Source organism: Coenobita brevimanus, chromosome 101 (genome assembly GCF_032717465.1).
Source record: "Coenobita brevimanus isolate Jiangsu-jjx chromosome 101, ASM3271746v2, whole genome shotgun sequence".
In the NCBI taxonomy this organism is placed as follows: domain Eukaryota; kingdom Metazoa; phylum Arthropoda; class Malacostraca; order Decapoda; family Coenobitidae; genus Coenobita; species Coenobita brevimanus.
This window is the reverse complement of record NC_137054.1, coordinates 11,899,316-12,026,638: the sequence shown is the minus strand read 5'-3', so window position 1 is coordinate 12,026,638 and position 127,323 is coordinate 11,899,316. Positions and strand designations below refer to the sequence as shown.

The window sequence follows — 127,323 nt, the reverse complement described above, 5'->3', positions numbered from 1 at the left end:
AAGGATTTTATTTTCAGAACAATCAGTCAAAAGTACAAGTCACTATGAAAGGTCAGAAATCAAGGTCACAAGGGCAAGGGCAATTCAGAAACAGCTTTTATCTAATCTGGACCAAACTTGATGGGAATGTTAAAGGTCAGGCAAAGACAAAAACAAAAAGATTCAGTCATGAAATCATTCCGTCATAGGTCAACATCATAGGTCAAGGTCAAAGTTCGACATGTGTGTCTCTGTGTAACCAAATTCTTAAAACAGTTTTGATCTGAATTGGATCAGACTCGTTAGATAAGCTGAAGATCACCCTGAAGGTTGACATACCCGCTCTTGAGAACAAAAGGTCGAAGGCCAGTCACATTTTTCAAAGTAATCAGTCGAAGATCAAGGTCACAGGGAAATGTCAAAGACCAAGGTCGCTGGAAAAAGTCAGCTTAGACTGTTTTGATCTTAACAGAACCAAAACTGGTAAAAGTCTTAAGGGTTTGGCAAAAATGTAACTCCATTTTTAGAGTAATGTGTCGAAAGTCAAGGCGACAGGGCAAAGTTAAATATTTGGTCCCTAGACCAGTTAGAGGGCGAGGTGTAGCACTCCCTTAGTGCTCTTCTTGTTTATTACTACAGTATTATCTCGGCCAATAAGGTTGGAGGAGGTATGTATGCACCCTTTTTTGTCTGTTTGTATGTTTTTGTTCGTTTGTCCACAAGACATCTCAGATAGTTACTGATGGATTTCAGTGAAATTTCGTGGATATATGGGTCAAGGAACAGTTGATTAATTTTTGGTGGTGAACTGAGTTCGAGTCCCTGTTCAGGACTTTTTTTTTTTTTCTACAACATAGCCAAAAAAGTAATCGATGGATTTCAAGGATTATATATATATATCATGGACCAAGGAAGAATTGGTTAAATTTTGATCGTGATCTGAGTTGTCAGGTATAGGCGTTGGTGGAGATATGCGCTCTCTGTCTGTACTTATCTTGTTTTTTATGTTTAAAGAGGAAAAAGTATGTCAGACATCATCTGGCTCTTAGCTGCTGCACCTTAGTATCCGTAACTTGGGCCTTTAAGCCTGTGGCGGGATATTCATCTACTATCCTGAGATACAAGGTCACTATCATCCAGGTTACCATAGTTACCTCCATTAGGTATTATCCTCCTTTCTGTTTTAATCCAAAAATCCACTAAGGGTGGATGGACACCTGAGTTGAGTGGTGCTAGCTGCTCGCATCAGGATTCGAACCCTAGCGCTATCAAGCCGGTAGGTTCGTAGCGAACAATGCCAACCACTCGGGCAGTGATGCCGAATGGTTAGCACTATTATTCTATCTTTGATTATAATATATTTTTATTGTTCTATATCTTCATTTGTCTTTCTACCTTCTTCTCACAGTTTTATATCTCTCTAACTATACCTACCTTATTTCTCCCTCTCTCTGTCTCCCCTTCTCTTCTCACTTTTCTCCTTTCTTCTCCCACCTTTATACCTCTCTCCCATCCCCACTCCCTCAGCCCCCTTCCCTCTATATCCCCTCCTTCGACACCCCCAACCCCCATTCTTACGGCCAACCCCACCCTCATTTTTTCCTGCCCCGTAGTCAAAGATCACTTGTCTCCGAGGAGGGGGGTGGGGGAGTTACAAGACACACCCCTAAGTCACGACTTTCCTGAGAGAGAGAGAGAGAGAGAGAGAGAAAGAAAGAGATTTAATCAGCATCAAACGCAGCTGCAGTTAACGTCAATATTTTCACGACCAATACATTATTTTAGAAGCCAAAGTTCATGTAAATAACAAATAGTATAAGAAAGGAAATAAAGGTCGAATCGAATTTTAAGACTGTACTACTTGTGTTTAAAGATAGATAGGCAGATAAATATGTAGATAGATAGAGATAGAAAGACCGGTAAGTAGACAGATATAGAGAAATATGTTACATACCACCCGCTTATCACATATACATCGTTGTTATTTGCCGTACCTAGCTTTCTTTGCGTAGGCCTACAATTTACTCATTTTATCCACTTACCCACAATTATTTCCTAATCCACCATTAACTATACTCATATACATACACATTAATAATTCTTACTCACCACTCCGTTCATCAATTCACTCACCCACAAGCTTGCTGGATCCGCTTACTCACCTTCCTTGCATCTCCTCGGCTCACAGGTTTACTCTCTTCAGCCTTGTGTTTGTCAAGCCAAATTTAGCCTAGTGCAGCTTACCCTAACCTTGCATGCCTCACCCCCTGATGGACGCGAGGGATCCATTTTTTCCCGCCTACCACCAAACTCTTCTAATCGGGGTACGGCCAGACGATTTTATGAATCTTAGGAGTTGATTCTCGTTCTTTAAGGGTTAGAATAGCGTCGAATAACTAGCTTGCGATTGAGATGTCTTGTTTTGTTTTGTTTTGTTCTTCCAAGTAATGATGGACTGCAATATTCAGTTTGGGAATTTTTTTTTTTTTTTCGTCCTCTGTGGGTTAAAAAGTCATCAGTATCCTCCAAAGAGACAGACCGATAGACAAGGGAAAAAGTATGATAGACAGCTTTTAATCTCCCCTTCAATCTCCTGTCCCTCCATAAATCAGTCCCCCTTCCACCTGCCCCTCACTCCCCACCCTCACCTCTCCCCTTCTTCTTCCTCCCCACCTTTATCCATCACCTACCCTCCACCTCCCGTACTCCTCATCCCCCCTTTACCACCCTCCCTGCCCTCATCTCTCATCTACCCCTACTCACCCACCCTCCTCCCCTCTCTCATCTGTTCCATGCCCCCACCTAAACCTCCGACCCCACTACCAACCACATCAGCCACCGTGGTCCTCCTCTCCCCACCCTTCATCCTTCACCTATCCCACACCCACAATGCTCATCCCCCTCCTCCTCACCTTTTTTCCTCTCTCTCCCTCATCTAAACCCCTCCTCCCCATCCCACCCCACCCCACCCCACTCCCCCGCCCACACCAACATAACCCTTATCCCCATCCCTCCCTCACCTACCACTCCACCCCACCCCGACCCCACCCAGCAGAGGAGATGGGGGGAGGGGTAGGGGGTGGGCCGTGAGAGCATTATGTAGACACGCGCATAAAAAATTTGGGCATAACTGTAAAGGGGCTGTCGAAATGAACAGGTCCTGGGCGGGTGTTAAGGTCACGGGCAAAAAGTGGTTTAGTGACGTCCACCTCTTCGGGCTAGGTTACTCTTAATTTTGTCTTTGTGGGGCTATTAGTAGTTTTGCAATTATCACGAGTAGTAGTGGTAATAGTAGTGATGATAGTGGTGGTGGCGGTGGTGGTACTGTAGTGGTGGTAGTGGTAGTATTAGTAGTTGTAATAATAGTAGTAGCACCGGTAGTAGTAGTAGTAATAGTAGTAGCACCGGCAGTAGTAGTAGTAGTAGTTGTAGAAGTATTAGTAGTAACAGTTTTGGCAGTTGCTGTTGCTGTTGTTCTTGTTGTATTTATAGTAGTATGGAAGTGGTTGCGGTGGTAATGGTAGGTATAGAGTTAGCATGATGATGACTGCTTATTATTATTATTATTATTATTCTATCTACCTATCTATCTATTGCCAGACGCCTCAATCCCGTTTGGGGTGGCCACAAACAAATCGCCTCCAAGTCGCCCTGTCCCCCGCCATTTCACTCCCCTGCTCCCAACTCACACCCCCCTCTCTCATATACCTCTCCACCCCATCTCTCCATCTCATCCTCGGCCTCCCCCTCCCTCTTTCCCCCTCCACCTCACTAACATACACTCTCTTCGTCAGTCTTTCACCCTCCATCCTCTCCACATGGCCAAACCACCTCATTGTGTTCCTCATAACGCTTCCTATCACATCGACATCAACACCACAACGCTCCTTTATATCCTCATTCGTCAGCCTGTCTCTCCATGTGACTCCACAGGCTCCTCTTAAATAACTCATTTCACTGCTCTCACTCTCGACTTGTGTCCTTCCAACAACGTCCAAGCTTCACTTCCGTACGTTAGAGTTGGTATCACAATACTGTCATGTAGTAACTTTTTCACTTCCATGCTCACTTCCCTGTTTCTTATCACTGCTTTCAAAGAACCAGCAACCTTTCTGCTCTGCTGTACCCTTTCAAGCACTTCACCCTCCAAACCTCCATCCTTACTCATCACACTACCCAAGTACTTAAACGTACTCACATTTTCCAATTCCTCACCATCCAACCTCGCTGTACATTCACTGACTTCACCTCTCTCAAAGACCATCACTTTACTCTTCCCTACATTCACCTTTAGATTCCGTTTCTTACACACTCTCTCAAACTCATCCACCAAGCCTTGCAGCTCCCCTTCGTCTTCACTCAACAACACAGTATCATCTGCAAACAACAGTACAGGGAGTTTCCAAACACTATCCTCTCTCACCAGGGCCACTCCAACATCCACTACCCTACCTTGTACCTCTTTTATTACCCCATCCATGTACAGATTGAACAACCATGGAGACATGACACATCCCTGTTTCAACCCAACTTTCAGAGAGAAAAATTCACTTAGTTCACCATCCACACGCACTGCAGCCTTCGCACCATCGTACATACTCTTCACAGCATTCAACAACTTCCCATCTACTCCATATATTCTTAACACTTTCCACAATCCTAGTCTATCCACCCTGTCATATGCTTTCTCCAGATCCATGAAAGCCGCATACAACTTCTTTCCCTTCTCTAGAAACTTTTCCACTAAAGATCTGAGAATGAATATCTGATCTACACACCCTCTTCCCTTCCTAAAGCCTCCCTGTTCTTCTCCAACTAATTTCTCTGTTCTTTCTCTAACTCTGTCAATAAGTATCCTGCCATACACTTTTCCTATTAGACTAAGAAGACAAATGCCCCTATGATTACCACACACTTCTTTTTCCCCTTTTCCTTTGTACAAGGGAATAATTATTATTATTATTATTATTATTATTATTATTATTATTATTATTATTATTATTATTATTATTATTTTTGTTATTAATATTTACAACAGCAACAACTACAACAACAAAAACAATAACAACAATAATAATAATAATAATCGTCATCCATTATATTACAGTTATTGTTCCCTTCACCTTCCCCTTGAAAACTTTTAATATACTGAACTTATTGCGTAAGAAAACAGTGTTATTTGTTGGTATTTTATCCGACTAAGTGGAGATAAGTTAGGTATAGTCCCAGTAATTAGCGAGGTCAAGGGATATAAGCAGTGTCAAGGAACATCAGCAGTGTCAAGGAACATCAACAGTGTCAAGGAACATCAACAGTGTCAAGGAACTTCAGGATTGTCAAGAGCATCAGCTGTGTCATGGGGCATCAACAATGTCAAGGAGCATTACCAGTGTCAAGGAGCATTACCAGTGTCAAATGGGGCATCAACAATGTCAAGGAGCATTACCAGTGTCAAGGAGCATTACCAGTGTCAAGGAGCATTACCAGTGTCAAAGGGCATTACCCGTGTCAAGGAGCATTACCAGTGTCAAGGAGTATTACTAGTGTCAAGGAGCATTACTAGTGTCAAAGAGCATTGCCAGTGTCAAGGAGCATTAGTAGTGTCAAAGAGCATTACCAGTGTCAAAGAGCATTACCAGTGTCAAGGAGCATTACCAGTGTCAAGGAGCATTTACCAGTGTCAAGGAGCATTACCAGTGTCAAGGAGCATTTACCAGTGTCAAGGAGCATTTACCAGTGTCAAGGAGCATTACCAGTGTCAAGGAGCATTACCAGTGTCAAGGAGCATTTCCAGTGTCAATGAGCATTACTAGTGTCAAAGAGCATCAGCAGTATTAAGGAATATCAGCAAAGTCAAGAACTTCAGCAATATCTTGGAGCATTTGCAGTGTCAAGAAACATAGGCTTTGTCATGTTGCTGAGACAGGAAGCATTAGTAGTGTTAGTGGCACTTTGTAGGAATATCAGCGGTATCAGTGGCAGTATGTAGGAATGTCAGCAGTATTAGTGGCTCTGTGAAGAAGTGTCAACAGTACCAGTGGCAGTGTGGAGGTGTGTCAGCAGCATCCGTGGCAGTGTGGAGGAGTGTCAGCAGCATCCGTGGCAGTGTGGAGGAGTGTCAGCAGTAGCAATGGCAGTATGAAGGAGTATCAGCAGTACCAGTGGCAGTGTGGAGGAGTGTCAGCAGTACCAGTGGCAGTGTGGAGGAGTGTCAGCAGTATTAGTGGCAGTGTGAAGGAGTGTCGCAATATTAATGGCAGTGTGGAGTGTCATCAGTATCAGTAAGTGTCAGTATAAGAGTTAAGTGCTTATTACGAAGTGTCATTTCAGCTTTCGCTGTGACCATACTGTGCACACAGTGTACGGGCGCTGAGCAGTGCTTTAGGGTTTGGGGACAGTGATCAGTGTTATGTTGCGTTGTGTTGTCATATTGTGTGCTGTAATGTACTGTACTGTCCTGTGATGATTGGTGCTGCAACGTGCTGTTGTGTTACCCTGTGTTGTATTGTGCTGTGCTCTGATGGGTTTTGTTGTGTTGTGCGTTGTGTTGTGCTGGGATGAGTTGTGCTGTGCTGTGTTATGTAGGCTCACTCACCCCAGAGCCAGACAGTCGCCACCAGCGCCATGAGGGCAGCAGTGTCGCCCACACACCCTTGGGGACCACGCCACACCACACCCTGGCCAAGGAGGGAAGTCAAATATACTGATTTGCTTACAGTAAATTAATTTATTATTTTTTTTATTGTACATTTCTGAAATGCTGTATGTGTATATTCGTATACCCTAACTTAAACTATCACAGTACGGCTCAGAAGTGACGCGCCACACCCGCCGTGGCCGCAACCTGCTGGTGGAAATTCTGGAGGAAGGCCTGCTTGGCGGCGGCCACTTCTGGGGTGTCGGCGACCTGGGACACGGAGCCGGGAAGACCAGCTGGCACCGTGGCGGCTACTGGCCCGGTCCAACGGGGCTGGGATGGGGCGGCTGGGGCGAAGGAGTGGGTGGTGTGGAAAGACTGGGTGGAGGGGAAGGAGTGAGTGGCAGGTGCAGAGAAATGAGTCTGGGAGCGGGAGGATGCAGAGGCAGAGGCAGAAGCAGTAGCGGCCAGCTGGGCCTGGTAAGCTTGGAAGAAGGCGTTACGGGCGGCGGACACATCAGCAGTATCTGCCACGACTGATGATGAACCGGGGAGGCCGGCTGGTATGGTGGCCGCCACGGGGCCGGTCCACTTGGCGGGGGCGGGGCGGAAGGCCTGCTGGGACGGGGAGTGATGGAAGGTGGTGGGTGCTGGCTGGGCGGCGGCCTGAGCAGCCTGGAACGCTTGGAAGAACCTGGCTTTCTCAGCCGCCACCTCTGGGGTGTCCTGGATGAAGGGCACGGCCGAGCACATGCCCAGCACTGCCAGAATGATCTGAGGGAGGAGAAGCGGTGGTATTAATGATCCTGACCTCACGTACACACACCAACAGTGCTTAATGCTACCACGTCATTCTGTGTCAGAACATTATCCTGACGACTATACTCGCAGACCACGGAAAGATGAGTGTCAAAACCACCAAGCAAGAAAAGATACTGAAAGTTATGGTTCTCGTTTCCAGTCTTCCTTGTCATTAATATATAAAAGTTATAATTTACATAGTGCTTATAACAATAAGACAAGTGCTTGTGGGCCCTTCGGGCCCCTCGCACCTGTTCCTGCGGAAGGCTCTCACATTTATGTGCTGTTGTAGTGTAACGTTGTCACTTGGATTTTTTGCAGCTAACCAACTGATCATGTTATTTGTAGCTTCGGGAATGGAACCCAAGTTGTCCGAACGCAAGTCCGAAATACACACACAGACACACGGCTACTGCTACAGTTTAATTTAGTTCTACCTCTGGGCAAAAATTTCTACGGAGATCCTATGCCAGGCTTCGGGAGCAGCGTTTTTTGGTCAAAATGTGATCGCTCATTAAATATAGTAAAAGTTTTTCAATCGTGATGGGACCAAGTTTTTTCACATCAGCGATTTTTTTGCGATTTTTGTGCCAATTTTGGTGTGATTTGAATGTGTAGTTTCGGCTGCCCAAAATACACACACACACACACACACACACACACACACACACACACACACACACACACACACACACACACACACACACACACACACACACACGGCTAGTGCTATAGTATATTAGATTTACGGTACAATACTTCATTCACCCTAACTTGGCGGAGATGCCACACCCCTCCAGAAAGACCTTCACGCGTTTGACCAGTAGACAGTACAGTAGAGATGAAAGTGCTAATGGCTGCTTTAAGATGCTTAAGTGCCTTATTAAGTTATTAATATTATCAGTGTTAAAAATCTGAGTGGTGTTTCTACATAGGGCCTATTGTGCAGTTTATTATGGATACTAAACTGAGCATCATACTGAAACGAAGAAATAAACTGAAGATAAACTGAAAAAATTTGTGTGAAATACAGTAATGAAGAGGTGTACAGACCAAAGCAATCCTCAGTATCTCACCCCTGAAGACAAAACTACGGGCAAGTGAACACATTCTAGCCTTCTTTTGGCGTTTGTTTCGCCTTGGAATGAAGGAGCTGTTCACTGGCCCTGGAGCTGTCTGCTGAGAGGCCAGTGATTATTGGACATGTGTGTATGAGTACATTCGCCATATGCAGCAGGTGTTAAACGTGGCCACTCCACCGGGTTACAATGTACGGTATATACAGTAGAAACGAGTGAATGACAAGGAAAGCACTGAAATATTCCCGCAGACTACGGCATGCAACAGTAGATTTAATTAGTGTAGCATGGGGACTGAAATTTATAACAGCAAAGGAATGTCACTCATTAAAAGGCTCACCGTAGAAACATCAAATAAATAAAATACTTTTATGACCGATATTCATTAATTAGTGTGATTACTAGAAAAAAAATTATATTCATCCGTCAATAATACACAACCAAATTCTGTTAAACAAAAGCATTCCTTGCTTTATATCTTCTGCCTGCCTATAATATTAGTATCGATAGTATCTGAAGTGAGAAACGTGTACTTTACAAAGGAGGCATAGTGGTAATATAATTTTATTGGATCGATAGTATCTACTGTACTTATATGCTACATATATACAAGTAAAAATGTGGTAAGTTCATCCTAATCTGATACCATCTCATTGGTGGAGGTAGCGTCATTATTTAATAAATGAGTTTATGCAAACCTCCACTTAAAACATACACAGTGCAATTGGCTCCCTGTGGAGTTGTTTATTAGGCCATTATTTACCTATTCCTCAAAAGTAGATTGTGGAGCGCAGATTATTTTAATTTTCACTTAGGAATACTTTAAATGGTATACGGCAACTGACTTACCAATACAAATGGCAGATTGGAAAATCGAGAGATATATAGTATCAGCGTTAGGAGCTTCAAAACATGGAGTTGCAACAACAGCCGACGGTTCTTTATCTTCTTGCTCTCATTAGTTACGCCATCCTCAGCTTTGCTGCGTCATCCAAGTCAGGGTCAAGTTTTTAACTGGCACGATGTTTTTATCAGAGACACAGGAATTACCTTAAATCTTACGGAACTGGTCGTAAGACCGACAGTAGTATGAATGACTTATGAGTGAAAAGAAAATCATAGCAAGAATAGTAAGAGGGCTAGGGGTGCAATAAAATAAGCATATAACCTACATACTGCAGAAGACATATGCCCTGATTGAGTATCATCATGGCTAGACAAATGCAAAAGCATTAAACGATAGAATACTAATTTCATTTTGACAGAAGAATGTAAGAGTAAATCTGAGGTGTTAAAATAGTGTAATGTATTTTAAGAAATAATTTCTCCACTGCGCAAATCCTCCGCTGTAGCGATGCCTAGAGTAAACTGAACATGAACTAGACAGGTACCATTTGCGAACAAATGCATGGCATACCAGAAGTTTGTTCTCGTACAGTGCCCCCTCACAGATTAAACACAAGGTCCACTTTCTCTCGTGCTAGAATGCATGTTCGAATTAGACTCGCTTCGTACCGTTAGCGCTTCGGAATCCGTGGAACATGTCCCATTATTGAGATTTGGGGGGGGGGAGTCTGGTGGCTCCGCGCCCGTCTGATGGTCTTTCCGGTCATGTGTTTTTACACATTTTTGGACCATAAAATCATTTCAAAAGCCTAAATCGATACTCTGAGAAATAAATATGTAGATACCAGGCCAAGTACCTGCATACGGAGTTTCAGGTCATTAGTCTCAGTATTTAAATAGGTTGATGAGGACGTGGCACCCAGCGATGGTAAGAAGAACGAGAACACCACGAAGACGAAGGAAAAACAAAACATTTTCTCCTTACGATGTGTAAATATCCACATGCTAATTAGGTTCTCGTGAAGGTGAAACGCGTAGGACCAAGGCTGAGACAAACTATTTATACTGCTTTATAATGACATGGAAGAAAACTATACTGCAGACATTTCCGTTTTGTTGACTAGATGGCATATATATAAGAGATTTTGCGTTTTTTTGTCAAAATGTATTTGGATGAAGCAGTAAGTTGACCATCTATTTAGAGAAAAATGTTAAGGAATGCTTAATGGTTGGGTATTGAAATCAACAGCAAAATATAATGAGGGCCACAACACCTTTAAAAATATATATCATTGAAATTCATGGTCTTATTCCCTTCAATCCGATGACGCCTTTTATTACATTCTTGCTACAGCTAGACTTTTTTTAAAGCATCAAAATGACCTTACGTACTGTAGCTTGGGGTCAAAAAAAAAAAAAAAAAAAAACTTTCAGTACAATGGTGGTCTCTTCTTGTCACCGCTAGGCGATTTTAAGCAGCTCAGGGGATACCTTTCGTGGTGACGGAGTTAGAAGTAGACCTAACCGACATTTTTTCCTTCAGTACGATGATCTCCCCCCTCACTACCATACGCCTGGTGGTCTGGTAATCAAAGTCTCGGACTGAAATGGGTTCGTATAACGCACTGCATTTCGAATCTTAAAGGTGACGGGAGGTGTTTCTATCGCCTATAACGCTGCCAACAACGTAGGCTTGTCTCCTACATTTCAATTCTCTGGACCACGGTAACTTAGTCTTAGGCTCTCTATGCTCCGGGCTCTCCTAAGCCCAAAAGGGTCATGTGGGCTTGGTTATTATTCGTTTTTGCCACTGCTAGATGATTTTATTCAGCCTAGGGATCATCTCTCGTAATGAAAGAGACAAGGGAGTCGTGTGGTGGGTGAATTGGAGGTGAATTGAGGGCAGAGGTAATATGATCCGTGTAGAATACAAGGGAAGAGAGAGGGAGGAGGCAGAGAGCGGGAGAGGGAGAATGGAATGGGATATAGAACAGGGATGAGGTGATGGGCTAGGAATGGAAGAGAGGGCATGGAGGAAGGAGGAGGGGGGAAAGTGACAGAGTGAGTTATGAGTAGGGAAGGTATAAAAAAAGAAAAAAGGTAGGGAAGGGTGATGGAGGTAGGTAGGAGATAGGTAGCAGGGAGGAAAGAGCGGAAATGGAAAAAGAGACAGAGACAGAGATAGACTGACACAGACAAACAGACAGACAGACAGACAGAGACAGAGGGAGAAAGAGAGGGAAAGAGAGAACAGGGCAGAGGGGAAAGGGTCCGTGGGGGGAAAGGGAGGTAGGGAAGAGAAGGGAGGATAGGGATGATGAGGGGGGTGAGGGAGGAAGGGAGTTGGGAAGGAGAAAAGGGGCAGGGTAGGAGACTGGAGGTAGAAGAAGACAGCTGGGGTAAGAGGGCGGAAAGGAGACGGGACGAAGAGAAGGTGTAGGGAAGGGGAGAACGGGGGGAGGGGGAGAGTGAGTAGGAAAGGAGAGAAGGGGTAGGAAAGATGAGAAGAATGACCAGAGCAAGGGACAGGGAGGAGGGAAGAGGAAGGGGGTGGGGCTGGAGAAGGAGAGATGATAGAGAGGGAGAGGAGAGATAAATGGAGAGAGGTAAAGGGAGGGTAGAGGGTGTAGGGAGGAGGAGAGGGTGTAGGGAAGGGAAAGAGAAGGACTAGAGAAAGGGAGATGGGGTAGAGAAGGGGAGAGGAGGGGAGTGGGAAAGGAGAGATGATGGGGAAGGAGGGAAATAGGGAAGGAGAAAGGATGGAGGGGAAGAAGAAAGGGAAGCGGAGAGAGATAGGTAAAGGGAGAGGGGGTAGGGAGGGGAGAGGATGTAAGAAAGGAGAGAGAGGGAAGGGAAATGGTGAGGAGGAAGGAATAGGGAAGAGAAGGGGTGGAAGTAGAGAAGTTGTGATAGGGTAGGAAGGAAGGGGAAGATGAGAAGGGCGGTGGGGGTAGGAAGGAGAGAGAGGAAGTAGGGAAAGGAAAAGAGGGTCGTGGGGTAGTGAGGAGAGAGGGAGTAAGGAAAAGGAGAGATAAGTAATGGTGAGACAGCAGGGATGTGAGGAGGGGGGGCGGATAGGAATGGGGAGAAGGTAAGAAGAAGAAAAAAAAAAGACTTAGGATTAATGCCCTTCCACTTCTTGATGGTCATTAAGGCAGACAGTCAGTTTTAATCAATTCACAGTCTTCACCTAGAATACCACACGGAACAGTCGATTTTACTTCAAGGCCTTCATTTCTGTTGCTGGCTGAACAGAGGCATAGGGAAAACGAACTTTACCCACAAGTCCGATCGGGAGAAATTGAACTCTGGTTTTCTAGTTGCGGGCTGGATGTGCTAACAATTACACCACTGACTCCCAGGAGAGAGAGAAAGCGAGAGAGAGAGGGGGGGGGGAGATCTGTGGAGGGGAAGGGGGAAGAAGGAAGGGGGAACTATGGGGAAGGAGAGAGTGGGATGGCAAGGGGAGAAAGAGACCCAGAGAAACAGGTAGGGGAAGAGTGAAAGGTGACAGAACAGAGAGAAGATAAGGATGGAAAAAGAAACAAAGGGAAAGAACGATATTTATAAAAGGTATATTATAGATGGATACGGTGACTGAAGATGTGGGAAGAAAGAAAGGAGAGAGAGGAACGCCAGCGAAAACAAACAAAAATCATGAGTCTCTGAATACTGGACCAAATTTCATCACGTCATCCCGATATAATGTAGACAGGGAATATCCGTAAACTTTTTACTTTCCTCCTGTGCTGAACGAAGCTGCCGGTAATCGGCGTCGTCCTACTGGAGTTAACACCCTTACTGCCATACGTCATTTCCACCTTGGTCTTGCTATCACTAAATCATTTTATTCATCTCAGAGAATGTTTAGTCGAGGGATTTATTAGTGCAGCCTTCACTAATCGCTTTACAAATAGAGGTTTCTCGTTAAGTAAACAGTAATAATGATTTCAGTCGCAGGAAGACAAAAATAAAATTTTTAAATTCTCTCCTCTGGCTGAAGAGTTTGATAGGACCATTTTTCTAATTTCTCAACAACGAGAGGTCTCCCCTCAGTGAAATATAATTGTTGAGTGGCAACCAGAATTACATAATAAAAGATGTCATCATACTGAATGGACTAAGAATTCCAGGAGACCCTCAGTTGTACCGTTGCAGTCAATAATTCCTTTACACCATCCGGGAACAATGTAAGCCCCTCACGAAATCTTGCTTGAGTAATATGCAGTCGAATGGACTGGAAATTCGCATTCCTTGTTCGGTCCATGCTTCAGAACTGGTCCGTCCTCTGCTTGAGTATAACTGCCGGTTCTTGGCAAAACAGAAATTCATAAAATGGATTTAGCCGAGCTGGAGGGGTTAGTAGGCTGATTCTGACATTTTCACTGAGTCGACCTTCCACTTCTCAGCTGAGTGAAATCGTCTGTCGGCAACAAGAATAAAACATAAAAAGATGCTGCTGTCGTGCCGAGATTATCTCTTACTCCTTAACTACGAGCGGTTTCACCCCCACAAATAATCCTAGAGTCGCAGTCAGAATTTTACGTTTCCCATAAGCTGATGGAAATCGTCTGGCTGTGGACGGAATATATCAAAGTACACGTAGGACTACTGAGGTGACTAATAACTTCAGCAGAGACTATGAAAGCCATGCCTGCCAGTGCTCTTAGACAAATCCAGACAGTTAACCACAGCCGTCATGTTACCTGGTGTGGAGGGAGGGTTTCTTTCAGCTGAATAAAATCGTTTAGAGTTAGCTTGAATATAAAACCTAAATGCATCTCTACCAGCAAAAGGGTTATTAACTGTCTGTGGCTCCTATGACTACTCGGCGGATTGAAACTGCCTGCCTGAAGCTGTAACAGAATACTAGAGCTGCTCCAGTCATGAGAAGGCTAATGAATAAAATCGTCTGACAGTAGATAGCATATGCCGGTGACCCTAGAGTTTCCTCGACCATGAGGGGAGTTTGCAGCTTCAGAAGAGACCGCTGAAAAAACCTATACGACGACCGATGCCCACGATGACAGACGAAGAGAGTGACGTTGATAGTTACCATAGCCTTCATGTCGCCTGTGTGTTGGTGGTGGTGGTGGCTGATGGGGGATGGAGCCGTACTGTGGCGAGGTAGGCTCCACCGCCCCTCTATATACCCGCTCTCATGACCTCGGCCCGGGGGATACCAACCTTGAGGAACACCACCACTACGGCCCTCCATCTCCTTCTATCGACCCTTCCCGCCCCCCGTCCCTTCCCCTCTCCTCCTTCTCTTCCTCCTCCTTCTTCTGCCCTCTGCCCTCCTCCTCATTCTCTTCCTCTTGTTTCCTGCCCCTATTACCCTTCACCTTGACCCAGCACATGTTCTGTACTTGTTATTGCTTGTTAAATGCTACCCATCACCATAATCATCTTCAAGCACGCTTTCCTTTTTCGTTCTCCGTGATCATCAATGAATGACAAGAAAACCAGGCATGACAAACAAAACGCTTACTCTAATAATGTTCTCGGACATAATTTATCAAAAGTTATTTATCTCGAGTTAAAGACAGAATTTTCTATCTGTCTCTCTAGCAGTCCACTTAAGAGGATGAAAGTGTTCGAAATAGACTTTCATCTGGCATGGTGTTTTTTTGTCTCGTCAAACCTCATTTCCCACTAACAGTTGGACTGTAAAGGGCCCAATAAAAAAAAAGTAATGCAAAAAAAGTATAAGGAAAGGGAATGCAAAAAAAGTATAAGGAAATGGAGTGAAAAAAGTGTAATGAAAAGGAATGCAAAAAATCAGAAGGAGTGAAAAAAAGTGTAAGGAAAAGAATTGCAAAAAAGTACAAGGAAAAGGAATGCAAAAAAGTATAAGGAAAAGGAATGCAAAAAACTAATAGAATAATCAACCGAGTACCTGGTGAAATAGGCCATATATCAGTTCGGTCAACATTTAAACCTTTTCTCTCATCAATCAAGCCTTGCCAAATCACTACTATTACTATGCGGCAAATGCCTATATTCTCTCTCTCTCTCTCTCTCTCTCTCTCTCTCTCTCTCTCTCTCTCTCTCTCTCTCTCTCTCTCTCTCTCTCTCTTTCTTTCCTTATCTTTCCTATCTCTTCCTGCCACAGCTATGGTCTTCCCTCCTATAAACATCATCAAAAATAATTCTACTATCTTTCCATGCTTATTTTCTCGTAAGTAAATGTTCTCTTTGCTTTAAATTCGTCATAGTCTCATTTTCTTTTATTTAATTTCTCTTTTCCCTTTGGTACATATGTCTTTAATTTCTATTCATTTTTCTCATTTCCTTCTTCCCTCTTTGACCCCTCTGTTCTTTCTTATTCTACACTACTCCACTCACTCTGTCACCGTTCTCTCTCTCTCTCTCTCTCTCTCTCTCTCTCTCTCTCTCTCTCTCTCTCTCTCTCTCTCTCTCTCTCTCTCTCTCTCTCTCTCTCTCTCTCTCTCTCTCTCTCTCTCTCTCTTTCTCTCTCAACCCCACCTCCCGCTTAACCCCTCCCCTTGCCTTCCTCCCACAACGTTCTGTTTTTGTGCCCAGTCCATTTCTCCGTCTTCATAGTCATCCTTCACCCTCCAGTCTGTCTCCGCCTCTTCCCTTTGTCTCTCGGGCCTTACCGTTGCTCCTGCCCTGTCGATCTCATCCATACTCTCTGTGTGATTACGTATTTTTGTGTATTATTCCTGCTCCAGCTGGATGATTACATTCATCGTGGGATTGACAGTTTTCATAGCAGTTTAATTTGGACGCCTGCACGATATTTCCCCGTAGGATACTCTTTTCTCGTGCATATATTTAGGTGATGAAGCAGGAGTATTTGGCTTAATAATCTTGGCTTTTATGATGCTGGTCGATGGCCGGATATCCAACAGCCAACCGGTGATGCTTCTACATTTGAGATACAATAGTTAATTCTCTAGAGCATTCAGTTTTCCAAATTTATCCAGACGAGTACCGTAGAGAAATCATCATCATCATCATCATCATTATAGGGAAAACGCAAAAATAGAACCATCGTCTCAGTTGCTCAGCGAAAATGGGCCACACCTTCATTCGTCATTCAGGTCTTAGGTATTCTCACCTCCACAGAAATATCCTTATAAAGCCGATGTCAGCGAACGTGTAACCTCGCCCGGCTCCTGAGACCTCGTTTTCAGCCTGTTCTTGTTCTCCAATTCTTTTTACCTGCGTTCAGGAATTTTGTGCTGTACCGTTGCCTTATAGGTTGTAGCTGTGATATTTCATAGTAACGGCATGTAGCTTATTTTCTGTTCTACTGTTATGGTCACGTGCGCTCATGTGTTTTGTGCTGTGCCGTAGTCTTATGGGTTCTTGCCGTGTTCTTCCATAACTGTAATCATCTTGATCTCCGGCTTCATTGTTCTGCCGCAACGGAATATGTTATGCCTGAAAGGTGAGTAAGGCATGACTGACAAAGACAGTACCAGAAATGAAGCGAGGTTGTCGGTAGGTAGGAAGGAAGGAAGAAAAATTGGAAAAATTATATGAAACGAAAGTTAATTTTAGAAGAAACAAGTGTTGAGGCTTGACATGGGCCAACTGCATTTTGTGGGTAGAGAATGATGCCAGTGATTGACGATGATGATAATGATGATGATGATGATGATGATGATGATGATTGTACTGTTTCGGGTAGCTAAGGGAGGATGTGAGGGAGGCTGGTGTGTTACTGAAGGAAGGGCCATTGCTCAGTAGGGATTGAGAAGCCTGAAGGTCTTTTTTTTTCTGGGCCACTCCTACAAGATAAAACGTCTGGCAAGGAACAGATAGAGAGATTAAGCTACAATAATCTCCTGACCCTCTGATTAAAGGAATTTCTCTCAGCTGAACAAATACAATCGTCTGCCATCAGCCTGATAATACAAAGGTTGGTTTATAGAAGCGAGAGGATTTATTGAGGTATTTCTTAATTCCTTTGATTGCCAGGATTTCTCTCAGTTGACAAAATCGTCTGGTGTCAGCTGGAATGAAATACTTAAGCTACTATGTACAGTCGGCATCAAAAGTCCTATTGTTTTTCCTGCTTCTCTCACCATGGACTTCAAAAATCAGTGTGTCGAATCCGCAACAACTGACACTGATGAATTCATTTAGCTATAGATCAGTGTTATCAGTGGCGATTGCTGCGAATTCACTGTACTGATTCTCAAGAGTCCATGAAGAGAAAAACTGGAGAGACGACAGGACTTTTGATGCCGACTGTACATTGGCTGGAATGGGTTAATGGAGACAGTTTTAAACACTACGGCTTATCCTTTATTTTTGCTGCTTTATTTTCATCGTGCTTTCTCCAGACGCTTTTATTTAGCTTCTGAAAGCACCCCAACAGTAGAGGAGCTGATGAGGCTGTATCTCTTCTCCAGCTCGAAATTTATCAATTAAAATACTTGGAGATAAGTAGATTATTGCTACTAGCATCAGGCGCTTGTGTTCAGGTAAAAGAAAAAAAAAAAAAAAAGGAAAAAGAAAAAAGAAAGAAACTAGCCGTCTTCATTATCCTTTTGGTGTTACGCGCCCACTTCGGTTTCATTCAGGTTGATGGCAGGCGATTTTGCTCACGCGAGGAAAATCGTACGAGTCAAATGATCAACCCCTTTAGTACGATGACGTGTTTTTCCTTTTTCTTCTAGTTAATTCCAGACACTGTTCTTTAGGTTAGGAAAACTGGCTTCGAGCTGGAGGAGACAGATCAAGCCTTCATTAACTCCTCTATTGCTTGGTTGATCTAAGCTGAATAAAATCGTCTAGAGACAGTAAGATTGGGATAGAGTAAACGTCACCGAACTGATAGGGTTAATTCCGTTCACAGTACCAATATGACAAAAAAAAAAAAAGAAAGAAGAAACAGGAAAAATAAAAAAAGTAAAAACAAAAACTAACGTGCTCCCAAGTTCTCCTATGGCCGCGTTTCCTTTCTTCTTCGCCCTGAATTCCTTCATGCTCCTTCGCCGTTTTTCTCAGCCAATACTCACTATAATTTTGACTCCCTAAATTTTGCTCCCAGGCTGTGTGCGTGCTGAGCTTCTCGGGAGTTTAGTTTCACCCAAAATCAGTTTCACAGGACTTCATTTTCAGGCCAGTTCAGTTTCGTACGAGTTTGGATTCACATGAGCAGTGTTTCACAGAGATGTTTAGACGAGTTCCTTTTCACAGGACTTTAGTTTCACACAACTTAACGTTGCACGAGGGTTCAGTTTCACATCAGTTTAGTTTGAGTTCAGTTTCACATGGGTTCATATACACATAAGTTCACCTTTAGGAGGATTTCAGTTTCTCAAGATTTAGGTTCACATGAGCTTAGTTTTACACGAGTTCAGTTTCACAGGTGCTAAGTTACGAGCGAGTTTCGTTTCAGAATGCTCGGTTTCATCCCAGTTCATTTTCACATGTACCCAGTTTCACGTAAGATCAGTTTCACAAGAGATGTTTCAATAGAGCTAAATTTCGCATCAGGTTCCAAAGAGCTCAGTTTTTTCACACTAGTTTCACCTAAGTTAAGATTGGACCTTCCAATTTTTTCTTCCTGAGCGTGGTATTTTTCCCTGGGGTGTGTGTGTGTGTGTGTGTGTGTGTGTGTGTGTGTGTGTGTTTTTCTTTTTTTGGCCCTTGGGAGGAGAGAGAGAGAGAGAGAGAGAGAGAGAGAGAGAGAGAGAGAGAGATGAGGCGAAGAAGTGGAAAGAAAGTTTGAACAGACAGAACAAGGCAAAAGTAGCAAAGAATAAGAAATATGAATGAATAAGACGCAGAGACTCAGACGATAACAGCAGAATTCAACTGTCTACTCGTCGGAACAACTGGTATAAGCAGATGATTTCATTCAGCTGAGTTTATTCTAGCATGTCTTACACGGGTACCATAAACCATTGTATGACCGAACCAACTCTAGTATTCTGTTCAAGCTACCTCTAGAAAATTTGTTGGCGGGAATGGGTCATAGGAACGCTGGACTATTAATGGAAAAGATAAACAGAAGGAAGGAGGACTGACAAAGACGAAAAGAATTACGAAAGAAAATAAAAAAGAAGAACGAAAAAAAATGAAAACGGAAAAAAGTAGGAGAAACGTGTGATTGAAAGGAATATGCATAGAGGAGAATGGGAGCAAATGAGAAAGAGAGAGAGTGGTTTACAAAAGGAAGTATATAATTTACATATAGATATGCAAGCCAAGATGCATCGAGACCAAGGCTGTAGATTTCCTTGCACATTTTCTCACTCTCTATATTCCAAGTCGACTTGAGCTTTTATTTCTATCTCCGCTTCCGTTTTGCCACTCGCTCGTATCTGTCATAGTGTTATCAATCACAATTTTCCTATGTTCACTTACATATTATCATTTAATAGTGTTAAAACTGAACAGTGAAAAGAGCTTCACATGGAAGTCAAAGGAAGGCTAACAGATTAATGCACTAATTCACTAATTTGATGGTGACAGTAGTAGAGCTGAAATAAGTGGTTTGATCAACAGTACAACATCGGTAACATGACACCAGATGCCCAGCGCATGCACAAACATGTACACAAACTTGGTCATTGGCAACGCTTTGAGTCTCCCTGCCGTTCTCCTCATGTTGGTACAGGTTGAGGCATTAAAGTAAGCCACACAACAATTATTTTTCTCTTCATATTCCTAACTTTTTTTTTTTTTAATTCTCCACCAGGCTTCTATTTGCTATCTTTTCATGAAACTTTCTTTTTCGTTCAGGCCATGTTAAATTTGGCATGTATTTGTCTTTCTTTATTTGATTTTTTTAAACAGGCAGCATTAACAAATTATCATCGTTGGTTTCCTCTTTCTGCGTAAAAGATAAATACATAAAAATAAAAAAGCTTATCTTCTTCATTCTCTTCCTTCATTCTCTTCTGTCATTCTCCTTTGTCATTCTTTCCAATTTATTTCGATCCTTTTCATCCTGTAACTGATCCAATAAGATAGTCTGATATTAACATGAGTAAAATCGTCTGACGTTAACCACAATGACATGAGAAATGGTCATCGTACTAAAAGGGTAGGCAACTTGACTAACATAGCGTATTTATTCTAACCTGACCAAGATCCGTAACCCATTTCAGCTCAGTTGATGACTAAATGTTGTCAGATTGGAGGACTTATTTGACTAGTAACCGAGGAGATTCATTCCTACCCCACAGCTAATGCTCATCAAATTTCATGCAACCAAAGCTTAGTATTAAAGGTGCAGGAGTGATAAAGTTCCGTCAGGTGATCACGAAGCGACTACTGTGATTACTTTAAAGGTGACTGTTGAACTCTCGTGATTACTTTAAAGGTGACTGTTGAACTCTCTCGATTACTTTAGGAGTGGAATGTACTCCCATGATTATTTTAAAGAAGACTATTATGTTCAAGACAAATTAATAGGCTACAGTCATACCCGCAGTAATCTTATCGCATTCCTCTTATTCTTCGGATTTTGAAAAACTATATTTCCACTCTCTGTTTCTTATGATATATCCCATATGTCTCACATTTCTGAACACTATTCCGCCTAACATTTTTCTTCCTACCGCTCCTGGAGAAATATGTGAAGGAAGAAATTCGTCTGGTCTTACTTGTCCCTTGTTCCAGTTCTAGAAAATATGTCAGCATTATCCATTGCCTGATACCACTTCCTGAAAGGGATGACCTCGATTGAAAGGACCCCAATATTTCTGTCCCTGCACAATAAGGATTTCACTTCCCCCAAAACGTCACCCTCCCTCACGTACAGTTACGGGCAGGAATATCGCTCCATTGTTTTTCTTGGTAATCAAGAAACTTGCAGAGTATTTTGGAAAGACTGTTGAGAACCGAAAATACATTAATACACTTTGCACTGCGTCTTAGGCCACTGTTAGTTGTGTTTCTCGTAATGAAGTGAATCAACACCTCCTGTATATCCACGACTGTGCTAATGTTTATTGTTACCTTCATATTCTTCATCTAATTCCATTTTTCTCTAACTCACTTGTTTATTCAACAAAGGAAAAGCCACTGATATTAAAGAGGGCTTGTGAAAGTTATCATTCATTCCGACACTTTGAATAGCCTCCTCTAAGCTGAGTAAGACCCTTTTAATACAGCAAGAATAAAATATGAACGAGGTCATCAGAGTGAAGTGGTTGTTTTCTCGAAGCAGGAAGTAGCAAGAATGAACCAGTAAAATACATCATCTGAAGCAATCGGATGAGACCTTTGACCCGTGTTCTTGTTCGCATTGTAGACATCATAGTTTTTTACATTACATATCCACGTTTCTTTCTCTATTTTCTATTCAAGATAATTCGCTTAGGACGAGGGGCTACGAGGACTCCTAAACCAACAGAAATATTTATCGTTGCCATCGCCATTCTTCTCCGCCTCTTCCATCCCCTCCTCCTCTTCCGTAACATCATATAAATACTGGATATCGTGACGCCCTGGCAGGAGAAGGAAGTATCGAGGCTGCACAGATGTTCCAGGTATAGAGAGACTCATGTGCTGCTCCAGAAAACCAGACACGTGCATTGTTATTTTTTTACCTGGTGTGCTATGAACCGGAGAATAAGGTATTGCTAGAGTGGTTTAGCGGTGTGGTAGTTCAATTTCTGATGTATTTTTGATCATTCTTCCCCTTCTCTCTTCTTCTCCCATTCTCCCTTCGTCCCTGTTCTTTATTATCTCGCTTCCATACCTCTCTCTCCTCTCTTCCCCCCTCTCTCTCCTCATTCTCCTCAGTTTTACTCCTTACAGTTCCATTGCGTCGCCAGTTTCTTATGTAAATTGCATCTCGAGTCTTCTAGCGCCTCTCCTTGTCTGCCATTCTTCCTTCCTTCTTGTTCTCCTCTTCCCTCTTCCTCTCTAATCATTCCTTCCTCCTGCTCCTCTCGTCTTTCTTCCTCTCTCATCCTCCTTGCTCCTCCCTTCTCTCTTCTTATCTCACCCTCCCTTCCTTTAGCTCTTCACTTCTCTCTTAATCTCCCATCTTTGTTTCCTCCCTCCTCTTCCTTCCTCTTTGACTCTCTCATCTTCCATCCTCTCCTTTTTCTTCCTCTCTCATCCCCTTTGTTCTTCCCCTCTCTCTTCATATCTTATGCTCCCCTCCTCTCTCTCTTACACTCCCTTCTTTCCTTCCTCCCTGCTCTACCCTCCTCATTGCCTTCCAGATCATCCCTGCTCTTCTCTCTTTTCTCCTCTCATCCTCTGACTCTGACCACCTATCCTCCTCTCCCATCTTTCCTCCCTCCCTCCTCTCTCCCTCTCCAGAGCGTGACGGGAGAGGCTGAGGAACCCGTCTAGTGACCTGACCCTCACACGTTTACGATCTGCCCTCACCCTCACCCCTACCAACACCCTGACTCACCTTTGCCCCCTACCAACACCCTGACCCACCCTCACCCCTACCAACACCCTGACCCACCCTCACCCCTACCAACACCCTGACTCACCCTCACTCCTACCAACACCCTGACTCACCTTTGCCCCTACCAACACCCTGACCCACCCTCACCCCTACCAACACCCTGACCCACCCTCACCCCTACCAACACCCTGACTCACCCTCACCCCTACCAACACCCTGACTCACCTTTGCCCCCTACCAACACCCTGACCCACCCTCACCCCTACCAACACCCTGACCCACCCTCACCCTTACCAGCACCCTGACTCACCCTCACCCCTACCAACACCCTGACTCACCTTTGTCCCCTACCAACACCCTGACCCACCCTCACCCCTACCAACACCCTGACTCACCCTCACCCCTACAAACACCCTGACTCACCCTCATCCCTACCAACACCCTGAACACCCTCATCCCTACCAACACCCTGACTCACCCTCACCCCTATCAACACCCTGACCCACCCTCACCCCTACCAACACCCTGACTCACCCTCCCCCCTACAAACACCCTGACTCACCCTCACCCCTACCAACACCCTGACTCACCCTCACCCCTACCAACACCCTGACTCACCCTCACCCCTACCAACACCCTGACCCACCCTTATCCCTACCAACACCCTAACTCACCCTCAACCTAACACACCTTCGCTCTGACTCACCCTCCACCTGACTCACCCTTACCTTTAGCATCATCATAGCTCACTCTTATTCTCCCTCATCCTTACCATTAGCCTTATCATACTTCATTCTCTCTCTCACCTTCCCTCACCCTGCCTCACTATAACCCTCACTCTCACCCTTTGTCTCACCCTGCCTGACCATCACCCAAACCCTCACCCCTACCGTCACCAGACTCAGCTTCACCCTTCCTCTCCCTTACCTTTTGCATTACCATGTCTCACCCTCACCCCTACCATTACCTGGCTCACCCTCACCCTACCTCACCCCTAGCTGTAGCATCACCTCACCCTCACCCCTGCCATCACCTGACTCGCCCTTACCCCACCTCACCCTTACTTAACATCACCCTGCCTCACTCTCCTAATTTGACACTTTCCTCTAAGTATCACACACATCTACTGCATCACCCTAACTCTTCCCACCCTACCTTATCACTATTCCTAGAACTGGTCTAACTCACCTCCCCACCCTGTCTTACCCTAACCCCTAACAAACTCAGCCTACCTCACCTTCAGTTCTCAAGTATTACCACCTTCACCCTAAGCACCCACACCTTATCCCTGTCATCCCCTCAGATTACCCTATCACCCTCTTCTCCGTCACCACCAATACCCCCTCATCCTAGCATCACACTGCCTCACCCTCATTCCAGTCACACACACCCTTTATCATCACCCAAAAGTCACCCTATATCATGTCCACCCTACGCTAACCATCCCACCCTCACCTCTAACTTTATATCTCCCATTACTAGCATGACCTTAACTCACCCTCACCCTGCCACAGCTTCACCCTGTCCCCCACTTGCTCTGCATTTCCCTCCCCCTTCCTCCTCTTCAACTTAAGTATTAAAGGAATGCATCCAGATGACGTCTTTTTGTCTTTTTTTTAAATTGACAAACGATCGAATATGACTTAAAAACACCCAAGTTGAGAGGGAGTATATGAAAGTTTTATCTAACCCCAAAAATCTCCTAATGTAAATAAAATCGTCTGGAGATAGCAGGCGAATTTCAGAAAGTTCGTCAGTGGAATGAAGGGGCTAATTAAGATGGCGTTTTTAGTGTTAGTCTTTTCTTATTCTTTTTTTTTAAATCACCAGAGATTTTATTCGGCTTAAGACGGACTGCTTGAACTATCCTCTCTTTCGTACACATTGCCCCCCTCCTCCTCCCACCACGTTGCACTCCTTCCCCTAACATCGCCACTTCTCCTCCCCCCTCCCCCCAGTCTTTTCCTTGACCCCCCATTCCAAGCAGCCTCAGTGTTGTAATCCCTGACAGCGATAAAGTTGTACCTTATTCTGCTTCATGTGTTAATAGGTCTCAGTCACGCCTCGTCCTCACTGCCTCACCCCTCACACTCACCTCCTTCCGCCACTCCCGGTGCCTTACCCCCTACCGTCCCTTCTCATTCGATACACCCACTCCCATCCTCTCTTCCACTGCGTCACTCGTAACATTCACCCCATTCGGCTCCCCACACCCATTCCTGCCACACCTTTCACCCTCAACCTATTCCGTCCCTACCTCTATTCCTGCCACATCCTTAATCCACACTCCTCAGCTCCCTCTTCCCCTTACCTCATCCCTCACACTTCCCCCTCTTCCGCCTCTTATCTCCTTATCTCACCTGTTACACTTACCTCTTGTCACTGTGTCCTCCCCCTGCCACCTGCCACACCCCTCACACTGAACCCCATCCGCTCCCCTCACACTGAACCCCCTCCGCTCCCCTCCACCCTCTGACGCACCCCTCACACTTAACCCTTCAGCCGCCTCACTCCCCCTTGTCTCACCCTTCACACTCATCCCCCTTTCATCTCCATTCTTGCATCCCGTTCATGATCAGCTCACTCGGCAGGTTCTAGAAGAGTTGCCTGTTTCATCCTTTCTAGTTACAAGAGGGTCTCCAGGCTGACTAAGTGATAAGAAAATCATCCACGCATCCCATCAAACTACGATACGCAACATTTTTTTTTTCATTCCAGGTCCCCGCTCTTCTGACGTCTTCCCACTGTTACGTAACTCATTCATGGTATATTTAGTGATTTGTATGGTTGTTTTGTATCAGACTCGCTAAACGCTGTGAAAAGCAAACAGTATTTCTTCACGGCTAGTAGATAATTCATGCCTTCTACTTTGTCTGACCTCATTGACTCACCAGATCGTTTGAACCACAGATTAGCACGCTATATGTCTGGCCGCGTTTTACATGAAAAGACACCTCGCCTACCCCTTCGAACCGTGGCCCAGCAAATCAGCACACTTCCGACCAGCTGCTTCAAATTACAAAGTTCTACAAAATCTTATAACAAAATCATTTATAGAGCATTCTTTTAGGGGTTTCGGGTTCGAGGAACTAAGTAGTGGGAGAAAAGGCAGTAGGCAACATTCAATAATACTGGAAGGAAAACAGGAAGGCAACGAGCAGCCATCAACCGTGTCAGAGAAAACAGCACCCCACCCATGCACTGCCCTTTCAGATTTCAAATTAAACCATGAAAATAACTTTGCTGACCACGAAACTCCGACCTTAAAATTATTCGCAGCCAGCACCGATTTGTAAAGGTGGCGATAACACCTGGACCGTCTGGATACGATTTGATCCGCCACGAGATTGTCATGCTTAGGAGGGTATGTGTGTCAGAAGCAAAGATTCTCGTGGCAAAGGTCAGGATCACAGTGGCCCAATTTCCATATTCCAGTACTCGCACCGCACTGTGTACGTAAAGTAGAGGCTTTCAGTGTGGATGATTCCTTGCTCTGCCTTTCTCAACTTGAACCCCTTCAAACCGATGATTTTTGTTAAAGTTTTGCTACCGCCAAACAGTCTCATTCATCTTAACCCCTTAAATGCTGGTGGCCTTTTTATTTTTTTTTTTTTTATTCTTGTCACGTTCCACTAAGGATGGGCCCTTGTGTCCTCAGGGGTTTATTATGTCTATGTCTAACCCCTCCAGTTCAAAAAGTATATCCTAAACTGAATAAAATCGTCAGGATATAGCCAGAATTTAGTCCAAAAAAAAAAAAAGTGTCTCAAAGCTCAGTGTGCTTAGGCAGACCCCTTGTAGTGAAGGGGTTAATCTTTTTTTTTTAATATAATCAGTATCAGTAAAACAAACAAAACAAAAAAGAATATACAGACTAGAACGAGGAAGGAAGTGAAACGATAGAGTGGGTGCAGAAATGTAGGGCAATGTACACAGAAAAAAAAATCGATGGTAAATAATAAGCAAGAAGAAACAGGAAGAAATAAGGAAAGAGAGGGAAAAAGCGATAGGAGTTGAGGGCAAAAGTAGGAAAAAGAGGGAGGAAAAGGATGGGAAAATAAGTTGTAAAAGCAGGACAGAAAAAAGAAGGAAGCGACTGAATAAATCATGTGAATGGAAGAGAGAAGTAAATAAGATGCAGGATAAAGGATGACCTTGAGGAGTGAAGAATAAATGAGAAGGAAAAGACAAGATAAAAATTAATAGAGGGAAAAAACAAAGGAAAAACAAAAGAGAGTAGTAGATAGTCTGAACAAAGGGACTGGACGGACACCTGCAGCTTGGATGAAAGAGAGAGAGAGAGAGAGAGAGAGAGAGAAGAAAAACACAGAGAGGAGTAAATAACAGATGGAGAAAGGAAATACCGAAGGACTGTGAGAGGAGTAAACAAAGCTGAGTGAGAGAAGACAAAGAGAAAAAAAGGAGGGATGTGAGACGGCAAAGGTACAGGAAAAACAACACTGAGAGGAAGAAAAGAGAAAATGGAGTGACAGAAAATACATGGTGTGTGTGTGAGAGAGAGAGAGAGAGAGAGAGAGAGAGAGAGAGAGAGAGAGAGAGAGAGAGAGAGAGCAAGGCAAGGCAAACTGTAACATACCCATTCATCCTTTCGAAACAGTTTCTTATTAAAGGCAGACTATGACCATCAAGTTTATTCTTTAAGTCACAGACAAGGATAGTAAGCAAACAAGGAGAAACAACAGAAGAAAGACAGACAGAAAAACCTGGTGCTGGAGTGAATGAAGTAGGAAATGTCAAGGAGGAGAGAGAGAGAGAGAGAGAGAGAGAGAGAGAGAGAGAGACAGACAGACAGACAGACAGACAGACAGACAGAGACAGGGACTAAGACAGACACGGAGTCATAAACACAGAAGTAGGTAGAGGCAGACAAACAGATAAAGACAGAGACAAACAGGCTCAGACTGACAGACAGAATTAATAAAAGAATGACAGAGAAAATTTTGTGCTTTTTTGGAGTGGGTGGGGGTAAGAAATGTCAAGGGCTGAAGGAGGTGTGAGGGTATTCGGTCAGAAGGCAGGTTAATTGTTCCTGTATCCCACCTGCCATGTCCCGCCCTTCACACGCACGCAAGGAGAAAGAAAGTGTGTGTGTGTGTGTGTGTGTGTGTGTGTGTGTGTGTGTGTGTGTGTGTGTGTGTGTGTGTGTGTGTGTGTTTGACGTCACTTACATCTTCGTCCAATAATCTTACCGTCTATCTAGCTTTCTTCTATTATAATTTACAGTTTTTACGGATTACTTTTCTGTTCCTGACATCTCTTCGTTCTTACGTTATTCCGGACATCATATCTTGCTCCTTTTTGTTCCTGATACCTCCTCGATGTTTAATTATTCTTCCTGACATCACCATTACGTTCATCTGCTGTTCTTGGTATCTGTACGTTCATCCACTGTTCTGATATCACCTGCACGTTCATCTGCTGTTCCAGACATTACCTGTACGTTCATCTGCTGTTCCTGACATCACCTGTACGTTCATTTATTCCTAACATCACCTGTGAGTTCATTTGTTGTTCCATATGTTACATGTACGTTCATTTGCTGTTCCTGACATAACCTTTGTGTTTTTTAAGTTGACGTCATTTGCAAGGCTCTGTGTTCATCGTGACTTAAACTTATCCCTGAAAGTAACTCGTCTTGAATTTTTAGCTGTACAGTGTTACGTATTTCTTGAAGCTATTATTGTAGTGTTATTTTCTTGAAGCTATAACTTTCTATTTTATATATTTTCCTATACCTATGGCTGTGAAGTGATATACAGTATATATTTTTTTGAAACTGTACCTGTGCAGTGTTATATAATTTCTTGAAGCTGTAACGGTGAACTGCTCTATGTTTTCTTGAACTTACAACTGCAGTGCTGTATCTTTTCTTGAAACCGTAACTGTCCAGGATGATAAATATCCTTTTAGCTTTAACCGTACAGTGGTGTAAATTTTCTTGACGCTATAAGTGTACACCAATATATTTTTAAAGTTTAACTGTGTGGTATTGTACGTTTTGAAAAAAAAAAAATGCTGTTCAATGGTATCCGTTTTCTTGAGACATGTTTTGGTCAGAGTAAATGCATAGGCGCAGATGGAGTATTTATTGGGTTAGATAAATATGTAAATGGCCAAAAGCGGGTGGTGGTGTGATGGCGAGTCCTTGGTCCCCCTCATTTCCACAAAAACAACTGGGTGCCACCTCTATCCTGGCACCCCGGCAGCCCCTCCGCGTCCGGTTACGTAAGAGGGGGCTGTTCCACGCTGGCCAGATGGTGGAAGGTGGGTAGGGGCGGCACCGAATTAACTCACTCTCCATTTCATTCGGCCACTTTCCCTATTCGACCTTCCCCACATTTCTCATATCTCCTTTAGCCGCTTTCTAGTGAGGCTTGCTCGGTTTCCTAGCACCCCTTCTTTAGCTCCTTATTTATGCATATGACATGTAAATATTCTCTGTTATTTTATGCAGACTGTGTCGACGCTAAAAGGACAGTTAACACGTACGCAAGTATTATGGCAGAATATGCAGAGAAATGTTAGGGAGACTCCTTAGCCCAAGAGTATACTGCCTGATGTCTTCACCTCTCCTTATGTACCACCTCATGATATACTGAAGACTTACCTCCATGCCTTTTTCTCATTCTGTTTCTTGGAATTTTCCTTCTCCTGTCACTTGTTATGCTTCCTCTCCATCTGTTTTAGGATGATGCAGCTCAGGTCCAGACTCAGACGCTATAATTTAATGGCTAATACTTGAGTATGGAAAATGTTTTAGAGGAGAAAATTGAGAGTGATTGCGAAAAAAAGTAATATAATATATAGTAGGAACCATCACAACGATACGAAAATGGAGAAGATATGAAGAAAGTTGTATATTTCATGTGTTTAGGGGTGGCTTGAGCGGTAGATGAAACGCAGAATATTAAAATGAACCATAAAATGGAAGAAGAGGCAAACTTGTGGAAGGAGATATCAGTGTATATTTAAGCTAAGATAGTTATGTTTGTTACAATCAGCACACCTTGACGCGACAGAAGTCAAACATAAATAAGTAACGAAGTTTGATTATGGAAATGAGCAGAGTTTTACTTTGTCTCTGGCTTGTTCTGTTTCCGCCTTGTCCACCCATTACGTCTTCCCCTCCTACTCTTTCTCACCTCGCCTCTCTCTCATCACTCTCACCCCACAGTGCTATTCTCTTTCATCTTTGTTCCTGCCACTCCTCCTCCTGTCTCTTCTCTCTTTTTCCTATTCTCTCCTCTCCTTCCCTCTCTCTATCTCCCTCTCCTCCTTCCTGTACCCTCTCTTCTCCCTCCACATCTTTCACAAAGCCATTCTCCTTCCTGTCCTTGTTCCTGTTCCTCTGCTCCTCTCTCTCCCATTCTGTACTTTCTTTTCCTCTCTTTGGCCTAGCAATTCATCCCTCCCTTTGTCTCCTGTCTTTACTCATTTCTCCTACTCTTCATTTCCCTCTTACTGATGCCCCTGCTAGTCAGATTTCCTTTCTCCTCTCCCTTCTGCCTCTTCCTTCCCTCTCTCTTACTCCTACTCTTTTTTTTTTTTTTTGCCTTTCCCTTCTCCCCTTCTCTTCACTCTCTTCCTCTTCTCCCGCCTTCCCTCTCCTCACTTTCTTCCTCCTCTTCCTCCTTCCCCTCTCCTCATTGACTTCCTCCCCTCCCTTCTTTCCACACTCGTCACTGTCTTCCTCCTCTCCCTCCTCCTCTTCTCCCACAAGGCCACTCTCCCTCTCGTCCTTGCTCCCGCCCCGCCTATGGGCCGAACCCCACAGAAAAACCCTTTCTTTTCGGCACCCTGGGCGTGTTTTTGTGAGAGATCCCCTGGACGCTCACGTAACCCTGCCCATGACCATATTGGGCTCGAGGGCAGGGCTGGGCTGGGCTAGGTAGGGCAGGGCTATGTAGGATTGGGTCAAGGGGGGGGGGCAGGGCTGGTTTGGACTTTGTTGGGTAATTAGGGCTGGGCTGGCTAAGGTTGGGTTGGGTAGGGCTGGGCTGGGCTGGACAAGGCTGGGCTGGGCTGGACAGGGCTGGAATGGCTTGGATAAGGCTAAGTTGGGCTGTGTAGGACTGGCCTCAGCTGGAAAGGGCTGAGTTGGACTGAGTAGGGTTTTAGGGGTGGAAAGAGCTAGGTTGGGCTAGGTAGGGCTGGGCAGGGCTGGTCTGGGCTGGGTAGGGCTGAGAGGTGCGAATTATTTAAAGTGAAAGTAGATAAATTTCAAGAGGGACATAATTAAAAAAAAAAAAAAGGTAAAAAGTTGGAGAGACGGATACAGTTGCTGGGTGTGAATTTTTGGTACAAAAGGGCAACAAAAATCAATAGTGTGAGCAGCATAAGCGTGACTATTAACTCTTCGCCGGAGGACGTGTCTCTCTGGTGGAAAATTGTCTGGCATATTTTCCAACCAGCGAAAAGACCGAGGAATATCATAAGTTGCATATGTTGAATAAAATAAAAAATAAGATTTATGAAAGATTTGGGGTGAGGAAATCTACTGATCAAAGGATAAGAGAGCGTGCTTACATAGTAGTCACATGAAAGAATGGACATAAATAAGGTGGTGATGAGGTTCTGTGTGAATGAACTAAAATTAAAGGTTAGAAGAGATGTAGCAAGGCAAGAAAAAGGTGGATGGATAGGAAAAGTTAGTGTGTATGAATGCAAGCTATGGAACCTAAGTCAGAAAAGAAATAATAATACTATAATGAAGGAGGACAGAAATGTACCCACTTTTAAATGATTTTTTCCTTAAAAGGTATCATGAAGCATGGTAGTGTGTGAGTTGTCTGTCTACGTTGTGGAATCGAGAATTTTGAAGACTTGAATAAGTGTGCAAAAGAAAGATCCCAAGGCTGAGATTGTTCAATGTGTATTCCTTGTTAAGAAAATTGAACAAAGTGAAACCCAAATTCATGATCTGTTCATTTTAAGGTGCTTGAACAAAGGGTGTTTAAGATATCTACAGTAGACTGTAGGTCACAGACAGTCGGAATGATTATAACGAGGAAGAACTAATCTAAGAAGAAAAAGAGCCCTAAAAGCATATAGAGAGAGACAGCAAGGAGGGAGCAAGTTGTGAGCACAAATGAAGAATTGGACGAGGAAGCACGAGGAGTGACGCAAACCAGAAGATGCAGAAAAGTGGGAGTGATCCACGGTCACTGCAAGATGGGAATGGACTGTTGGCGATGGGAAATGGGGTAACAGTTTCAAGGTGTTAATTTTCATTTGTGTGTGGTCCATTTTGTAGTACTCATATGATCGTTCTTCTACTTTTGTGTTTCTTTTGTTTTTCTGTTTCCTGGTCTTGCCCACCCCTTTGACAACATTGGGAATGGGAAGTCTGTGAAGATGCTAAATTAAAGCGTAGAAAATAGTGAAAACTGTCAATAAAATAAAATAAAGAAAAGAAAGAATTTAACTAAGATGATGTAAAGACGGAAGAAGTATAGCGAAGAAATGAAGGTAATCATGCTGAAAAATTGCTTAGAATATGGTGCGTGAGAATTATGCAAAAGACTCACCTGAATTCTCAGTTATGTGGTAGGATAATGCAATTTTTGAGAACTCTGGGGAACGGGGAGGCACATAATCAATATTTGTCCGAAGTAAACTGTTTTAGCTTGCAGTGGCCTTGGGTGTGATGGAAGTGTAGACAGGCAGGCAGAATAGTAAGGAGAGAAGGAGAGGTGGTAATACATGGAGAGAAACTTGGAGAGAAGGAGAGAAGGAACTAGCAAACGAGGAAGGAATATAAGAGAAGGTAGCAGACTGAAAAGTAGATAAAGAGGAGGCTGCAGACGATAAGATGCTGGGAAGGAAGGAAGGATTGAAGGCTACAGCTAAGAGAAAACCTGAGACAGAGATGTTAATGGAAGAAAGGAATGAGATGCCAAATGGGAAGGAGCTAGGATGAAAGAACAGAGGGAAGGAGAAAGGTCCAGGAGCCGAGATGGGGAGAAAAGTAGAAGGAAGGAATGAGGCAGCAAGCTAGGAGAACCTGGAGAAGGAGAAGGGATACAATAAGGGGATAAGCCGAGATAGGGATGATGGTGGTAGGAAGGAAGGGCATGTGGGACGGGGTAGGGTCGGCTGGACACTTGCCTCACATGATACTCCACCACAGCTGTTACGTGAAGGGACACTTACTTTTGGGTGAAAAAGTAAGGTTGTACAGGTCGGTCAATCTGGCCGCAGAAAGAGAGAGAGAGAGAAAGAGAAAGAGAGAGAGAGAGAGAAAGAGAAAGAGAGAGAGAGAGAGAAACACGTGAACACGTGGGATGTGGCCATCCTTCACATAGCCATACTTATGAGAAGAGAAATCTTGATATGCAAATACTGAAGGTCTCTTAAACAATACAACTGTAGCGTTAGCTTTAAAAAATAATTTATAGTAAAAACTGTTAGGAAGCTGAACCAGTTTCTTACGTCTTTGTCATCTACCGCAATGGACGTATGACAAATGACAACAACAAAACTTACATTTATTTTACTTGTTTTAAATTTTCTTCTTCCTCCTGTTCTTTTTGTTCATTTAACTCATGTTTGTTTGTTTGTTTGTTTGTTTGTTTGTTTTGGGGAGGATTGAAACTAAGATAATTTCACTGTGCCAAACTCATCAGGCTAGAGAAAGAAATTCACGGTTTACTTTGCTCCGTTCTGTTGCCTTCTTTGTCTGTAGATGTGTACGGTATGCAATGTCCTGTGCCAACTGGCCAAGAAGTGACGTATGAGCTGGAAATCAACAAAGATGTAGGCTGGGCTGCAAGTTATTTTATATCATTTGAGGTCATTAATATAACTAATCTTCCTCTGTAAACTTGAGAGAGACGCAGAGAGAGAGGGAGAGAGAGAGAGAGAGAGAGAGAGAGAGCGAGCCTGTTCCATCACCTCACTTGACATGAACATTTTTCTTCCCAGCCCACATATCCATTCTGATTAACCCTTTGAATGCGAAAGACTCCTAACCCCTTCAGTACTGTGACGTCTTTTTGTTTTGCTACCTCTAGACGATTATATTCACCTTGGAAGAAATCCCTTGTAGTCACGAGATTAATGAAGGCTACACCGAACTCCCTTCAGTAAAAAACAACGAAAACAAGAAAAAAAAAAAAAGGCCAGAAAAAAAGAGAAACAGAAAACTCTCTTATTCGCTATAGATGTTGTATGCAAAATAAATCGCTAAGAAGGTGGTATTAAGAGATATCCTTGACCTCTTCAGTACTATGACACCATTTCTATTATATTCACGCACATCCCTCAAAAAAAAAAGAAAAAAGAAAGAAAGAAAAGAAAATCAGGCTTAGCATTTTGAAACTTGGTCGAAATGTTGTGATATATGGACCGCTGTGTGATGGCAATGCTAATATTATTCTTGGTATTTATGAGTATATTAAAAAATTCATAAAGTGGCACAATAAAGGAGGTTATATGGGCTGAGATGCCAAGATAATAAATAATCTGTGTCTGAGAGGAATTTACTCATTTCCATAATCACCCAACTCCGGTGACGCGATATTAGAAGTAGCAGTAGTAGTAGTAGTAGTAGCAGAGGAAGAAATAGTAGCAGTAGTAGTAGTAGTAGTAGCAGAGGAAGAAATAGTAGCAGTAGTAGTATTTCTAGGGGTGTGCTGCCAGCCTGTTTTATTCAACTTAAAAAAAAAAAAAAGAGGGACTGTGCATAGCTGTCATCAACACCTTCACTACTATATTGTTTTTACTCTGACTTGGTCTCAATTTGCCATCTCTTCATTAGGAATGCTGATTTGTAGCAATAAATTAATACTAGAATATGACGCTTTCCACGAAGAAGTGCTATGGAAAGGATATAGAGCTGTAGCATTGTCTTCTTTTGCCATTGAGCTACGTGATATAACCTTCAAAAGGAAAAAAAAATCTGGGCCAGGTTATAATAAGATTATGGTGGATCTCAAAAAAAATATTGAAATCATCTGAGAATAGCAACGTAAAAAAAAAAAAAAAGATAAAAGAAAAAAGATAAAGAAAACCCCTGCGAGATTTTAGCCCAGCCCATCTTAGCTCACTCAGTCTCTTTTGACTAACCCACAGCTGAATAAAGTCGTCTGGCTTTACAAGGAATAGAGTAGTAGTTTTCGTGACCAAGAGGATGCATGGGGATGGTAGTAACTCTCAGGCTCTTGTGACTCACCCTCAGATGAATAGAAGTGTGTGATGTTAGCTAGAAAAGAGTTGTTCCGAACTTGAAGGGGTTAAAGGGTTCTGGTTTTCCCGTTCAAGAGAGAGAGAGAGAGAGAGAGAGAGAGAGAGAGTGTGTGTGTGTGTGTGTGTGTGTGTGTGTGTGTGTGTGTGTGTGTGTGTGTCCTTGAAGAAGCTTTGGACTACTGTAGCTGTCGAGGTCCTCTCAGGTTACTAAGGGGAGGTCTGGTTTTTTCTAGGGTGTGATCGAGAGGGGGTGACACAGTGGTCATAGATAAATTAAGTCGACGCAGACAGACACACAGAGAAACGGGCAGAGTGAAGGGATTAGCACGAGAGAGAGAGAGAGAGAGAGAGAGCGGACAGAGTGAAGGGATTAGCACGAGAGAGAGAGAGAGAGAGAGAGAGAGAGAGAGAGAGAGAGAGAGAGAGAAAATAGGCTGCAGTAATCCCTATCTTTTAAGGGTAGGTAGCTAATCTATTATTCTATGTCCTGTATCTTCATTAATTATCAAAGCACTTCCACCCACCTTTGGAAACTCGACCCTTCGCGTAGCATGTGACGGTCACCTGGATTGGCGCCCGTAGACCACTAAACCATCAGGCTGAATGGACTAAATACTTGCCTTGTCTCTATCGTTAACCCTGAAACAGAATTCAAGACAGGCTTAATATTGCCCACAGTCCACGACAGCATCTGTTATACTTTTTGCAGCCTATATCACGTAGCTCAGTGGCAGAAAGTAGTGATGATACATGTCCACCTCCACTTCATAGCACTTCTTCGTGACTAGCTTCAAATTCTAGAGTATTCAAGCTAGGGAGCTGGCAGTTTTTAGGCCCAGTTAGACTAAAATGAGCATAAAAGGTCCACCACCGACCTAGCCAAGCTGTGCACGTTAAACACAGCACCACAGCCACAAATTAGTTATCAAGAGTTGCCCAGCTGTCATTAACCAGGGCCTTTTATGGGACTTACAGCAGAATTCTTAACTTCATCAATGCAGTTGCGATTTTTATAGTTTATTCTTGCTACTGCCAAACGATTTCACTCTGACTTAGGGGAGGCCTCATGTAGCGAAAGAATTATTGAAGGCTGTATCAAACACCTCTAATTTTAGTCTTTCCTGAAGTGAGTGAAATGTTTTATGATAAGGAGAATGAAAGAGCAAGCACGCCATCGTACTGAAAGGATTAAACGCTTCAGTTTGCTGGTCTTCCTTATCTATTCTTGCCGTTACCAGACGATTATATTTAAGAGAACCCCCTCTCCTAATATCATCTCTCTTACTAAGTGACGGTCTGTCTCGCGCGTGAATTCGAGCCTCAAGAGATGACTGGAGATTTCCACTATTATTATTATTATTATTATTATTATTATTATTATTATTAATATTATTATTGTTATTATTATTATTATTATTATTATTATTATTATTATTATTATTATTATTATTATTATTATTACTATTATTATTATTATTATTACATGGTTGGGGTAATAAAAGAGGTACAAGGTAGGGTAGTGGATGTTGGAGTGGCCCTGGTGAGAGAGGATAGTGTTTGGAAACTCCCTGTACTGTTGTTTGCAGATGATACTGTGTTGTTGAGTGAAGACGAAGGGGAGCTGCAAGGCTTGGTGGATGAGTTTGGGAGAGTGTGTAAGAAACGGAATCTGAAGGTGAATGTAGGGAAGAGTAAAGTGATGGTCTTTGAGAGAGGTGAAGTCAGTGAATGTACAGCGAGGTTGGATGGTGAGGAATTGGAAAATGTGAGTACGTTTAAGTACTTGGGTAGTGTGATGAGTAAGGATGGAGGTTTGGAGGGTGAAGTGCTTGAAAGGGTACAGCAGGGAAGAAAGGTTGCTGGTTCTTTGAAAGCAGTGATAAGAAACAGGGAAGTGAGCATGGAAGTGAAAAAGTTACTACATGACAGTATTGTGATACCAGCTCTAACGTACGGAAGTGAAGCTTGGACGTTGTTGGAAGGACACAAGTCAAGAGTGAGAGCAGTGGAAATGAGTTATTTAAGAGGAGCCTGTGGAGTCACATGGAGAGATAGGCTGACGAATGAGGATATAAAGGAACGTTGTGGTGTTGATGTGGATGTGATAGGGAGCGTTATGAGGAACACACTGAGGTGGTTTGGCCATGTGGAGAGGATGGAGGGTGAAAGACTGACGAAGAGAGTATATGTGAGTGAGGTGGAGGGAGGAAGAGGGATGGGGAGGCCGAGGATGAGATGGAGGGATGGGGTGGAGAGGTATATGAGCGAGGGGGGTGTGAGTTGGGAGCAGGGCAGTGAAATGGCGGGGGACAGGGCGACTTGGAGGCGATTTGTTTGTGGCCACCCCAAACGGGATTGAGGCGTCTGGCAATAGATAGATAGATTATTATTATTATTATTATTTTGTATTATGTCATTCCACCATGAGGAATAGGTTGATGATGTAACCTTCATATTACTAGAAAACTAACCTCAGCCAGGATTCCAACACTTACTACAGTAAATATGTAATCCAAATGAAGTAGTGATTTTGAAGGGTTTCATTATAAACAGATAAATTCATAACCACACACAGTAGCTTGATTTCCTTTTGTACAGAACACTATACAGTATTAAAATATTTTGTAAAACAGGTAGTTAACAGTTCACTTCATTTAAGCTAGATCTTTGCTTACAGTTAACCTCTTTCACCCCAGATTGCTGCCGACACTCCTGTGAATCCACAAATCACACATCCCATTTGTGGTGCGCGTACAGGCAGTAAATATTGCTGTGGATGGAAGGCACCGAGACAGGCATGGCATAAATCTGTCACCTCTCATGCCATGCCCAGCAATCGAATTAAGCGATCTTAGTACCAGTGTTTCTTTGTTGCTTTTGGTAGGAATAAATTTAGCAGTTTCAGCCTTCACAAAACTCTTTTTCTTAAGAAAAAATGAAAGGAACCAAAGGGTATGAGCTTGCAAAATCGCCATTTTCAATGAAGGTTGTAGAAAGGAAAGCCTAAATCAAGATCCATCCATTTCGATATACCTTTACACACAGCGTTTAAAGTACTAAAGGTTGTAGGAAGAATGAAAGACAAACTGGGAAGGACAGTTACCGAATTACAAATGAACAAGTAGAGAATTACTAGGCAGAAAGTTAAAGCGAACTGTCATGTGGAGCCTCCCTAGAATGAATCCTTGCGTGTGAAATCCTTAGGGTGCGACAAACTGACCGGGCCCATCCTAGATATGCTTCCACATCTAAAAACGAGCACATTCTCTAAACTCACGAAGGTGGTCGTAGCTATGACAGTGGCAAAAACAAAATCTCATCATCTCTCAGTCGGGAAGTGTATGAACAGAGGAGACAGGGGAAGGGCAGGGAGACTTCAGGACCAGAGGCAGGGCGTGGCGGAGCGGGAAAAATGTCACACAAATAAGGCGACCAGGTGGTGGGCGGGGGACAGGCAGAGATAGAGAGAGAGAGAGAGAGAGGAGGAGGAAGTTAACGTGATGCTAACCAGGAAGTTTGTCCCTTTGTGATAACCTAGAGCCGCTCACAGCAGGACAGTTAACCAAGAGGCACCCGGAAAGCAGACAAACTTTACTACCATTCAGCACTCTCTCTCTCTCTCTCTCTCTCTCTCTCTCTCTCTCTCTCTCTCTCTCTCTCTCTCTCTCTCTCTCTCTCTCTCTCTCTCTCTCTCTCTCTCTCCCTTTTGAATAGGAGAGTGAGTGGGATGCAGAAGGAGAAATTAGAAATAATGAGAGAATACAGTATACTCTCACAGGCAGGATTCCGGGATCTTGAGTGATGATTGTGAGGCCCATATATCACTTGAAATGCATTACACTTTACATTTCTTCTTTTCTTGTTTCTTGTCCTATCCCACATTCTTAAGCGGGAAAAAGAGTCGAGATAATGATAATGATTAGAAAACTTACAGTGACAGTAGAAACTTTTAATAAACCTCTCGCTGTAATTTGTGTGTGTGTGTGTGTGTGTGTGTGTGTGTGTGTGTGTGTGTGTGTGTGTGTGTGTGTGTGTGTGTGTGTGTGTGTGTGTGTGTGTGTGTGTGTGTGTGTGTGTGTGTGTGTGTGTACGCGCGCACACACACACACAGTACGTCACTGATCACCTTTTTTTCATTTCTTAGCCAGTGGTAGCGTAGATAAAGATAAACTGAACCGAAATATGACAAGACACTGTGAGAGAAGTATGAAGTTTTTGGAATTATGACACTTAGAAGGGGAACTACAAAATCCTATAAATCAGTGAAAAACATTTACATTCAGAAAAATTTGATTTTCTGTCTTTAGGGCAAAAAAATTGAAAGACGTGGAAACTGTGATGAGTACTTGACGAAGAAACCTGAAAAAAAAATAATAATAATACTAAAAAATAAAAAGTCGAATAAAACACAACAATTTGGGCAAACTGGTACAGCCACTTATCTCCCCCCCCCAAAAAAAAAAAAAAAAAAAACAGGCGGGTGTACATTTAAGGAAAGGTCTACAGATTATATGAGGGCTGTGATAAGGACTTTGGCTAAATGTTAGAGAGAGAGAGAGAGAGAGAGAGAGAGAGACAGACAGACAGACAGACAGACAGACAGACAGACAGACAGAACCCAGTAAAACACAATTCATCCTAACTAGAACGCATCAAGGAGAAGAAAATCAAGGTAACATAGTATGGAGAAAGCAAAACTTTATAAATCTGCATGGAAGAAAAAAAAATCATAAAATAACCCATGAAGAAACTTAACCCTTTCAGTACTGTCTTATTCATTTCCTTCTTGCGACCAACGAATAATTTTATTCACGTTGGAAGAGAGAGTTTTCGACCTGAAGGAGTTGGGTGTCGCCTTATTAACTTCTTTATTGACAGAGGTAGCTTCTAAAGGTAGCAAGAATAATCTATAAAATACACCATCGCACTGAAGGGGTTAAGGGAGTAGTCTATCGAGGAAATCAGTGTAATTAGAATGAAAAAAAAAAAAAAGCTTGGTGACACATATCAGTTCCATTATACTTGATGGAGATACTAAGGAAGCAGTAAACAGAGAAATTATATTTAATGGAAGCGAACGGTACTGAGACATGTGACCTACATCACAGCGTAATAATAAAATACTGTATTCGTTCATTCTCCTCATCATCATCTTCATCATCATCATCATCTTCATAACCCTACTCACACTATGATAAATGAACTGGAAATAATTAAACAGGAAAAAGGAAAACACAGCATTAGAGACTTACCATTAGATGCCCAGCGATTTTGGGAGAATCTATAATGAGGGATAATGAAATATTTAAAAAGACACTGTTGCTTTAAAATTTGTTCTATAATCTTAACAAAACAGGAAGAAGCACCGAGCGGCGAAAATGTAAGCAGGTCCTGAAAGACACTGACACTATTAGCAATATAGTCAAGTTCGAAAAGGGAGAATATATGTAAACGCGGACATGATGAGAGCAAGCGAAATATAGTGATTAATTTGCCTTAATCCTCAACAAGTGTGGAAAACGATCGTAATGAACAAAGGAGAAATATCAATGGTATCTCCAGCCAGCGACAAGCAGAGCGAAAGTATAGACAAAAGTAAAGATCCACTTTAAGTTACATTAAAATCCTGCTACATAGAAAGTGGAGATATTGAGAGCAAAAAAGAAGAAAAGAAAGAAAAAAGAAAGAAAATATTGCGATACATTTGTCTTTATCACCAACCTTCTGTGTGGGAAGCCAACGCAAGGACAATAAATAACGATACAGCTGATATATAGAATGATCCGTATATCCTCGTCTACCCTATATTCCCAGGCTAAAAGGCAAGGGCAGTGCAATATATGAACTACCTCGTATATACTCAGTCGCCACCAGGACCTCCACACAAACACGTCCTGCCTGGGAAAAGAAAAAGGCCAGTCTCCAACCACAAACTCACAGGCCGGACACCATAATGGCCTGACGCCGATTACTGGCCTTACAAGCACGACCAGGAACGCCACATACACAGGAGAACGCTCACACACACACACACACATATATAGATAGATAGATAGATAGATAGGTAGATATATCCAGAGTGTCTTTCTCTCTGTCAGTGACCTCTGTTCTCATGAGCACAATATATCCAGGCATGTCAAAATGAACGGATGTTGCATTTTTACTTCTTTTGTTCAGTTTCCCTGGAAGAACTGCAGATATTCCTTCTGAATTTCACCAGAAAAAAAAATCATACTCTCAAACTCCTATGCCTACTTCTGTGGTAAATAAAATCATCTGGCGTTAACTGGTATATAACGCAATAGTTGTCCCTGCTTTGAGAAGGTTAGTAGTGTTGTACCAGTATGAACATCCCCAGGCTTCTGAATACAGTCGTCTGGCGTTAGCTGCAATAAGATACCGGAGATGTCTCACCTTCTGAGTTAATTTGTAAGGCCTTGTTTTGTGTGTGTGTGTGTGTGTGTGTGTGTGTGTGTGTGTGTGTGTCACACAAAACAAATCACTGAAGAATGGGTGTTACAGAGCCTCTCAGTATCACCAATTTACGTATTCTCCTCAGTTAAAAAAACAAAAACAATGAATAAATAAAACTAACACCTCTTCCTTAACGATTTATTTTGGGATATGGGGTTAAAATCCATTTGTATGTTTTTATGCAGAGTATGGCGATACTGGAAGGAATTATGTAGCGTAGAAGAGGACAGTAAGGTATAATAAACAAAATAATTCGCTTAGGAAATGGTGTTAGGGAGTTTCCTTAACCTACAGGAATAAACGGCCCTAAACTACGGCAAGAGGCAAGCACACACACATCTACATGCAGTGCCCTTGACTTACACCACGTAACCTTTGACCTTCAGCGTATCCAGAGTCGGCTAAGGTCAGAGACGATAATGACCTCATGTATGAACACAGACAAGGTTCACTTTCACCCACCTGACCTGTTCACCGTATCTAGCTCAACCTGACACGTTCTCTGGATATTTTTTACTACTCCCTTCTCCTTAAGTTCCTCATCGTATCTCACTCAACCCCTTCACTGCTGTAAAACTTTTTTCGATATATTCTTTCCATTTACTTTGTCCGTCTTGACCTGCTCATCGTATTTCACTTAACTTCTTCACTCCTATGATGTAGTTTTCTTTTTGTTCTTGGTAGCTCTGTGCTACTTTATTTAGCTTGGAGACTGAAAATTACAATGGTTGGATACAGCCTTCATTAACCCATTCACTATTATAAACCCTACCGAGGCTGAATAGTATAGTCTGGGAGGCAGAAAAACAAATGCCAGGAAACACATCATCGGAGTCAATGGGTTAACCTCATCGATACAATATTTTTTTTTTATTCTTAATACTGTCATAAGATTTTTATTCAGCAATGCACAGACCTTTCTTAATGGAGGGAATCGAAACATTCTTCAGTAACCCCTTCAGTTCAAGGACGTCTTCATTTGCTTCTTATTTCCGCCAAACCATTTTTTATGTTTGGTATACAGCATCTTAACCTGAAAGATTAAGCGTTTTCTCGATTAACTTTCCTTTTTAATCTATCCCACTGACTCTAAGCTTTTTATTCATTTGTCTCTCTGTGTTTTTTTTTTTTTTCTTTAGCTATTTTCATGTAAATATTACGCAAAGCTCATTAAACTAAATGTCAGTAACTCCGAAATCCGCGAGACCTTCTGTTCTGCAGGCTTCCTCCTCACTCTGTGTTACTTGGTATGAATAGTTCTGGTTCAAATAACTTTTAAAAATGCGTTCTTTAATTTTCTACATAATTTGATGTGAGAAACGCTGACATTTTGGCTTCCTCGTGAAAAAGTATTGATCAATCACGTAATGAGTGCATGTAAAAAAAAAAAGTAGATCCTATAAAACTAAGAAAAGGTTACGCGAGATAGAAAATTATACAGAGCAGATACTTACTGAGCTGTCCCCACGACACGCGATAAATGGGATGAGTAACATATAGATCACCTCCTGTATAAAGACGAGCTCATATAGAGAGAGTTAGGCTTGTGAAAACCGTGCCATACCTCTTCATTCTAGGATCTCTTTCTCAGCTTAATAAAATTGTCTGCTGGGTTTCAGAATATTAGACGCCATCGAACTAAAGAGAGTTACTGCGATTAGTTTCAGCGTATTTTCTCTGATGGTCTGGCAGTAATTTTACCTGATTTAATAGACAAGGTATGCTCTTTACGTGTGAAGGTGAAGCTCTTACCTGCTCTCATTTCAGCCTCCTCGCTTTCACTCCTCTCGCTTTAGTCCACACTTCCCTCTATCTCTCCTTTCCTATCTCCGGCTCTCTCACTCCTTTCTCCTTTGAGTCTTTACCTCTCTCTCTCTCTCTCTCTCTCTCTCTCTCTCTCTCTCTCTCTCTCTCTCTCTCTCTCTCTCTCTCTCTCTCTCTCTCTCTCTCTCTCTCTCATTTTTCCTCTCATCTTCATCCTCCCTTACTCCCTCTTCATCACCTTTCTTCTCCTTTCTCTTCTTCCATCATCTCTATCCCTCTCACCCTCCCCCCACCACCCTCTCTTAGCCCCGTCCTACACCCCCCACTCTACCCCACCTCCTAAATGATACCGTGACCTATTCAGAGCACCAGCCAACCTTTTCGTCCCTATCTTCTTCATTTTTTATCCTGCTCTAAATTCGTCTTCCTCAGCCTCCTCACTAACCTCTGGGCCATGCGGGGACTCCCTGAAGCAGCATAATATTTTCCAGGGATGGCAAAAAAATAAAATAAATAAATAAAAATAATAATAATAATAATAATAATAATAATAATAATAACACGGCATCACAGTGAAGGTCTGAAGGGAGATTGTTTCCTGCCTTTTCACGATTATGGGTCTCTTCTAAGCTTGATAAAATAATCCATTGGTTACAATATGAAAATATAAAGAGAAATCCTTATACTAAATATTGTGATGAAGGTTGATTCTAATATTTTTACAAGGAGGAGTCTCCTAGGCTGAAAGAAAAAAAAATCGTCTAGCCGTAGTAAGAGCAGAATAAGAATGCTTCATCGTGCTGAATGGGATCGATAGTGTTATACTGAACTTGTCCCACCAGCATCGTCGCCCGTTCTTGTTTCTCTGCTTAAATGTTCTTGCTGTCGTTATACATATTGTAAATGCCTTTCTGCTCAATTCCTGTCCCTGCAGTTCTGCGTAAGTCCTATACTTTTTCGAATTACGCAGATATTTGCTGGCTGGCCTAGGCCTTCTTTTTTTTCCATTCTACAGAGGGGTGACTTAAATGCCACTTGTCCCCCCGAGATGTTCACCTGGGGGTTGTTTTTGTGGCTGTGGCGTGTGTGTGTGTGGGATGTGTCGCCTGGTGGCCTTGTGGTGCTGTAGCTACTGCCGGGGTTGTGATGCTGCTAAAGGAAGAGCTGACGTTCTGACAGTTCTTTTTTTGAAGAGGTGGCGATAATATCTTTATTATTTTATTCTTTGCTCCCCCCCCTTCTTTATTTTCCTTGTGGTCCTTTTTGTACACAAAAAAGAAGGAGCCAAAGGCTGGAAGACTGCAAATATCGTCCCTTAAAAAAAAAAAAAATTAAACAAGAGATTCATTCATGATTAAACACTCTGCGTTTGAAAGGCTAGAGGTCGTAGGCAGGGAGAAGACAGAAGTAGGAAGACGTCAATAAAGACCAGTTGTGTGCACGAAGGGCTGTCCTTCTCCCTCTCGTTTTTGTTCCCTCTGTTCTTCTTTTCTCACTCTCTTCCTTGTCTGTTCTTTATCCCTTCTCTTCCTTTACTGTTCTTCTCTATCCCTTCTCTTCCTTTACTGTTCTTCTCTCCCTCTCCCTTTTCTTTTTTGTCCCCTGTGTCTCCTTTCCTTTCCCCTCTCCTATCTCTAATTCGTCCTTATTACCTGTCCTCTCTGTCTGTCTGTCTGTCTGGGTGTCTGTCTATCTGTCTGACTGTCTGTCTGTCTGTCTGTCTGTCTCTCTCTCTCTCTCTCTCTCTCTCTCTCTCTCTCTCTCTCTCTCTCTCTCTCTCTCTCTCTCTCTCTCTCTCCCATGTCTCTTCTTTTCCCCATCTTTCTTGTCTCTTCTCCCTCTCATTTTTTTTCCTTTCTCTTTCACGTGTATCCTACCTTTCCCTTTTCCTTCTCTACTTCTTCCTTATTATCTCTTTTCTCTCTCTCCTCCTTCTTCAGCTGCAAGAAGAGAACGACTAGGTAACAGTAGGAACATTAATAAACAACACTTTATCCCTCGAGGGCGTGGTCACCCTAAATTTGGTATAGCACAGTTACACGTAGATGTTGGAGGTGTGCCGTACTCGTAGCTTTGGTGATGGTGGTGGTGTGTGGTGGTGGTGGTGGCATTGTGGTATCATAGTAATAGTGATGACTAAAGTGTGTGCTAGTTGCTGAAGTATTGGTGGTAGTGGTGGTAGTGGTGGTGAGGGTACAAACTGGTAATGCTGGTATGTGGTAGGCTAGTGGTGGTGATGGTGGCAGCAGTGATGGTGACAGGAATATGCTATACTCTTTTTCCCTCAACTTGGCCTAGATTTTCTTCCTTTTGCAGCTTATTTCACTCAGCTCAGTGGCAGAAAAAGACAGTGCTTTAGTTCTACATCAATTTCAAGACACTTCTTCGTTACTAGCATCATATTCTACTATTGATTTATTGTTACAACTCGGCATTCAAGATGGAGAAATATCAATTTTTATGCCAAGCTGGAGTAAAAAGGGTATAACTGTAGTAGTAGTGGCAGTAGTGGTGGTAGGGTTACGGGGTAATACTGATGATGGTAGTGACAGTGGTAGTGGTGGTAGTAATGGTGATAGTGGTAGCTGTTGTGGTAGGGGTATATAGCAATGTTCATGGTGGGATGGTGGTAGTGGTGGTAGCATTGGTAGTACCAGGGATACAGTACATGCTTGGTGTGACAGGCGTGTGGGCAGAGGTACGAACAGGTGGCTGCAGGTAATTAAACAGCTGCAGTGGTGGTGGCAGTTGACTCGTGATGACAAATTACAGTACCTCCTGAAATTAACCACTTCAGTACTATGACTTCTCACTCTCTCTCTCTCTCTCTCTCTCTCTCTCTCTCTCTCTCTCTCTCTCTCTCTCTCTCTCTCTCTCTCTCTCTCTCATCCCAGGAGAAACATGGTAACCTGGAGGAATTAAGCAGCCTTCATTAACCCTTTCACTACGGTGACGTCTTCTGTATCTTACTCCAGCTTAGGCCAGACGATTTTACTCAGATTAGGTGAGATTTTTGGTCCTGAAGGGGTTAGACTGCCTTAAATAACCCTTTTTACTATAAGAGTCCTCCCATCAGCTGAATGAAATCGTCTGAAGGTAGCAAAAATAACACGAAAAAAGTGAAAACATTAGCCACATCACCATAGAAATTTCTCCAAAGCTGATCGATATTTTCTGATAGTCTCTCCAAGGCTGATCGATATTTTCTGAAAATCTCCAAACCTGATAGATATTTTCTGATAGTCTCTCCAAAGCTGATCGATATTTTCTACTAGTCTCTCCGAAGCTGATGGATATTTTCTGAAAGAGTCTCCAAACGTGATCGACATTTTCGAGCTCTGTTACGCTCATCATCATCATCATCATCATCATCATCATCATATCCCGTTTCCCTTGATCAAAAATAGAGTAAAATAGATCCAGGAACGAGAGCAGGAAATCATATAACCAGTTGAAATTATCACACACCCACTTAACCACAATTCACTGATAGTAACTACAGTAATGATAGTAACAACACTGGTACTAGTAACACCCAAGTAATCAAAGTAACGGTAATAAAGTAATAAAAACTAACTAGGTAATTGCTGAGAGTCGAGAGGTGGGGAGGGGTAAGAAGAGGTGGAGGGAGATAGGGGGAGCAGTAAGCAGGAGGGGTGAGGGGTGAGGGGGCGTAGCTAGAAATGACGTTACCTGTTGAATTACCTGTAGCCTGAGGAGATAATTGAGAACGTGATAGATGGGGGGGGAGATACTCTTCCAGTCGCACATAGCCATAACACACACACACACACACACACACACACACACACACACACACACACACACAATATTTTCCTCTCTCCATTTCTTCTCCCCATCCTGCTCCCCTTCAAAGGTGTGTGTGTGTGTGTGTGTGTGTGTGTGTGTGTGTGTGTGTGTGTGTGTGTGTGTGTGTGTGTGTGTGTGTGTGTGTGTGTGTGTGTGTGTGTACTTATGCGTTCATCTCTTACTATACAGGAAGGAGGAGGGAAGGGTGGGTTTTTCTGGGAGTGATGTGTGCTACGTGCCTACTGGGTGTTGACTTGGCTGGGATGTTGTAGACAGGGTTTTTAATTAGATTTCTGTCCCTTCACACCGACGAAGCCTTATATATGTTAATCTTCCTTCCACCAAACAGTTCTATTCAACTTAAGACAGATTACTCCTACAGAATGTTGAAAAAAATAATAATAACGCCTTCAGTATGTAGTTCTTCTTGTCCTCCTCCAGTGCTGTATTATTCCTTGCCGTTCTGTTATGGTAGTATGGCCGCTGGCTTTTGTGAGTCGAGGTGATATGTGAGTCCGAATCTTCAAGAGGCGCCATGGAAAAAGAGAACACCAGCAGGAAAAAATCAGGGGGCGTAGGTTGGCCATCTGCTTCCCCACATACTCTGCGCAACGGTAGCCTAGCCTAGATCTAGCAAAGGACTAGGGCTCGTATTCACAGGGGTTAAGTAAGCTCTCCAACACCTCTTCCTTACCGATTTACTTTTGGATTTGGCTGGTCAATATAGTTTTATACGTTTTTGTGCAGAGTATGATGATTTTTGAATTATTTAAGTAACACAGAAGAGGACGGTAAGGTGTAAAAGGTAAAATAAATCGATTAGGAAGAGGTGTTAGGGAACTTCCATAAACGACCAGAATACAGGACAAGATGGCTGGCTCTCACTTTTATTACAAAACTCATTACAGTTTCTTATATGAGATTGGTAACCTGTTTAGGAAGATGATATATCTGAGGTTCTTATCCTTGCCGCCTCCAGACTATTACATTCACCAAAAGAGATTTTTCAAAGTTGATGGAGTTAGATTTTGCCTCATTCAATTCCTTCAGTGTCAGAGGCTTATGTAAAGGTGAATAGAAGCGTATTGCTGAAAGGATTAAATACCCTTTAGTGTGCAGTCGACAAAATTCTCTCTCTCTCTCTCTCTCTCTCTCTCTCTCTCTCTCTCTCTCTCTCTCTCTCTCTCTCTCTCTCTCTCTCTCTCCGGGAAATAGTGTTCAGTAGCCTTGATGAACGATTGTTGGAGTGGATGAACATTTCCTACTCCTTCACAGGTGTTCACTAACCCATCTGTGTGTGTGTGTGTGTGTGTGTGTGTGTGTGTGTGTGTGTGTGTGTGTGTGTGTGTGTGCGTGTGCGCGCGCGCGCGCGTTAACCGGGTTCTCTGTTATGCTAATCGCGTGCACGTGTGGCCTCTATGGTGCTTTTTCTCTTCCTGGTGCTTTCTTTCTTCCGGGTGCACTGGTTTTTTCATTTTGTTTTTTGTGTCCTTTTTTTTACCTGTGTTCTCTTTCCTTTTCTCTTTCCTAGTGTTTCTTTTTCTCGTTTCTTGGTGTTCTCTCTCTCTCTCTCTCTCTCTTTTTTTAGTGCTCTCTATCTCTTTGCGCTCTGTTTTTCTCCTTTTGGTGCATTGTCCCAAGGTGTTGATGTTTCTTTTTGATGTCTCTCTCCTTATGCTGCTCTGATATATATATATATATATATACATATATATATATATATATATATATATATATATATATATATATATATATATATATATATATATATATATATATATATATATATATATATATATATATATATATATATATATATTGCCAGACGCCTCAATCCCGTTTGGGGTGGCCACAAACAAATCGCCTCCAAGTCGCCCTGTCCCCAGCCATTTCACTGCCCAGCTCCCAACTCACACCCCCTCTCTCATATACCTCTCCACCCCATCCTTCCATCTCATCCTCGGCCTCCTCTCCCTCTTCCCCCCTCCACCTCACTCACATACACTCTCTTCGTCAGTCTTTCACCCTCCATCCTCTCCACATGGCCAAACCACCTCAGTGTGTTCCTCATAACACTTCCTATCACATCCACATCCACACCACAACGCTCCTTTATATCCTCATTCGTCAGCCTGTCTCTCCACGTGACTCCACAGGCTCCTCTTAAATAACTCATTTCCACTGCTTTCACTCTTGACTTGTGTCCTTCCAACAAAGTCCAAGCTTCACTTCCGTACGTTAGAGTTGGTATCACAATACTGTCATGTAGTAACTTTTTCACTTCCATGCTCACTTCCCTGTTTCTTATCACTGCTTTCAAAGAACCAGCAACCTTTCTTCCCTGCTGTACCCTTTCAAGCACTTCACCCTCCAAGCCTCCATCCTTACTCATCACACTACCCAAGTACTTAAACGTACTCACATTTTCCAATTCCTCACCATCCAACCTCGCTGTACATTCACTAACATCACCTCTCTCAAAGACCATCACTTTACTCTTCCCTACATTCACCTTTAGATTCCGTTTCTTACACACTCTCTCAAACTCATCCACCAAGCCCTGCAGCTCCCCTTCGTCTTCACTCAACAACACAGTATCATCTGCAAACAACAGTACAGGGAGTTTCCAAACACTATCCTCTCTCACCAGGGTCACTCCAACATCCACTACCCTACCTTGTACCTCTTTTATTACCCCATCCATGTACAGATTGAACAACCATGGAGACATGACACATCCCTGTTTCAAACCAACTTCCAAAGAGAAAAATTCACTTAGTTCACCATCCACACGCACTGCAGCCTTCGCACCATCGTACATACTCTTCACAGCATTCAACAACTTCCCATCTACTCCATATATTCTTAACACTTTCCACAATCCTTGTCTATCCACCCTGTCATATGCTTTCTCCAAATCCATGAAAGCCGCATACAACTTCTTTCCCTTCTCTAGAAACTTTTCCACTAACGATCTAAGAATGAATATCTGATCTACACAACCTCTTCCCTTCTTAAAGCCTCCCTGTTCTTCTCCAATTAATTTCTCTGTTCTTTCTCTAACTCTGTCTATAAGTATCCTACCATACACTTTTCCTATTATACTAAGAAGACAAATGCCCCTATGATTACCACACACTTCTTTTTCCCCTTTTCCTTTGTACAAGGGAATAATTATACCTGACTTCCAATCCTCCGGGACTCTACATTCCTCCCAGACCAATCTGCACATCTTCCACATCCATTCTACTACTATCTCTTCCCCATGCTTCAGCATTTCACCACACACTCCATCAATTCCTGGGGCTTTCCCTGATTTAACTTTCTTCATTGCTTCCACAACTTCTATCCTACTGATTTCTTCCTGTCTTCTCACCTCCCTCCTTCTCCCAGCCATTCTCCAGCCACTTATACTCGCATTACTTCCATCCTCTACGTTCAACAATTCCTTAAAGTGTTCTCTCCATCTGCTCACTTTTTTTTCCCTTCTCCACTAGTAATCTACCATTTTTATCTTTCACTCCCCTGCTAACTTCACTTCCACCCTGTCTTACTCTTTTCACTTCTCTCCAGAACATTTTCTTACAGTCCCTCCACTTTACACTCAAATTCCTTCCAAATTCCTCATCCACTCTCTTCTTACTCTCTCTTACTAATCTTTTCACCTCTCTCTTTCTTTCCACATATAACTCTCTCTTCCGCCTCTCAACTTCTTCCACGCCCCTATTTCTCATCCATTCATTGTATGTTTTCTTCTTTTGTGCCACAGCCTGTTTCACCTCTTCAGTCCACCACGCTGTTCCTTGCACCCCCCTCCGTCTTCTCTTTCTTCCACACACCACATCACATGCTGCACATATTTCTTCTGTAAATATCTTACACACACCTTCCACGTCTCCCATCTGCTCCAATTCATATTTGCCCAATCGTTCCTCCACTTCTCTCTTATACTCTGCCTTTTTCTCATCCTCTTGTAACCTTTCCACTCTCCTTGCAACTACTCCTTCCTCTCGTCTTTCCCTTCTTCTATTCCTCCATCTTACTTGCATTCTAATTCTGGCCACCACCAAGTAGTGGTCAGAAAGTCCACTCCCCCAACCTCTATACACTCTTGCATCCTTTACACATCTTCGCATCCTTTCATCCACACACACATAATCAATCATTGCCTTCCTTTCATTCAGTTCACCACCCATCCTTCTCATCACTCGCCATGTATACCTGTGGATCATATTATGCCTGAAGAGGGTATTGGCTATCACCAACCCCCTCCCAGCACAAATGTCCACTAACGCACTCCCATTCTCATCTATCTCAGCAGGCACACCCCACTCACCAACTATTCCATCCACCTTCACATTCCCAACTTTACCATTCATATCACCAATCAAAAACACTCTCTCATTCCTTCCAAACTTTTCCATGCACACTTCCACATTTGTCCAGAACTCTTCTCTCACTCTTCTAGCACGATCTTGCGTTGGTGCATACACACACAATCGCCCACATTTGTATTCCAACTTTCAACTTTACCCACACAATCCTTGACCCAACTGATCCATACTGTCTTATGCTCCTCTTCCATCTTTTACTCACAACTATACATACTCCTTCCTTTGCCCTCTCATTCTCACCTACTCCTGCACATATACCCCATCCATTCTCCCATTCTCTCACACTTTCTCCTCTCCATTTTGTTTCAGTTATTCCACATACCTCCACTTTCGCACCCTCAAGCACCTGGACAATCTCTCTCTCTTTCACCTCATCATTCGCTCCTCTTACATTCCATGTACTCATTACCAAGTCCTTTGTCCGGTCCTGAGTCGTCATCGTTTGGTCAGTCCTTGTCCGAGGCTTCTTGTTTGTTTTTTTAGTTAGTTGTTGTCCGGGGAGGGACACTAACCCTCCGCCAACCCTTTTAGTCGCCTTTTACAACAAGCAGGGATACTGGGGGAGTATATATATATATATATATATATATATATATATATATATATATATATATATATATATATATATATATATATATGTCTATCTCAGGTTCCTCCATTTTTTCTCTCTCTCTGGGTGTTCCCATTTTATCTGTCTTTCTTTGTACTCCTTCTGTCTTCAACTTTCTCGCCATGAAATGGAAGGGTTATTCTACAAAACAACAATAACCAAGTGAAATTATTACTCAGCGTTGTGACTTTCCGCAAACTGTCATTATTTTCATAAATTTCAATATATTCGCAATTTTGCCTCAGTCATAAGACAAACAGCTGAATTAACCGAATTAGTTTATACACTACTGGGAGAAAAAGCGGACAACTGCAATCTTTAATAAAATACGATTGGATTAAAAAAAAATAAGCATAACATGAGGACGAGGTTAAGAAGCAGTATAGTATTAAGTGTTAATTTGTATTTGGAGAGTTTTTTATTAATATTGTTCTTCCCGGACTAGGCTTCCTACATATGAAACTGGTTTTGTTTTCTGAGTAAGGTATATATTCTCCATGAGTAAAATAATCAGAAAGTGAATAATCGACGGAGGCCAGTTATGCAGAGATGGTAATTTTTCGAGTTAATACTTCAAGAAAAGACACACCGAGTCACTTTCTTAACCAAAATAAACAACCAAACAAAAAAAAAGATAGTAGGATCATCACTCTTCTACTCTGCCAAATGTATAATTGCTCATACATTGTGGCGACTACTAGACTTGGAAGAATAAAAGAAAGTGTTGGTTAATTAGTGTGATATTCTGCTCGGAATTTAAGAGTGAATTTTGTCTTTACCCGCAGGTATGGAAGTTTTGGCGTTGCATGGCCACTGATCTGAAGAGGGATCAGTCAGACTTCATGCAATAAGTTCAAAGCATTAGAGGTAAGTTGAAAATTATGGTATACACCTCTTCTTCTTGCTCGCTGTTTTCCTTTTTTTTTTTTTTTTTTTTTTTTAACAGACAAAGATTAGCGAGGGGTAAGATAGAATTTATGGCACATATTCATCCTCTTCTTTCATTTCTTTTCTCTTGCTTTCTGTGAGATTGAGACTGAAGAAGGGATTTCCGTCCAGTCCTTCATCTCTTTAGTGCAGCTGTATACAGGCGTGGGAAAAGAAGCCTTCGAAAAAGACCCAAGGGAAGGAAAGACTTGGAAGGTTCCTGGTGTATGAAACTGGTGGTTTTGGTATTGGATGTGATAATGAGGCAGCGTTTGTGATGCAATTAGTAGAGCTAGATTTATTGTGTTTTGGCAGCATCTCAAGTAGTGCTAATCTCGACTTTTTGTGGTGGTGATTAAACAGCTTCTGGTGATGACGGTAGCTGTGACTGTGTTGACCGTGTGAGATGGTAGGTGTGGAAGAGTCAGTGATGTGATAAGCAATGGTGGCGTTAATATGGTCATGGTAGAATGTCAGAAGGTGTTAATGGTTACTTTTTGTGGCAATGGTGGTGGTGGTGGTTCGTACTGATGGCTGAGGTGGTTGTGGTGAAACTTGGAATTTTCATTATACCAGTAGACAAATATGGTTGAGTTCTTTGGAGAGAACTGGTAAATTACAAGTTATATGGGCGATAGCAGTCAAAGAAGAAGGAAGAAAGAGCAGAGAGAGATGGTAGTACAAAAAGAAAAAGGAATTAAAGATTATGAAAAAATATGTTTGACGACGTAGGAAAGAGTGACGTGAACATTAAAGAGAATGGGATGTGCTTTTAAGATGTGAGACAAAGGTTATGAGAGATTATGGAGGTACTTTGTAAACTTTCTGAAGGGCTAAAAATGAATGATGTTGAACGAACGTTGTTAGTTCTTTTCGCCTATGTACTCTCCTCACTTTTATATCTTTCCCCACCCCATACTTTGGTAAGGAAAAAGGGTCAGACGATGATTATGATAATGATGATGATGATGATGATGAGGAGGAGGAGGAGGAGGAGGAGAGAATGACGATGATGATGATGACAAAATAAAGACAGGCGCGAGAATCTATGTTCGTTGCTTTCATAATACTCTACTATAACCGAATTGTTCGCGCTTCATAGGTTTCTACAGTAGCTGGTGCTGGCTGAGGAACGTGATCACATAGAGAGAGAGAGAGAGAGAGAGAGACGGAAGAACTTGAAGGACTGCCCTTACCTGCTTGACTGGGCAGAGGGAGAAGTGTGGGCTCCAGTGGTATCCCTGCGGCCACGGAAGCCAGGGTAAAGAAAGAGAGAGAGAGAGAGAGAGAGAGAGATGGTATAAGAAGAAAAAATACAGAATGAAGGAAAGGAGTATAGGTAGTGTAAAAAGATGGGAAAGATGGGAGAAGGAAGGAAGAAGAGAAAGACAGGGACAGAATGGAATGGCACAAGAACTGAAGAAAACTGGGATTAAATTAATACATAGGAGAGAGGAACTTTAAAGTAAACAGTAAAGATTCTTCTCACACCAGCGTGTCGCCAGTACATGACACAATGGTTATAGCTCTACCTACGTCACAAGTCAACACGTTCAATACACGAAAACAACGCTTGCATCCTTTTTTCTGTTTATTCGAGGGATCTCTAATATATACTGCCCAACCTGCTGCACCAATCTCCTCTCACTTTACCTTGTCAGCTGTTATCAACTTAGCCCTTTCTGACCACCCCTATTTTCCCGACCCCTCCATCAGCTTCACTTATGGAGATTTCAATGTAGGTGCAAGTAGTGATCAGTGTTTTTCCAACTAAAGTAGTTTTTCGTTGTTCCCTCTGTACTTCGCTGATCTTCACAATGTGGTGAATGCCCTGTCATGTTTGTACCCAGCCTTCTTAAAGTTTCTCGCACGACGTAGGCAGAGACGGTCAAAGAAGGTTTCAGCTTAAACCTCTTCTCCCTGTTCTAAAGATCAGTGCAGCTCATATACAAGGGAAAATTTGTAACAACTAAGAATTTCAGTCATCATGGAGAGAGAGAGAGAGAGAGAGAGAGAGAGAGAATAAGGGTAGACCTTGATTCTTTTGACAGGGAGTGGACACGGGTGAAAGGGACACACATTTCACAGCGGTGTCACAATGATACGCGGTGCAAACGAGTTCTTCTGTGATTGTCGGTGGGTAGCTGAGCATTCCAGAGAGATAAGGAGAGATAGAAGTCGTGTGAGAGATAGTGACCTGGTGTAGAGAAGCACAAATAATGAGAGGAAATATTGGAAACGAAAGGTGAATAATTGGAAACGAAAGGTGAATAATTGGAGAGAGAGAGAGAGAGAGAGAGAGAGAGAGAGAGGCCCATTGCAACTCATTTCATCGCACGTAGGTCTCATCTGACCATGAGGCCACACTTCCCTATCGCGAGGTATCATAATGAGAGGCCCCTTTTGGCTGTTAGTATGGGTGTCCAGTCCTTGTGTGGCTTTACCGGTGGTCGTACTTGTCATTCACGCTTTGTTTGGCGCTCTTTTATGCCCGCCACACACACACACACACACACACACACACAAGAAAATTATATCAAAATCGAACCAAATCTGGTAGTGAGTTTTTTTTTTCCGGTATCAGCCGATATAATCTGGCTGAACTTTCAGGTATTACTGCAAAATTCATGACTAAAGGTTAAGGCCAGCTTTTTCAGACACTGTAATCTTGTGTGTGTGTGTGTGTGTGTGTGTGTGTGTGTGTGTGTGTGTGTGTGTGTGTGTGTGTGTGTGTGTGTGTGTGTGTGTGTGTGTGCGTGTGTGTGAGGTTGTGCACAAAGAAGGCACCCCTGATTCCTAATGCTGTTTTTTCTTTTTTTTGGGGGGATAACTAGAAATATTATTAGTATATTCTAAGAACAGTATTATAACATCATGAAAGATTCTGATCAACATTATAAAGCACTAGATTCAGAGACCTATCAGTAATTATATTCTTGCAAACTCCAGACTATTTTTAATTCAGGTTGAGAGAGCTTCAGAAATGGACGGATTCAGCATTGTTTCCATTTACTGACGTTGTTATGCTGGAGAGGGACGCCTTCATAATCGACCTAATACACTACCAGGTTACACAAACGTCCCTCATCTCCCTCCCTATCCTCCAAAATGGGGATTGTTGACAGCAGGCGGAGGACATCGTCAGTCTGCAGTCCCATGGGTTCACGTTAGGTTTGGCCTGGTGTTGCAGCTATTAAAACACTCCCCACACTAGGAGATATCTGTTCAAGCTAAATACAACTTTCTTCCAACAGTAAGAATAAGATAAAATAAAAACGTCTTACTGAAGAACTTAGTAATGAAGCTCCCCTCACTTTCTCTCTCCCATGTACAGCAAAATGAGGCGTTAAATGCGTCGTGTTTGTCAGTACATTGCGATTTACTTGTTCCACGAGTTTGGGACGTGAACGCTGAAGAATAGGTGACATTCTTTCTTTATCTTCCAATGTTCCCTATGTTTGTGTTCTTTTTGTTATCAATATGCTTCTTCCCCCTCGTTTCAGTTGTTCTCTGTCCTCTTGGAAATGAATATAGATAGATAGATAGATAGATAGATGGATAGATAGATAAATAGATAGATGGATAGATAGATAAATAGATGGATATATATATATATATATATATATATATATATATATATATATATATATATATATATATATATATATATATATATATATATATATATATAATGAGTAATAGTATTGAATATCCAATAAACTTTACAGAGAACTCTAGATAATTCTCCACTAGGTTTACTTTACAGTTCCTATTTATGTATCCCTTCTGTCTCAGGAATTAGTGATAAAGAGGGTGATCATGATTGACAGATGCATACATACTGTACATACATACATACATGATGGAAAGACATGCATGTGTATGTGCGTATATATGTATGTATGTGCATATGCACCTATGTGCGTCTGAGTACGTATCAGTGTGCGAGCGTGTGTGTGCATGTGTGTGTGTGTGTGTGCGTATTGACCTTGTACACACTAACACCACCTGGTCTTGTAGGCTTTTACCGGGCAAGGTGAGCGACCCCTTCCCCCCAGCTCGCTCGCTCTCTCTCTCTCTCTCTCTCTCTCTCTCTCTCTCTCTCTCTCGCTAGCTCGCTCGCTCGCACGTTTTCGTATTGAGGTCTTTACAGTTGTTTCTCATCGCATTTTCATCGTTTTTCCTTTTTCGTTTTCTTCGTTTTGCAGTATTTGTGTTAATCATTATCTTTTGTTCCGATTGGTAGTCTACATCTCATTCTTCCCTCACCCATTGCTTGTCAATATTTTCTCGCTTTTAACTCTTGTTTTCTTGGTTCGTTTTCTCTTCCTAGCCCAGTGTATTTTATTTTATTTATATTTTTCTGGCGGATTTTTTTTTTCTTAATGCTCTCTCATCATTTCCCTTTCACCTTCCTTCTCTGCCTTGCTCATTCGCATCCCCGTCATCATTTTCTTATATATTTCCTTTTGTTATTTGACAAAGAAAGGACCAAAAAATGTGGGTCGAGGTGCACGATAGTTGACTGATGAATTATGGTGAGATCAAGGAAGGGGAAGCAGAGCCGGAGTATCCAGCAAAAATTTAATACATTTTGACTTTGCTCTGTTAGATATACACTCCTCTTTCCTTACTCAAAATATCAGTAATAAAGAATTTAGGGGACTCTACAGTAAGAAAAGGGGAAGAGAATGATGCTCTGAATATTCCAAGTTATTTAAAATCGTCTATTTTTTGCAATGTCAAATACTCATCGTTCTTTTTCAGATGTCTTTTATCCCTCTACCTGCCTTGAGATTTCGGCATGTGCGGATCTAGCATTAAATGAAAGGGGGATTCAACATTTTCCTAACCACTGATAACATTAGCCCTTATCACTTGGGTCAAAGATACTGAACACAATAATATCTGCACTGCAGTATCTCAGATATGGAACAACTGAAAAGGGGGACGTAAGGAACCCCGGGACACCCTCCCCCCTTTACCGAATCCGCCTCTACTAAGTGTGTCCATTTTCCTTTCGTTCATGTCTGCTCCATCATTTTTTTCCCCGGATATTTGCATGCGATTTGCGTATCTTATATTCAGTTCCTGTAAATTCCTTCTTCTTATTCTCTTTTTTAAACTTGGATGCAAACCTTTACCTTATCCACAGTATTTGTTTTTTTTTTATGCATTTTAAGTTGATCTTTGAGAGCACAGTACCAAAATCAAGCAAAATTTTGATCTGATTATAAACCAGCATACCAACCTCGTCCCAATAATTCTGCCTTCACAACGCACACCCTGGACTGGTTCTGAGGGCGGGGGGTCTGATTTATGCGTTCGTGTGTTGACTGTGTGGGCCATTTGTTCAAGTATTGCCCTCACCTTAGCATATTTTCTTTTTTTTTTGTGGGGGGGGGTCTTAAATCTTAAATTCCTGATATAGTTCAATTTTCGCTTTGTGTATCTGCCAGAATTCTTAATTACTTTTTGCTTCCATGGTACTGAGGCGTTTGTTCAGGTTTGCAACAGACGGCTTTATGCAGCTAAGACGTGTCCTGGATAAATAACAAAAATAAAAAGAAAGAAAGGAAGGAAGGAAAAGGGAAGAGAAACCGAAATAGGGAAAAGAAGGCAGAATAGGAAAACAGAGAAAAGGAAAAAGAAAATCTGAAAAAAAATCTTTAAATAAATAATCCAACGAACACAAAATCAAGAGAGAAATCCTCTGTAACTATATATATTAATATTGGGAAAAGTTTTTGGCACGATCGTGGAGTTCGGATAATGCTAGCCGAAATTTGTGCCCCAAATTTCGGCTTCTCGTGGGGAAGTGGTGTTGAATTTAAGCATATATGGCAGAGATAAATAGCCAAACCTTCTGTATTAATATATTTCTCTTTGTTTTTAGTATTCCTTGCTGTTAAATAAGGGTGATTAGTAACTCAGCTAGAGGTACGGTAAATAATCAGTGAAATGTTCTTATGGGGATACATTGTCATTATTAATGATAACATCGACAGGACACTTTATCACATCTGAAAATCTTTAGTCGGCAAAATCAGAAGTTCTGCAGGAAAAATTGCTTCTCCTTAACTACATTAATCACCAGTAATTACTCACCTCAGCCCTAGAACGTCATTGTAAACCACCCTTGCCGGTACTAGGCTATTTCATTCAGTTTAAGGGAATTACTAGTAGTGAAAGGTTAATGAAGGCTATATCTAACCCCTCCAGTTCGAAAACACTCTGCGAAGCCAAATAACTCTGGCTGAGGGTGACGAAAAGAAGAAAGATGTCATCGTATTCCAGGACTTATGAAATTTGAAAAGGATAACTTGTCTAGCTGGTTCTAGTCCCATATTATTCTTTGTACCATATCTGTTGTAGCCTTTATTGTTGTTGTTCAGATAAAAGAACATTCAAATGGACTACATCACAGGCATCCTGATCTTTTGTTTTTACCTGAGGATAATGTGAGGTAAATACAGACAAAATACCAACTAAAAGTAAGTAATAAATGAAGCGTTCTTAAAGGGAGCTTCTAATTATTGCTAAAGATAACATCGCCGAGACATGTTATCAGGACTGAAAAATCTTGAGTCGGCAGACTCAGAAGGCCCGCTGGAAAAATGACCTCTCTTTAGTTCCCCCATTAGTAGTAATTAAGGCCATGAACCCAATTAGTTTCCCACCAAACAAGGGAGGGTGGTCAGGGCGAAGAACGAAGTACGGAGCTACCCAGACAAACCCACACCCTCCCAAATAAAGGGTAATGGGCCGGGCACGTGAAGGCGTCAGGTGTGCTTCCGACATTAGCCGTGAACATGCAGACAGTCGGTGTTTGGGCGTGGATATTATGAGGGAGGAAAAGGATGGAGAAGGTGATTTCCTGCAGTGAATTTTCTTAAAGGGAAAGGGAGAGAGTAAGGAGCGGGATATAATGAGATTTTTTCTTTTCTTTTACTTACTTAGGGCGCTTCCACAGTCGCCGTTATGTTAGAATGCCGACCGACAGAAATATTCACTGATTTGTTTCAGGCTTCTAAAATCATCATTGGCTGTGATGTTGGCGAAAAAAAAGTATTACCAGAGCGTTTACCTTAGAATTTTTAGAGCTCCACACCTCCCCGTATTAGCCGATCATATTGGGGATTTTTTTCGTTTAAGATGAAAAAAAAAAAATTAACTGTGGCACTAGATAAATGACATAATAATTAATATGCACAGAACGATTTACGGTGAGAGCAGATGGACTTACAGCATATAATTATACATGAAGAGAAGTACAACAGAAATCAAATATACTGTAACACCACCAGATACACCAATAATCACATCGTCCGTCGCAAAATTTCACAGTATAACCACAGATCCACTAACACCAGCGCCAAATTTTCCACTAATACCCGCGCCAAACCACACCATCACTAACATGCCTCACCAGCGCCACAATCACCGAAGCTAGCGCACCAACACTAACACAGTACCAATTCAAGCAACACCAACACCAAAAACCAGCCCATACCAACCGCAACACCGTCACACCAGTACACCATCAACAAAATTTCGCAATCCTAACAACACTAGCACACACACACACACACACACACACACACACACACACACACACACACACACACAACATTAGAGTCAACACTATCAAAAACCACAGCAACACGACATTAGCATCACCACACCAACAACACTGCGGTAACATCAACACAATAACATAACTAACTCAGCAACACAATCTTAGCAACTCCAACACCACAGACCTCTCATATTTGTCCTCGACGCGTGTTAAAAAAAGATAAAATAAAAAAATAAAAAAAATAAGAAAATGAGCCCCTAGTGTTGGTTGTTAGGCAAAAAATAATATATATTACAAAAATTTGGGTACAAAAAGATAAAATCGCATCGATTCTGAGTCAGGTAGAGAATAGGGAAATAAAATGTTTTATAATCCAAGAAAGGCGCAGGTGTCTTGAGCCAGTGAAAACTTAAATAAACAATATAGTTCTTTTACCCCTCAAACATCGTAAGCTTTATATTTTTGCTGCTAAAATACAAGATGAATTTAAATCAGCTAAAAGAATGTCTAAATCGTAAATAATCCAGGAAAGATATGTATTAAAGCAAGGAAGGCGGCAATAGACACTTATTGCATACCTTAGCACAGTTGAAAATATTGGAAGTGCGGGTACAGAAATTAGCTTCACCTTTGTGTTGCTAAACACTGAAAACTATTGATTTTAAGTCAGGTTTGGGAAGAGTTAATCCATCCAACCATCATCCAATCCTATGTCGCCCCATAGAGGAGCGTAGGAACCCGGGGCTAGGCAAGTTGGCATTGACATTTAAGATGAGAGTGAAAGAGTTTGTAAAAATGTAAATTATCTTGGTGTGTGAAGGTGAATAAGACATTAAAAGTTTGAGTATACAGTGTTATATACCACTTAACTTCCCTTGAAATTAAAGTGTGAGTAAAAAGAGGCATAAACTTCATCTTTGTGCTGCTAAACGTGTGAGACAACTGATTTTGTGTTAGGTACCGAATTTAATGTAATTGTAAATCATTTCTACACTTTTAAGTTATTTAAACAAGAAAATCTGAGGTATTCAGTATCATAATATGCTTTTCTGCCTCTCTTTACAGTTATGAAAGAATAGGTTACAGAGAATCTCAAGCTTCATTGTAAGACTATCGAGTTGTGGTAGGTAAGGAAAGGTCAGTATGATCATAAATAATCCCATTAGGTGAAGGGGTTTTAAGACAATGAAAGCTCCGGTAGAAAATAATATAAACAGGTGTCTTTTAAGCCAATGACTCAGAGAACACTGACAATGAGAATTGTAGTTAGGAGGTAGTTTATTAGTGTGTCCATTAATCGCTTGTGAGCAGTACGAGGACATCTGTTATATTTTGCTCTTAGTATCATCTCTCGTTGTGAAGGTGGTTAGGAACACTGTTAGTCATCCTCTGCAATACATGCCTTCCTTTATAAATAATCTCGCCACCACCGGACTCAGAAACTTAACTCAAAGATACCTCTCGTAGTGAAAGGGTTTCGAACAATCTCCATTTCTCCTTTTTAAACTCATTCTTATTACCACCAAACGATTTTATTCAGCTTAGATAAAAACTCGATGCGAAGAGGGTAAGACAAACAATTATGCAGGTTTTTTATTATACACATCTCCTGTATCCGTGCCTTTGAGTACAGGAATGACAATTTCTATTTTTCCCCTCTGCATGCTGCCGCCAAACTATTTTTCTCAACCAAAAGGGAGACCTCTTGTCGTGAAGGAGTTATAAACGATGTCCATTACATTTATGCCTCCTGGAACACCAACTCCTACAGCTAATGGCTTACTTAAAAGGAATCTCCAGCCTGGTAACAAAAATAATCTGTCAGTAGCAAAAGTAACATCACACGACTATTGTTTTTGTTGTTACTGCTCCAAATGAAAACCTTAACTGAAAAAGAAAACGAAAAGACAAAACATTCCAGCAGGTGAGGGAAATTATTAAAAATATGTTGTATAGGTGATATCAACGACAAAGACAAAGTACTGGGATGTGAACTTCTGAAGAGCAGCCATTTCAACAAGTTTTGATACAGATTATGGTTCGTAATTCGTTGGTTCAGGAAGCTCCCTAGAACTTCTTTAGAGATATATTTTCATATTACACATTAATATCCTCCTCTGTATTATCCGCAACACTTTAATCCAAACATACTTTACATAAAAAAACACAAGTATGATAAAGAATCATATACAGAAAGAAACTGGTACGAAGAATGTGTTAAAAATCATCCTAAGCTTACAAGAATACGTCCCTATATCCACGACTTCGTAAAAAGTGGGAGCTTCTTTCTAACCCTATAAGCAGAATAATAATATAGTCGTCTACTGGTGGCAAGGAAAAAAGCCATCTAACTGGAGGGGTTAAATCTCCGCCTGTGAGAACGCTAATGACTAGAGTTAAGGAGAAAATAGTTAGTCTGCCGCCGAGCGATCCCAAGGTCTGAGCGGGTTTCACTTTCCTTAAGAGCGCGACCGGAGGCGGACCCAGCTGTGAGGTGGGTACGGTCTGTGTGTGTGTGTGTGTGTGTGTGTGTGTGTGTGTGTGTGTGTGTGTGTGTGTGTGTGTGTGTGTGTGTGTGTGTGTGTGTGTGTGTGTGTGTGTGTGTGTGTGTGTGTGTGTGTGTGTGTGTGTGTGTGTGTGTGTGTGTGTGTGTGTGTGTGTGTGTGTGTGTGTGTGTGTGTGTGTGTGTGTGTGTGTGTGTGTGTGTGTGTGTGTGTGTGTGTGTGTGTGTGTGTGTGTGTGTGTGTGTGTGTGTGTGTGTGTGTGTGTGTGTGTGTGTGTGTGTGTGTGTGTGTGTGTGTGTGTGTGTGTGTGTGTGTGTGTGTGTGTGTGTGTGTGTGTGTGTGTGTGTGTGTGTGTGTGTGTGTGTGTGTGTGTGTGTGTGTGTGTGTGTGTGTGTGTGTGTGTGTGTGTGTGTGTGTGTGTGTGTGTGTGTGTGTGTGTGTGTGTGTGTGTGTGTGTGTGTGTGTGTGTGTGTGTGTGTGTGTGTGTGTGTGTGTGTGTGTGTGTGTGTGTGTGTGTGTGTGTGTGTGTGTGTGTGTGTGTGTGTGTGTGTGTGTGTGTGTGTGTGTGTGTGTGTGTGTGTGTGTGTGTGTGTGTGTGTGTGTGTGTGTGTGTGTGTGTGTGTGTGTGTGTGTGTGTGTGTGTGTGTGTGTGTGTGTGTGTGTGTGTGTGTGTGTGTGTGTGTGTGTGTGTGTGTGTGTGTGTGTGTGTGTGTGTGTGTGTGTGTGTGTGTGTGTGTGTGTGTGTGTGTGTGTGTGTGTGTGTGTGTGTGTGTGTGTGTGTGTGTGTGTGTGTGTGTGTGTGTGTGTGTGTGTGTGTGTGTGTGTGTGTGTGTGTGTGTGTGTGTGTGTGTGTGTGTGTGTGTGTGTGTGTGTGTGTGTGTGTGTGTGTGTGTGTGTGTGTGTGTGTGTGTGTGTGTGTGTGTGTGTGTGTGTGTGTGTGTGTGTGTGTGTGTGTGTGTGTGTGTGAGTGACAGACAGACAGACAGACAGGAGAGGGGGAGGCAGGAATAGTTTGGTGAAATTTGACCATAACAATGAAACTGATCACCATCCAGTTAACTTATCATCAGTAGTATGCAAACTGTTAGAATCCATAATTAGAAGCAAACCAGTTAAGTATCTAACCTCATCAAAAACCCACAGCATGGATTCCTAAACAGTTGCTCATGTCTAACTAATTTCCTTTACTAAATTTTTCAATGACATTACTGATATGTACGATGAAGCAAAATTCGCTGATGTAATTTCTCATTTTTTTCAGAAAGTATATTATATAGTTCCCCATAGTTTTTTTTTATGATTTTGATATTTTAAAATGCATGAACACCTCTAGGAACCAAGCTGCCTGTCAGTCACTGACAAACTTTGTCTAGAAACGATGTGCTCAACTCCCGTAGAATTTAGCCAGGCTTCATATTGGGATCGTGATGCTTCTCCATATGGCATTTTTGTACTTGTTCCATTCTTGTCACTTGGCTATTTCATTCTGCTTGTGGGCGACCTATGGCAGTAAAGGGATTAGAAACATTCCTCATTAATTATGTCTGTTCTCAGTTCTTTAGTTTTTCTCTATTGACTTCTTCCACGTCGGCTCTCATGTTAACTTCCTTTTTTTTTTTTTTTAAGTATATCATCATTTGTGCAGATCAGATCATTAATGTCCAAATTTTGGGGAATCTGTGCCTCATATGTTGCAGGTCAAAATCTCCATCTTTATATCCTGTTCAGTATAATTTGAGCTCAACCGACAACGCAAGTCTACATCTTAAACTTTATACTCTGTTCAGTATACTTTCAGTTCAACTTGCTAATGTCAGTACAACTCACTACTCTTAATTATCAGCCTTCGCCGCCTCCACATATGCTCATTTTGGGGTTTAAGTTATTAAACATCTTCTCGGAATCTGTTGTCGGGTCAGGAATGGCTCAGTTTTTTTTTTTTTTTTTCTCTCAAAGTTCATCTCAACTCACAAACTTTTTGGTCGCTTCAGGATTAACTGGACTGCCAAACTCTATCATATTCTTTTATTTGTCTGTGCATCCCATTGAAAATTTGTTCTAAACTTCTAGTCCAAAATTTGCGACATGTATTGTACCTCTTTATTTTGCAATCGGACAGCTTTACAGGGACCCTAAAGTCTGTGTCGTTAGGTGGCTCTTTGATTTGTAAACTTATGTAGCTTTATGGCGTCATAGAGCATACGTTCTGATAATTCGTCTTACTCTTTGAAACACTTCCAGGTATTGATATTAATGTAAAAATGCAAATAAATATTACATATTTCACCATCACTAGTATTCAGATATAATGCAATTTAAGAGATACAAAAGTTATGTCTTATTCCTGAAGAAGTGTACCTCTATCTGTTTAGCAGTCTCTCTCTCTCTCATATATATATATATATATATATATATATATATATATATATATATATATATATATATATATATATGTATATATATATATGAGCCTCAGTGGTAGAGGGTGCGTTTCGTACATGGGTGAACCAGGGTTCGCGCCCCGCCAGGGTAATAAACTTTGGGAGTGTTCACCCGGCCACGTACTGCATTGGCGGACACAATGGGTGTTGTGGTTGAACCAGTGTCGCTTACTATAAAGTATGCTTGCACTCAGTCGGTTTTTGCGTGCCGATTACACTTGGTTCACAGACTACACACACATCCAAAGCCATTCCAACACTACAGTTACACTTACAAGCACTTCTCACCCTACATACAATCTCTACCAGACAGCCTAAGCCACTTGGTAGAGATACATTGGCTGTATCGTCCCGACTTCGGTCGGGATAGGCCGGTCCTGCAGTGGATACTCAAACGGCTAATGATGATGATATATATATATATATATATATATATATATATATATATATATATATATATATATATATATATATATGTGTGTGTGTGTGTGTGTGTGTGTAATATGGCAAAGGCTTCCTGAAAAATAATAATACTTTGGCACTACAAGTTATTGAACAAGTAATGGTGTGTTCAGTGTAAGCAGCTTCCTCAGAAGTAAAAATAAAAAATAACTTGATATTTAACAAACTGACATTGGCATTGGACCTTGAATTTTAATGAAAGTTGATCTAGTTCATCTCTGACCTTTACAATAAAATTTGCATGAAGTCGTTTAATGCCTTTTTTTTTAGAGGAGGACGTGAGTGATAGATATATATCGCGCTGTACAGCATATGGTGTATATTTCGAACACTTGAATCACTAGTGAATGGACGTGTGACTCATTTCTTTGATAAATTTATTTTTATGGTTCTTAAACTTTTATGCTTTCAGTTTCCAGTTTGATGATCCTAACCATCCCAGTCCTTGCCTTTTCCCTACCGATGACCAGATTTTCTATAAATATCCAAAATAGGGTATCCAGAGTGTTAAATCTTTGCTACTGTCTGAAAAGTCCCTCCTAAGCTTAAGAGAGACTTTTCAGGCCGGAGGAATTTGGCACAGTGCAGTCTCCATTATCTCTTTCACTACAGATGCGTTCTACCAAATTGAATGTAATTATCTGAAAGTAGAAAGGACAAAATATATAATCTCATCATTGGGCTGAAGAGATAAATGGGTTATAGATACACGTGTTAAAAAAAGAAAAGATAAAATGCATACGAAAAGTGGTTTGATTCATGGCATCTACCTTTATATGGTTTCGAACACAGTACTTACATTACTATCCTGGTTTAGTGGGATATAACTACAAGCTTTTCCAAAGAAGGTAAAAAATTTCTATCGAAGCTGAACCCTTGCCATTTGCCTTACTGTGAGTCTAGCCATCCCATCCCTGCCAGAACACAATACCCAGCTAGGTTGAACACACTCAGGTTCCTGTGGCTCGCTTTCAGCTGAGTAAAGCCGTCTGACGTTAACTAGGATGTGATGCTAGACTTTTGCCATCCATGAGAGCGATAATGGTAACAGTAATAAGATTCTAAGATTGCTATACTACTTGTTGAATAAAATCGTCTCATACTGTCTGAAATAAAATACTAAAGAAGACTCGACCATGAGACGATTAGGAGTCTGATGTAATAAAAATACACTTGTTTCTAAAAAGAATATAAAAATATCTTCTAAATAAGATGTATCCTTGCCGTGAGTGAGGGCGGCGCGGTATGCCAAGTATGAGGACCGATACAGCGTGAAGGTTGAGGCTCGGTACCGTTCTGCCAGGGACGTGGTGCTGGCTGATGTATGTATATGCTGTACCTTATGCCAGTACACTCATGTATAAGCATACTATCATATATCCACTCTCGGGTAAACATATAAGCATACAGTGATTAATAGATATGCTGCAGGCTAATGCTGATGTGTGTTGTACTTTGTCATTACACTCATATACATTAATATATACACTGGGATTCAAATAAACTAACCACACAGTCATACAAAAATATATACACACTACAGGCCGTTAGTGATGTGTGTACTGTACTGTATGCTGTAACACTCACATTTAAACATTCTTTTTTTTTTTGTACAATCAAGAAGGTGCTGAGTGATATGGTCTATACAAATATTCGCTTGGTATTAAAGCATTCGAAATTCTCTACTCCATCCCATAGTTAAAAGTCACTTGTATCACCAGGAAATCCACGTCAAAGTTTGGTATTTCCGCTGTCAAGACCAGGAAGCTAAACACGATTATTTGTCAAGGTGGAGTCACAAACCCCAAGACATCAGCAGCAAAATTTCTGATTAAGACAGGAAAATGAGAGAAGAGATACTACATACATACATACATAAGAGTACTTACTGTATGTGAAGATTAATAGGGAGACAAACTGACAGACGGATGGAAGAGACAGTGAAGGGAGAGAGAGGCAGAGAAGAAAGGTCAGAGAGAAGGAGAAGCAAAGACAGAGTGATAAATATTAAGAGAAGGTAGCTGGAAAGGGAGGAAGACAATGAAGAAGGATGGAGGGAGGGACGAGGGGGGGGGGCAGTCACAGAGGGAGAAGGAGAGGGAGGTATGTAAAGGAAAGCGAGAGATGAACACTGCACAAACAGCTTCATATAAATGCCCTGTAATAATATATATCAGACTTTCCTTCACTTAATTCCCCACACAACCGTACCACAACCACCCCATTTGCACCTAATCAGCAGCAGCCCAGTAAGATTCAATATCTGCGTTAAAGAGAAAAAAATTGACCTCGATCGGTGACCTCAGTTTGTACGGCAGATCTGGTTAATTAATTGAACCTGATGTTTGGTCGCAACAAGAAGTAATGTTCCTTTTACATTTATGTTTTTTTTTTTTCTGGTCTGTTTTTAAAAACTAATTACCCCACTGGATTCAAAAGCTTCCAGTGGTCTACAGCAAGAACTTCAGAGACAAAAAAAAAAAAGTAAAATTCAAAGTTAAGGATTATTTTACTACTGATACTGATATCTGTGTAACATTATCACAAAATGCATCTTGTAAGGATGTCAACTTGTTCATGGGGGTAGCGGGGCTTTATAACTTGGATTTTCTCGACCTGCCTCAAGCTTTAATTTGAATCAGCGTAATTTGCGATAAACTGAGCTACATTCTTTGATGATGTCACTACCAAGAAGTCTTTAAATATGCAAGTCATAATGATGATACCTGCAACAGTTAATAAGCGAGGAGGTTTTTCCCTTTGGCGTATAATGAGAATTATTTTATCAATTACTTCCTCAGTATATTTATGGATAACTTTAATGAGTAAATATGAAGAGCTCCACGGTAATATTGGAAATTCCTCAAAGCTGGAATGAGGTTTAAAAGATTAAAAAAAACTACTGGCTTCACCCTTTCTCAGCCAGGCACCTCCCTCAGTAGGTCAGTTTTTCGGCGGGAGCAAGAATAAAATGCCAAAGCGACGTCCTGCTGTACAGAGGGTAAATAAATATCAGGGCATCGTCAGGAACACTGTGCTTTAAAACTAATTCATTATCTTAGGACTAATGTTGAAATAAGCACTGGCGACTCATACTCAACGAGAATTCAGAGTTAGCTGTATCTGTTAGCTTTTCCGACCACATCTTGCTAAAAATTAAGAAAAAATTAAAGTAAATTCTCCTATTTTCCGCTATATACATAATCCATGAGAAATGTAATTAGTGTCCTATGGAACACTAATTAAGAGGAACAGGAGGCAGGAAAAATTAGGAGTGAGAACTGAAACATGATAATGAGAGACAGACAGACAGACAGACAGAGCAAGGAAAAGGGGAAAAGGCGACTGTGATTGACGGAGAGAGCAAGAGAGATTGTGAGTGAAAGAGAGAGTGCGGTAAAGGAGTGGTCCAGTTTTTGTTGGCAGCGCTGATGACGGTGGTGCAGCGCTGGTTCAAGGCCACCGCACCACACCACACACGGAACTGCCAACATTTCCACCACCTCTATTAACATTGCCGCTCGTGTGCCAACATTTCCAGCACCTCTACCAACATCTTCTCCTCCTATACCGAAAACTGTACTAGAAATATAAGGCTTTTACCAACATTACCATCACATCTACAGACACGCAGCTCTTTTAATTATGTAGCTCCAAATTTTCCTGTCTTTATCACCACCACCTTCACCATTTCCATCCCCTCTTATCAAAATTCTAGCTCTTCTGCCAACACTATCACATCCTTTATAAACTTCATCTCATACACCTAACTTCCACCTCCTCTACCAACATTTTACCTCTTCTGCCAACATTACAACGGCCTCTGGCAACATTATAGCTCTTTTACTAACATCACCACACCTCTGCCACCATGGTGACATCCAACACTACCACCAGCTCATCCAAAGTGACCACCACTTCTAACCAGAATTCCTACCACCTCTTCCAACATTGCCACCAACTGTGCCACCGTTGCTTCCACCTCTTGCCTTAAGTTACCACCACCTTTTCCAGCATGACTACTAGATCTAACACCATTACCATCTCTTCAATCCAGAATTGCCATCACCTTTTCAAACATTACTACTACGTTTAACCCCATTACTGCCTCCTCTAATCAGAATTGCCACCACCTCTGCCAAAGTTCCCAACACTTTGCCAACATTATAGCCAGCTTCACTACAAACATAAACATTACTGCCAAAATACTATCAATAGCCATGTCAAAATAATGTATTAAAGCATGACTGCCACCATTAACAACGCTGTCATTCCATCTGCCGACATTATCATCCTTATCTATAACTTTGTCATCTCGTTATTGCCAACTTTCTCTCTTTTATTCACTGTCACCCGCATTAATACAACCATCATTACTTTAACAACGTTACCTATATCACTGTCATCATTAATGTACATTTATTTATGTTATAGCCTGTTTATTGCTTTTTTGTCAGCACTATCAGAATTCCTATCAATCTTACCAATTTACATGCAACATTAAGATTATATCTAGTTCATACCAGTACATCATCATCATCATCGCTAACCTAACCTGGCTTCCCACTCGTACGGTATATAAAGAGTGGGTAAAATCCAGAAACAGGCGCAGATAAATATAAAAGTGGGAAACGCTGTAGATGGGCCATAGATTCATTCAGTCACAATTTAAGCTTAGAAATCCTCAGCTCTGTCTTACGGAAGAACCATCCACAGTGATGTGTTTTAGCTGATGAAGTCACTCTCCTAACACCCTGCAGAGCAGAGTCATCCCGTCATCTGCCAGCCTAATGGATGAAGTGCTTCCATGCCATTGTGCATTGCTGTCCGTACGCCATCCATCTGATTGTGTTTTTCCTGTCTCTTAGCTTCATTCATCATTGTCTCAAATTCATTTCCTATAACTATATATCAAGCTCTTCATTTTCTTGGCTCTACAAAGTTCCTCCTGCCTTCTAATCATACATATACTGTACCATCACATTCACACTCTCAGTATAACAATACTATTTAAGCACACTCTTCCGCTCCTTGAGCATTGGATTTCTTTTCTGTACTCCTAATCGCTTACCACTCTGTAAATTTTTCATCTTATTCGTTCCACGCAGCCCATTTATTCCGCAACAGTTCAATTTCCTCAACTCTCCTTATAGACTTACCTCTGATATTATAGGAGTTGTCGAAATGCGATTAGTAGTTGTGGTGTGAGTGATGATGGTAGTTGTGGTTACAGGTCGTTTCAGTGGTGGTAAATGTCGTGGTTTTTGTGGTCGTTATAATGATGGCAGCTGTAATTTGTATAGTGGCAATAAACGCCGTTTTTTTGTGGCCTAACCCTCTCATTAATCCTGCTTACGGTCTCCCTCCCTCTACTCTCCAGTCGTCCACCACCCCTTCCATTGTCTTAGTACCCGTGATCTCTCCCCTCCCTATATTTCTCCCTTCTCCAGGCCTTCCCTCCTTCCTCCCTTCGTTTCCTTCAGTGTGTCTTATGCTTTAACTCCTATACTGTGAAGATTTTTTATTTTTCATTCTTGCAACCACCAGGCAGAGTTATTCAGCATAGGAGACGTATTTCGAACTGGAGGGGTTAGATATATTCTTTATGATGGCACTCATGAGAAGGCTCCTTGAAGGTAAAAAAAAAAATCGTCTGGCTCTTGTAGGAGTAATCTGGGGAATTAAATGGCTATAGTTCATTCACTTTAACTGGTCCAAACTTTCGTTTTTTTGCAGCTTATTTCACGTAGCTCGGTGTCAAAAAAAGAGATAATGCTACGTCTGTACATCCTTTATATGGAATTTCTTCGTGGAATACTGTCATATTCTAGTGCTCATCACTATTTACAGCCCAGCATTCAAGATGGAGAGATTACAGATTTAAGCCAAGTTAAAGTTCAACAAAGTATACTTTTCTCACCAGTGAATTTAGCACCGGCATTTTTGTTCATATTACTTCAATATTATTTTATCTTCATGCTTATGCTTTATCTGTTCGCCCTTTCCTTCCCTCTTTTCTCCCTCCTTCTCTCTCCCTTTCTCTATTTTTCAGCGCTTCTTTCTTCTTCGGTGCCTCTCCCTTATTTATCTCGATCCTCCCTATCTTTCTTTATCTTTCTTTTTTTATGTTTTCCCTGAACCCATATTCTGCGATCTTTCCTGATTTCTATCTTTCTTACTCCCCTTCCCTTGCCTTCACTCTCCTTTTCCACCCTCCCCTCATGGGCTTCCCACTCTCCTTCATCCTTCTCATCTTCCTTTCTACCTCTGCCTCTCCCCTGTGTCTCTCATCTTTCCCTATCGCCCCTACCTTCTATATGTCTCCCTCTTTCCTCTTCCTCCCTCTCCCTCCCCTGCTTTCCCAAGGCCTTTTTAGAAGGCCTTGGCTTTCCCCTGCTTCTCCTTCCTCTCTCTTTCGTTCTTTGCCCCCTTTGTCCCTCTTTATCTGCTCTGCTTTTGCCTTCCTTTCCCTGCCACCCCCTACCTACCTGTTATCGTAGACGCAGCCGGTAACGACCACATTGTTCCTTTTATCACCTCCGTCCTTGTGTCTGTCGGCTTATCTAGACAGCTGGCCAGTTGTATGGGTGGCTGGATGGTTGGATGGAAGATTGGATGAGTAGATCAATGGTCTTTTGGAAGTAAGGCTGGCTTAGTGGTTGATACGGATAGGTGATTGGCTAGGTGATTAGGTTATTCAAATCCAAGGGATGGTTGGAGGTTAGACTATGATGTACTACGCCACCAGGACGTAGGGTAATCTCCATCGATTTAAATGATCTGGACTACTGTAGCCTCGCCTTGAGCCCTCCCACCCCTCTGGCTGTTCGAGGCTCCCAGTGAAGAAAGATGGGTTGACTATTATTGTTACTGAAAGCTGCACATTTACCTACAAATTTAACTGAATGACTCTTAGGATCCGGTGGTAACTGGGCTAGCATGTCCAGCTCGGGAATGGAAGCGCCCGAGTTTGATTTTCGGACCGGTTAGACCCTCAGACAAAGTTCGACTCCCCCTTATGCCTCGTCACCCAGCATTACAACAGGTGACCTAGATATAACATCGACTTATTTTATTCTAACGGATAAGGACAGCAAAAAAATAATGGTTTGCCTTAATAACAATAGTGCAGTCGATAGAATTTAATCCTCCTCCTCCATTTCCTCTTTCTCCTTTTCCTCCTCCTCCGTTTCCTCTTCTTCTTTTTCCTTCTCCTCCTTTTCCTCTTCTTTTCTACTTCTTCGTCTGAATAACTGACTGGCCTAACACATGACTGACTGCCCGCCTAATTTTCCGGCTGAGTGACACAGCGAGTGTCCTGGTTGTTGTTAGCGCGGTAAACTGACTTGCTTGTTGAGTGCGCCAGTGTGGTTGTGGCGCCTTGACTAAGAGCACCATAAATATTGACGCCAAACCTCATATTAGCTCCTGGTCGGCGTGCAAATAGTGTAGTTATGATTGCACCGCGCCCTCTTGTTGCAAACGCGATTATTGGCATTATTTTTCACTCCTTCATACAGGGCCGTGTGTACTGTTTATCACTTTCGCCTTTGCAATCTCCTTCTTCTTTTTTCTTTCTTTCTTTCTTTTTCGTGTTCATTGTCTTCCATTGTCCTTCTGTCTTAATTGATGATATTTCCGGCACTGTGAGATAAACAGATTAGTAGATTTCGCCAACACCATCTCGTTTATTTATTTATTTATTTATCTTTGTTTATCGTGCTCTTTATTGTCTCCCACTTTCCTTCTGACTTAATATATGATGACAGTTACTGCACTGTAAGATAAATGCATTTATTACAAGATTTGTTGATAGGTTGGAATTATCTGAGCAGTTCATAATGTCAAATTAAGTATTCGTTCTACTGACAGTTTATTCTTTCTACCTCAGGACGATTTTATTCAACTTGCGAAAGCTCTTTTGTACTGATGGAGTTAACGAAGGTTATATCTAACTTCTCCAGTTCTGAAAGTCCTACAAGCTGAACAAAATCGTCTGGAGGCAGCAAGAATTAAGAAGAACACCCGTCACAGGCTTTGAGGAGTTAAAGCACCAGTCGTAGTGTAGATCATGTGTTGTATTCGTTGGTTAGGATCCCACTTAGAGGGTGTTGGAGGCATTTGATCCAGTATTGCTACATGGGGTTTAGACCGGTCACTTTGCCCCGTATTTTCTTCGGCTAAGAAAGCTCCCTAACGCCACTTCCTAAGCGATTTATTTTGTTTTTTACACCTTGTTACTTAAATCATTCCAGTATCACCATACCCTGCATAAATAACGTACAAAACTATATTAGCCAGCCGTATCCAAAACCAAATCGGTAAGGAAGATCTGCTAGGGAGTTTCCTTAACCGACGGGAATGCAGGCCTGAAACAGAGTATCCTAGCCTGTCCCTCCGTCTCGCAAGGGGTAATATGAGACTGGATGCTGCCTTTCTGATAATTAGGTATGTTGAGGGTACTGAATGCTGCATGTATGCTTTTCAGTGGGTGAGGGAGGATGACTGGTAAATGATGAAATATTTAGAGTGTGCTTTAGTAAAAGACAAAGGACACCTATGATAATCACACCTACCTCAACGTATCCACCACCCCAACGCATCCCAAAAGGTGTCCTTTGTTGACACCCCTCAGACATCCCTGACACTCCCCAGACGCCGGCCACACACACCTCACACACCCCAGACACTTCCCAGACACACAACCATCACACCACAATTACCCACAACCTCTCGACAACCCCCTTATAAGGCCTGGACCTCCGTGGATGTGGTGAAAATCGATGAAATGAAAGCGAGGCGCTCATAAAACTCTGCGGTCGCTACTTGCCATATTTCATCCATCAAAAAGGTAGTGACACAGTGAATGAGTGACTCAGGGACAAACACTGGATTTGTTCATCCCTCTTGGAGCGGCAAACATTTATTTATTTCATTATTTATTTTATCTCCTCCTAGGTTTGAAAAAAGTAGAGCATCAGTATAGCTGTTTGCTCTGATAGTTGTACATTGTTGGTATGACAGATTTATAATATTGCATTTACTACCACCATCACCCTTGCATTACAGCAGCTACACACCATTACTCCATCACTAGTACCACAATTCACACTCATACCCTTCTTCCTGATTCTTCTCCTACTTCTACTTTTGTTATTACTCTATATCACATTTACACAATCAAACTCATAATCTAGCTCACACTCACACCACCACAACTACCGTCACCCCAAAATTCTCTACCACCATTCCAACAGTTCTTGCCACCACAATTATCACTCTCTCACCTTGCCTGGGACTCTGAGAGATTGGCTGCGTCTAGAGTAAGTGCTTGTGCCTATATTCGGAGAGTATAATGTTCGCCGCCCTGATATCTGTTCGTACATCCTCTTACAAATAAGACCATGGCCTTCCCTGCCTCTTTGTCGAAATTAAGACATACAAGACCCTTTCTGAAAGCATAGGTGTGAAGATTGATGCCCCTTAGCTTAGAATATAATGTGGTATTTTGTTTCCCTTCAAAGACTTCGTTAGATATATTTATAAAGAGATGGTTCATATGTCTAATGGTAGATTTATATCATAGTTAACCTTATGCAATTTAAGGACGCTTTTTCATGCACTTTCTGATACCCCCAGACAGTTTTATTCATTTTAGGAGAAGCTGCTCGAACTGGAGGGGTTAGAAATAGCCTTCAGTGACCCCTTCACTATTGTGGCGCTCTCCTAAGCTGATTAAAATCGTCCGAAAAGAGCAATATTTAAATAGAAAAATACATCATTGTAGTGAAGGGGTTAATAGTTTCCTAGAATACATACGCTGAAGGTAATTATTCTCTCGTAACCAAGATTACTATTACTGGATAAACAAGACACATGGAAAGATTCTGCAACTCTCCTTTCTTTTCTTTTCCAATAAAAACATACCGGTGACTTAGTTAAGATTTTTAGTTTGCTTATGAATCAACGCCTTGGTTTCAACATCAAAGGATTAATATTTTCAGAGAGAGAGAGAGAGGAAAAAATTATTGAAACTTGGGAGAAACGGAAAGGAACACGTAACTAGGTAACTGTTCCAACACTCCCACGCCGCCAGCACGAACTTCTGAGAGGACTTGAGGGGAAAAAATATAAGCGTCCTTGTCACCAATATTCAGCCGAACAATTTATATACATCGGGTCTTGGTGAGGTAAAGTGGGTGATTGTTGGATGTGATTTGAGCTCATGGTCACTCGGTCTGATTGTGTGTGTGTGTGTGTGTGTGTGTGTGTGTGTGTGTGTGTGTGTGTGTGTGTGTGTGTGTGTGTGTATGTGTGTGTGTGTGTGTGTATGCAGGAATGTTTGGGATGTTAAGGATTTATTTACGTCAGTGTCGGAAAAACTTTGGTTCTGCGACTATACATGTTTTGGAAAACTTCAAAGGTGCGTTTAGGTATATGGGATGAAGAGGATTTTCATTTATATCACTGTCTGAAATATTTGGTTCTACGACACGAAAGAGCGTAGAAAAGTCTGAATGGTGAGCAAACAAGCAGAGAGTATTTTAGATCACCGTCAGGAAAAAATGGTTCAGAGTTTTAAAAAAGAAAAGTGTCAGGAAATGTTTTGAAGCTTGTAATTGAAGGTATTTGAGGCCATTGTTGACAAAATTATAGCACCATGATAATTTATGCCTTTGAAGCTTTTTTAATGCTTCATAGGTCAGTAAAGGATTGTCTGGGATGTAGATTTTCTTCGTTTTATTTTTATTTATTTTATTTATTTATTTATTTTATTTATTTATTTATTTTTTTTTGCTGAGCGATATCTCTTAATTTCCAAGGCGTTAGTTGTGAGTGAAAGGATGTATGGGCTACTGCTTGGGGCACTGTGGTGATGTATCTCTCTCTGTCTCTGTCTCTCTCTCTCTCTCTCTCTCTCTCTCTCTGTGTGTGTGTGTGTGTGTGTGTGTGTGTGTGTGTGTGTGTGTGTGTGTGTGTGTGTGTGTGTGTGTGTACTTTTAGAATTGATTCTTAAAAACATTAACTGCTTCTTTCTCATCCTCCCTCTCTCCTTCCAGTAATCCCACCGAATTAATGACATTATGTGCCTTTTGGAGGACCCGGCAAATACAGTGAACTCTTTTCTGGTTGCTTTAATGAGAACGACATGAAAGGCCTCGAACATGTCTTCTCAATGATTTCCACTATGACTGTTGACCATAATTTTCTGTAAAAATGGCGATGATGATGACAATGACAATGTCGATGATAATGATAGTGGTTCCTACACAAACCTCTTATATTTGCTGCAACGAGGTGACATGAAGGACCTTGAAACATGTCTTCTTAATCATTTCACCACGACCACTGACCACCGTGCACACCTGCTTCTTGCCCCTCGTGACTCAGATAGCCGCCTCGTGGGATGGAAATATTACCCAGTGAGTTAAATGAACTATCTGTGAGATCAGTGTAAGACAGAAATAAGAATCCTAAGTAATTAACACCCTCAGGATCCTATAACAGACTTCAGCTGAATAAAATCGTCTGGCTTTAGATGGAACAGAATACGAGAATCGTCCGGACCATGAGTTGATTAAAATTCATGTGAAATCAATGTAAGGCGGAAGTAAGAGGCCTGACTAATCATCTTCAGCCTAAGAACATTATTTATGTGTTATTCTGACTAACGGCAGACGAATATATTCAGCAGATGAAATATCCCTCTGAGTGAAAGGGTTATCAGTTTCAAGGAATTACTTTTTTCTTTTTTGTGTGTGTTTCCTCATCTCCAAAAGATTTTATTCAGCTCATGAGAGACATCACCAACTGGAAGAGTTAGTTATAGCTTCATTAATATTTTCTCTACTAAGCTAGAATATATTGTTAACAGCGTCAATAGGCTAAAGTGTTAACTCTGACTGACGACTCGCTTCACTTTGGTTTCCAGTTATCGTGAACTTTGACATGTGATGTGCTGTGCATGATGAGACGTAAAATGCATTGATTGGTGTTAGAGGAAATGTTCTGAATGGAATTACGTAAAATATTCCCCACGGAAACACGTGAAATGCTCTAATCCAAAAAAGCTTTCATTGGCAAGAGAGAGAGAGTCCAGCGGAGCGTAGTAGTGGGAGTGGCAATAGTGGGAGACAGGAAATGAACGTGTCTGGCTGGTAGTGAATGAGTGTGAGGGGGAGGTAAGGGGGTTATTCTCGTAGGATTAAAACAGTCTCTAGAACATCCTCCGTCGCAATTTGCTTTTCTGAAGTGTAATAAATTCGTATGGAGGTAACTAGAACATTTTATAAAAGAGGTCATTGTTGTAATTTGTATTTTATTTTTTTCCTAACATGCGATTTTGTCAGATTAGGATGATAGCTTTTTTTGATTAGAGGGATTAAATCACAGCCTTCATTAACTCCAACACTATTTTCTTGCTCTCGTAAACTGAATAAAGTCACCTGGTAACAAGAAGAAAAAGCAAAGTGCGTCCATTTTTTTATATGTAAGTAGTGTCAGTGCTAACACACACACACACACACACACACACACACACACACACGCACACACGCACACACACACACACACACGCACACACACCAAGGAGTAAAAAGACAAATATACAACAAAGGGAGGGATGCGAATGAGCTTCCTAAAACTAGCAAGGAATCTGGTACCACAGTTCTTTCACCTTACCTTGGCCCAGATTTTCGTATTTTTGCGAGTTAATTCACGTAGCTCAATGGCGTAAGAAGATAATACTACGGCTCTACGTCCATTCCATAGTGCTTCTCCGTGACTAGCATCATATTCTAGTGTCAGTCTATTTTCACAAGCTCATGACTGAAGATGAAGACAAGGTAGTTCTAGGCCAAATTAAAATGAAAAGAGTATCGTAAACAGTCAAGATGAGAGAGGGCAATTTTAGGCCAAGTTAACGTGAGGAGAGTATGATGAGTACTTAGAATGGAGAGCGAGGCAATTTTAGGCCAAGTTAACGTGAGGAGAGTATGGTGAGTACTTAGAATGGAGAGCGAGGCAATTTTAGGCCAAGTTAAAGTGAGGAGAGTATGATGAGTACTTAGGATGGAGAAAGGGTAATTTTATGCCAGGTTAAAGTGAAAATGTCGTACCCTACACTCCCACGGTAACCAGTTACATACATCACACTCATTCCCGCTGAGCGCGGTAACTGACTGATATGAAAACAGTGATTGGCAGCGTGAAAAAATAGCAGTGGGGAGTGTGGAGACAAGTCCAGAGAGAATCTGTAACATTTAAGTTAGAACAACAAGATATTGTGTATCTCTTTCTGTCTCAATTCCCTCCCGGACCAGAAAGAACAAGTATTCCACACACTAAGGTTCTAAAACGCTAAGACAACTTTCCACTTTAATATCAACAATCGTTTACAGAATATTTACACTGTTTCAACAAACAAGTTACACATGGCAATTACGTTACTTCAAATAGAACAAATTACTTAATACATAGAGTGTTACCTTGAACACAAGAAAAGTATCTAAAAGCGATAGTCATTTATTTACGATTCGTCAGTTATGCTAAAGTACAAGCAACTCAGTTACTTATAACTCACTCGTTGAGCATATAATGTTCACTTACTTACTATAAGGTTTTTCACTGAGTTGGTTCTACTATATACTTTTCCCCACGACCAGGGACAAACGTGACAAAAGAAATATTGCTGGATTCTGAGCAGAAGTCTATACGTTACGTTTAGGGCACTTGTATACCATCCCTTACATTTTCAGAAGTCTCCCCTGACTTCAGGTACTTCTACTTTCCAGATCCGCGTAGCCCATGGTCGTGACTGTCTGCCTCCCTCAGCAGATTCAAGTCATGTCTCTTGCACATGGCTTGATTCGTCCTCTCCGGACGAGCTACAAGCTCCTTCTAACTCTGTCGCGCTTACGATCATTCTTATATACCCTTCAAAGAGACATGTCTTGCTCCATCCCTGAGTCGTCGTTACTAAAATATGCAAACTCTAGACCTCACTTCTCTTTCTTGTGACTACCTTCTGTAATGGATCAGTAATACTAAACCTTTTCTTTACACCTCACAAAGGATAAGACAGAGGTAAACCTTGTACTTGTATGTACACACAACAAAAAAAAACTATCGTTACACCTTCTGCGCGATATAAAATGACACACGAATGAAGGTTTTTGATAACAGCTTTCTCCATTGGTATCCCTGTGTGTGTTTGTTGCATATTTATTATAAGCTATATCCATTGCTTCTCCCTTGCATATTTCTACCTCGTCCTATTTGACAACTCACCCACTGTCAGGCTTACCAACCCTAGCGAGACAGCCAGGTTGTTCAGTATGAAACACATCGGACCCCCCTGTAACGATAGTTTTTTTGCTGTGTGTACGTCTCACAGCAGTTTAATTATCTGGGTGCCCTAAGTGATCTTTGCGCATCTCAATGCGGTGAGTGTTCTCGCCCATTATCTATTCGACCTCCTTCTACCATTGTTTTTTAATGTTTACACTTATCATGATATTTCACCTCCTCCTTTCTCCGCGACACCTCTCATCCTCCGTCGACCTTTAGCCCTCCCTGCCATTTCCCATACTTCCCGTGCTCTCATCCTGATTTCTGCTCGATACTTATGCTGGACAGTTTTATAAGCTTCTTTCAGCAGCTTGTGATGCTCTCTTTCCATGGCCACCACGTCTTCTCCATCCCCTCCTTCATCTCTTCTTCCTTCTTCACCTTCTTCTTCTACACTTTCTCTCTGCCCATGCCTCAGTCCGAGAGGACCAGGCGGATAGATGATACTTGTAATAAGGAGCGGACTGGTTTGCCCATTCTCTTAATGGCGTCGTAATTCGCAGCATCAAGGAGGTTCTTGTCGGAGTAGACCTCGTCACCTATGTGATTGTTGCTGTCCCGACAAAAAGTCTATAGTATGGCTGCTAAACCTACAAGACCACTGCACCCTTCGGTTATGACTTATGGCGCCCACAGGGTAAGCCACCCATCGCTAGGCCAAGTTAAAATGAAAAGTGTAAAATGAGGGACCCAAACCCACTAGACCACAGCCCTCCTCAGAACATACCATCCCTACCCGTTCTAGTTTGCGGCCGCTCACGTTTACCAGTGGCGGGGGTTACCGCCATTGTTTTCTACTTTTATGGACTCTTGGTTTCTCTGTTTCTCTGCTTCTATTTCATTATGTTTTCTGTTGTTTGTTTGGTTGATTCTTCTCTGCTGTCCTTGTCTGGAAGTAGCAAGAATACATTAAATATTACATCACCGAATTCATAGGGTTAACTCCTCCATAATGTCTTAAATTTCTCATGTTCCCATGTCTCTTGTGTCATATTCATTCTTCGTATTGCTCTTCATCTCCATTATTTTCCTTAAATCCTCTTGCTTTAATTATCATTTCTTGTTTTCCTATGTATCTCTTGTGTCATATTTTTTTTCATTACTGTTCTCCTTTTTTCTGATCTTCCCTTCATAGCATCTTATTTTTATTCTCACTTCTTGTAATCTTATGTTTCCCTTGTGTCGTCTTCTTCCTTCTCCTTCCAACTTTTTATATGTTAATCCCTTCATATCATCCTTCTTTTATTCCTACAGCACACTAACTCCACCTGCCCCCTCATTACCTGATATAAAGCTCTCATAGAACCAGCGATTAAAACCCAATTACCCTTTCTCAATCACCCTTTTTTACCACCACGCCGTTCCCCATCTCGAAGCCTCTAATGACGTCCAGTTGTTGGTCTCATAATAACCACTGTATTATTTGTAGTGACCAAGGGAGGCGGACTTTTATAGCTGAGAGACCTTTTCGTGCAGGAGATAAAATTAAACAGTTTCCTGATCACACTGGGCGCTGCCATTGTCGAGGCTTATAGGGCCGGGTTCTTGAGGGCTTTGGGGGGTTTGTATAATCTTTCCATTAGCGATTTATTCTTTCTGTTACACATTCCTTCAAGCACGAGGTTTTGCTAAGCCATTTCCTGTGGCTTATACCAGATGATTTTTTTCTGCTTATGAAAGACATCTGACCGAAAAAGATACTATTCCTTCGTACTATACTCTGACACACACGACGATTTTACTTGGCTTACGAGAAACCCCTGTCAGTGTAGAAGTTAATATTATTTGGTGATTCTTTATGCCTTTTTATATCAATATGAACTGCATAAATTACACACAAAAAAAGAGAATATCAGCGTACCATATGCATAAATAAACCGGCAAAGAAAAGGTGCTACGGAATCTCTTGAACCCACAAAAATACGTCCAGCCCATAATCATTCCCAGATACTATGCTGATAATGCCAAGCTGAATAATGTAGAGGCCCCAGGAGGTGAACTTTTATAGCAGACAGACCTTCAGGAGAGTAATAGTGTTTCGACATCTGCCTTCCCCTGGTAGTGCCCTCTGACCCTACAATATATATTTCGTTTGGTTTTTCTCCCTCAATTCTCCCTCCTGCATTCTCCTTCTCTTGTTTCGCCTCCTCACTCCCTTCCTCCGTCGTTCTCTCTCTCTCTCTCTCTCTAATCTCCTCCCGCCCATACACACACACACCTTTTTTCCTAATGCCTCACTACCCTTGCTATAGTCTGACAGATCGAAACGTAGGGTTTTGGTGGAGTCACCCCCTCCCTGCACTGTTGCCACGTTTCCGAGCTGACCTCTCCATCAGCGATGACCTTAACACTGTTTCCCTCTTGTGATCTCCGTTTTTCTAATACCCCCTATACCCCTGCCACCAACACCCCCTATACCCCTACCCCCAACAACACCCCCATCAACAACACCCGCTATACCTCCACCACCAACACCTCCTATAAATATAGACCCCCACCATCAACACCTGTATAATAATTAGCCGTTGATAATTGCTATACTTTTATTGAGAGCATACATTCTACCCTATTGCTCAAACTCCCTAATCTTACAATCCCATCTGTCTTAATCCTTCCCACTGCCTTCGTTCCTAAATCCCTTAATTGATCTATTTTTAACCTAAGTGTCCCCACACCTTTTAAACCATTTACCTCTCTGTCACTATTCTCCACCATATGTATCAACTTGTATTATATTGTGTATAGAACTTTCATACTGTATGCTGTACTACTGTATAATGTATAAGAATACCCACTGTTTAGTGGAAATAAAGTTTTATTATTATTATTATTATTATTATTATTTCTCTCTCTCTCTCTCTCTCTCTCTCTCTCTCTCTCTCTCTCTCTCTCTCTCTCTCTCTCTCTCTCTCGCTAGATTTTGTTATGTGTCATCCATGGTTTTTTACTTCCATTTTTATGTATGGATTATAATTTTGACTTTATTTCCGCACCACCCTTGAGGTAAAAGTCACGGCGCGTTTTTTTTATAGAGGTTTCCCCAATAGGCCTAAATCCTGTAGGGGGTTGGTGACCTCCCACAGCGTATACACAAACACGTGTCGCGTGAGTGCTGCCACCCCAGAGCTGTTTGATATATTTATTTTAATTATGAAAGGATCGCCTCTTCCCACTTTTATCCCTTCAAATTTTCTTGCAATTATACTTGCTAAATTAATTAGCAATGTTAGAAGTGTTGGGGAAGTAAATAATAATTAGAATATTTTTAGAGCAACACTGCCAAATTTTTATGCCACGTTTCTCTATTATCGTATAATATAGTATGCAGAATAGTTTTATTCTTCCTTGATACATGTCAGCACTTTCATTACAGTTATATTAGTATGAGTTATGTTTATGTATCATTCCTACTACACAAACCACAGGCGTTATACATCGTAGGGTTAGGAAACATGACAATAGTGTAGGGAGGGGGTGACTCCACCCAAACCCTATGTTACGAGGAGGAACACTATACACACATCTCATGTCTATCTCCCTCCTCTAATCTCCTCCTTCTTCCTCCATCAGTTCACATTCGCTTTTCCCATCCCTCCTCCTCAGATCTCTTCTCTCTTCCTTTTCTTGCTCTCTTTACTTCTTCCTTCCTAATTTTCTTCTTCTTCTCTCCCTCCTATTGTATTCTTTATAGTATATTCACTGTCCATACTACATTCCTTGCTCCCTGCACTCCCGTCCCTCCCTCTTCTCTTCTAGTATCCTCCTCGCTCCCTCCTCGCCTTCCTCCCTCCTTCCTCTTCTCCTCCACATCCTTCCTTCCTTCTTTCTCTCAATTCCGTTTCCCCTTCCTCTTTGCTTAGCTCACTCTCACAGTCACTACCTCCCTACCGTGTCCACAGTTCCTCTTCTCGCACTTTCACTCTCCACTCCCCCCTTCCCTCCCACCTCTACTCACTTGCTCAGTCCTTCATTCTCACCCTTTCCTTTCCACTCTTCCGCTCCTCTCTTCTTCTCTTCCTTCCTCTCCCAATCCTCTTCTCTTCCCTCCCTCCTTCCCTTCCTACCCTGCTCTCTCTCAGTAGTTCACTCCTTCCAGCAACCACACGATTGTGCATTCCTGGCTGTTGTCTCTCGCCCCTCCATCTCTCTCCTCTCTCTCTCCCTCTTCCTCTCAGCTTCTTTCCCCTTTCCTCTCCCTCCTCATTTCTTCTTCTCTTACCTTTATCCCTCCCTGCCTCAGTCTCTCTTGCCTTTCATAGTCTCTCTAACCTCAATTTCCTCTCCTTCTCCTCTCCCTCCCTCCTCTCTCCCACTTGCTCCCCTCTCGTCATCCCTCCCTCCCGTCTCCTCTCTCTTCCCCCACTCAAACTCTCTTCCCTGCGTCCCACCCTGCCTCTCCCACTCTCACTCTCATTCCCTCGTAACCGCAGGACTATCACAAAAACTCCACAGCCCACATCACACCCCACCTCCGTTACTCCACCTAGGGTCTTCCTGCCTGTCTGCCTCTCTCTTTGTCTGCTTGCTGCTCTTTGTATCTGCTTTCCTGTATCTCTCCCTCTGTCTCTATATCTGCTTGCTTTTCTATGTGTTGTCTGCTTCTGTGTCTCGTTGCTTGTCTTTTATTTAATTTTCTCCTGTCTGCTGTTGTCTCATTTTCGGGCTCCTTATCTTTATTTCATCTGCTCACCTGTCTGTTTATTTACCTGCTTGCTTCTCTGAATATTTTCACGTTTGTCTGTTTCTGTGCCTGTTTTTCTGTCTTTTGTTTCACTATTCTGTCTGTCAGTCATTGTCTGTTTCTCGGCCTCTTCATCGTTCTGTTTATCTCCCCACCTGTCTGTCTCATTGTCTGCTTACTGATCATTATGTCTGCTCTCCTGAATGTCACCTGGATTACTTACCTGTTTGTTATCTCTCTCTCTCTCTCTCTCTCTCTCTCTCTCTCTCTCTCTCTCTCTCTCTCTCTCTCTCTCTATCTATCTATCTATCTATCTATCTACTGTATATATATATATATATATATAAATATATATATATATATATATATATATATCTCTATATACCGGTATATATATATATGTCTATCTATCTATCTATCTATCTATATATATATATATATATATATATATATATATATATATATATATATGTATATATATATATAAATATAGATATATATATATATATATATATATATATATATATATATGTATATATATATATATATATATATATATATATATCTGTCTATCTATCTATCTATCTATCTATCTATCTGTTTATCTATCTATCTATCTATCTATCTATCTATCTATTTATCTGGCTCTTCTCATCTCTCCAGTTTTCTTGTTTCTTTTACTCTTTATCATTCCATATGCTGTTTTATATAGCAGTTTGCCTTCATGTTTACACTTCAGTCTGTCTCATTCTTTGCCTATCTTTATCTCTTATCTGTCTGCCTCTCTACCTGTCTGTCTCTGTCTGGTAGCTTTTCTTTGTGTTTTCTCCCCTATCTGTTTTTTTCTTTTTTATCAGTTTTTTTTTTACTCTCCGCCTATCTTCCTGTCTCATATTTAACTATCTTCTCTATCTGTCTGTCTGTCTGTTATTTCCTGTCGCTATCAGTCTTCATTCGTTGTGCGTCCTGTCTATTTCCCGATTTGTGTGTCCGTCTGTTGGATCACTCTGCCTTCTCATTTTCTATCTTTGGTTTTTCTTTTTTTGGTAATTTCTTTGTCTGATTTTCTTCCATTCTGTCGTATTTTCTCTCCTATTCGGCTCTTGTTCTTATTCTTATATTCTGTTAGAGGAAGAAAAAGCACAGACGGAGATGGAGAAGAGAGGTAAAAAGGAAGAAGAAGAGAGATAAAGAGGAAGAAAAAGAGAGATAAAGAGGAAGAAGAAGAGAGATAAAGAGGAAGAAAAAGAGAGATAAAGAGGAAGAAGAAGAGAGATAAAGAGGAAGAAAAAGAGAGATAGAGAGGAAGAAGAAGAGAGATAAAGAGGAAGAAGAAGAGAGATAAAGAGGAAGAAAAAGAGAGATAGAGAGGAAGAAGAAGAGAGATAAAGAGGAAGAAGAAGAGAGATAAAGAGGAAGAAGAGGCAGAAACAGAGATGGAGAAGAGAGATAAAGAAGAAGAAACAGAAGCAGAGAGATGGAGAAGAGAGATAAACAAGAAGAAGCGGAAACTGGGAGATGGAGAACGAATAAGAGCAAGGGAGAAGACACGGAGAAACGAAAAAATAAAAAATAAAAAAAATAAGATGGAGAGGATGATGGGTTATGACTGAAAATAAAGAAAAACAAAGAAAACGGGATCATGAAAGCCAGTGAATAACGGACGGGGAAAAATGTATATGTGTCTTGAGTTAAAAAAAAAAAAAAAAGTATGTACAAGAAAATAAAAAGAAGGACGAACTTGACGAAACTGAAGAGAACAGCCCAAAAGGTCACCAGATCTAGCAAGGTTTTAACCCGTCAACTGCGAGAGATCTTCCAAGAGCTGAATGAAATCGCCTGAGTGGTAAGAATAAAACGGAGAAAAAAAAGAAAAAGTCGCACTGGGGAAGTAAATAAAAAAAAAATAGCCACACCAGGGAAATTAATTTAAAAAAATAGCCACACTAGGGAAATTAATAAAAAACAAAAAATAGCTGCACTGGGGAAATTAATGAAAAAAAAATTGCCGCATTGGGAAAATTAATAAGGGAATAGCCACACTGGGGAAATTATTAAAAAATATAATTGCACTGGGGAAATTAATAAAGAAAATAGCCGCACTAGGAAAATTAATTTTAAAAAAAACTCTTACTGTGGAAATAGATGGATATTGCTTCTAACCTCCCCACTGCTAGAAGTCCTCCCCTAAGCTGAGTAAAATCGTCTGGTGGTAAGGAGAATAAAAGGTAAAATAATGACGTCTTTGTACGGAAGGGGTTAAGGGAGACTGCATCTAGCCTCTTCACTGCAAGGGGTGTATACAGAGCTGAATAAAATCGTCTGGATGTAAAGAGTATGAAGTAATAAATGCTCTCATATTGAACTGGTTAAAGGAGGAGAAGCAAAAGAGTGATATACAGAGAAATGATGCAAATTAGATTAAAAACTCCTCCTTTATTGAGTCACAGGATTTAAGGTCAGATTCAACACCAGTCGTCTTGTGAAGTTAATCTATCTGATGCTGTAACACACACGGGTTTGAGAGGGTCAAATCGAGTTAAGACGAGGTATATAATTATAGGAAATATAATATAGGACTATTTTGCACCACATAGCAGCACAGACACTTTTTTTTTTTTCTTGCCATACAATGCAATCGATTTGAGATGAGGGTCAGTGCCATATGAGCTACCGGTACAGTATAGGATATTATTCTTCAGTTTCTTAAGCAGCATCATAGGTCTCTGTCAAATCAGTGTTATCAGAATCGATTTTAGAACGCGTATAATCATATGGACTATAGACTAGGGGATTATGTACACTTTACCAGTACATTAATAAAGATTATTTCCTGTCACCGCTTACCAACACCAACTGCCTACATTATATATATATATATATATATATATATATATATATATATATATATATATATATATATATATATATATATATATATATATATATATACATACATATATATATATATATATATATATATATATATATATACATATATATATATATATATATATATATATATATATATATATATATATATATATATATATATATATATATATATATATATATATATATATATATATATATATATATATATATATATATATATATATATATATATATATATATATATATATATATATATATATATATATATATATATGGAACGTCTTTGATAATGAGCTTGTATGTAGTAGATAGGAGTAGAAAGAATACATATGTACATGAACGTATAAAGAGATAGATATATAGACAGACAGATTTATTAATCCATTCATTTATTCACTGCCTGACTGACTGGTTGTTTAAGTGGTCACTTGATTGTTTAAAAGATGGATAGATAATATACGCAGAGTTACATACATATAAATTGATACTACATGAAGGTCCAGATATAGATCATGTGTTAAATTCCAATAAACCAGTATCTTATTTGTATGTTTTTAGCTTAGCAAATTAAATAACCAAAAAGGTTCGGAATATTTACTAACATTTGAAGACATCTGTGCCTAAATACATTTGTACATATTCTTATAGATGTATGCAGCCTTGACTTGCCAATATTCGAAAGTGATCTTGTGTGTGCAGTCGTCTGAATACGAGTGTGCACCGGCGGCAATCATGTGTGTGTGTGTGTGTGTGTGTGTGTGTGTGTGTGTGTGTGTGTGTGTGTGTGTGTGTGTGTGTGTGTGTGTGTGTGTGTGTGTGTGTGTGAATTGGCTTGAGTATTAGAGTAATATTCGAGCTCATGCGCCTGTGTGCTTGAGTGTTTTTGTATATTTATAAGAATGCATGTTCATGCACATGCATACTATATATACAGTGTGTGTGTGTGTGTGTGTGTGTGTGTGTGTGTGTGTGTGTGTGTGTGTGTGTGTGTGTGTGTGTGTGTGTGTGTGTGTGTGTGTGTGTGTGTGTATGTGTGTGTGTGTGTGTGTGTGTGTGTGTGTGAACCACCACAGCCACACATTAGCTAGTGACCTTTTGTGCCTGACTGGGTCTCCTATATAAATAGGGCAACTAAATTATACGCATAATAATTCCATTAGCACTACAGTATCATTTCCCAGTATGTTGTCAGCTTCCAATAACCTTCTGTATAACAAATGTCGCCAGTTCATCAGTGTTCATGTAAATAACACGCTGGTATTTCTATGTATGAAGTTGTTATGCACGCCACCTCTACTGCTCCTCTGTTTACCTACGAACATCACTGTCTTTCCTATTTCATCCTTTCACAGCCATGACGTATAAGGTTTATTTACTATTGCTGCCTCAAGACGATTTAATTCAACCACGGGAATACTGTAGGGGTTAAAGAAGGTCATAAATAACCATTCCAATTGAAAGAAAAAAAACTGTAACCTGAAAGAATATCGTCTGGTGCTGTTCAGGTTCCAATTATTACCCTCTTCCCAAGAGAGGTGTTGAGCTGGCTTAATTTCGTCAGTCTGTGTTAGTCAGGATTGAGATACCAGAGGCCGATGACAGTAATCTTAATGACATAAAGTAACACTCAAAGTTTGTAGTACCCGTCCCCAGCAGTTGGTTTAGAGGCCAAACATTTGATTCTGCATCCTCATTTTAATGTTGGACCGATTGTTCTTAAAATCGAATTACTTCATCCTTGTCTGACCCTCAACATTTCCACCAAGTTTGGTCCAAATTTAATCAAAGATGCTTGAACTGAGCTTCCCCTGTGTCCTTAGCTTTGATCTCTTTAATTTTCTCAGAGCTGAATCTCTTCATCTGTGCTTCAATCCTTCCACCAGGTTTGATCGTTTCACATCACCTGCTCAGTTGCTTGAATTATAAGGTCGAATTGACCTCGTCTTGTGGCCCTGACCTTTGACTGATTGGTTTAAATATCGCATTAATTCATCTCTGTCTTGTCCTTCTGTTTTGCCAACAAGTTTGGTTTAAATTGGATTAAAACTGTTTAAGTTGACCATGCCATGCGACGTTAACCTTTGACATACTGGTCTCAAAAACAGATGATCAACTCCTGGGAATATTCTCAATCCGTGCACCAATTTTGGTCTGAAACGGATCAAAATTTAGTCATTGTCTTCACACACGCTGAACAAAATAACAACCTGCTATCGTGCGCGTGGGTATAAGAATCTTGCCCCGTAGTTTTCACGCAGTGAACAACAGGATTCCTTATGAATTAAAAGTTATATAGTGTATGTGTTGAGATGTTGTTCGATACACCAACAATTCACTCCCTCTCAGCACATTATCTGTCTATCTATTGCCAGACACCATAATCCTGCAAAGGGTGGCCATTTGACACTGAGTTAGTTGTTTTACAGGGAGGGGCACCAACCCTCCACCAACCCACTTGTTGACACGTAGGGAGCACGTATGGTTTGGTTATATGGTTACCACCCAGCGTTGTAAATGGTTTCTTGGCTTACAGGAAACCATTTGGCTTGTCACTCAGTGTAATGCACATACTCGCATCATCCATTTCTAGTCTAGGGAGGTATAGCGTGGGAAAGTAGTGATGTGACAGGTGATATAATATTGGTTTTGTAATCCCTTCACTTCCAAACGACTCTTGTAACATATAATTAAGCGTCTGATGGCAGCAGTGTAAACTTAAAGACATTACGGCACTGAAGAGGTCAAGAGTAATAGAAAGTCGAGGACATCACAGGACTGAGAACAATACCGCCACCACCACGCCTTTTACCCACCCCGTTGCCCTTGTGTCCCCTTCTACAGTAAATGATGATCACAGAAATTAGGGCGTTACATAGTCTTCATTCTCGCTCAGATCTGCTCAGAACTCCAAAGGGTTCCCTCATTCCCCCCTCCCCCCAAAAAAATAAGACTCCGTGTTACCATGTATGTGTTATTTCTCTCTTGGTCGCGCCAACCCTAGTATTTTGGCTAACATCGTACAATTTTATTCGCTTATAGGAGGCTTAAGGACCTAAAAACTACCTCTACTAATTCTTATATGAATTCTACCTCTATACTCAAGCTATCGCCATATGAGTGTTACCAAGTTAGAGAAACATCAGATCATCAAGGACAAATTGAAAGCGCAACTATACTTTCTTGCTCCCCTGTCAGCTGATCCTATAAGTCTGTGGGTGTGGATTCTATTTCAGGTGTGGTTCGTGTGAGGAACTGGTCCAGGTATCACCCTAAGCGGTAGAACAGGTACCGACTTACGAGCGTGACGTGACCTAAAGGGTGCATGTCTTCACGAACTCGTGCCTCGCCTTACACGGATGACATCGTAATGGCTGAGGGTGATATGTATACGGTGAACGAATGGTTATGTTGCTTCTGTGTTACGGTAAATGGCTATAAGTCTGTATTCTGAATGGCTTTGAGTGAATCGCCATATATCTTCCTCAGCGATTTATTTTTTACATCACAACTTAAATCATCATTTTGTATGTTAAGGTCTCTTTTCTAAATGGCATTGAAGATTCGCAATGTCTTTTCCTCAACGATTTATTTTATACATCATAACATAATGATATTCTTGTATGTTACTGATACACATTGTATCAGTATCAAAACGACTTTAATAAAAATACAAGCGATTGTTAAGGTGCAATACGCAAAATAAATCGCCAAGAAAAGAATGTTGCTAAATCTCCAAGCTGTCTAGAATAAGACCCGCAGACCTTTCACCGATAACACAATTGGCTGTTAGCCTCTCACGAACGACACGATATTCTGGAGAAATATTACTTAAATTGCGTTATAGCGTACAGTCCAGGAGAAATGTTTGCATTACATTTCACCTCCTGTGCTTCTTACTTTACTCCTCTGACTGATATTCCTAAACTGAAAGAGGATTCGAATGTTTCTCTTCGTCAGATGTCGCTCCTTGCTATGTGGAAATGTGGGTATGAGAGAGACGCACGTTGGAGCTTGAATACTTGACTCAGAGAGGAATGTGACGGACCTGCCCTAAGTATGAAATAGACCCAGTGGATTAACAGCGAACTTTTGTTAATACTGACTGTACCCGTATGCCAACAGATCAGTTTTATTATGGGTTTTTAAAATAATTTTTCGTTTCCTTTAGGGGACACGAAATTATATCAGGCTCAGCGACGGACACGATTCCAGTCATAGCCCTTCCAGCATCGACGCCTTCCATGTGATTTTGTGCTAGGTTTGGCTGTGGCTGATGGTGCTGGCATAACCTAGAGTGCATTTCAACGCCTTCACCACTAACAGCCCTGCCACCCAACCACCCCTTCTTCCCCCCCTCCCCCATGCACCCCTCCCAGTGAAAACCTGTCTCCCATAAAATTAATGCTTCAGTTTCGCCATCACCATCACCACTCCCATCATCATCATCATCATCATCATTATCATCAATCTTCTCTTAAACTGATAGAAGAAGAAATCATATTCATAGTCATTTGCGGCATACCACCTCAAGAAGACCATAAGATTTGTTATGATTGTCGTATCCTGAATTCCTTTATCACCTAAACTCCGTCAGCTGACAGACGTATCTTATATTTCAATCATGCTATCTCCAGACGATTCTTATTCCTTTCTAGAGAGGTTTTTCGAACTGTGAGGTGTGATATTGCCTTCATTAACTCCTTCACTACTGAAGGTGCTTCCCGAGTTGAGTAAAATCGTCCTGAGGTTGCAGGAATAAGCAAAAATAATATCTCATTATAGTGAGGAGTCAAAAACTATTCCCAGGTAATAAATAGGATATGTTGGATCCAGAAATAAAATAAATAAATGAAAGCGAAGAAGAAAGGAGAACCATGAACAGAGCGTAAAATGAGCTGGGCCATACATTCATTCACTCACCATTCAAGCCTTGGAAATTTCTCTGCTCCACCCCTCTCCTTCTCCTGCTAAGCCTCCCCTTCTGCCCCTCTCCCTCAGCTTTCCTTCACAGCGACCTTTTTGGTAGGGGGGAAAAGAAAAGATCTCCCGTTTCACCATTGTTCCCTATATACGAGGTATCTCCCTCCTTCCCTCTCTCCCTCCCCTGCTTGTCTCCCCCCCGCCTTTCCCTCTACTTACACTCCCTTCCCCATCTCTCTCTCTCTCTCTCTCTCTCTCTCTCTCTCTCTCTCTCTCTCTCTCTCTCTCTCTCTCTCTCTCTCTCGTCTCTTCTCTTCTCTTCTCTACTCCTCTCTTCTCTTCTCTTCCCCTATCCCTTCTATGCCTTCCTCTCCCCAAGGAACTACGTGGCGGCAGCAAAACCTCTCTTTATAAAATCTGAAATTCTTAATGGTTACCTACCCTAATCACCCCTGTACAGTCTATAGGCATGAGTCTTTTTTTAACAGACCAAACTAACTAACCCTCTCCTCTCTCCCCTTCTCTCCTCTCTCTTTCCCTCCCTTCCTCCCTTCTCTGGCCTTTCTCTCCCTTCCTCCCTCCTCTCCCTCCCTGTTGACCTCGGTTGATGTGCCTCCCGTGACCTGATTTGCCGGCCGACCCGATGACCTGTGATCCGGGTCAACGCAGTCACCTCTCCCTCCCTCTCCCCTCTCTCTGCCCCCAATCCACCCTTCTCTTCCCCCTCCCCCTACATCATACTCACAATCCTCTCTCCCGTACCCCTACATATTTCTCGCACCTTCCTCACCGCCGCCCCGAACATCCTCTCTCTCTCTCTCTCTCTCTCTCTCTCTCTCTCTCTCTCTCTCTCTCTCTCTCTCTCTCTCTCTCTCTCTCTCTCTCTCTCTCTCTCTCTCTCTCTCTCTCTCTCTCTCTCTCTCTCTCTATACCTCCTTTTCTTTCCTGTCGTAGAGTCAAAGAAAAGATACGTTAGCTTTAGCCTACCCTTATTATAACAACAGCCTCGAAAGAACCAATAGAGCTGTTGCTGTTTGTTTACCTTGGTACTCCCGCGCCCCTCCCCTCCTGACATCTCTCTCTCTCTCTCTCTTCTCTGTTTCTGCCTCTTGTCCCCTCCCCTCACTCCCCTCTCTCCCCCTCCTTCTCCCCTTCTCCCACCAGTCTTCCTCTCCTCTCTTTCACCTTCTCGTCCCCTCCCCTCACACCCCTCTCTCCCTCCTTCTCCCACTCTCCCACCACTCTCCCTCCCCTCTCTAAGTCAAAAAGGTGTGAGCAGGAAGTGTGAGTGTGAAGGACGCTGTGTATACTGGTGGGAGAGAAGTGGGGCACAGTCATTCTGTGTGTGTGTGTGTGTGTGTGTGTGTGTGTGTGTGTGTGTGTGTGTGTGTGTGTGTGTGTGTGTGTGTGTGTGTGTAAAGAAACACATAGCCCACTTAAAAGTATAAAGCAAAAAAGCTTTTACACAAAGCAATGAAATACTCGCAGTCGTATATATGATGGATATTACTACCAACACCAGAATTAGTATTGTTCATTGCCTTAGTGTACCAGCCAAAGTGTTGTCCGCCCCAGCACTGGTATCATCATTATTACTGGATTCCGCTTGTGTGTGTATGTGTATATTGTGTGGATAGGCAGACAGGTAAACAGACAGACGTGAAGCTATGAAACCCTCCTACACATGCCTTTCCTCCCAGCACGAGTTCAAATGTTGACAGAACGGAACTATCAGGGTAAAAATTTGTTACAGAATCCTTGAGTGTTGTAAAGAAAAGCTCCCACCGATTTTGACTGAGGTGGTTAGATTTTTTTTTTTAGCACTGCAACACTTAGCGGTACTTTGAGGTGTGGTGCAATACGGAAGGGTAGACTACGGTACGCGGTGATGTGTGGTACGGAGCGGTGAAGTGTAAAGTGATAGTGACTGGTACAGTGAGATGAAGTGAGGTGAGGTGACACGTGGTACTGTGCAGGGAAGCGTAAAAGGGTTCTGGCTGACGTAGTGAAGCTAGGTGAGGTGATACGCAAAGCAATGATATGTAAAAGGTTTCTAACTGATGCTGTAATGTGAGATGGAATGAGATGAGTTGCTGTTAAGTGAGGTGATAGTCTAAGTAGTGTGGGACGGAGGGTTGTTGACTGGTGTAATGAGGCAAGGTGAGACTGAGATAAGGCAAAGTGATGTGAGGTGTTAGACAATGCCGGGGGATACTGTGAGGTTCTTCAAAGGATCACAGCCCCCTCACTAAGAAAGGTCCCTCCTAGGTTAAATAAAATCATCTGATGGTGACAATGATATATAAAAAGTCATCGTTCTGAAGGGGATCTCTCCAAACTGATTAACGCATCTGAGTGTAGCATACTTAATTTACAATCGAAGCCATCGTACTTAAGGATTTAATATTCGGAAAGATGGAAGAAAGCCTAACGGAATGTGCTGAGCATGTGGCAGGATGTGAAGTGACGTGGATATGGTGAGATGGTTTGTACTACGAGATGTGATATAATGGATGATGAGTTGGAATATGGTAAGATAGGAGTGTTTAAATGTGGTAGTGTTTTTGGTAAGATGAGTTGTGTTGGAGTATGCAGTGTCGTTAGATATGTTAAGATGTAGTAAGGTGTGTAATGAGCTGAAATGAGGTACAGGGTATGATCAGGTAGGATGAGACAGAGTATGGTGAGGTGAGATGTAGTAGGGTGTGTTGTGAGGAGGGATGCAGTAGAGAGCCGTGAGATAGGATGAAGTAGAGTGTGGTTAAGTGAGATGTGTTAGGGTGCGTAGTGATGTGGGATGTGATAAACTGTGTGATGAGGTGGGTTGCACAGGTCAGTTAGATGTGGCAAGAGGTGGTAGGGTGTGTAGTGAGATGGGAAGCGGTAGAGTATGAGGTAGGACGTGAGGTGACTTGGGGTGAGGCAGGATGTGCGGGTGAGGGCCAAGTTTCGGATCAGCCTTGTAGTACGGAATACTCCTCACTGAAATACGACCAGCCGAAATACGACCCACTGAAATAGTGTCCTCTGATATACGCTACTCCATACAAGGGTCCTCTGAAATTTGACCCTCTGAAATACGACCCTCTGAAATGTGACTCTCGGAAGTACAACCTTCTGAAATACGACTATCTGAAATACTATCAACTAAAATACGGCTCTCTGCAATAAGATACCCTGTGAAATACCGCCCTCCGAAATACGACCCTCGGAAATAAGACTCTACAATAAGCTACGATCCCCTCTTAAATAACCTCCCTGAAATATTGACCTCTAAGACTACTCTCTGAAAGACTACACTCTGCTATACTACCCTTTGAAATACGGCTCTTTGAATTATGTCCCTCCGAAATACGTTCCTCTGAAAAACGGCTTCCAGAAATACGTTTAACCCTGACTCGTTCTTCTCCCGCTGCTGTAATTGTCGATACTACGGCAGTGACGGGGTGACGAGATGGAACTCTGTGGTTTCTGCGGTCGTGAGAGAGAGAGAAAACACACACAGCGGGGAATGACTGGGGGAATGATGTCTGTGTGTGTGTGTGTGTGTGTGTGTGTGTGTGTGTGTGTGTGTGTGTGTGTGTGTGTGTGTGTGTGTGTTATATTTTGGAGTTCCTCTCCTCCACATGTTTTTTAATTTCACTGTCACCATTCTACTACCTAGACACACAATCAATATTTGGCACATTTTTTTCTTAACATATAGTATCCCAGCTCAAATAACACCAGTTTTCTTCACAGCCAGCTTATTACACTATTCACATCTTGTACACTTCATAAATATTGATATAATAGAGTATACTTTTATTCACAAATGTTTATCAGGTCATTAGTATGCGATAAACATTTGTGAGCTCAGTTAATTTAATAAAATGGCTGTCTTTAAACCACGCTGTTTTTAGGTGCTGTGACTACATTTCCAGTATTTAATGTATAATACCTTTTTGACAATGCACATAATATTTCTTTATATCATAGGTAGCACTTCTTGTTTGAAAAGAAAAAAAATAAAAGAAAAGGAAAAAAGAAAAAGAAAATTAAAGCAAAAAGTTCAAACAATGGCCTTGAACCAAATAAAGGAACCATTAGCACCATTTTTGCCAAACTTTTTATAATACTGTACAACTAAATTCGTTGTAAAATATAATTCTGCAACTACGTATGATATCGTGTTCATTAATACGACTGCCATCGGTAACACATCCAAGCTATTTGTAGTTCGTTAATGACTATAAAATATTTCCATTTAATATTATGCTGAGTCCTATAATATTCTCAAGTTCACATTAAAAAAAAAAAATGCATGCTGATTTACTAGTATTATTGTTTAAATCCAACACTTTTTACAAATATCAATTGATGGATGGATATTTAGACAGCCAGAGAGAGAGAGAGAGAGAGAGAGAGAGAGGGAGAGAGGGAGAGAGAGAGAGAGAGAGAGAGAGAGAGAGAGAGAGAGAGAGAGAGAGAGAGAGAGAGAGAGAGATGGAATGTAAAAAATTAGCATAGACGAAACACCATTTGGCTTTCTTTCGTCTGCTAACCCTTGTACACTTTTTTCCCACTGCAGTCGGTGGAGCGTGACTCGATTTAGCTGTGTTGGGGTTGGCGGCTTTGTTGTGGCTGCTGTTACTGTTTTTGCCGCTGACTGTCACTGGAGCGTTGCAAATTTGTTCCCTCCCCCTCTCGCCCGCATATGCAGCTCTACTGATTGCCCTTCTCGCTCCATTTTTCTTCTCCTCTTCGGCCTGTACAAATTGAGAGGTGGGATGGATATTATTGGCTACTTTCCCCATCCTTTCTCCGAGCCTAGAGTAAACCAAGTAATGTTATCTTGATACTGAAATTCATCGGTAGCAGAAATGCGTAAGTTCTTCGCACAAGCTCACTATTAAGAACGCACGATAATTATAAAGCCAAGAGAAATGCGGTAACAAACTTTATCTTCACAAGTATTTAGAAACACATTCACAGATTAGATAGAGAGATAGAGATAGGTGAATAACACACACACACACACACACACACACACACACACACACACACACACACACACACACACACACACACACACACACACACACACACACACACACATTACTGCAAGGTCGCCATGATACAGTACTCTTGAAAGGTTTGAGACTGTCAGGGAGAAGAAGAATGGACCAAGGGAAAATGAAAAAATCCGTACTTCTCTCACATGTCCATGCATATTCACGCAGTCACACCCACAACAATGACCAACACACATGAGTTGTATCTAGCCCTTTCCCCCCATACACACACACGTTAGCGCTCCCCTTTTCATTAACATCGCACCTTTTTATTCACCTCCCTCCCTTCTCCTTTCATTACAGTACGAAAGGTCCAGTCCCTCCTAAGGTGTAAAAACATCGTCAGACAGAGACAGAAACAAAAAAGAAATATCATCTCAGTGAATGGGTTAACAGTCACTCCTCTCCCTCCTCCCTCCCTTCGCTCACCCTCTTTCCTGTTAGATTTTTGGATGAAGTTTATTTGCATTTGTCCATGTTCATCCAGCAGTGCAATTAGGGACCTGTCTGCAACAGTGATTATAGCAGATTGAACTGTAGGGGGAGACTGGGACTCAGTAAAAACAGACTTTCTTAATGATCCTCGTGCAGTCCTCCTCTCTTCTCGTCCTATCTTCTTCCCGTGCTACTAACTTACCATATCCCTCAGTATGATCCTTGTTCTCTACGTCACAGGAGTCTTCGTACCAGTAATTCCTGGCGATGTGTTATGTCGATTATTCCTTAGTGTGACCCTGGCTGCTACATATACCTTTTTAATATCGACATAGGTTGCCTCGGAAACACACATAACGATACTGAGATGTACTAGGCAAAGCAAATCCCTGATAAAGAGGTGCTTTGGAAGTCTCGTACGCCAGTCAGAATACGACTATAACAGCCACGTCTTTAAAAATGCGGTGGCGCAGGGTTGGGCTAGCTCCTGATGAATGACAGTCACTGTCTAAAATACCTACGCAAAAGATAATTACACTGCATTCCACTTTCCATATTTCATTCAGCAGTGATGTAGAAAGGTCAGATCTCTATAGTTTTCCCGTCACTAGTTTCAACAACGAAAAAAAAAAAAAAAGTATACCTTCCCCTCGCCTATCTCAGATTTGATTTTAAGGCCCTAAATGCCACATGTTTTTCCACTCCTACTTTCATCACAGATCGCTTCCTCCGAGTCGACGTGGCTCTTTGCTTATCTTTATTTGTCCACTCCTTCTTCTTTTTGCTGGCCTCTTTGACCAGGTATCGTAGGGTAAATGGTCAAACACCTTAAGCACCACGACCCACTTCCCACATCTCCTCCCTCTCCAAACCCCCATCACAGCACCCCATTTTCCTCTCCATTATTTTCTTTAGCCTGAGGATGTATTTTATATTTCACTAAGTATATCCTCGTAACTACTTCCTAAATCACTTTCAGACTCTTGGGGCTTTGGATACGCTTTCATTCTCTCAGATTTGATATTGCGAACGTTTTCCTCCCATAAGTCTTCTATCCTCATCCCCCATTAGCAATCACGCTCTCCATTAACTCTCCTCCTCCACCACTATTTAAGTAAGTAACCCCTCTCTCTCTCTCTCTCTTGACACTCCCCTCCTCTTCCTCCTCCTCCTCCTCCTCTTTCTCCGCCATTAATATCAATACCACCGCCTCCCATAACTCTTCTCTCCTTACCACCATTTAAACCAATCACACTCTATCTCCTAATTCCCCCCCCCCTCCTCCGTTAATATCAATCAAACTCCCTTCCCTAATCCCTCCCCCCCCCTCCATCAATGTCATGCACATTCCTTCCCATTATCCTCACCCCCTTATCATTAAAACCAGTTACATTCTGTCTTCTAACTCTCCCCCCCCCCCAGTTTATATCAATCACTCTCCAACTGCCCAGTTTATATCAATCACTCTCCAACTCCCCAGTTTATATCAATCACACCCCCTCCCATAACTCTTCCCTCCACCACTCCCCATTTAAGACCAGCCACAGACTACCGTAATTTTCACCTCCTTCCCCACCATTACATTCACTCCCTCCCTTAACTCTCTCCTCCCTCTTACTTCCCCCTTTCCACCCTTCCATTAAAATTCAGTCCCACTCCCTCCTTCAACCCCTTCGCTCTTATGAGCTATATCTTCTCCCTGTATTCTAGTTTCCCCAATATATATCATTTTTGCAACACGGAAAAAACCCTCTACCACTGAACACGTTAACGAGGGCAACACCTAACCCATCCAGTCCCAAAAGTTTCTCCTAATCTGCACAAAATCGCCTGAGAACTCAGGAACAAAAAACTGTGTCACCAAACAGAGTAGGTTATCTTCCTCCTTCCCCTAACCTCACCCCCCCACCCCCGCCCCCTAACAGTAAGCATAACGGGAGTAATGAAACAGGCTGCTTGGTATTTGATCGCGGGTCTGGTCAGGGTTGGGGAGTATTGTGCCATTTTTACTGCCCCCCACCTCTCAATAGCTATATAGTTAGATAAATAAATTGATATATAGATGAATGTAGACAGATACATATATAGATATTCCCTTCTCTTTATCATTTTCCTTTCCCATTTTCCTTCAGGTACTTCTCAAGAATTTCCCCAGAGTCATTCTTTCTCACAGCTTGATCTCATCTGGCTCTTTGTCATGTTTTGTCCTCATTTTTACGGCATTGCAGATTTATTGCCCTGTCCATTTTATATTATTTTGTTATTTTATATCATTTTGTTATGCTTTGATCATTTTGTCTTTTTCGTCGTCTTGTATGAATCCTTTATCGTCTTTTCTTCAAAATTTTTTTTCTCTTTTGAGTATACTTTTGCAAGTTCTTAAAACATTACCAGATTCCTTGCTTTTTCTTAGAGTAATCTTTCCTCCTTCCCCTACTCCTCCTCCTCCTCATCCTCATCCTCATCTTCATCATCATCCTATGCTCTTGCCTTCCTTGCCTGTTTCTTCTCGTCCTGGTCCACCTCTCTTCTCCTCACCTTCCTCTCAACGGAAACTCTCCTACTCCTCCTCCTTCTCATCATCATCGTCCTCTCCTCTTCCCTCCCTCCTCCTTTTGTTCTCGTCCAGTTCGCCTTCATCATCCTGCTTCTGATCTTGTTTCCATTGTGCTTGTCTTTGTCTTAGGCGTCATCTTTTTTTTTTTCCCCTTCCCGGCCAAGGCTACTCGAGAGGCGATATCGTGGAAGTCAGTATCGAGAGAATGGAGCCACGCGTCAGTACGTCTTGCTTGGTGGAGCCAGGAAGGAGAAATGTTTTTTTATCTGTCCTACTCAACATGCTTATAAACGTACTTCTGTGTGCCATAGGTGCCCAGTTTTTCATACATACATACATACATACATACATTCATTCATTCATTCATTTATACATTCATACTTACATACAAATATACATACATACATACATACATACATACATACATAAGTACATTCGTGCATGCATACATACATACATAAATACAGATGTAAATACATACATACACTGGTCATAGGATTGCTGGGCTTTAAGGAACGGATGCCCATTGCCATTACATAAAAAAAAAACATAATATACATACAATCACATAATCAAGTAGACACACACACACACACACACACACACACACACACACACACACACACACACACACACACACACACACACACACGCACGTACGCGCGCGCGCGAATATACAATGCTCCGTCCCCTTTTCATGTGTGATAATTTAGTTCTCTTGTACTTTCATACTCTGCTCCGCCCCTCCCACCCGTCCACTTTCTCTTACCTTCCCTAACCCCCTGCATAGTTTCTACCCTGTACCTCCTTCCTTGCATATTTTCCCCCTCCCAGCACCATCCATCATATTCACTTGTTTTCTGGTCCAATCTTTATTATTATTTTTTTTCAGCTTATTCTTCACCTACATATTTTTTTTTTTTTTACCCTCGGATATCTTTTCTTTGTCTTTTTTAACCACCCTCTTCCGTCACTCCTTTGCTCGCCAAAATATGGATATCAGACACCACCCCCACTACCATTATCATCATCATCATCATCATCATCATCACCCTATTTCTGCTTTATTATATATTTCGTTGACCGGATCCAGATACAGAAAAAGGACATTTGAAGTTCAGGAGAAACTATAATAAGAGTACCCGACGAATTGAATTATACATTAACTGACTTATCATTCATGTTTTTTTAAATGATAAAGAATCCAGTATCTTAATCAATAATTGTTTTCTTTCTTTGCCTAACTCTGTCATAAGGTATCTAATGTCTTCTAATATCCCGTAACAAACTTGTCTTTATAGGTCCATACATCTCTCTAATGATAGGAAAGGCAGTCGAAAAAATTGAAATTTTGCTATAATTCTGTATGTACGTTTTCACCACGCTTGGAATAGTGCACTTTACTATCGTTTATTCTTTGAAGTAATGTGTTCTGCTTTACTTAACTTTTAGGATGACACGATCTGCTTTTGCTTTACATTTTCTTCGGTTCCTGTTCAACATCCGCCCCACTTGTAACATCAGTAAGTCCCACCAAGGATGCCACGACCTGTAAGTCAAGAATTTCTGGTTCGCTGTCATTCATCTGCTTGAATTACCGTTGATGTAAGTTATACTGCATGGCGCGGAGAATCATCATTATGGCTCCGCGATGATCTAGTTCATTTATTAATTTCTTGATTTCCACCTTTCGAGTAACGTCGCATCTGTCTGTCTCTGTCTGTGCGTCTGTTTCTCTGTCTTTCCTCTCGGGCTCTTAATATTGAAAGCCTTGACCTACAAACCTCATTTTTTGTATGTTTGTACCATACTTATGTCATATTAGAATATAGAGTCATGGTCCAAACATCAAGGTCATTGTAGCGAAAAATATCAATCTCAGGTGGGTCCTCGTCTTGGGCCATTAGTTTCCTTTGTATTTTGAACTTGCTGACACCAACGTGTTTTATTTTGAAATTACTGTTTACTTAATGATCCACCATCACAATACTCAGGAAATTCTGCTCGTTCCCTACTGAATAAATCAACAACTTTTGCGGGTATTCAGTCTTTGGCTTCTCTCTACGTTGAAAAAGAAGAAAAAAATCTGAGCATCTCATCATCCCTGAGCTGATGTCGGTATCCACCTTCAAGACCACTTTGGAATTCAGAGAGGATTCCCCTCACCAAACCCCCCACCACACTTGAGTCGGCATCCATTCGTGACACACCGTCTGTCCACTCCTCCACACACCGCAACACAGTTTGATCGCGCGCGGGCACACACACACACACACACACACACACACACACACACACACACACACACACACACACACACACACACACACACAACTATATTTGCTGTCCGTGTGTCTGTAGGCTGCCTGGACCCGCACTCTGACTTGAGACCGTGCTGATGATGTAGCAGTGTTCGTGCCTAACCCCCTCAGGACGATAACGTCCTGTACTTTAAGTATATTCCTTCAGTTACCAGACGCTTTGGTCCAAATTTGTGGAGGTCATGCAGTGAAAGAGCTGGTGGAGGCTACATCTAACCAGAGCCTCATCTGACCATCACCACTGGCCATAGGAGTAGTTACCGTATGTATTAACCACCATCCCAATAGCAGTCCAACAGTCAACACTAAATATTTTCCTTCTCCGCCGTAATTAGAGCCTCATCCACCTCCTCAGTCATCACCACCAACCACAAGTGTCCCAGACCTCTAACCACCACAGCCACCACCATCACCTTCAATCACCACAGCCACCTCCACCGCAACACCAGCCACCACCTGCAACCACAAAATAGCCACCGTTTCCTCCCCTCACGGCATAAAAGGCATGCAGGGGTGAGAAGAGACACGTGAGACATACATTAAAGTGTGTGTGTGTGTGTGTGTGTGTGTGTGTGTGTGTGTGTGTGTGTGAGAGAGAGAGAGAGAGAGAGAGAGAGAGAGAGAGAGAGAGAGAGAGAGCACTTACGGTACGGCTCAAGGTTCCCTCCTCAAGCATGGTCTTCCACCACACCTTCCTTTTTTCCTTCCACTACACCTAGCTTTCTTCCTTTCATCACACCTTCCCTTCTTTCTTCCAGTTATTGAGTGATTTAATTCCGCACACACGGTCGAAGTAGATCTGTTTATATAAGTACATTTACCTTGCATACGCATCACGAATTCATATGTACGTAGGTATGTATGCAGGAAAGTGACAGAATATGAAAACTATTGTAGATTTTAAAAGAGAGTTGTAAAGTAAGGCGAGATGAATCGTACTGAGAGAATGGGTACAACCTGAGCGACAAAGTGAAGTTAAATTAATAGAACATTATGATGAGTGTCAAAAGGAAAAGTAGTGTTGACATCGAGGGTAAGAGGATGAGTATAAAGTGTAACTGTTGTTGACTTCATGTGGAAACACGAACACATTTCAATACACACACACACACACACACACACACACACACACACACACACACACACACACACACACACACACAGCACAGCACAGCACAGCACATCATAACCTTTTGACACACATTCATGAAAATATTTACCTCAACACCCCCACCTCTCTCACGTATCCTTGCACAATTACCACGGGTCTTTGTCTTCTCTTCGATCCTCAAAGAAACAGAGCAGGAAAAAAAAAAAAAATGAGCACACGATGAATTCTCGGTAAAATATCCCCAGCGAGGCGTGAAAATTGTGTTCATGTTATTTTCCCCTCATCTTCCATCATTTTTTATCACTGCGTTTGAGTCATGCAGGAAAAGTTCGAGTAAACGTGATAAAAAGATGATTAATTGTCCACTTGGGCTCCCTGTCTCAGTTACTTGGTGTATAATTACGTGGGTTTTGATTAATTCTGGTTCCGGAAGACCTTTCCTCTAGCGCTGTGTCGTGACCACCATTTGTAGTTGTCGCGTCAGGGCGTGTGTTTGTTTTGTAGTTCTTGTGCTTTTGTTTTCAGTAGGAAGGTCTCTTGTTTTATTATTAGTTTTGTTTTACTTCCTCAAGGTAGGCTTCTGTTTCATTTGTTATCTTTATCTATTTATTTACATTTTTTCTTTGCTTCTTTAGGGCATTTGTGCTGTAGGTAGCCTATATAGCTGTGACTTCTTATGCTCCTGTTTGTTAAGATGTATTGGCTGGAAGAAAATCTATAAATCGTGTACACGTCTCTCATGTTGTATGTTATAAAGACACGCGAGAGCCTGGCCTTTGTAACCATATCTCCTGGTCCTGTGATTTTGCTTGTCATGACGTCAAGAACGAAACAAAGGAAATCGTCGTACTTAGCGGCTACCGTAGTCTTTCTAAACTTTTTACTACGAGAAGCCTCCCCTAAACTGAATATGATAATTATGTGAGAATAATATAAATGGAGATGTTATAGTTTTATATGGGTTAACCATTCTTCTTTATCTCAAAAACCCCCTCCACCCCACTCAGCCTCTGTCTAATTCCTCCACTTCTATATTCCATACCATCTCATTCGATTCCATTAAGCCATCCCATCCCACTATACCAAAGCCACTCCATCAAATCACTCCACCAGGCCACACCTTCCCTCTCCAACACGCCACTTAAAAGCCTCACTATCGCCCTTAAGCCACTCACGACGGAAGCTCGACCCCCACAGAGCTCAGGAATGTGGTTTGACCAGGTGCTAGCCCTTTGTTTAGGTGTGGGTGTGGGTGTGGCTGGGAGGTGTAGGTGTGGGATGGGGGAAGGAGGGGTAAGTAGATGAGTGTGTGTGTGTGTGTGTGTGTGTGTGTGTGCCTGAGCTACTTGACTTGTTCTTGTCAGACGTGCTTATAACACGAAGGGTATGGGCAGTGTATAAGTAGTATATGAGAGGAGAATAAGTGTTTGCCCTCGGTGCGTAGAAGCTACTCGTGATGGCTGATTCATATATGTGGGCATGGTGCTTATGGTTGCTGGTGTGTGGGTGTGGGCGTGGTACCTGAGTATATGCGTGAGTATTTTCGGGCGTGGGTACACCTAAACACCCCTCTCCCCTCAAAAAAATATACATATATTGCGCCATTGGGAAACACAGATATGGAAATGAGAAAATTCCCAGACGCAGATTGATCAATTAACTTAGTCCCTCAGATCAGATAACACCTTATATCGTGCCGTGTTATTGAATTTTGAGTGCTTAAGAAATAACAGCCACCATCCATCATCCATTCGTCTAAGATACCATAGGATATAGTTACATCTACAGTCCTACTTCACACTTGCTTCGTCCATACTTCAAAGGCTAAGGGGAGCGATGCTTTTTTTTTTTTTTTGAGGGGGGGGGAAGAGTATGTGTTGTTGGTGTGTAGGTGTAGGATTGGGTCGTGTAAGGGTGAGGGTCATGGACTTACAGAACGGGATGGAGTATTATGGGAGAGGGCAACTGACGCCTCCTGTTATCTCGTACGGTACAGTTCTAGGCAGGTCGTTAGGGTCCACTGAAAGATAGGTTAACTACTTCAACACGAAAGCGCATATTTGTAGTCTGTTATTATTACCAGGGGATTTTATTCAGCACAGGATAGCCCCTGGCGGCAAAATGGTTAATGAAGGCTGTATTTAAACGCTCCAAGTCTAAAAGTATATCCTAAGCTGAGTAAAATCGTCTGGAGATGGCAAAATTGACATGGAAAACACGTCCTCTGATTAAAGGATTTAAAGGAAAGATGCGCCTTTGCAAATGAACAGACAAAAATGACATCAGCATCAGTATCATCACCATCAGCATTATCATGATCATCATCACCCTTATCTTTATTATCATAGTCATCTTCCTGATGTCAATAAAAACCCATTGCTTGTAGAATAAAGATTTATTTTAAACGTTTCAAATGCAGTTGCCTACCTCTTCAGTATAAAAGCTGACTCTGCTTCGTACTGGTGAAGAGGATGGTAATTGCCTTCAAAATGCCTAGGATAATATATATATATATATATATATATATATATATATATATATATATATATATATATATATATATATATTGTTACGGAACAGAGAAAGATAATGTACACTTTAAGTGAGAATACGAAGAGTCACTACTGTCCCGTAAAGTTCCAGGTTCAAAACAAAAGAGTTAGGTAAAATTACAAGTTAAAGTTTAATGCTTAAATTAACAACAAAACATTCAGGACTCATAAAGATAATGTAATGGCAAATAAACAGGTTAAATATATGGTTAACTGCAATAGCCTCTATTAACACGAAATTAGCAAGAATGAATTTATCTAAGTCAGCCCTGATAAAAATGAGATACCAGATAATACTCAGTGAATGCCAGATAAATAATTACAGATACAAACTATTATCAAAAATGACTGACATAAAGAACCCCACACGAATTACAAAAACTTCACTAGGCCTACAAATTAAACTTATGCTATACAGTACAAGAAAAAATGCAATAACATTTATACTCAAATTACACACAGCTGCTAGATGGTTGGAGACTTCTTGAGCACTCACAATAATAATATCTGTACAGGGGAGGACAGAGATGTGAACAAAATGAGGAGCAGATCTAAGTGGCAATGATGCAGAGACTGAGCTCATTATATAGGGGCCAGGAGAGCTTGATACAACTTGTAATGAGGACGCGCAAATGAAGCCATGGGGACAAAGAGATGACAATCCCGCAAAGTATAACAGAGATGTCGACTTACTCTACTATAACGGTAGAAGGGGGGGACTGAGGCAGAACACGCTCGTGATCAAACATGCAGCAACTGTGCGTTAAAATTAGACAAAGGATGATGAAATCATAGGCTATGTAACAATATATATATATATATATATATATATATATATATATATATATATATATATATATATATATATATATATATATATATATATATATATATATATATATATATATATATATATATATATATATATATATATATATATATATATATATATATATATGAAAACAGAGTGTACGAAGACATCGATAAGCTCCTAATTCGTGACGGACAATTTGAAAACGCGTATTGTTGTTGTTCCTGTTGTTGACCAATCCCTGCAGGGCCGTCCCATGCAATGAACCAATGTTCCCTTGCAGCAGACAACGCCTCGCCACAGCGAGGCGTGTGGAAAAGTGTGAAGGTTTGGTTCCTGTATGGACGCCGCATTTGCGTCTTCCACTAAGTTAACAGGGGCACCAGAGTAGGCACCACATTATATAGATGGATAGATAGACAGATTAGTAGGCTTTTCTTCAAGCCTTTGTAAATACGACCCTGCTACCGTCACCTAAACCTATACGACCCAGCTACCATCACCTAAACCTATCCACGCTATGCTAAGTGGGGAAGTGAATAGGATCCTGGTATACTCCAATAGTCCTATACTGCAGCCTCCCTCCCATATCAGGATAAAATACAGTTAAGGGAAAGAAGACAGAAAAACCCGGCCATGTATTGATCGGTGCTCCTAATATGGCGACCCTATGCTTGACGTCAGAGGCAGGACTGGCTCCGTAAGTCACTGCCAAACAACTCGCCCACTCCTATGTTTACTTCCCCGCTGAGGACAAGGAAGCACTCACACACAGAGACACGCACATAACAAAAATACACAGATCTGTATATAAAAACACGAGTCGTACACAATATACATAGATTCGTGCAGATTCGGAAATACAAACCCATTCCTGCAGTTACCAGGCAAGAACACGGAAGCACTTACAAAAACTCGTAGAAGACATTAAAAAGTAAATAGATTCATGACCAACTCGTGTGGTTTCAGACATAACTACAAATACCTAAGTCTGTGTTTGATTCCCTGGGAGAGAAAAAAAAAAAAACGCAGATAAGCAGAAAACATAGAAATACGCAGTTGCACATAGAACTACTGGTTATACACAGAATACACTAAATCGAACATAAAAACACAGAGAACGTCATAGAACTAATCATACAAAAACACATCACCAATACATATATATAGATACAAAGATAGATAGAGAGAGATAAATACACACACACGCACACACACACACCGCTCGCTGGTGCAGTGGTAACGCTCTCGCTTGCCAACTGGTGGACGGGAGTTCGCGCCTCGCTCAGGTTGCGAAAAGTTTCACTGACGAAGTGGGTGGTTACTGTCCCCCTTGAGCAAGGGGACGGGTGTGTGCGTGTGTGAAGGTCACAGCCTTGCACTTAGATCGGACTATATGAGCTCTCAGCTCCCTTCCGGGAGGGTAAAAAGCTGACGATCACGACCATCAAGTGATCCTGACCGACCAGGTGAATTACACACACACACACACACACATATATATATATATATATATATATATATATATATATATATATATATATATATATATATATATATATAAAACGCACAGAAAATGTTTTGCACATAAAATCACGAAGTCACACAGAAAAAGCATATTCCGTAGTTGTCGTGAAGAAGTAGTAATAATAAAAACGAGTGTGTACAAACAGGGTAAGGAACATCTCCAAATACCTTATCTCTGGCACTTAAACAAACCTACTCGTCTGTTGGATGCCCCAGCCAAGAGCACGAAAGCACTTACAAAGACAGGCAAGAAAGCATAAGATGTACACAGACTCGTGCGCAAAAGCATGGCTTGTACAAAATATACACAGGCTCGTATATTTTCAGACATAAATCTGTATATACAAATACTCTCAATTCCTTTCGACTCCCCGACCAAGAACAAACAAACACACACACACACACAAAGGCACGAAGAACACATATAAAGTACACAGAATCATACAGATAAACACCACTCGTACGTTAAATACACAAATTGATGCAACCACAGTCATACTGATTCACTTCACTGCGATAGATATTGAAACACTGAGCAGTGAATTTTGAAATCCAGTGTTGCCATCTACGGAACCATTTTAACTTCTTAGAATATTTTATTAAAGTTTCATAACTGTTCGACTAAAAATGAGGGCGATACATTATCTTCATCCGTGCATATAAACACAGAGGCAACCACAAAAGACGCTCATTCACCTATAAAACACGCTGAAAACGTGCATAAATCATTCACAAAACATATATATAACAGCATGAAAGGACACAGAAAAAGTAGAATCTGTAAGTGTCACGAACAAATGTTGATTACGTATACACGACCACATGATAGAAAAAGATAGAAAAAATATGTATACCTGCCGATGGATTCCTTTGTTTGATTTCCCGAGTTAGAACACGGAAGCACCATGAGAAAAAGACACACAGGTAGCTCCTTACATAGTACATACAGAAATCGTAGTACACTGAAACGCACAGAAAATGTCACACACAAAAACACATAGAAAAGTCGTACAGAGAGACACACAGAATAATACATAAAAACATAGAATCGTACACAAAAAGACACAAAAAAAGCTGCACAAATGTAAGCACACAGAATCTTATATGAAGCAACTCGGAAATTTTTATGCAGAAAAACTGACAAAATGAAAAGACACATCCCGAAGCGCACACACAAAAAAAAAGGCCATAAAACAGACGGGAAAAAAACACGACTATCAACATAAACATTACAAAAAGAGACAGACCAGCGCTTGACAGTAAAACAGTTACTACTCTCATAAAATGCCTTATCACCCACTTCAACGCCTTTAGTCAGAGGACATCCATTTTTTTTTTTGTTCGTGCTGCTGCCAGACGATTTTATTCAGTATGGGAGAGACTTAGTTGAACTTTGTGGCCCTTTTTAACCCCTTCCTTAGTATGGGTTCTTCCTGAGTAAAAATCGTCCAGAGGTAGCCAGAATAAAATATGAAAATACGTCATATGAATGAAGTAGATCATACCATAAAAAGACATCAAGAAACGCCAAAACACTTAAAGAAATAATACCTATAATCACAAGCAGGAAAGAAAAATCAGCATTTTAAAACAAGTCAAAGAAACATCAAAGAGCGTCAAAAGAAAAGAAAAAAAAGTCCCGCATATTCTCGGAACAGATAGAAAAACACAAATATATCATCAATCATATGAAAAGAAAAAAAAGACATCAAGGGTCCCAGCAGAACAGTAGCAACATCCATAAAGCAGAGAGATAAAATACAAGTGTCCAAATCAGTAATATGAAAAGAGTCAAATACACATCAAAGTCCACCAATAACACAACAGCTACTCTCATACACAAAAAGAAATAACACGAAGATATCCACATTAATATTTTGAAGTGAGGGAAAAACACATCAAAGAGCTCCTCACAAAACAGAAAGAAAAAACACTTAAATAGCCACACTGATGTTATGAAAAGAGACAAAGACACATCAATGCCCGTCAATAAACTAGAGGTACACTCGCAAAACCGCGACCATCCACTTCCCCCTCAGCCATAACCCCGCTGATAACACGCGAGTTATGTGGTCGCCTAACACCGCCACAACCTGATTGGCAGGGGTCGTTTTCCTGGTAATTTTCCTGTTCAATCGACGCTCAGGTGCCTTGGAGGTGATTTACGCAGACTACTTGGGTGCTTGGGGAAAAGTGGAGAAGAGACGAAGACAGACACCAACTACTGTTTAGTCGAGGAGGGAGCAGATATCTGCAAGTATATTCACCATCATCACCATCATCATCGTAACCCTACTCCCAATACTACATAATGCAACAGAGCACTACTATGTTACTCAGTACGGGACCCCTCTTCACAAAAAGGAGTTTCAGTCATTTTGCCAGAATTCTTCCCAGCTCACATAATCAGGGGCGACAAGAAGCTTTAGTTATAATTTTCATGAGCTCAGGAGACTTTGTAGCTCCTCTTCCAATTTTATATATATATATATATATATATATATATATATATATATATATATATATATATATATATATATATATATATATATATATATATATATATATATATATATATATATATATATATATATATATATATATATATATATATATATATATATATATATATATATATATATATATATATATATATGGTGAAAAAGATAACTAGGTCTGATGTGAGAGGTGTAAGGCTGAGAGGAAGACCACGAATAGGATGGATGGACAGTGTGAAGAGAGCACTGGATGCGAGAGGGATGTCTGTTGAGCAAGGAAGAGTGGCTGTGCATGACAGAAATAAATGGAGAGAAACTGTGAATGAATAAGTGATGACGCAGCCCTGAGGGGATGTTCTCCCGCATTTGGTCTGATCAGCTAGTCAGGTCAGCTGCGGGTAAGAGGATGGGTCTGTTATGATGTGGCAGGGGTAAACCAGCTCTGCTGTCGGGCCCTGCTGCGGATGTCACTGATTGCATTGCGCAGTTGACCCTTGTGCGGTGTGGTGCGGTGAGGATCTGTCCTTCTCCCCTTGGGGCTAAGATGCGAATGAATGTGTTTGAATGGATGAGTATTTGGGGAGTGTGTCCTGTCTCGGCTACCTCCCTTTCCTTGGGGGAAGCAGCCTAGGTATATAGATAGACAGATAGATATTTTATATTTATATATTTATACATTTATATATATATATATATATCTCTCGCATAATATACACTTGAATATTCTCTTGGGAGTTTTTATGTCTTGTTTTAACACACGTAGATGACATAAATATCACGAGATAATACTAATACCTTGCCATATGCATAATAATTTGTAAAATGTGTAAGAAAGCCTCCTAACTTGGCCAAGACATGGGTCTCACCTTCTCTAGTTTGGCGGGAACTATAAGGCTGCTCCTAACTAAGGCGTGTTTTTGGCAGTGACATCGAAGCACGGAAGGGGGGAAGGGAAGTAAATTGTGTGTGTGTGTGTGTGTGTGTGTGTGTGTGTGTGTGTGTGTGTGTGTGTGTGTGTGTGTGTGTGTGTGCGTACGTGTGTGTGTGTGTGTGTGTGTGTGTGTAGCAAGGTCAGTAGGGGAGGAGTGGGTCGTGAGAAGCATAATGTATGGGTGTTAACCTTCCCTACCCTGTCTATTTCTCTCTCTCTCTCTCTCTCTCTCTCTCTCTCTCTCTCTCTCTCTCTCTCTCTCTCTCTCTCTCTCTGTTCTTTTACCCCTTTCCTCCCTCCGTTTCCTCTCATCTTACCACTCCTCTTTCTCCCTCCTCTTTACGTCTGTCTTCTTTCACCATTTACCATCTTTCCTCCCTCTTTCCCTGTCTTTCTTTTTCTGTCTGTACTTTCACCTTTCCTTCCCTGTTATTCTAATCTCTTTTTCTACGTCCATCCCACCATTCCTGTATTCCGTCTCCCTATCTTCCTTTTCTTTCCAGTGTTCTCTTCTTCCTTCACTTCTCTCTCTGTTATCTCATCCCTCCCTCCCTTACTTCCGATCCTCCTCCTTTTCTTTCCATCCTTCCTTTCTTTATTTTTCTCTCCTCTCCCTCCCTCACTCCATTCTGCTCTTATCGCGTCCTCCTTTCCTTCCTTCCTCTTTCCATCTCTTCCCTTCCTCTCATCCACATTCATCTCTTCCCTCTTTCTGTTTTCCACTCTATCGTTCTCACAATCCTTCTGTACCTCTTATTCTCATCCCTTCCCTCCCTCCTTCACTCCTAGTTCTCCCCACCTCTCCTCCCATTCTTCTTTTCTCTATTTTGCCCTCCTCACCCCTTTTCTCCTTCCCTCGCTTCTTCTGTATCACACCTATGCTCTTCTTTCCTCCGTCGCGGTGTTAATCCACCAACCAACACAAAAAAAGGTCCCAGCAAACAAAAAAAAACAATCCTATAAATGTCTACGAGGTTGTCCGCTATCGAGATGAGACAAGATAAAACGCATAAACTTCGACAAGACAAAGGGAATGTTCATTAAGCCAGCTGGAATGTATATGATGAGGTAACTAACAGCAGAGTGGTTGTTTGGGGTGATTAAGTGTGGTCGTTAGGGTTGTTTTCTAATTGGTCGGAGCAGCTCAGCGGAAAAATATATATGTATATCAAAAGGGGTCTATTTTCTTCCTACGTTGTACTTTTCACACTTGCCATCCTTAGGTCTTTGTCTCCTCCTTTCGTGTCGTTTTTGTTTCTGTCTTTCTCTCTTTCTGTTGCCCGTTATGGTCACGTAATCTTTATATTTTTCATTAATCTCTCTCTCTCTCTCTCTCTCTCTCTCTCTCTCTCTCTCTCTCTCTCTCTCTCTCTCTCTCTCTCTTAATTCTTGTCATCCCTTTTACCTTCCTTCTCAGCTGATTTCTTTTTTATTCGCGGTTTTCCCTTCCCATTCCTTCTTTATTCCCCTTGCCATCCTTTTCCTTCTCCCCTCCGTTCGCCCACCCCATTTCTTCCCTCCTCTCTTCTCGCTCCTCTCTTCTTCCTCTTCCCTTTCTTTCTTTCCCTGCTCTCTCCTTCCCTTCCCTTCCCTTTCCTTCCTTCCTTCCTCTCTCCTCCTCTTTCCTTTTCTTCTTTCTGCCCTCTTTCCTTCTTTTTTTGTCATTATACTTCCGTTTCCCTTCCCTCTGTTTTTTGTCCTTCCTCTTTCCATATCCTTCTAGTTTTCATTTTCCTCACCCTCTCCCTTCTCGTTCTTTTCCTCCATCTTTTTTTTTTCCCCCTCTTTCATATCATTCCCATTTCGCTTCCCTCCCTTGCCCTTCTTTCATCTCTCATTCCTTCCCTCTCATCCATTCATCTTCCTTTATTCCTGTTCCTCCTTCCTTCTCCTCCTCTCTCTTTCTGTCCATTCCATTTTCCTTCTCTCCTCTCCTATCCTCCCTTTCCCACTCCTTGGCGACCTCATTTTTGTGGTGACAGAAAATGGGGATTCTTGCGTTCTCTGTCATGGGTTTCTTTGCAGGCAGACTCAATCGATTCTCAAAATGTCCCGCTTCCTTTCATCTCAGAACTGATCATTCGTTTGTACTTAATTCAGGTTTAATTTGGCCTCAATCTGTGTATCTTTGTCTTAAGTTAAGGCTGGTGTCTAGTTTCTTCGCTTTTCCTAATGAGAATTTCTTTTCTTTTTTTCGTTACTCGTATTTCACTTTTCCTTTTCTCCTCTTGCTTCTTTTCTTCTGCATTTATTTCAGTTCTCCAGGAACTAATTTTCTACCAATCCATCCATTATTCGGTCCTGTACTTCCACATCAGGAAAGGAGGGGTCCGGGCAAGGCTATTTACGCAGGCAGATCCAGAATTTTGTAAAAGGAGGATGTAAATTTAGTGATGGAAGGTTGAAAAAGCCAACTTCGTTAATTTCTGTCCGTTTGAGGGTATCCTCCCTCAGATTTTTTTAAAATTCATCTTGTCATAATAATGGTTCGTTCAAACGCATACACAGGCTGAAAATGGAAAAATGAAAGAATGGACAGATAAAAAATTTTTCCCCATGGTTTTAGCAGTTTTAGGATCTGATGAATGACACCGATTGACAACAGACTACATAATAGATCAGATTATCATGGAAATGAGTTTGAGTGGATTCAAGCACAACATTTTTTAATAGATGTTTTCTTGAGTACTTATTTATATGTTACCGGTACTCATTGAACTGCATTTTCACCTGAACAAACAAAATAAGATCACTGATAGGCTACCGTCTTTCAGTACTGGTGACCTCTTGAAGATATTCTCTGGTTTCATTACCGAGCTGCTTCATTCATCTCACACAAAATAAGTCGTTCACAGTAATGTGGTCAAATTTTCGTTATTTTACATATCACTTAGCTCAGTGACAAAAAAGGGCAATTTTACGTGTCTGCATCCTCTCCACAGCACTTTTTCACGAACAGCTCCTTATTTTAATACTAATCTAATGTTACAATATTCAGCATTCAAGATGGAAAGATGGCAAATTTAGGCCAAGTTGAAATAAAAAGAGAATAGTCACTGGAATGAGGTACGTTGATAGGAGTTTGTGAATGCTTGGGTATATCATTCAAAATCTTGTCGTCCTGGCTTCCTGGGCTGTGTTGTTTTGCAATATTAATACTCTCATCGTCCAGGCATCTGTAATATTCCATTCCAGCTTCTAAGAGACAATTTTATTAAGTCTGAAGTAAGTCACAGCATCCTGAGAGTGGTGATACTGATAACATTAATCCTCTTACGATCGGGACAACTCCGGCATTCTCTTCCTGCAAGTGCCTGACTTGGTTCAACTGAGAGTGAGTCATAGGAACCTGATATTAAGACAGAAAGATGTGGTTTTCTTGGTTAGATCCCGTTAGGCTAGGTTTCAGCAGTACCCACTTAGTTATAACAAAAACTTATCTCTTGTAGAATTTGCCAGGACGCTGTAACACGGTGGCAAAATTATGAACCGAATACGATGTTATGTCGGCAACCCTTTAATTCATGACGGTCTTTTTTTTAACACCTATTATTGTTCTTCTTCATGCCCATGTTCTTACTCTTGTTGATGTTTTTGTTGTTGTTTCTGTTGTAGTTGTGGTTGTAGGCTAACCTCAGCGTGAGCTCCGTGGCAGCTCTCTTTCTGCAATCCACTATCGTCCCTTTAGGGTTTAGGGGAAGAGCTGAGGACGTTTGTAAAACCAGGCAAATAAGCCGCCCCGTCACATCGTTGCCACCACGTGAAGGCGTCCCTCTCCCATACTTTAAACACTTGTGAGAATAGGAAATAGGCTGCATTCCATGTGTCATAACGCAAGCACCAACGAGGATGAAAGGTCACATTTCTTTTGTCCTTATCATGTGGTTCAATAATAACATAAAACACTTGGAGTTTGACCTACCCTTTCCCAAGTTCGGTTTTAATAATATGTCAGTCTCAATCTTCAAATAGTATATAAGTCTTGTCCCTCGAGATCCGTGTACAAGATGGGTGTAACAAAATCTGAGGCTAATGGGACCTGAGCTAACCGTAAAAGCCGACGCCCATTGGCCCTCACCTGTTGACTGTAAGGTATGGTCACTCGGTATTCATGGACAAAGATGAGTGTTGGAACTTAACGGGGCCTCGCCTAACCTTAAAAGCCACGCCCTAGTAATTATAAAGTTATGTAAAAAAAAAAAAAACACTAGCCCAAGGAGACCGTAGGGTAACAGTAGCAACACCGGTATTAATAGCCTACAAAAGGAAAATATACTGTTGGGAGGTTAAACACACACACACACACACACACACACACACACACACACACACACACACACACACACACACACACACACACACACACACACACACACACACACACCTCAGCGATCTCACTTAAGTGTCCGAGTTTTTAATTACTTCCCCTAAATCAAAATCCCTTTTCATATAGTGGCTCTTTGCTCCTCAACCCTTTCACTGCGATGGCCGAACCTGAGGACTGTATTACTCAAGCAAATTTATTTAGCTGAGTGGAATTTCACGCAGCCTGTCATGATCTTCGGAATTACTTATTCTAGCTGGTCCAGGACAGTTTTGTCCGGCCAAGAAATCTATTTGCCTTTCTATCTACCTATCTATTTATCAATATATCTATCTATCAATCTATGTCTGTCTATCTGTTATCCTATCCCTTTTCCTCCCATTAGGAACGTAGGGTCAGGGGCTGGGTCATTCAGTCCTAACGTATAACACGAGGGTGCCCAACCTCACTCTTCCCAGAGTACCATTATGTGAGCAATAAACCCCATTCCTGGGATGTAAGCCCTTACGGAAAGGGTTCAGTCAACACGTGACAAATTAATGTAACAGGATAGGCCGTGGGAAGAGACAATTTCTATCCTAATCTCTCTCTCTCTCTCTCTCTCTCTCTCTCTCTCTCTCTCTCTCTCTCTCTCTCTCTCTCTCTCTCTCTCTCTCTCTCTCTCTCTCTCATCCCACCATCTTTCCCTATCTGCCACTCACCATCTCACCTTCTCTCCCTTCCGCTGCCAACCCCCCCTCTCTCCCTCTGTCCCCTTCTCTCTCTCACCAGCTGACCTCGCTCACCTGACCTGATTCCTTGATGACCAGGAAGACAGCTAAGTAAATATGTCACCGCAAAAGATAGGTGAACCTTCCCCTTCAATCACATACTTTTTTACTCCCATTCTCCTTCTCTCTTTTTGTTTCTCGTTTGTGCTCCACACTTTTAATTCCTCTTCCTCCTCCTCCTCCTCCTCCTCCTCCTCCTCCTCCTCCTCCTCCTCCTCCTTCTCCTTCTCCTCCTTCGATATTGGATTTTTACTTTCTTCATTAAGTTCCTACGCTCCCATCTCTCCTTCGACACACACACACACACACACACACACACACACACACACACCGGTATAAATATATATATATATATATATATATATATATATTTATATATATATATATATATATAAACACACACTCCCACACACACACACACACACACACACACACACACACACACACACACACACATCCATCCATCCATCCATCATCCAATCCTACGTTGCCCCATGAGGAGCCTAGGAGCCCGCTCCTGACATTTAAGCTAAGAGTGACCATACTCACTCATTCCTGAGTGGCATTACGTGAACAACAAACCCCAACCATCTCTTGAATATAAACCTTCACTGGTTCAATCCGATTTGAGCGCCGTAATTAGCTACTAAACCACCATTCGCCAAAATTTGGTTATATGGTTACCACCCAGCGAAATAAATGGTTTCCTGGTGTGCAGGAAACCATTTGGCTTGTCACCCAGTGTAGAGTCACCCACAGGCAGAAGGAAGAGGAAAGAATGAAGGAAAGAAGGACAGAAGAGGGAGTGTAAAGTCATCCGCAGGCAGAAGGAAGAGGAAAGATTAAAGGAACGAAAGACAGGAGAGGATGGAAGGAAAGAAAGATGGAGGAGAGGACAGATCAGACACCCGAGAGCAGCAGTACATCGAGTGAGTGGATGGTGTGCGCCCCCACCTACCACAAATATATATATATACAGTAAATAAATTACTCTCCATCCCATTGTTTCCGTATATAAATTACTCTCCATCCCATCGTTTCCGTACCTTCTTCCCCACGTTCGTCTCGATATAACCTGACCTTCCTCATACCCATTTCACACTCCCGTAACACCTTTCATCTTCCTCTTTTCCTCTCCTCGTCCTTTACGCAGACAGATAATCAGATACGCGAATGAATAAGTGCCCTACATCCCGTAATTTCTGTACCAACCTATCATTAAAATGTATAAAAAGTTGGTTTCATCGGATCATTTGGCCTCCATTCACCACGACCGCTCAGCCTGTGTCGTTAAAGGGATTAGAGAACTGTTTAGATCTATGCCTAGTAGAGAGTTTCTTTCAAGACAAAGGAAGCTGAAGGACGGACAAACGAACGGGAAGACGGACCTTGCCAAGCTACTAAACACTAATCATATGGGTTGGATTCTACCCTTTCTCCTTCCTTCGCCATCCATTCCTCTGTCGCTCCCCGCACACCTACTGCACCGTCCTTGCCCCATCTTTCATTTATTCTTCTGTTTACTCGCATCGATCACACAGTATGTTACCATTTTTCGATCCACAGAGGTACACTTGCATCCTCGATCTTCCCTTTTCTATAATTTCTTCATACTTCTCCTCACACATGATATACTAAACCTTCCTAGCTCCATCTTCCCTTTAATCTGCCATCTACCTTATCAACCGCACTGCTTTTTTCATTCTTTAACGTAAACCTGTCACACTTTCTGCGTCTTCCATCCCTTTCATACGTCACTCCTCACATCTTTCTTATCCCTTCCTTTCTCCGTGTGTTCAGCTGTTTATTATTATCGAATTGGCGATGCTTCCTTTCCCCTTCTCTGCCCACGCCTGGCACAATCTTCCTCTTTGGGTCGCATTTCCTTTCTCCACCACTCCTCAACACCTTTATTGCACCGTCTTTCCTTCGTCTTTCATTTAATTCCTTATGGACTATACTTCCTCCTTCCCTCCCGTATAAAACCAGTCACCGTACGTATCAGCTGAATACTTGTATTCCTTCCCCGCCCCTCAGAATAAATTTCCTTTTCTCCTTTCCCACGCAAACCTGTCACCATTTCTTAGTTTCTCCTCTTCATCCCTCACCACATTCCCTCCTTTCTCCTGCTTCTTCCTTTCACCCCTTGTCACCAGTACTTCATTTTTCCCTCCTTTGCCCATAATTGTCACCTTCCTTCTCCTCCTCCTCCTCCTCCTCCTCCTATTCCTCCTTCTCCTCTTTCTCCTCCTTTCTTCCTCGTTTCGCCTTTCCTTCTCACCACCAAGGCTGAGTGGAGGAGGAAGTGGTGAATCTATCCTCAACCACAGGTTCCTCGTAAGTCTAGTCGGGTCTGGGGTATCGAATGACGCCCTTGTGGTGTCGAGAATGTTCAGGTGATGCTCTTTTGTTTCTTGGCGGAGATGCGTGATTCCGGGAGAGCCAGGGACGCGAGGTTAATGGTGCTGTGTGTTTGTTGTCATTGTGTGTGTGTGTGTGTGTGTGTGTGTGTGTGTGTGTGTGTGTGTGTGTGTGTGTGTGTGTGTGTGTGTGTGTGTGTGTGTGTGTGTGTGTGTGTGTGTGTGTGTGTGTGTGTGTTGTTTAACCCCATCACCACGAAGGGTCTCTTCTGAGCTGGATCATTCGTTTGTCAATAGAACCTAAAAACAAAAACAAGAAAATGCTGCTGAATGGTTTATAGGGAGTTGTCATTATACACTGACTCTCAGCACTGAATGCATAAACAGAAGCATTGTCTCCCTTCACGGTTTGCTGTTTGAAAACTAAGTAATAAGTGTAGAAAAGCAGATACGTCTTATATGTTACTAACTATTGTCTAATTATGAATAAAGTGAAGAGTTCTTTCTAATGTCACCTTTAAATCCCCCTTTTTAATACTAGTCCATTACCAGTCTTAATTTCGATATATATTCTGGTATAAGATGATGCAGATTACCATGGTGTTTCTAATGACCTACCAGTAAAAATACCCGCTTATATTGGATTTTATTGAGCTGCTGACGGGTGAACTATTTTAAAAGAGGGCGTGAGGAAAAAGTTAGGTTGGAAACACAGCATGATTAAAGTGACTGTAATGTAACCCTTTTAATTCAGTGACGCTTTCTATAGTACATTCCCGCCACAAACTGTTTATTTCAGCCTAAGAGAGCCACCTAATAATGGAGGAGTTAATGAGGAAGATAGTTAGCCCCTCAAGTTCCGAAAATCCTGCTAAAATCGTCCTGGGTAACAAGAAAAAAGGGAGACACACGTCATGGATTGAAGAACTTCAACATATAAGACTCCAGACGAAACAGCGAGAAAACAAACAAGGAAGAATCTGCATTTTCGAAAAAAAAAAGAAAAAAAGAAAAAAAAAGATGTTTTAAATTAATACGAAGGGTTTTTTTTCGGAATGTGGTTTGTTCAGGACTAGTTTTTTCTTTCTGGATTTTTATGTTAGACACACACAGAGTCTTTGTGATGGTCATTTATTTCAAAGACATATGTTAGGATGGGACAATATATACACACAAAGTTAACAACGCTAATTTATTTCGGTGATAAATTTCTACACCCACATTGTGTTGCTAGGTAAGTCATGCTGTGTCGTCCCTTGGTGAAGGGTGAGTGGGAGGTGAGTGGGAGGGTGAGCGGAACCTGGAGTGTATAGGGCTTGTCACTATCTCTCTCACTGCTACGGCAGCATCCAGTAATTTCATTCGAGCTAACAACAGACGATTTTGTTCATCTCAGAGAATGGGTTAAATGATGTGTGTGAAGTGGGAGAGGCGATTGTAGATGCTTGGTGGCAGAGGAAGTGGATGTCCCATTTGTTATGCCATACTATAATGGGCAATAGGTAGAGGGGGAGGGGAAGCAAATTGAGGAGGTTGTAGAACGTGGGAGACAGAAGGGCTGGACCAGTAACTTTCTCCCTCATATCTCCAACACTTGTTCTTTTCACAGAAATTCACTTCATCACCACCTATACAATTTTTCCTCGTGACTGCAGACGATGGGCGGAAAACTATATGTAGTTGTTATTTACCCTCTGGTGGTGGGTGAAGGTGGGGGAGCAAGGTGGTTGTAGAAGGCAGCGTAGGCTTCTGGGATCGTGTGGGTGGGGGCGGCAGCTGTAGGCGTAGAGGCATCAACGCCCACTCTGTGTAAGGAGAGTGGGTACGAGATTTCAGTGGGCCTTATGAATTACTTGGATATTTGTCATGTGAGTAGATGTGGCTAGATTCCTGTGTGTGTTTGGGGGTGTGGATGGGTTTGTGGGTGTATGTGTGTGGCTGGATGTGGATGGGTGTGTGAGTGTTGGTGTGGGAGTGTAATAACTTTTGCCACTTCAGACTGCCACACTAAATAAGTGTTGTGTTGAATATTTGATTGCTGTCCTGTTGCTGTGGCCTGGGTCTTATTCTAAGTGGCTTTGGAGATTTCGTAACACCTTTTCCTAAGCGATTTATTTTACACATTATACATCAATCTCTTGTATACTGATGCAAGCTCTATCTATATCAAAAAGACAAGAAGTCATACAAGTAGTACTCAGTGACTACCTTGCCCTACAGTCAGTCTGATGCCGAAACTCTGACCTCATGTGACCTTGACCTTCGACTGATTATCCTCAAATTCGCATTACTTCCTCCCTGACCATTTTTTTTTTTTTTTTGGGGGGGAGGGGCTTTTTTTTCCTCCATGCCTACCCCTCAACCCTGCCACCACGTTTCGTCTAAATTGGACCAGTGGTATTTTACGACTAGTTGATTTTGCCCTGTGAGTCTCACCTTTGACTTATTGCTCTCAGAACAGTATTATGCTACTTTACCCTAATAAAAGTATTTCAGTTAACGGGGCCAACTTTTGACGTTTCCCTGTGACCCTTATAAATGACCGATTGTTCACAAAATTGATTCAATTCGTCTTTTCCTGACCCACAACCCTCCCAACAAGTTTAGTGTATGAATTAACCTTGCCGTTTTCTTATGACCTATGACCTCCTTAGGCCAAAATTTAATCATTCGTTCGTCTAATGATCCTCAATTTTTATTCCAAATATGGTGGAATTCCCTTCCATAGTTTTACCACATCACTAGCACACAGACAGAAGGACAGACAGATCTACAAACCTAGGGAACCAAACACATAACCCCCTCTTGCTACGCAAGCGGGAATAACGAGTGAATATGCACAAGTCGCAAAGGAAGAGGTGTTACGAAGCCTCCAGTACCAGTTATAAAACGACCCTCAGCACGACGCACGAAGTTAGCCTCCACTATGCAGTATGTGCCGCCTTACCCAACATGATTATTATCTCTCCTGAGTGACCTAAAAAGTATGCTATTAACCTTATAGATATGAATAATTCAGAAAATCATCAGGGGTACACAGCCATACACGTCTATCATCCCTCTTAGCTGTACAAGGTAAGAATTAGGAGAACGGTTCTTATCCCAGCCTTCACTTCATAAACAGGTTCTTTGGCACACACACACACACACACACACACACACACACACACACACACACACACACACACACACACACACACACACACCTGTTCTGGCCACTTCTGTCTGCCGTTGTAGGGAGTGAGGGTCGGGTCCGTGGGGCGGGGGCTGTGGGGAAGGTGACGGGAACGGGGCGGGGTGGGGCGGGCTGGCCGGGGGCGGGGTCGTCTGGGAAGTGGGCGGCGAGGGCGGCCTGTGGGTGTGGGGAAAGTGGGGAGAAAGGGAAAAAATAAGTAAAGTAATGAGAGGAAGTGAGGGACGAAGTGAGGTAATGAAAGGAAATGAGGGAAGAAGTGAGGCAATGAGAGGAAGTGAGGGTATAAGTGAAGTAATGAAAGAAAATGAGGGAACTGAGGGAGGAAGTGAGGTAATGAGAGGAAGTAAGGGTATAAGGTAATAACAAAATGAGGAAAGCTAGAGAAGAAGTGAGGTAATGAGAGAAGGTGAGAGGAAGGAGTGAGATAATACCTAATTCCTTTTTTACGAGAGACTACGCCTGAGCTGAGGATAGTCATCGTCTAAATAGTGTAATAATAAGAGTTTTTACGATGATTTCTTCCTGAATGAACCGAAGAATCGCTTTGTGTGACAGAACAAATATAAAATGTGCTTAGGACAAATTTATAATAGACTTTATTTGTTCACCTCTTAAGCTGACTACTGAAATAATTCTGATTTTGTTTTCTCCTCGTTGCAGGTATGATTTTGAAAGCAGCGTCACTCCACACACATACCGATCAGAACAAGACGCAAGTGACAGTTATTCTTAGGCTCCTTGACTGTCAGCCATTCACGTGAGTATTTCTTCCGGAGTGGTCCATTTTGTGTTCTGTTGTCAGTGAACGTATAGACGCACAAAACATTATGTTATCCTTTCTGAAATATATATCTCTTATCCTGGTTCAGACGTACTCAGTGACGAATTTTTTATGCAAGTGAAATTGTGTGTGTGTGTGTGTGTGTGTGTGTGTGTGTGTGTGTGTGTGTGTGTGTGTGTGTGTGTGTGTGTGTGTGTGTGTGTGTGTGTGTGTGTGTGTGTGAGAGAGAGTGTGTGTGTGTGTGTGTGTGTGTCTCAAAAATGGTGTGCAGCAGGTCGTTCATTTACCAGATCCTCTTATCAGTACCTTGACAACACACATATCAGAAACGTTCAAAACTGTAATTAGAATGAAACTAATTACAGCCGGTTTGTTTTTCCTTGGCGTAGCCTAACTGAGTCACTTCCTCACCTTGAGTATCAGTACAGTAGTTTGTGAAGTTCAGTGTTTTATTTATGAGGAAGGAAAGAGTCTCCTTGGTTACTATAGTTAAGTCGACTCTTGAGTATAATTGCATTTGATATTTAGGCTACTCTGCTGAAAAGGTCGGGAGTCTAAGTCAGGTTATACAAAAAGCTTTGTATGACACTATAGCCAGTATTCTTGTCGGTTAAGGAAGCTCCCTAACACCTTTTCCTAAGCCATTTGTTTTGCTTAGTACACCTTACTGTCCTCTGTTATATAAATCCTTCCAATACTGGCATACTCTGCATCAATAACAGGCAAAAGTATATTAGCCAGCCATATCCAAAAATCAATCGCTAAGGAAGAGGTGTTAGGGAGTCTCCTTTCCTGATATGAATACGGAAAAGAGTATGAGAGAAGAAAGGGAAGGAGATGGAGAAAAAGAAGGGGAAATATAGAGAAGATGGAGAGATAAGGTGTGCGAATAAAGTGTATAAGGGAGGATAGATGATGTACCGTGGGATGAGGGCTCGTTACTGAGTAGGGACAGGAACGCCTGGACGTCATTTTATCGAGGCCGCCACTCTTTACATGATGCTGCGTCAGGCAAAGGATAAATAATTAAATGTGTGTAATAAAAAAGCAACATTATCAACATTAGCAACATCAAGACAATAGCATGTTTAGCCTGTATATTCTGTCACTACATTTAAGACTCCATTTGTCCCCGTCTTCGTCCCTTCATCGCCGAGGGAAAAAAATATCGAGGTAATCTTCCCTTCTGCGGCTAACAACAGACTGTCTAGTGAAATAACGGTATTATATAAACCTTGTCACTCCTAACAGTCAAAGTGGTACTGGCAGCTACAAACGTTCGCTTACTTATGCCACTACTTCACGCTACATAGGGCATGTCCGTAACTTTACTCCCGGATGTTTCATAACAGAGAGAATCATTTATGGGTAGAGAAACATACCACGCCTCTCTCAGTTTACTAGCCAGCAGAGAGAAGTGAAAAACAAAAGAGGTGAATTTTAAACTCACTTTTGATTCCCACTGTACAACCGGTATTTCCTCTCACTCTGCTGTCCTGAAGAATTAACGAGGAACAGGATCAACGCCAAGGACGAAAAAAAAAAAAAACTTCAGATTTACAGTTCATTCATTTACAGTTATCCTCTCACCTTGGTAGGGAATCTTTTCTAATGTTTTATAATCTTCTTTAGTATTCAAGATAAAACGGATCTGCGAGTACTGTACATAAATTCTCTTATTATAATCTGTTTGCTTTTCCTAACTGAATTGACCCACTCCCACAACTTAAGTGCTGAGCCGTGATTGCACTAATGAGCCTTATTAAGCAGGAATGAGTACTCTTGATTACTGATTATATTGATCAGATCGACTCTCCAGTCTGACTACATTTACCCATAAACTAAGCTGGGGAGGGTTAGGGATCTTCGTTAGACAGGAAAAAAAGTCACCAAACTATCGAGAGATTATGTTCAACCCTAACTAATCCCAACAGCCAAAAGATTCAAAAACTACCTTGATGTCCCAGCCAGCGATACACCTGGAAATTTTTTCTGGGTAGGTACCGGACGATTTTTTTAAAGTCAAGCGAACCCCAACGATTCAAAGTGTTAACACCTGGAATCCAAATGATGTCCTTTTATCTTGTCCTTGCTGCTGCCAGATGATTGCAATCAACTTAGGAAAGCCCTGCCATGTTTTAAGGGATTTATTAATACCACATCTCCACAGCCCGGATGATATAACCAGCAGAACAACATTGATAAGTATTGTTGACTTCCTCTGCAGGTACACATTGTAGGATAAAATTTTTCTTTCCCTCTTTCCTATGAAATATCCGTTACAGTTTTCCTATGCTGCATGGTGGTCCTTCTCACTATTACAAAGCCGGCTTCGGCTGGAGTGTTTGGCGGATGGGGGGGGGAGCCTTCCTGCTTTTCTATCCTTGTCTCTAGCTGATTGTTTAGTTATGTGTTAGAACCTTCCCTATACAAAACAGCCACGAAAGGACCAACAGGTCTGTCGCTGTTTGCTTTCCTTTGTACTCCTTTGTAAATCTAACCCTCCAGCCAGGAAAAAAAAAAAAATCCTTAGATGAGCAAAATCGTCAAGGGATGGCAGAGATGAACTAAAAAGGACATGGCCCTGCTTCACGAGGTTGATCAGATGACCCTCACCTGTGCCTGGAACTCAGCCATGAAGGCGTTGAAAGCGGCGGCCACGGCGGGGGTGAGACCGGTGGTGACGTGAGAGGCAGGGGAAGTTTGGGGGACGGGGAAGGGGGCGGCGGTCGCTCCACCACAACACCACATCAACACCACCACCACCGTCCTTACTGCTGCATCTAATTTTACCTGAAAAAAATCAAATAAAAAACAGTTTCAGAATTAAATTTCCAAGAGAGTGCAGTATTTGTTGAAATGCCAACTTTGTACTGCAGGTGACGAAGATGGAACGGTGACTGCACTCTATAATGTGAGATGCAGACAACCCAAAGTTAAAGCCACTGAAGATTCATAAACGTCCATCGAAAAATATAGTCAAGCATTTCCCTCCATGATTTAAGGTTTAAATATACGGTGCTAAGGGTAATATCCAATCTATTTTCTTTTCCACTTGTAAGAGCGTCAGTCTTTCCCTGCTGTGTACTCACCAGGAATAACATGGTTTCTCACGGAATTCCGCTTATCAGAAAGTGTTTTTGAAGACCATCCGAGGATTTGTACGGAGAAAATATAAAACAGTGAAGGCTATAGTCGCTAGCAATGTTTCAAATAATAATCTAGAACTAAACTCTTCACACATTCGAAAGCACAAGTATGGCAGTTAAAATTCAGTACAGTTGTGTGAGGCAGCCAAATCTCTCTCTAAAGTCTGCCTTCCTCTGATTGTCAGGTGTTCCTAACGCTGTCGGTCCCCTATTATATATGT

General features: G+C 41.7%; 1 pseudogene; it reads right to left on the bottom strand.

The window, feature by feature from the left end:
- Positions 1-6,787: 6,787 nt before the first annotated feature.
- Positions 6,788-73,300, bottom strand: LOC145414921 (cuticle protein CP1876 pseudogene; annotated as a pseudogene).
- Positions 73,301-127,323: the final 54,023 nt, after the last annotated feature.